This window comes from Oncorhynchus nerka, linkage group LG26 (assembly GCF_034236695.1).
Source record: "Oncorhynchus nerka isolate Pitt River linkage group LG26, Oner_Uvic_2.0, whole genome shotgun sequence".
NCBI classification, from domain to species: Eukaryota; Metazoa; Chordata; class Actinopteri; order Salmoniformes; family Salmonidae; genus Oncorhynchus; species Oncorhynchus nerka.
The window spans coordinates 18,855,126-18,958,209 of record NC_088421.1 but is presented as its reverse complement, the minus strand read 5'-3'; the positions used below and the strand labels follow the sequence as shown (position 1 = coordinate 18,958,209).

At 44.2% G+C, this 103,084-nt stretch overlaps 4 protein-coding genes across 7 annotated transcripts; 1 reads left to right on the top strand and 3 right to left on the bottom strand.

The window, feature by feature from the left end:
* Positions 1-246: 246 nt before the first annotated feature.
* Positions 247-12,618, bottom strand: LOC135564667 (transcription activator BRG1-like). Of its 3 annotated transcripts, none has more exons than XM_065010213.1 (6): positions 11,829-12,618; positions 7,158-7,397; positions 6,835-6,970; positions 5,059-5,478; positions 4,680-4,778; positions 247-4,403 (listed from the first exon to the last, which is right to left on the bottom strand). In XM_065010213.1, exons 2-6 carry the CDS (start codon positions 7,353-7,355, stop codon positions 3,370-3,372), a joined length of 1,887 nt encoding a protein of 628 aa, XP_064866285.1. In that variant the 5' UTR covers positions 7,356-7,397; positions 11,829-12,618; the 3' UTR covers positions 247-3,369. The 3 variants fall into 3 exon arrangements, with proteins under 3 accessions (XP_064866285.1, XP_064866283.1, XP_064866284.1); XM_065010211.1 differs by lacking the exon at positions 11,829-12,618 and adding an exon at positions 11,062-11,797; XM_065010212.1 differs by lacking the exon at positions 11,829-12,618 and adding an exon at positions 10,325-11,048.
* Positions 12,619-14,574: 1,956 nt separating this feature from the next.
* Positions 14,575-17,713, top strand: LOC115110615 (galactose-3-O-sulfotransferase 2-like). The gene is made up of 3 exons (XM_029636426.2): positions 14,575-14,786; positions 15,075-15,392; positions 15,590-17,713. Exons 1-3 carry the CDS (start codon positions 14,668-14,670, stop codon positions 16,491-16,493), a joined length of 1,341 nt encoding a protein of 446 aa, XP_029492286.2. The 5' UTR covers positions 14,575-14,667; the 3' UTR covers positions 16,494-17,713.
* On the bottom strand, positions 16,826-23,961 carry LOC115110613 (cysteine protease atg4da-like). 2 transcript variants are annotated; one of them, XM_029636423.2, is made up of 11 exons: positions 23,801-23,961; positions 20,880-21,120; positions 20,708-20,791; positions 20,404-20,577; positions 19,969-20,245; positions 19,806-19,873; positions 19,564-19,712; positions 19,380-19,458; positions 19,217-19,293; positions 18,821-18,940; positions 16,826-18,320 (listed from the first exon to the last, which is right to left on the bottom strand). In XM_029636423.2, the coding sequence occupies exons 2-11, from the start codon at positions 21,112-21,114 to the stop codon at positions 18,147-18,149; spliced, it is 1,437 nt and encodes a 478-aa protein (XP_029492283.2). In that variant the 5' UTR covers positions 21,115-21,120; positions 23,801-23,961; the 3' UTR covers positions 16,826-18,146. The 2 variants fall into 2 exon arrangements, with proteins under 2 accessions (XP_029492283.2, XP_029492284.2); XM_029636424.2 differs by having other exon boundaries at positions 20,002-20,245.
* Positions 23,962-24,274: 313 nt separating this feature from the next.
* LOC115110604 (microtubule-associated serine/threonine-protein kinase 1-like) lies at positions 24,275-90,385 on the bottom strand. The gene is made up of 26 exons (XM_029636406.2): positions 89,588-90,385; positions 80,465-80,493; positions 54,340-54,437; positions 54,144-54,219; positions 53,486-53,558; positions 51,030-51,266; positions 50,444-50,653; positions 49,745-49,846; positions 47,516-47,648; positions 47,319-47,386; positions 41,573-41,649; positions 41,162-41,370; positions 40,899-41,037; positions 40,641-40,773; positions 39,946-40,111; positions 39,731-39,832; positions 39,386-39,508; positions 33,669-33,778; positions 32,234-32,394; positions 31,799-32,070; positions 31,470-31,700; positions 31,031-31,260; positions 30,718-30,840; positions 28,498-28,634; positions 28,175-28,362; positions 24,275-28,053 (listed from the first exon to the last, which is right to left on the bottom strand). Exons 1-26 carry the CDS (start codon positions 89,624-89,626, stop codon positions 26,381-26,383), a joined length of 5,139 nt encoding a protein of 1,712 aa, XP_029492266.2. The 5' UTR covers positions 89,627-90,385; the 3' UTR covers positions 24,275-26,380.
* Between the last annotated feature and the right edge of the window lie 12,699 nt (positions 90,386-103,084).

Here is a 103,084-nt window from a genome sequence, read left to right as displayed (position 1 = left end):
GTCCGTAATCGTAACATGGTGTTTCTATGTTCACAGATTAAATTTCACGTTTGCATTTCACGCATGGCTTTTCTAACCATCCTAACAAATTTATGTATGGATTTTCTTACGATCCTAACGATACGTACGTTAAACCTTTTGGCAGCTATCTGGCTCCATAGAAAACCTGTGACATTTACCTGGATCTCACTCTGCAAGTAGCACTGCTGGGTAATTTGAAAAATCAGTTAATCAATCACTCAATAATACTCTTAAGCAAAAATGTTTATATTTAATTTACAATCTGTTGAAACTATGAGAATAGAAAGGTTCTGAACTTTTGTGAAACATCACAGTCCAGTTGAAAAATATATGGCAAATAGACATTAAAAAAGGATGGTGTTCAGAGATGGATGGGAGGGGTTGAGAGGAGCTGAAGGTTGGGACTAAAAATAAAAAAACAAGATAACGTAAAATGTACTGTGTCTGTAAAATGTAGAGGATATAGTATGTATAAACTGTAAGTAGAAGACTAAGTGTTGTCCATTAGTTTAATCCAATTAGGGGAGGGGTGGTAGGGTTATGGGAAAATAATAAACGGACAATATATAACAAATGTTTATATACATAAAACCTGTCAAAAGTTTACACACCTACTCATTCAAGGGTTTTTCTTTATTTGTACTATTCATTGTAGAATAATAGTGAAGACATCAAAACTATGAAATCATGCAGTAACCAAAAGTGTTAAACAAATCAAAATATGTAATATTTTTCAAAGTAGCCACCCTTTGCCTTGATGACAGCTTTACACACTCTTGGCATTCTCTCAACCAGCTTCATGAGGTAGTCACCTGGAATGCCTTTCCAACAGTCTAAGAAGTTCCCACATATGCTGAACACTTGTTGGCTGCTTATCTTCACTCTGCAGTCCAACTCATCCCAAACCATCTCAATAGGTTTGAGGTCGGGTGATTGTGGAGCCCAGGTCATCTGATGCAGCACTCCATCGCTCTCCTTCTTGGTCAAATAGACCTTACACAGCCTGAAGGTGTGTTGGTTCATTATCCTGTTGAAAAACAAATGATAGTCCCACTAAGCGCAAACCAGATGGAATGGCGTATCGCTGAAGAATGCTGTCGTAGCCATGCTGGTTAAGTGTGCCTTGAATTCTAAATAAATCAGTGTCACCAGCAAAGCACACCCACAACATCACCGCCTCCATGCTTCACAGTGGGAACCACACATGCAGATATCATCCGTTCACCTACTCTGCATCTCCCGAAGACACGGCGGTTGGAACCACAAATCTCAAATTTGGACTCATCAGACCAAAGGACAGATTTCCAAAGTCTAATATCCATTGCTTGTGTTTCTGGGCCCAAGCAAGTCGCTTCTTCTTATTGGTGTCTTTTAGTAGTGGTTTCTGTGCAGCAGTGTTGGGATGTCTGTTACTTGAACTCTGTGAAGCATTTATATGGGCTGCAATCATTTATATGGACACTGTGCTATCTAACCTCCAAACGAGCTTCAATGCCATACAACACTCCTTCCGTGGCCTCCAACTGCTCATAAACGCTAGTAAAACCAAATGCCTGCTTTTCAACCGTTCGCTGCCTGCACCCGCACGCCCGACTAGCATCACCACCCTGGATGGTTCCGACCTAGAATATGTGGACATCTACAAGTACCTAGGTGTCTGGCTAGACTGCAAACTCTCCTTTCAGACTCATATCAAACATCTCCAATCCAAAATCAAATCTAGTCGGCTTTCTATTCCGCAACAAAGCCTCCTTCACTCACGCCGCAAAACTTACCCTAGTAAAACTGACTATCCTACCGATCCTTAACTTCGGCGATGTCATCTACAAAATAGCTTCCAATACTCTACTCAGCAAACTAGATGCAGTTTATCACAGTGCCATCCGTTTTGTTACTAAAAGCACTTATACCACCCACCACTGCGACCTGTATGCTCTAGTCAGCTGGCCCTCGCTACATGTTCGTCGCCAGACCCACTGGCTCCAGGTCATCTACAAGTCTATGCTAGGTAAAGCTCCGCCTTATCTCAGTTCACTGGTCACGATGGTAACACCCACCCGTAGCATGCGCTCCAGCAGGTGTATCTCACTGATCATCCCTAAAGCTAAAACCTAATTTGGCCGCCTTTCCTTCCAGTTCTCTGCTGCCTGTGACTGGAACGAATTGCAAAAATCGCTAAAGTTGGAGACTTATCTCCCTCACCAACTTTAAACATCTGCTATCTGAGCAGCTAACCGATCGCTGCAGCTGTACATAGTCCATCGGTAAATAGCCCACCCAATTTACCTACCTCATCCCCATACTGTTTATTTGATTTACTTTTCTGCTCTTTTGCACACCAGTATCTCTACCTGCACATGTTCATCTGATCATTTATCACTCCAGTGTTAATCTGCTAAATTGTAATTATTCACTCCTATGGCCTATTTATTGCCTACCTCATGCCTTTTGCACACAATGTATATAGATTCTTTTTTTTCTACTATGTTATTGACTTGTTTATTGTTTACTCCATGTGTAACTCTGTTGTCTGTTCACACTGCTATGCTTTATCTTGGCCAGGTCGCAGTTGCAAATGAGAACATGTTCTCAACTAGCCTACCTGGTTAAATAAAGGTGAATTATTATTATTTTAAAATCTGAGGTGCAGTTAATTGCCGATTTTTGAGGCTGGTAACTGTAATGAATGTAAATATGAAAAGTAAATATGGTCTATCATTTCTCTTTGATTATTTGAGCTGTTCTTACCATAATATGGACTTGGTATTTTACCAAATAGGGCTATCTTCTGTATACCACCCCGACCTTGTCACAACACAACTGATTGGCTCAAGCGCATTAACTTTATCAAGGCACACTTGTTAATTGAAATGCATTTCAGGTGACTACCTCATGAAGCTGGTTGAGAGAATGCAAAGAGTGTGAAAAGCTGTCATCTACTTTGAAGAATCTCAAATATATTTTGATTGAACACTTTTTTGGTTACTACATGATTCCATGTGTTATTTCATAGTTTAAGTCTATACTATTATTCTACAATGTAGAAAATAGTACCTTTTTTTTTTTTACTCGAACAAGTAGGTGTCTAAACTTTTGACTGGTACTGTGTGTGTATGTGTATGTGTATATATATATATATACACACACACACACACACACACACACACACAACCCAAAAATATATGTGGGATTGGAAATTATGCAGATATTTACACTGATAGAAGCCACAATCTATCTGCAACATTTGAGCTGATCTAACCCCCCTGCCAATTGTGTAGACTACATGACCAAAAGTATGTGGACAAAAGTATCTGCCCTTTGAACATATCATTCCAAAAATCATGGTTATTAATATGGAGTTGGTCCCCCCTTTGCTGCTATAACAGCCTCAACTCTTCTAGGAAGGCTTTCCACTAGATGTTGGAACATTGCTGCGGGGACTTGCTTCCATTCAGCCATAAGAACATTAGTGAGGTCAGGCACTGATGTTGGGCGATTAGGCCTGGCTCGCAGTCTGCGTTCCAATTCATCCCAAAGGTGTTCGATGGGATTGAGGTCAGGGCTCTGTGCAGGCCAGTCAAGTTCTTCCACACCGATCTCGGTAAACCATTTCTGTATGGACCTCGCTTTGTGCATGGGGCCATTGTCATGCTGAAACAGGAAAGGGCCTTCCCCAAACTGTTGCCACAAAGTTGGAAGCACAGAATCGTCTAGAATGTCATTGTATGCTGTAGCGTTAAGATTTCCCTTCACTGGAACTAAGGGGCCTAACCCGAACCATGAAAAACATCCCCAGACCATTATTCCTCCTCCGCCAAACTTTACAGTTGGAACTATGCATTCAGTCAGGTAGCTTTCTCCTGGCATCCGCCAAAGCCAGATTCGTCCGTCGGACTGCCAGATGGTGAAGCGTGATTCATCACTCCAGAGAACGCGTTTCCACTGCTCCAGAGTCCAATGGCGGCGAGCTTTACACCACTCCAGCCGACGCTTGGCATTGCGCATGGTGATCTTAGGCTTGTGTGCGGCTGCTCGGCCATGGAAACCCATTTCATGAAGCTCCCGACGAACAGTTCTTGTGCTGACGTTGCTTCCAGAGGCAGTTTGAAACTCGGTAGTGAGTGTTGGAACGGAGGACAGATGATTTTTACTCGCTACGTGCCTCAGCACTCGAGCCTGCAGCCTGTACTCTCTCTCCTGGAGGATCTCTACTGGGTCCAGGCCACGGGGCTTCTGGATGGGCGTGATGCGGTTCTGTTTTTGGTGCAGCACCATGGGTGGGGGCTGGGGGGAGGGGGGAGCAGGGGAGGGTCTGCCAGTGGGCTGAGGGGGAATCAGCTTCTGGGGGGCACTGGATGGAGCAGCAGCATTCACCATGGGCCCTAGAATACATGGCATTGAAAGAGTTATTAGTTTCTACCATTGATTCCACAGTGTTTTGGTACAATTATTATCTGTTAAATATGCGTGTATTCCTTGTTTAGTTTTTTATTTAACTAGGCAAGTCAGTTAAGAACAAATTCTTACTTACTAACCTTGTGATAAGTCTGGTGAAATTATCAGCACAGGAAAGAGAAGAACATGGACTAAAAACACTACAGACTAGTGCCTTCTCACACACAGGTAAATCACTGCCCAGGGGTCAAGCTGAGGCTCACCTTCGGGCCATTGTTTAGGGGGTCCATTGGTGGGCTGGCCCTGCATACCAGGAGGAACACCTGAGGGTCCTGGAGGAGGCATGTTTGGGCCTACCATTCCTGCAAGATGACATTAGATATGATCAGACACTACCTGGGCATTCATGCCTACTGAAGTCTAGTTAACGTAGAAAATGGTGCCTGAACCGAGAGCATGTGTTTGTAGTTTCACCACCAAGGGTCGTTGTTAAGCATTCAAATTATTTATTTTCTTTGTTTGAGATGGACAGCATTTGTGTGTGATTGACTGTAATTATGTGCATTTGTGTGTCATTCATAGGGTTGCAAACCTCATTAACAGGCTGTGTAGCATAAACTTGCATGTGCCTACCCCACTCACCAAGTGGTCTGTTGTAGTTTGCTGGTGGCTGTCCAGGCCCCGCTCCAGGCCCAGAGGAAGGGGGCATGTTGGGCATCCCTGGCTGCTGCTGCATCCCTGGCATGGGCCTCTTACCCTGCACAGCCATCTGCAGGTGGTCTGGTAGGGGCTGGCTGTGAGCCAGCATCTTGTAGGCCATGATCTGGGCCCTGAGCTGGTGCAGCTGGTTTTGGTTGAAGGGGGTGGGTCCACCAGGCCCAACCCCGCCTGGCACAGAACCACCACTCAGGACACCACCGAGGCTCTGCTGGCCCATGGCCTGGGGGTCACCGCCCTCCATGGGGACACCTGGGCCAGAGGGCATCATGGGGCCGGGGGGAGGGCTGTTGGCTGGCACAGGGTTGGGAGAGTGCTCAGAACTCCCCAGTGGAGAGGGGTAGCCTGGGGAGGAGACAAAATCAAATCAAATGTATTTATATAGCCCTTCGTACATCAGCTGATATCTCAAAGTGCTGTACAGAAACCCAGCCTAAAACCCCAAACAGCAAGCAATGCAGGTGTAGAAGCACAGGTGAGAGAAGTCATCTTCCCTGGGAATGGTAGGGCATGGTGGCGAAATGGATGCTAACAGACCAGAAGAAATGTTAATCAAATCCAGACTGGTCTTATGATTATGAGCTGGACTGGCGATACAAACAATTTACAAATCAGTCTAACAGACATCAAATTAAATGTATTTATAAAGCCCTTCTTACATCAGCTGATATATTAAAGTGCTGTACAGAAACCCAGCCTAAAACCCCAAACAGTAAGCAATGCAGGTGTAGAAGCACGGTGGCTAGGAAAAACTCCCTAGAAAGGCCCAAACCTAGGAAGAAACCTAGAGAGGAACCAGGCTATGAGGGGTGGCCAGTCCTCTTCTGGCTGTGCCGGGTGGAGATTATAACAGAACATGGCCAAGATGTTCAAATGTTCATAAATGACCGGCATGGTCAAATAATAATAATCACAGTAGTTGTCGAGGGTGCCACAAGTCAGCACCTCAGGAGCACCAGTAAGCCAGTGACTCAGCCCCTGTAATAGGGTTAGAGGCATTCGTCACATGCACACATTACAGCTGAGTCTCGTTCTCTGTACATATTACCTCAATAGCCCCGCACATTGACTCTGTACCGGTACCCACTGTATATAGCCGCGCTATTTTTATTTATTGTTGCTCTTTATTATTTGTTCATTTTATCTCTTACTTTTATTTAAAAGGTATGGTCTTAACTGCCATGTTGGTTAAGCGCTTGTAAGTAAGAATTTCACTGCAAGGTCTACACTTGTTGTATTCGGCGCATGTGACGAATACAATTTGATTTGTCACCAGTCAATACAGGATAGAAGAGTCAACAGAAAAACACCCTCTCCTGTGTTACAGTATTTCAACAGCCCCTCTGTCCCTCTCTCCTTGGTGACTGAGTAGTTTTGTAGCAGACAGCTGCCACCAGCATTGTCTGAAAGGGGAAGCCTCATGCCCCGCCCCTCCACTGAGCGTCTGCTGCTCACGCTACCCAACAAAACGACAGAAGTGAATGAGGAGAAACTAGCTGGTTGAGTTGACAGTACAAGTGCACACAAGTCTACACGAGTTAGCATTCTCTTTTCGGGTAATCAGCTTTAAAAACATTTGTGCTTAAGTCTAAAATCATAAGCACCATATATTTAGATCATTAGCCTTTTGTGTAAAGCTCCTTCAATAACAGAGTCAATGTTTCCTCTATCCAATCTAATCAGTGCCCCATGGTATGGTACCTTGTGAATGTTGATCCATGGGGCTAGGAGGGGGTCCCATTCCAATGTGGCCTCCACCTAGTCTCATGCCCATGCTCTTCATTGGTCCATAGCGAGGGTCATCAGACATGCCCTTCTCATGCATGCCTTCCATAGGCTGGGAGAAGACAACACACATTAATACATTGACATAAGCATGTCCTACTTAGACAGCACATACATTTCTTATGTACAGTAAAGGATGAATAGATTAATGCAAAAAAAGTATCATAAAATGGTACCACAGACCATAGCAGACATTTAACATACATTACAGTTATGGATATGCCCATTTTCTGTCTTACTTTGTGCATCTGATGCATATTCTCCTGAGGATATACTGAGGGCCCCTGTTGTGGGTGAGAGTGTCCAGAGGCTGGGGGACCTGGGCTGGGTCCCATCATGCTATGAGCAGAGCCTGGGGAAAGGCTGGGGCCCCTCATGGCTCCTGGAGACGGGCCCGGCCGAGGTGTCCCTCCCATGGGGGGGTCCGGGGTGGACATTTCTCAAGTGAGTCTGAGAATGTGACAGCACCAAGATCCACTCTGCAGAGGACAAATGGCAGATGAGATACTGACCACTATTTACAACAAACCAACCCAGCAGTGGGGAGTAAAATGTACTGTGTACTAGTGATGGGGGGGGATTGATACCATTACATATCGGGATACTGTTGACGATATATTGTATCGTTTTGACAATATTGCATTAGTTGGCTGTACCTAGGGTTGCAAAGGGTTGGAAACTTTCCGGTAAATTTCCTGAATTTTTTCCTGGGAAGTTAAGCCCTGGAATTTGGGGAATTTTGCTTAAATTCATCAAAGAAGTTAGCTTACAACAGTGAACCTTTTTTTGTGGGATACATGGCAATTCTAGGTCTTGTGGCATATTTTGGATAACCTATCCCCAATTCAATGGAATTGCAACCCTCTGCATGCACAGTGCATTCTTCCATCACATGTACAGCTGATTCTCAAGATCTTGCACACTAATGAGATGCTATTCAGCCCACACTACTAAGGACTACATGCTTTCTGGTAAGTTTTGATTACAATATTGGGTGGGGTGAATATTTTTTTTGTTAACTAGGAAATTGTAGCCTACAGAAAAGTGTGTTTAAATTATTTCTAACTTGTTAACCATTTCTGCTAGTTAGTTTTTGCTACCATGTGGGATTTAGCTCGCTTGAGCTGTTAATTCACCTGTTTCCATACATGTTTCATTTTAAAACATATCTTACAAAAGGAGTTATTTAATCTAACTGCTTAACTATTTATCTTTACATTGTAAAGAATTTTAAATGTTTTTTTTAACTTTTTTTTCTTCTAATCTTTACAGGAAAATGCCATGGGCACAATCTGATGTGTGGAGACATTTCACTGCAGGTAACGTAGAAGGAAAAGTTGTGTACATTTGCAAATACCGTGCCAAATCATATGTGAAGACTGCAACACAGATGCAGAATCATCTGGCCAAGTGCATCTGGCCAACTGGTTCATCTCTGATGCTCACAGGCAATGTGTATTGAAAGAGATTTCTGAATGTTCTTCGCCCAGCATACACCCCTCCAACCAGACATGCTTTATCTACTCATTTGCTGGATGCAGAGTTCAACAGAGTTCAAATCCAGATCAATCAAAGCATAGAGAAAGCAGACTGTATTGCAATAATCTCTGATGGGTGGTTGAATGTTCGTGGCCAAGGAATAGTTAACTACATCATCTCCACCCCTCAACCAGTATTCTACAAGAGCAACAGACACAAGAGACAACAGATACACCAGTCTCTACATTGCAGATGAGCCGTCATCAATGACCTTGGACCACAGAAGGTATTTGCACTGGCGACAGACAATGCTGCAAACATGAAGGCTGCTTGGTCTAAAGTGGAGGAGTCCTACCCTCACATCACACCCATTGGCTGTGCTGCTCATGCATTGAATCTGCACCTCAAGGACATCATGGCACTGAAAACAATGGATACACTCTACAAGAGAGCCACGGAAATGGTTAGGTATGTGAAGGGTCATCAAGTTATAGCAGCAATCTACCTCACCAAGCAAAGTGAGAAGAATAAGAGCACCACATTGAAGCTGCCCAGCAACACCCGTTGGGGTGGTTTGTCATCATGTTGGACAGTCCTGGAGGGGAAGGTGTCTCTCCAAGAAATGGCCATATCATAGTCTGCCGATATGGACAGCCCCATCAAGAGGATCCTCCTGGATGATATATTTTGGGAGAGTGGTAAGCAGCCTGAAACATATAGGAGATTTGAGGGAGACAATGGTATCCTGTCTGATGTTCAGACTCTGCTTGCAGATGTAAGAGAAAAAATCCATACTGCCCTGCCCACTTCACTGTTGCTCCAAGCAGAGGAAACTGCAGTTCTAAAATACATCAAAAAGCATGAAGACTTCTGCCTGAGGCCCATACACGCCGCAGCGTACATGTATGCTGCCAAGAGCGTCTTGTCTGGTGCAGAGATCAACAAGGTATGTGGTGTCATCACTACCGTGTCTCACCACCTTGGCCTGGATGATGGCAAGGTTCTTGGCAGTCTGGCGAAGTACACTTCCAAGCAAGGGCTTTGGGATGGAGATGCAATATGGCAGTCGTGCCAACATATCTCATTAGCCACCTGGTGGAAGGGACTTTGTGGATCTGAGGCTCTTTCCCCTGTTGCCTCCATTATCCTCCAAATCCCACCAACAGCCGCTGCCTCAGAGCGCAACTGGTCCTTGTTTGGAAACACACACAACAAAGCACGCAACAGGCTGACCAATACATGGGTTAAAAAATTGGTGGACATCCAGGCAAATTTGAGGCTTTTTGAGCCTGACAATGAGCCATCCTCAACCAGGTTGGAAAGTGACAGTGAAGATGAGGCCTCAGAGTCTGATGATCAAGAGGTGGACATTGAGGAGGTCCAGGGAGAAGACATTGAAGCCTGAGAGGAAGACAACTAAAGCTTTAGTTTCATTTTAAAGATGTATGTTGAAAACGTTTTTGGGAGATGAGATGGATCATTGGGGATATTTTATTATTATTTATATTGGAAGGCTTGAATAATTTGTAATTAGGTCTACTTTTAAGGTAAACGGTTAATGTTTGTCTCCATATGATATGGTAAATATATCCAATGCAGAAAACATCTATTTTTAAATGGTATTAATATTCATTCCCAAGGAAAGTATCCACCTCTGAATATTCCCCATTATGTGCAACTTTAGACACACCTACTCATTCAAGGGTTTTTCTTTATTTTTTAAAAACTATTTTCTACATGGTAGAATAATAGTGAAGACATCAAAACTATGAATTAACACATATGGAATCATGTAATAACCCCAAAAAGTGTTAAACAAATCAGAATATATTTTATATTTGGGATTCTTCAAAGTAGCCACCCTTTGCCTTGACAGCTTTGCACGCTTGTCATTCTCTCAACCAAAATTCACCAACGCTACACATACCTTTCATGTCCTTCTGCACACATAGGAACCTCCATCCTACACTGCTGCCACATGACCATTAGCATGACACACCTGTAACGTTAACATCGTAATTTATTCGGTAGAAAAGCTCGTACAGGGATAACTGATATAAAATCACTTTGCCGGGCAAAGACTCAACATCAAAATAACACAACGACTCCTCTGTTTCTCCACTCAAGCCACACGGTCAGCGTCACACCAAACGAAGAGCATCACAAACACCGGGAATCTTCCCCTGGCTTCAGATGGTCCACTTTCACATTTACCGCTACCCCAATAATCACTCATTTTAATGGCGCCCTATGCTTGAGAGCAAAACAATACACATATCCTGACCCCAGACGTTTGACGCGAAGCGCCTGCTTCAATCTGGCCCAACACAGAAACACAAACAATCACAAGACCACTTCGGGTTTCCTTCACCGATTCCATACCACCCAACTCAATTTTCACCCACCCTGAAACCAAAAATGGATCCGCCAAAAGGCAAGGGTCCACTTTTCCCGTAATTTCACTCCTACGGTCACAGACTAATCTTTATCCTAACCCTCCGTGTAATCCTTTGGCTCCGAGAACTTCACACCTACCACCTCCGATACTTCGCCCTCATTCACTTTCATTTATCCTGTCTTCGATCCAGTGTACAGATCACACTTTCTACCATTCTTCAACAAACCATCTCCCTTTTCCTCCACTTTTGACCAATTCAAACTCACCTTCCTCTATTTTTCCTTCCATTCGTCCTCCGTAATCCAAGTATATATCTCCTGATAAATCTAGGACGCCATTCCCCGCTCGCCCCAGCCCTCTGCATCCAGATGCTACACACACTTCAAGTTTGATCACCCCAAACATTTCCCTCACCAAAAATAATGTTAACTCCTTATCGGTCATAACACTTTAAAAACGCAGCGCGTAAGGCACCTAATGTGGTGCATAACTTGACTAGAAAGCTATCTAGCAGCAAAACAACCTCCGTTCGCTCCGTTTACAACATAATAGCACGCTATATTTGTTTGAGGTCAGAATCCATTCACCCATGTGATGGGCTACATTTCAAACATTGTTTTCTACATAATAAATGCGAATAAACTGGAACACTGCCAGACAGTTGGCTAACGTTAGCTAATGGTATGGTCTCTGCTAGCCGAACATGCTGTCTTAACAAAATGTATGGTGTGAATGACGTTGTTTTGCTGACTTGAGAGATGCCGCAAGAGTAAAAAAATATATATATATATTTTCAGTTGATTGATCCAACCCGCATCCCGTACCCCGGCTCGAGTTAACTAGATACATTTACCAAAAACATGTATTAATTTCAGTCTGTCGCCACTGTCTGCAGAGACAGACGAGTAATGTCGGTCCTGACTACCGTTCTTTCCCAACCCAACGATAACCAAAAGTGAAATTACGTATCATTAATCTGAACAAGGATAACATCGACGAAGTATTGACAATAAAACACCTGAATCTGACTTACATTGAAATCACCCTTCGCGAGTAGGTCCTTTCGAAGTATGTCGACGTGGGGGATGGGTGTACAAATTATTATAGAACAGCATTATTACATGTAGTAAAATAAGATCATGAGGCATCATTGTTGATAGTAGTCATTGACAATAATAATAATAGCAATTGAGCTCTGTTTACATGCATTTTTCTATCTGAATAAAATGTGCAATGTCAAAAAAAACATTGACCGTTATCAACACTAGCAATATTGACTCGTTTAATAACCACAGCCAAAGGTGCTGTTTTGTAGATTGGCATATGTACCAGTCCGCTTTACAGTAAAACAAAATATGATGATACAGGTTATTGAAATGAAATGCATAGGGACTAGATAGAACCACGGAGAGAACTGGGTAGTGGTGGATAATCGACTCCAAAATAATCGATTCCTCAACTCCTTTGCCTGTCGACTCCCTTTCCTTGGTGTCAAGCTTCGACTCCTAAAATTCAGTATTTTTGCAATGGAGGAAACTATTTCCCGGAGAACACAAACTCGCATCTTTCACCGCAAATAAATAGCGGGGGGAGATGGGAGGGGCACAGCCAGGCATGTCCGCTAGCAGGCAGAACTGTGCATCGGTAATCAAAATATGTAGGCTATTGCAATGCTGTATTTCACAATTGCTTGCCTTGTAATGTCTCGCGCAAATTCACGAAGGTCAGGGCTATCAATGAGTAGGCTGAGTTATTCTACACGCAACAGACCGAAGACCAAACACACACTAGCGTTTTTCATAGCGAAGAGAAAGAGGAGCGGGCGAGGGAGAGAGAAGATATGGGCAGGCAGAAAGACTGTTAGACCATGCGCATAGGCTGTATCTTGGTCATCTGTATCTAGCTATGCCTCGTAAATTACCAAAAGTATATTAAAGTATATATTAGGCCGTCAGTGAGTATGGCTAAACTGATCTTCATAGTGCCAGTGAATTGAAGTTGAACATCGCCAAATGCATCAGTTAAATTAGGCCTACATGCGCAATAAAAATGATTGCCTATAGTTTATTTAATGAAACTCTGGCTGGCTTGCTCCCCAACCCTGTTCATGGAGAGTTCCTGTAGGGTTTTGCTCCAGATCCAGTTGTAGCCTAATTTGATTCCGTTTATCAAGCAGCTAATTATTGAATCAGATGCGCTAGATTAGGGTTAGAGAGCCCTGTCCTAGGTAATAGTTCGCAAAGCAGGATCCCCGCTGAACTTTATGTAAATGAGAAATTCACGTTCTCCCCCATATACACAAACAAACGTGTATATAGCGCTCAGCATCTGAAATCAGCAGGATGTGGGGCATTGTTATTAGGAAGGACGTCATGAATGGATCGCAAAAATAATGGTTATGATCACACTTCATCAATGTAAATATTATGGGGAGACCTATATTTTCGTCAACGCACATACTTGGATAATAATTACAAAACCAACGTCTTTAGTAATACCCGTCCGAATAGGGCTATAACATGTCAAATAATAGGCTTAACATCATCGAGTGCGCAGTATCATCCATCGCATGGGATCTGTGGAGGCTGCACACAGCATAAATATCACTGAAATATTATAGATGTAACTTCTTACACATCACCTTCTATAATCAAACAAAATAGTCATTTAATATTCAACTGGTAGGGATCATGCTCTTGCCAGTCCTCTGAATCGCAAATATAATCTTCCTAGTAGGACTGCAATAATGAGGTGGTGCGTACGTACATGTGTGTGCATCCTTTTCAGCGTGTTTTTGGAGTTGAGCAAGAGCCGAATAAGTGGCGACTCATTTCGACTCCGATCACAGGAGTCGGAGTCGACTCCAAAAATCCTGAAGTCGCGCACCACTGGAACCGCGTTCATCAAGATATTTTTTTTTACATTATTTGATTTGATTTAACCTTTAACTAGGCAAGTCAGTTAAGAACATATTCGTATTTACAATGACGTCTACCAAAAAGCCTCCTGCGGGGACGGGCCCTGGGATTAAAAATACAAAATAAATAAAATAAAGTCATGGCATTTCTATCTGCAACGTTTTTGTAATGAACATGGCCTCCTCACAGGAGGGTAAGGGTTACCCGTTTATCACCGGTTTTATTATGAGCCAATAGTATCTTGACATGTAGCATTTTAACCAATTGAATGATAATGCACATTAAGGGTCGATGAGGAAAGCAACGCCCCCTCCAATATCAGACCCGTCCCTTTCAATGAAAAGCACAGTCAATGTGTTTGCCACAGTCATATCACACACATTCATATCAGAAAATAGTGAAATACCATAAAAACAAGGGTGTCATTAACTTGTTTGTAGATGTGTAGGCTATTCTTAAAATACATTTTCATTGTTGCACACCTTGATTTAGGCCTAGGTGGTTTTACTATTCTTTGTGTTGGGGAATTTTGTGTTCTTATTTATTTTAATTGTATGTATTTATTTTCCTTAATGTCCTTGTCTCTTATCCAATTTAGCTTTTAGTATTTGGCATCCCTGATATACAAAAACAGTGATTGCTGCTCTTAACATGTGAATAAGGACATTAGCCTTGTCATATTGCAGTTGCACCTTACACAACAGCAGCAAAGCTTGAGAATAGACATTCTCAAATCTTATGTTAGTCAAAAACTCAATCATGGCTTCTTGGCTGGAGAGTTGCTGGCTGGCTGCGTGACGTCTCACTGAGCCAGCTTAGAGGGTGAGGTCAGGTCTGTCAGTTTCTTTAAGCTCCAGAACCCAGTCTCACCTTCAAAGTCCCAGAGCCCATTTTCCATGCTAGGAGGGAAGAAGGTTCCAGAGGAAAGTGTTTCGGGTGGGCCACAGAAAGGAGATGACCCTCCGCTGGTTGTCCACCCAACTTTGGAGACACCGTGTGATGGGTCTCCTGATGGCTTTGTGTGTCACCTTGTTTCTCATGCTCCTGGCTACTCAGTCATTGCAGCATCCAAGGTAAGGGACAGTCTGTCTCTCTCTTTCTCCCCACACCATTATGCACTGTCTGTAGCTGTAGGTGGTGGTAAAACTAATAGATTTAACTCAGTGGTTATTGTGAAAATGTACCAGAGAAACACTACATATATTTGCATAAATGCATTACAGATTAAAAAAACCTTTCAAATACAGAACTGATTAATGAGGAGTTTTTTGTCATGGCATACAGCTAAGCTACATAAGTCCTGTTGAGACTTTATTTACCTAGATGTCTGTTGAAATCCTCTCTCTTTCCTATGTCGAAAGCCACTATGGTGGGCACAAGGGCCATAAGGTGGAGGAGAAGGGAGCACTTTCCGACAATGCTCCTCCAAACACCCCCGTCCCATCCCACACTGCCCCTAACAGCAGGAAGGAGGTTCAGACACCCAATCTGCAGCATCAAAGAGATCCCAATGGGTACACCTTTATGAGGACAAGGAGGAGCCCTCCACCTGTAGCTTTCCTCAAAACACACAAGACTGGAAGCAGCACTGTCCAGAATCTGATGTTCCGCCTTGGGGAGAAGGAGAACCTCACTTTCGCCTTCCCCTATTACGCATACCAGTTCAGCTACCCAGATAGGTATGGGCACGACTACTATCTCCTGTAAGATACGGTTACCTCTATTCATCTGATGAGTAGATATGTTCTATTGCAATGTTCAGATGATCAAATATACTGTCAGGTCTCTGGTACATTTGGAGCCCCTCCATTTGGTGGATATTAACTGCAGATAACTTTCACTGCTTTAACATGTTTAACCTTCCTTATGGCTCCAGGTTCCGAGCAGACTTTGTAGATGAGCTGCCACCGGGTTCCTCTCAGTTCGACATGCTCTGCAGCCACATGCGGCTGGACCTGGGACAGCTGAAACAGGTGATGCCCAAGAACACTATCTACATCACCCTGCTGCGTGATCCTCTACATACCTTTGAGTCCGTTTTCAGCTACTACACTTCCACTGTACCTGCCTTCACTCTAGCCAAAAAGGCAGCTGACACAGCTAACAGGAAGTCAGCCCTCTCAGTCTTCCTGGAGGCCCCAGAGTCCTACTGGGACCCTACAGAACCTGGGAATGGCCTAGCCAGGAACCCTATGAGCTTTGACCTGGGCCTCAGCAGCCAAGAGTGGAACGCATCCTGGCCCATGGAGCTGACTCAGCTGGAGGAGGCCTTCCAGCTGGTAATGATTGCTGAGCACTTTGATGAGTCTCTGGTTCTCCTGGGGGCTCTGCTGCAGCTGGAGCCTGAGGAGCTGGCCTATGTGCACCTGAATGTCCGCGCCCCCTCGGACATCACCCCGATAGAGGACGACACCAAGGCCAGGCTCTGGAACAGTCTGGATGTGCTGCTCTACAACTTATTTCTGCAGGTGTTCTGGGAGAAAGCTGAGCAGTATGGCCTGGGGAGACTGAAAAGGGAGGTGAACCTACTGAGGGCCTCCACACAGAGGCTCAGACAGAAGTGTGTGGCCAGAGGAGGAGTGCCCCCTGGTGAGCTGGAGGACCTGGTCAGGCCCTGGCAGACCGACACAGTCACCATCCTGGGATACAAGGTACGAGGGAACCTGACTCTGCAGGAAGAGGGGCTCTGTGTGCGACTAGTGCTGCCTGAGCTACAGTACCACTCTCACCTGTATTTCCAGCAGTATGGCCATGACATGAGGTCCATACCTACAGACTAATGTGCAGCACTTTCCCTTTTAGATACTACACTGCTCAGAACTTCTGCTTTTGATGCATTTTTCCAATAAACCAGAAATACTAACATTGTTAGGTCTCTTTCCAAATGTATTATTAAATGTGGATCTTGTTAAAATACTATAACGACCTTAATTCAACTCCTAGAGACCTAACCAAGAGATGAAGCTAAAAGAGGCATAGTTCAGCCATAATCTGAGAGGAAGTGGCATAGCTTTCTACTAGAAGCTTGAGGACATTATTTTAGCTACAATCATTACATTTTTCAGTAAAATTTTAAGATTTTTTGGGGTGGGGAGAAAACTGAAGAGGGGTATCCAACAAATGTATTTATCAAGCCCTTTTTACATCAGCAGGTCACAAAGTGCTATACAGAAACCCTGCCTAAAACCCCAAATAACAAACAATGTAGAAGCACTGTAGGGTATCCGTTAAACATGTAATAAGTGGCTAAATAAGTGGCTTAGTGTTACACTGCTAGACCGAGATACAATCTTGGTCTAAGACCTGGGCTAATGTCGTGGATATAGAATAATGTATAGGGTTTGCAAACAACACAGACAGACAAAATAGAAAGAGAGCACCTTCCATTACCTTCCATTAACCCTGCCTAAAACCCCAAATAACAAACAATGTAGAAGCACTGCAGGGTATCCGTTAAAAATGTAATTCAAATTTGTATGGCCTAAACTAAAATCAGTCTGATAAAGTTGACTGAGTTACTGAGCTTTTATTGAGTGCATTGTGCCACTCATTTTCCATGTAAAAAATATTCATTCCGAAAACAGGGCAAATGCAACCCCATATTGCTCAGAATGTGCCTCTTCGTTGAAATTATTATTTTATACTCTCCCCACTCAACCACAGAAAACCAACACATCTCTAAGAAGACAAATTGATTCCTTCACCGGTTCCATGTGCACGTCACAAGGTCTAAGGAATCCAATTTCCTAATCCATTCACAGAGCAGACATCCTGTCACATGATGTCAAACAACAGCTCAGAGCCCAGATTGTCCAGCATTAGACTCAATACAAAGTAGTTCAACAAAAGGTTGTTGTGGAGAGGACTATGGGATGAGCAGCCTATCTACACAATAATGAAATGGGGTCAGTTAGTGTCTTTCAGACAGGCATAGAGTCACCCATGACTTCATGTAGAATAATAAACAATGAAGTTGAAGGCAGGTTATTTAACGTAAGAACCTCAAAACCATACTGATATCAAAACCTTAAAATTAAAAACAATTATACAAAAACCTTCATTTAAAAAATATTGTTACATTCATAAAAACACATCCCCTTAAATCAAATAATTAGCCCAAACTAATAAATACACAAGAATAGTGTCATTGGCCTGTTCTATTCAGCAACACCTCACCCAGCCTGGTTATTGCCTGTGGAGGTTGGGGATAAAGGCGAATGCTGGAGCATGTGCCCCGTCAGTAGCTGCCACTGATAAAGCTCAGTTCAGTAACTGTGTGTATGAGTTGGTATGTGAATTATGTTCCCTGCTGGCCACATTCAGTCAGTCTGTTCACAGCACCCGTCGCAGAGTTGCCAACAACCGGATGTTCCGGTTTTCAGGGATACAGCTAATTCAACCTAGCTTAGAACTTTTATACCTGCTACGTTAATTCACAATAACACAAACTCATCCATGCTGTTGCTGTTATTGGTCCTTCGCAGCCTCGCCTTGTCCTTGGTCAGGATGTGGGTGACAGAGTTTGGGGATGCATCACTCTCATCCTCATGTCCCTGACCCTCTGCAATGGTGAAGATGGGGTACTTTTCTGTTGATGATGAGAGAGCCTGGGGAAAAGAGATGAATGAGAGAACCATCTCTAGAAGAGCTCTTATTTTTCCCCTCATCTCAATTTAACCATTAACTGTATTACAGACATACTGTAAAAGCAATAATGTACTTGGCTCCTTGCAACTAAAACATGTTCTGCACCAGTTATATAGCATACTCTTCATATATGCATATTTGATCTCAAGAGTAAACAACAGCATCTTGTCCATGGTTCAAATTCATAGCCAGACATGGACACCACAAGTAAAATCAAGTTGGTCACATGCACAGGATACCAGGTGTAAACGGTACAGTGAAATGCATCCTTGCAAGCTTTCCTCAACAGTGCAATACCCATTTATAAAAAGAATACACAATAAGTAATAAAGTAGTAACAAAATAACAATTTTTATGTTTGGAATTTTTATGTTTGGAAATATATACACAAAAATAATATACAGTATAGCGTAGATAAATAGTAGCAGCAATAGTGCCTGTGTGTGTGCCCCCCACATACCGTGCTAACAGTTGAACACAGTAACTCAAATTCCTTCTGGCTCTTGGCATAGAAGCCTATAGTGCAGCTGGGATCCATGCGACTGAAGGAGATCTTCCTGGGACACTTACAGTGAAACGACTGCAGGGGGAGTGGAGAGGAGAAGAAGGCCCCATTAAGGCGAGAGATGGTGGCGTCAGGGTAGCCCAGTTTCTAGACCGAGATTTTATCTTGATTGTATCACGAAAGCGTGGCCAACAGGCACAGACAGGTTGGTAAATAAGTGGCTTAGTGTTACACTGCTAGACCGAGATACAATCTTGGTCTAAGACCTGGGCTAGTGTTGTAGATAGAATAATGTATAGGGTTTTCAAACAACACAGACAGCCAAAATAGAAAGAGAGCGCCTTCCATTACCTCTAAGGGGAAGTTATCCTGTGTGATATCTACTGTGGACTGGCTGTAGTGGGGGTCCAAGTACAGCAGCTGTTCGTCTAGCACAGGAGACATGAGCATGGTCAGAGTGAGGGTACAAGGAAGGTAAAATTACAGAATGACAACAGGAAGACCATACACCTACCTTGGTACCCAACGAAGAAGAGAGAGTGCTTGGGTTTGCCACCAATGATTCCAATGCAGCATTCTAACCTCAGGAGATTCTATGGAAATAAAAACAAGAATGATTTACCAATCTCTCACTGTGTTCTGTGGTTGTCAGTGTCTGTGTGCATGTCTCTAGCATGTTAATCTGACTTGACACATACTTTGACACATTTGATGTAGGTGGTGTTGAGGACTTCTCCTCCCAGGCGCACAGGGACCAGGATGATGACAGACTTCCAGGCTGGACTGGGTCCTGTGGAGCCCTCAGATAGAGGTCTCTTACACAGCCTCACCACATCATCTATGTACACTACACAGGGACCACATAATGATACCACCTATTACTATAGTCTGATGGGCACCCTGCCAAATAGTGAGAATTAAATAACAAAGGAACACTCACCAGTGCAGTCCTGTGCTACATACACTGTCAGATTGGACACCTCTGCTGATGCTGCGTCAACAGCCTTACTAAAACAAACAGACACCCCACATCACTAAGGGAAGATGTATTGTATGGAATGCAGATGGCTGGGAGGGGGCAGGTTTAGCTTCTAAGTTCTCACCGAAGAATGTGTGCTACGATGGAGGGGCCGTACCAGTCTCCTGCCTTCTTCCCTGCGCTTGTGCCCTGTTCCACCAGCTGGTGCAGCCCGAACGGGGCGATGGGATGGTCCCCAAACCAGGACACCACCCGTCTGTGAGTGACCTCAGTCCGGCTCTCCAGGAAGGACACTATGCTCTTCCTCCTTCCCTTCTTAGTCACCTCTGGACCCAAGGAGCAAGACTCCAGTACCTCCATGTCATCTTTGGACACATGGTTGGCAGAGAGCCAGGTCCAGCCTGGCAACAATAGAGAGACAAGGGACAAGGCTAAGCAGTGATAAACTGTAGTAGTGTGTTACTCAGGAGATACTTTGAGATGCTGCTGGAAACATGTACATGTATGTATGTATATATGTGTGTGTCTCCCACGTGCACAAGTGTGTTATGTCTTTTACCTGGCGGCAGCAGGTGTAGCAGCAGCCCCTGTGCCAGCAGCATCTGTCCACTGCGCAGCATGCAGCCCCACCCACTGTCTGTGGTCAGAGAGGAACCATCCAGCTGTGGGAAGCCCCGCCTGTACGTCAGCCACAGCAGAGTGGCAAAGGCCTGGCGAAAGCACTCCCTCTCCACTGACAAAACAAAGGACAGACACTGGTCTTGAATATAGAATTTTCTCAAATCCAGTTACATACCAGTTTACCATTAGGTGTGGGTCTTTTTAAAAGGGTGGAGTTACGCAACCAACAGAACATCTCTCACCTCCATGACTGAGCAGATAAGACTGTCCAAGCATGGTCAGAGGAGAGGTCTTGCTGAAGCGGGCCTTTGACTTGAACGACCAGCCTGGATGGGCGAAGGAAAACAAACTATAAAATGACAAGCAATAAGTGACTGGTCACTGTTAGGTCAAAACGGTTTTAGGCACACACACCATATTTGACATTGTTCCATGCCGACGCCATCTTGGACTTGAGTCTGCCTCTCTCCTCAGGTTCCTCTGGGTCATCCCGGCTCCCATCAGAGCCCTGGGTTCCCAGAGACATGGTGGAAAGGTGGAACCAATCATCTGGAGGGTCACCCTCAGGGCTCTGGCCCTCACAGGGAGAACTGGGGTTCATGACTACTGGGCTTGTCCAACTGTCTGGAGGTCGTTTCCTTATTGCCATATCAACCTGAGAGTGGACACACCATTGAGTATTCAGCTAAGAAGAAACCTTGATTACCATCAGGGACAAAGATCAGATGTAAGCTGAGAGATATTGGCTGCACAGAACATAGTAGTAGCGTATACTAAGTCTTCTCTCCAGGAAGTAGCTACAAACGTATGTTAAACTGCATCACATGTTAATAATTCCCCTCAGTGAGTTAGACTGAGGGCACGTGACTAGCTTGTGATGACAGTAGGAATTTCAGACATGGGTTTCTTTCAAATAGATAGACTAGAATGTTGTTGCTAGAAGATACCAACCCTACCAAAGGGCAGTTTTCCGGGAAAACTAGCAGTATTTCAATCTTCTCGATGCATCAATGTGGATAAAGCTAAAACTTGGAGTACAGTGACATCACCCATCCCTGCATTGAGGTATGTTTTCTGAGCCATTTCTCCAGCTAGCTCCACAGTGTTTTAATGTAATCATGATTGTGTTCTGACCCCAGTACAGCTCAGTTTAAACAATCGTAACGGTAGGGTCAGTATCTTCTGGAAAATAATTGTGATACAGCACTTTCTTTTCAGGAGATACTGAAAATGCAGTTACACACACAGTAGAGCTCCATCTGCCTTCACATGTAGCTAGTATCCAACTGTTTAATATACACTGAAAGATTTTATAGCTGGCTAGTCTACAGCGCATTCGGAAAGTATTCAGACCCCTCGACTTTTTCAACATTGTTACGTTACAGCCTTATTCTAAACTGGATTTAATACCCCCCCCCCCCCCCCCATATCATTCTAAACACAATAGCCTATAATGACAAACCAAAAACAGGTTGACATTTTTGCAAATATATATATATATATATACACACGAAATATCCCATTTACATAGGTATTCCCTTGACTTAGTACTTTGTTGAAGCACCTTTGGCAGAAATTAAAGCCTCAAGTCTTCTTGGGTGTGACACTACAAGCTTGGCAACCCTGTATTTGGGGAGTTTCTCCCATTCTTCTCTGCGGATCCTCTCAAGCTCTGTCAGCTTGGATGGGGAGCGTTGCTCCACAGCTATTTACTGGTCTCTCCAGAGATGTTCAAATCGGGTTCAAGTCTGGCCTCTGGCTGGGCCATTCAAGGACATTCATAGACTTGTCTCGAAGCCACTCCTGCATTGTCTTGGCTGTGTGCTTAGGGTCATTGTCCTGTTGGAAGGTGACCCTTCACCCCAGTCTGAGGGCCTGAGTGCTCTGGAGCAGGTTTTCATCAAGGATCTCTCTGTACTTTGCTCTGTTCATCTTTCCTTGATCCTGACTAGTCTCCCAGTCCCTGCCGCTGAAGAACACCCCCACAGCATGATGCTGCCACCACTATGCTTCACCGTAGGGATGGTTCCAGGTTTCCTCCAGACGTGACACTTGGCATTCAGGCCAAAGAGTTCAATCTTGTTTTCATCAGACCAGAGAATCCTTTGGATGCCTTTTGGCAAACTCCAACCGGGCTATCATGTGCCTTTTACTGAGGAGTGGCTCCGGTTTGGCCACTCTACCATAAAGGCCTGATTGGTGGAGTGCTGCAGAGATGGTTGTCCATCTGGAAGGTTCTCCCATCGCCACAGAAGAACTCTGGAGTTCTGTCAGAGTGACCATCAGGTTCTTGGTCACCACTCTAACCAAGGCCCTTCTCCCCCGATTGCTCAGTTTGGCCGGGCGGCCAGCTCTAGGAAGAGTCTTGTTGGTTCCAAACTTCTTCCATTTAAGAATGATGGAGGCCACTGTGTTCTCAGGGACCATCAATGCTACAGAAATGTTTTGGTAGCCTTCCCCAGATCTGTGCCTCAACACAATCCTGTCTCAGAGCTCTACGGACAACTCCTTCAACCTCATGGCTTGGTTTTTGACAAGTGTGTGCCTTCCCAAATCATCTCTATTTAAATTGATATTTACCAACAGGTGGACTCCAATCCAGTTGAAGAAACAGCTCAAGGATGATCAATGGAAGCAGGATGCACCTGAGCTCAATTTAGAGTCTCATAGTAAAGGGTCTGAATATTTATGTAAATAAGGTATTTTATTTGTAATACATTTGCAAACATTTCGAAAAACCTGTTTTCACTTTGTCATTATGTTGTATTGTGTGTAGATTGATGAGGAAGCTCATTTATTTAATCCATTTTAGAATAAGGCTGTAACGTAACAATATGTGGAAAACGTCAAGGGGTCTAAATACTCCCGAATACACTGTATATCAGTAACGTTAGCGAGCTAACAATCTGTGATACGTTGTGTGATAAGTCAGCACCTGAATTGTTTAACGTAAGTAATAATATTCGTGTTGACAACCAGCTAACATTACAGTGACACGCCTAGGGTTCAGGTAACTACATGTCTCAACATTACAGATGAATAGTTAACTTTTTTTCCAACACATTGGCAAGCACGTTGGTATTCATTTGTCATTGGCGAGCTTCTTGCCGGCTGAATGTGTTCTAACGTTGTATTGTAAAAAATATAGCTTTCAAATCTTAAGCGAACTCAAATGCAGGCTGAATGACTTGCTAGTGAGTGAGCTAATAACTAATTGACAGCGGGTTAACTAGCTAGCCAACGACATCCATATCTCTATTATATTCTGTAAACAAGCTAACATTAGCTGTTCTCTCCTGAGTTCTTTATAGTTGGTCGACAATTTGTCCTCTTACCTTTATTTACATATCTGTCATCTTGTATGTTTCACTTACAAACTAACGTTACTGTCAACAAAATAAGAGTCGGAATTGGAAATGCCTTTCAAGAACAAGTTATCCCATGATTAGCTAGCGGCCTGACTTCCTGTTTGTCTACTTGGGTATCGTGATTGGTCAATAAAGGACCAACGTTTCATTTACCCTATGCATTTACCCCCATTTATTTACTCCGTCCACAGCGGCGTGTTCTGCATGACGTAACGTTTTGGAAAGTTCATATATATATGCTACGTTAAAAAAACATGCCTCTCTGACGTATAGAATAAGGATTTATGTATTACTCTATTCATGAAACGTCTATCTGCAAGGTTGGGAAAAGTTTTGCTGAACGTGGCCCTGCTGTAGACCCCTCTGATATCCATTTAGAAGTTGTCTGTCAAAGTTATGTCTGACAACAAGAACACAAACAGGCACATTATAATTTAAGGATTCTCTTTAAGTATTTTATTACTCTTTAGGCTTTTTTGCATTGGTTTCATAACAGTGCCTAGGGAATAAAATAACATGGACAACAATGAACTGAGAGAAGTGTCATAAAAAAGTCCAAACTCACAAATAAGTCAACATGGACAGAGGCCATGGTGTATTGCAAATATCTTATGGAATGACAGAAGTATAACTGCACAAAATAGGACAACCACACAGATTTGGTAAATTCTCTCATTTGTAGACTTACAATTTAAAGATATAAATAACAATTCAAAGAACAATGCACAAGTAAACCATTTGAGGGCAATTGACAAATAATCAAATACAATAAATAGTGTAATAAATAGATAAATAAATTTGACACAAAATAAAGTGCAATTTCCACACACACCTCCGCATACACAAACACAAGCTTTTAACTAGCATTCATCTGAATAAGAGCTGTTTGTTTTCTCCTAGGAGCACTGTATCTGTATCATACAGCTCTCTTTATCGGTCATAATACAAACAACAAAAGTTTTTTCAAATTGTATTTAGACAAACACGTTTCTAGTAGCTATATGAATGGAACAATGGTTACAATAGAACATAATGAAGATATGAGGGTAATATCTCGGATAAAATCTAATCTTGTGTCATTAAATTGTGAACTGATGATGTGTAAATTACATTTTGACCTCAAATGCCATCGTGTGATGGCCACAAGATGGCAGTCTGATACAGGTATGGGCATGAACATATTAGGTTACGTCACTGAGGAGAGCGCTGCCTAGGTCTCTGGTGGGCTCTCAGATCTCACTAGGAATTCGACATAGAACTTGCATATCATTACATATCACTGTAAACAACATGTTATCCCTCAATTAAAACTGGCACTTTTATTCGCACATTACATTATACAAGGCTAATTTTGCATACATTGAAAAGGGAGAGAGTTCTAGCCTACGTTGCCAGAGTACGAGTAAGTCTCAAAGAAGACTCCCATTCTATAGTATCTATTTCATCACCTGACTACACTTAATTCACACAGAGACATATGGGTTCCACTTCTTTAGTTCAATTCATTAGCACTGTATTCATGTCAGAACCTAAATAATTGCACAATTCACAATGCCCACTGGGCACAGACGTCAATTCAATGTCTATTCCATATTAGTTCAACGTAATTTCATTGAAATGACATGGAAATAACATTGATTCAACCATTGTGTGCCCAGTGGGTGGAGTCAATGCAGACAATTTGGAGAACAATATCTGCTCTGCTTGGCTTATTGCTTGGCTTACTCCCTAACTTCCGTTCACGGGTACATTGTAGGGGACACACAGGAAAATACCTAAAAATCCCATTGCATAGTGTCCCTGTGCAAGTTCAGATAGTCCACCTAAATCCAACCAGGACTCAGCCCTTAAAACACTCAAACAAATTCATTCAGCTCTTCTTTACACAATACAATTCCAAGTTCCATATTTAGCAAGCAGGTCATCATCTTAGTCCAGTTAGGAACACATCTCAATGTGTTACACCAATGCATGTTACACCAATGCAACAATTCTTCTCTCAATCTTTTCTCCAGGTACTGTGTGAGAAAAAGAACAAGGTCTTTGTATTATCGTCGTATTTTAACTGACTGAAGAGATAGCATCGAAGTTGACGGACATGGGTAATGCTCCTCATGGTGACAGACTGTGACAGGAGCCTGCCTATTGACATGCTGTTTACTTTGGGAACATGTGGGGGCTGTTGACATGATGTTCACAGTGTTCACTACCATCAGGTCTGTTAGATGTTTTTCCTCATCTCTTTAAATATTCTCTTTCATCTCTCATGTACAATTTGGAACATGCAAGAAGACACGCTTTTACTATATACATTACACATACAGTACATACATACACACATTTGAGAACAGCATTAAAGCACATTCCTCCACATATTCTTGTTTTATCTACAGGTCTGTATTTTCTAGCTATTTGGTGTGTGTTTCTTTAGGCGCACATGTTTTTGTCCCTTTTTTGAGGGTGCCCTGTCCGTGCCTGATATGGTGGCATGATATTCCAGTCCAAAAGGCATTCTGGGAGATCCCAGGTTTGTCCCTCACTCGCAGATCAGGAGTGGTGCTTACCTGAATTCCTTGTGTTTGCCTTTTCAGGCTGAGCTGAGCCGGAAGGACTTTGAGATGTCCCCTGAGCCCCCCGTCGACTACCTCCAGACGGAGCCTCAGACTTTCCTGCTGAACTTCCCCGTTTCTCCTCACCACCCTTGGGCCCTTCCTGGGATCCCATCTTCATAGGCCCCGGCACGTTTTTGGCCACACTGGTCAGCTGAGTCACAAAGCTTGGCTTGTCACCAGGGGAGACGGGGCGTGACTTGCTGGAGCAGGGGGAGGCAGCGGTGGAGGAGGGGGACATAGGGTTCTCCTCCACCACTTCCAGGTGACTCCTCTCCTCCTTGGCCCCTCGGTAGCTGCTCAACGGGACAGAAACCTTGTCTGCTCTGGATTTTGTTGAAGCAGGAACTGGGCCTATGGTAAGAGGGGATGTAGCCGGGGTTGGGGCTGGCGCTTGGGTTGGGACTGAAGGAGCAGGTCCTTTAACCTTGGTCTCAGTGGCTTTGTCAATGCCACCCATCCCTCCTTTCAAAGTGCTCTCTCCCATCTGTGTGTCTTTACTTGCCTTGGCCAACTCTGTAGCTCCCGCCCTCTGTGTAGTGACTTTGTCTGGGCCCACACTCCCTTTCTCCTCACTCTTCTCCTGGTTTCTGCTTGCTGGGGTGGTGTCTGTCTGGACAGCCTGGTGCTTACGCTCCTGGGAGAGCGGACTCTGGGATGTAGCCTGGACTGGGGCCCTCTCAGTGGGTTTAGGGCCTCCACTGGCTGTTTCAGAGCTTGGAGCACTAGAGCTTAGAGGTCTGTCTGCTGGGCTGGACTTGGCCCCTGGAGTGGAGAGGGTTGAGGCTGGGCTAGGCTGGGCCTCACCTGGTACTGGGGAAGCTTTTCTATTCAGAGCCTCACAAGGGGTTAATGTCTTAGCTGTCTCACCAGCGCTGGTCTTGGGCTCTACTTTAACAGGTGTGCTGTCAGTGTGAGGGTCAGATGCTGTAGTCTGGGCAGCTCTCTCCCTCCCTGTCTGCAATGTGTCCCGGCTCAGGGGCGACTCCTGTCTCCCTAGCCTCCTCACAGGCTTCAGGCACCCTGTCTCTCCAACCGTGGGGGGAGAGGGGGAGGAGGAAGATGAGGGAGAGGGGGGAACGGGCCCGTTCTCTCCTTCCATCTCCAGCAGACTCTGTAGGCTGTGCTCGCAGTGGAAAGACTCCCTCCTGTAGTCCCCATGTGACACCTCCAGGCTGTGCTTACGCATTGACACCCCCCCTGCAAGGGGAGAGGAAGCTGATGACGAAGATGAAAAGGAGGGCAGGAGGGTCGCGCCCAGTTTCTCTGACGACTGAACCCGCTGTAGCAAGGGTGAGCGGGGGGGCTCTGCGCTTTTGGGCCTGGGACGGGCCACAGGGGGAGAGGAGTGGAGCTTGGCTGGGAAGGCCTGAGTGGTGTTGGAGCTACCCACCGTGTGGCCAGACAGGGGTGGGGGAGAGGATGTGGTGGGGGGAGGGTGTGTGGGCCAGGGGGAGAGAGGGATGTTGCCAGCTGACTTGCAGCGGGCTGAGCGGTACTGGCGGTGCAGCTTGGGGGAGAGGCCGTGCAGGGAGCTGGGTCTCATGTGCTGGGAGGCAGCCGGGGAGTTAGGGGTGCTGGAGACTGGAGAGCTGCTCTGAGAAGAGTTGCCTGAGGAGTGAAGAGGAGATATAGCAATAATTCAAACTGTATTATTTTGTTATGTGAGGGTGCAGATGATAAGAGGAGTGCTGTACAGTAATGTAGGTAGAGTATTGCCCTTCATACTGACCCAGGTAGGTGGAGTCGGGGGTGGAGCGGTAGCTCTGTGTGGGGGAGCGGGCAGAGAGGTTGTGGGTGGGGGAGCCTGGGAGGCTGTCCCCTGATGACAGAGAGCGGTTCAGAGAGGACAGGCTGCGGCTGGTGTGGAGCAGGTTCGACTGCTTAGTGATCTTCCTGAACAACGAGCTGCGCTTCTTACTGCGAGTGAGAAGTGAAAAGAGAGAGGTGGGAGGATGAGAGAGTTAGAAGAACAGAGTCAATGACATTGATTTTCTAGAGCGCTCATCTGAAATCATAGTGTAGCATCTGCTGTGCAGAGAAACCCACTTGTACCTTTCTTGTCCCTCCTTAGCCCCTGTCTTCTTGTTGCGCCGTGCCATCTTGGATTTGTAGCTGGACTTGCGGGCAGGACCAATCTTGATGGAGGTGTTTTCAAAGGGCGTGGTGGTCACCGTCACATTGTTTCCACTCTGGAGAAACAACGGAAACAAAAAACGTACAGTATGCACTGCTTGCACAATTATTAGGCAAATTGTATTCCTCAGGATTCATTTTATTGTTGAACAAACACAATGCTCTCAGTCAATCCAAAATGTTATTGCATCTCAAACCTGAATGTTTAACAAAGGAATAGTGAGGTTTGTCTTTCTCTGGGGAATATATAAGTGTTAGGCAACTATTAGTGTGCACAATTATTAAGCAACTAAACTACAAAAATAATTTGTCTCAACTCACTTTTTATTCTCAATTTTTAGAGTAAGTGTAACAAACAAGTAACACAAAATTACAATTAAATAACAAGTTTGGCCTTTCAAAAATATTCAGTGACCAATGTAGCCACCCTTCTTTTCAATAACTGCCTTGAGCCTTCCATCCATGGAGTCTGTCAGTTTCTTGATCAGTTCACGATCAACCTTCGCTGAAGCAGCAACTACTGCCTCCCAAATGCTGTTTAAAGAGGTGTATTGTCTTCCCTCACTGTAAATCTCACGTTTGGGAAGGGCCCACAAGTTCTCAATAGGATTTAAGTCAGGTGAGGAAGAGGGCCAGGTCATGATTCAGGCATCTTTGAGGCCCTTGCTGGCTAGCCAAGCAGTGGAGTACTTGGATACACGTGATGGAGCATTGTCCTGCATAAAGATCATGTCCTTCTTGAATGCTGAGGACTACTTCCTGTACCACTGCTTGAAGAATGTATCTTCCAGTTTCAGTCCATCTTCAACCTGAAAAGGTCCAACTACCTCATCCTTAATGATAGCAGCCCATACCAGTACCCCTCCTCTACCTTGCTGGCGCCTGAATCAAAGTGGTACCCTGTGTCCATTACTGATACAGCCACGGGCCCATCCATCTGGTCCATGAAGAGTCACTCTCATTTCATCTGTCCATAAAACCATAGAAAAATCTGTCTTCAGCTATTTCTTTGCCCAATCTTGACGCTTCAACTTGTGAATCTTATTCAGTGGTGGTGGTGTTTCAGCCTTCTTGACCTTGGCCATGTCTCTGAGCACTTGACACCTTGTACTTCTGGACTCCCCAGGTAGGTAGCAGCTCTGGAATATGGTGGCACTGGAGGATAATGGGTTCCTGGTAGCTTGATGTTTAATTCTTCTCAAGTCTGGAATATGGTGGCACTGGAGGATAATGGGTTCCTGGTAGCTTGATGTTTAATTCTTCTCAAGTCTGGAATATGGTGGCACTGGAGGATAATGGGTTCCTGGTAGCTTGATGTTTAATTCCTCTCAAGTCTGGAATATGGTGGCACTGGAGGATAATGGGTTCCTGGTAGCTTGATGTTTAATTCTTCTCATGTCTGGAATATGGTGGCACTGGAGGATAATGGGTTCCTGGTAGCTTGATGTTTAATTCTTCTCAAGTCTGGAATATGGTGGCACTGGAGGATAATGGGTTCCTGGTAGCTTGATGTTTAATTCTTCTCAAGTCTGGAATATGGTGGCACTGGAGGATAATGGGTTCCTGGTAGCTTGATGTTTAATTCTTCTCAAGTCTGGAATATGGTGGCACTGGAGGATAATGGGTTCCTGGTAGCTTGATGTTTAATTATTATCAAGTCTTTTGCAGTTCATTTGTGCCTTTTCTTCTCCATGCGTTTTTTGCGCCCCAGTTGACTATTCACAACAAAACGTTTGATTGTCCGGTGGTCACGCCTCAATAGTTTAGCTATTTCAAGAGTGTTGCATCCGTCTGAAAGGCGTTTGACACTTTGTGACTTTTCAGTGTCAGTTAAATCTCTTTTTTGGCCCATTTTACCTGAGGTAATGAAGCTGCCTAATAATTATGCACACCTTGACATAAGGTGTTATTCACTTTCGCCACACCCTCCCTCATCACACAAATACATATCACCTGAAAATGATTCAATCCAAAAATCATTCAAGTTTATATGGTTCGGAGTTGGAAAATGTGCATAGAAATAATGATAAGATCAGAATACTCACTTGCCTAATAATTGTGCACGCAGTGTATGATAGGCTTCACCTGTATTCTATACTGTAGAAAAAAACACCTGTTGTTTCTTTCCTTTCCTCTCACCTTCAGAATGAGCTCCACCACCTCAGTGTGCACCAGCCCGTGGACAGACTCCCCGTTCACATGAGTGATGAGGTCACCAGCGCAGAGTCCCGCCTCCTGGGCAGGGCCTCCGTCCTCCACATGCTGTGATTGAAACAGATCAACATCAATCAAACAAGTAATCATGCTATTCGACAAGTCTGTTTTTTCCACTACAATTGTAGCGATGCTTTGTTATGATACAGAACTTCTTCAATAATAGAGTGATGTCTACTTAACACTAGTTTCTCCATAGAAATGAACACAGAACATATCATCTCTATTGCTGTCTCACCCAGACCACGTGGTGTACGCTGTAGACATCACTGTCTCCCATGTAGACTCGAATGGCTCGGAGGGTGAAACCGTACTTCTTCCCAGAGCGGTGGATGGTGATGGGAGAACGCAGCACGTTGACCGTGGGTGAGTAGTCTCGACTGGGGGAGGAGTCACGAGACGACAGGTCGGAGGATATGGATCGAGGAGACATGGGGCTAGCCAGGGGGGACATACCATGCTGCTCCACTGAGGAGGGGGGAGAGAATCATAGGAATAAAGTTTGAGAAAAAACATCTGAATAAGTCAATTGAAGGTCAAAGCAATAGATAGTCTTTAAGAAATGTACAATTTTCTATAACAAGCCCAGTTAACCATTTTACTGTTTAACATGAATATTGTCATTAGCAACAGACAGCCCCGTTCTTCTCACACTCCCTTGCCTTCCAGCTCCTCACCTGTAGGTATGATGACAGACAGGGCTGTGGTGGAGGCAGACTTGATGACCTTGGTCACGGGTCGTGAGTTGCGCTTCTCTCCCTCAGCTGAGAGCTGGCTGTGGCGGACCCTCCTCAGGACCAGTTCGTTGGTGGCCCGGGACCCCTGGGGCTCTGTTGCCCCAGCAGTCACAGTACTGTTGGGGCTGGGGATGACTCCCATTGGTACATCAGCTGGCCTCAGAAGCTTGTCTGGAGCAGAGCAGAAAGATGGAGAAATAAAATCATGTAGGTATCAAAGTGTATGTCAAGCCAGGATTCATCCATTATCTAATGCCAAATGCCCTCACCTCCAGCAGTCAAACCGTTGCCCTCCTTTTCCTTCCTAAAATCCCCCTGGCTGGATGTAGTGCCCATGGATGTGGTGCCCATGGCCCCCTCCAGAGATGTGCCCCTGGCCTTGACTGGGGGCTGCCTGGTGGGCACTGGCAGCTCAGGATCGGACTCTAGTGGGGAGGCGAAGCGGTGAGTGTCCATGAGGGCAGAAAAGCGTCGCCGGGCCCCAGATGGAGGACTGGAGTCACTCTCAGTGAAGGATGACTCTGAGCATGACAGTCGCTTCCTACACACAACACAACATAAATGTAATGTATTTCTAAAAACAAACAATGACTAATGATAATGAGAGCCTTGATAATGAGGACCAACAATGTCACATTTCCTACTTGTTATGCAAGGTAAGAGGGCACTAGTACTAGTCAGAGTACAGTAGTGGTCATACTCACATCTCAGGTGATCCTGTCCTCCAGCTCTTATCTCTCAAGGTCAGGCTGCCCAGGCTCTCTCTCTTGGCTGCCCGGTCCTCCCTGGGGCCCTTGTGCTCCCGCCGGATCACCGTCGGGGGCTTGTGCTCCAGCTGGGACAGGTGCTCCATGCTGCTGTACACCTGTAGTTCCCAACAGAGAGAGGACGCATAAGCTTTCAGCACCCACAGAGGGAAAAATTACACATTTTCCCTTGATTCTTTCTCTTACAATGGGTTCAGTGATACAATTAGCTTTCACAGATTAGTCAAGAAGGGGAGATCTGAGCAGAAAGATACATTTGTCTGAGGCATGTGTGTCAATAAAATCCAAGGTTACCAAAGAGGTTCTTTCATGACTTAGTCTACCATGTGTGATAGTCACGTTAAGTCACTTGGCTCAGACGTATGTCTCTTTCTGCTCAGATCTCCCCTTCTTGACTAATCTGTGAAAGCTAATTGTGCTACTGAAACCATTTTAAAAGAAAGACTCATGAGAATTTAGGATTATGAGATTTACTGACAGGCTTTAGGGAAGGCACGTTTACATGGCCTAGACTTGTACAATGAGGGGCATCAAGTTAATCTAGATCAGCAAGGAGTGTTGGAGAAGGGAGGTGAGACAGAATAACTAATTAGGCCGAAGTATAGGTTTTACGTTAACATCAATTAATAGCCCAGGCGTTTATTTGCTTGAATCACTGAACACAACAGCCGCTTATTAGACACAGGCTTCTATTTGAGTCATGAGTCTCTTTCCTTAAATGCACACAGCGTTTGCTCATTTGCTTACTTCATTGTTTAATTCCAGCATTCACTTCCAGTATTTTAAGCAATATCTTAATTTCCTGCACAAATGTGCTATCATTTACACACTGTGCCACATTTATTTTGTCTTAGTTTGCCTCTAATAAAAATGTATAAAAAACCCCACCCTTGACAAAATAATTATTCTCCTCTTTGAATTTGCATTTTTTCTGCAGTTCTTACTTTCGTCACTAGAGCGAACAGCTGATTTCTGGAGGGTCTGTAACTGGCGAGCACAGTTTTTGTGCTTGCCAGTTAGCTAGCAGTTCTCATCTGTTAGCAGCCAATGGCTAGCAGTTCTCATCTGTTAGCAGCCAATGGCTAGCAGTTTCTTTCTGGTGATAAAAACTGCTGATTGCCATCACTTTTTCGAGACATTACTGAATTATTTAATGTAACAAATTAAACATTAAACCATGTAAACAATTCATGGTAATTCATGGTAATGTTGTAAACAATTCATTTAGACCCAGTGTTTATTTGAAACAGGTGTTTATTAGCTGAAATGTGTAGCGTTGGCCGGCTATAAAAATGGACAGGTCGGCTATTTGAGACTGTGTTTAATTGAAGTTTTAAGGTAAGTTTAAAGATGAGTAAGTGTAGAGTTTGACCTTGCTGAAGCGAGGGGAGCAGGAGGAGAAACGACGGATTTCGACAGGTTCATCATCATTGGTGTCGTCCTCATCATAAGAGTGGACGTGGTGGTAGCGGTCTGAGCGGGCTGGGGACGGAAGAGGACATGACACACACACACACACACTTACAAATGAAAACAGACAAATAGCATGGACAAGTGCCTCAAAGCTCCAAACACAGCTAGTTCTTATCTCTATCCCTTATGCAAGTGGTATTCAAAGTCGGGGTTGCGACCAAACCAACATTTTTTAGGAACAAAGAGTAAAGATTATTGTATGGGAAAATATGTAAACCTTTTTGAGAAATACTATTTTATTATGTAAATGTATTTATTGGTTTCTTTGATAAGAGATTCAAACGTTTTTTTATTTATGTTTTGTTTGAATATCCGAAACATACAATATACTTGCATTGAAGCCGCTCAACAACTACATCATACCAGTCATCCAACAGATTCCCATTCAGAGCGACACACAGAAGCAGCCAGGGTTAATGCCCTGCTCAAGGGAACGTTGACAGATCTCCCACAAGGCCAAAAAATGTGAACCCGAACCCTCCAAAATCCCCCCCACAGTTCCCCAATTCCCCAACAACCAAGAGAATGAACTAAAGAGAAAACTAAAATCATAACAGCAAAGCCAACTGTATATGTTTGTGTGCATGTCTGGCACTATTACATGTATGTGTGTGTTCTTGTATGCGTTTATTTGAATGAGAGTATGTGTATATGCATGTGTACAAACACCTGCACAGCATCAACCTCAGGAAAACCGGCATTAGTTGTAAAAACACTACCCCCCCAGTGTCATTCAAGTATACTTTTTATTATGTTTTTACTTTAAAAATATATATCTTTGACCACCATTCTATCTCCTGCACAGCAACTCCACTCCCACTTGTCTCCAGTTCCACATCCCAACCCTCAGCTTCCCTCAGCCCATCCCATCTATCTCTGCTGGCCACCCACTTCGGGTTTCTGTGCAACACATATCTTTCAACTATGCTGTAATGTTTAACGTACAATTTCAAATAGAATCCACAGATTGCAAGTTCAAGATAAATACTTTTACCAAGAGTATTAGTATATTAGTAATTGACTGACCCGGTCTCTCCAGATCTCCTAACAGTACTATTTCTACGGTAAATTTTAGATCAATGCTATGCATTTTCAGCCATTCCTGAACCTGAGACCAGAAACAGGCTACCTGAGGGCAATACCAAAATAAATGGTCTATTGAATCTGTATCCTCACAATAAAACCTGCAGAGCTTCGATGATTTTATTCCCCAAATATTCAACATTTTGTTGGTGGCAAGAATTCTATATAATCATTTTAGCTGAAAAGTCTTGAATCTTGCGTTGTTTTATATATCAACTCATACACCTTGTACCATGGAATCGGTACATCAAAAATCTCTTCCCAACTATTTTGCAATCTGTGTGGCACAGTTGTCAGCATCCTAGTCCTCAAATGAAACTGGTATAATTTCCTATTTATGCTATTTTTATTCCTCCGCCAGTTTTGATTCTTTATATTGGGCAGACAGACCAGTTCCCTACCTCCTCCCGCAGACCAGTTCCCTACCTCCTCCCGCAGACCAGTTCCCTACCTCCTCCCGCAGACCAGTTCCCTACTTCCTCCCGCAGACCAGTTCCCTACCTCCTCCCGCAGACCAGTTCCCTACTTCCTCCCGCAGACCAGTTCCCTTGCCTCCTCCATTTTAGGGGTAATGCTGTGATCAATTAGTTGTACTCTTGGATCGAACAGATCTTCCCGTACAATTCTGTTAACTCCATGAAGGACATAACTCTTCCATTCCAATTTACAATATCATTAAAGAACAAAATACCCTTTTCAAACTTCAAACTTTCCCTTAAATACAGGTGTTTTACCAACCAGCACATTTGAGTTCAGCCTTAATATTTGTTCTATCTTTTCAGGGGGATGAAATTGAAATTGTAGCCAGCTCTGCTATGCTTGTTTGAAAAAGAGAGATACTTTGAAGAAATTATCATTTTCAATTCATCAGAAAGGCCATTTGTAAACAATGAATGAGCTTTTCTTAGTAATCTACTTGAGAACCATTTAGGGTTCAAATACAACTTTTGAATAAGTGAAGCTTTTAGAGAGATGTTTAGTGCTTTTATATATAATAATCTCAACCCACCCAATTCATATTCATTATATAGATAGGCACGTTTAATTTTGTCTGGTTTAGCGTCCCAGATAAAGCTAAATATATTTTCCTCATATGATTTGAAAAACAAATCATCAGGAGTAGGCAACACCATAAGTAAGTGAGTAAACTGAGATATGATAGACAGGTATTTACCTCTCCATGGTTGCAGGATTGTGTCTATTTTTACAAGTTTTCTATTGGTAATTCATTGTGGAGAGCTTATTTATATATTTTGTCATATGAATACCAAGTATGTCTACTTCACCATCAGCCCATTTTATAGGTAAACTGCAGGGTAATGTAAAAGTTGTATTTTTTAAAAGATCCAATACGTAATATTGTACACTTAGCATAATTAGGTTTTATTCCAGAGAGTACAGAAAAGTTATCTTCAATGAGATATTCTTCAATGAGATATTGCAGAGATCTAGCTTGCGGACTTAATATAAAACTTGAGTCATTGGCATACACGGACACCTTGGTTTTTAAGCCTTAGATTTCTAATCCTCTAATGTTGTTATTGGATCTGATTTTAATAGCTAACATTTCGATGGCCATAACGAATAGATATGGTGACAGTGGACACCCTTGTTTAACTCCTCTTGACAATTCAAAACTCTCTGAGAAGTAGCCGTTATTTACTATTTACACCTGGGGTTGCTATACATTCGTTTTATCCATTTTATAAGAGAATTACCAAAATTGAAAAAATCCAGGCATTTCTAAATAAAATCCAATCTTACTTTATCAAATGCCTTTTCAAAATCCGCTATAAATACCAGGCCTGGCTTCTTAGATGTTTCATGATGTTCTATTATTTCTAGTAGTTGTCGTATATTATCGCCAATGTATCGTCCATGTAAAAAACCTGTCTGATCAGGATGAACAATACCTGGTAAAACCCTTTTAATTCTGAGTGCTATGCATTTCACAAGTATTTTGCATCACAACATTAAAGTGTAAGGGGCCTCCAGTTTTTTAGATAGACTGGGTCTTTATATTTGCCATCTGGGTCTTGTTTTAATAATAGCGAAATCAGACCTTCCTGCTGAATACCTGACAGACTACCATTTCTATAGGAGTAGTTAAAACAATCTAACAATGGAGCTTTTAGTATATCAAAAAAGGCTTGGTATGGGCCTCCCGGGTGGCGCAGTGGTCTAGGGCACTGCATCGTGGGTTCGCGCCCAGGCTCTGTCGCAACCGGCCGTGACCGGGAGGTCCGTGGGGCGACGCACAATTGCCCCAGCGTCGTCCGGGTTAGGGAGAGTTTGGCCGGTAGGGATATCCTTGTCTCATTGCGCACTAGCGACTCCTGTGGTGGGCCAGGCGCAGTGCACGCTAACCAGGTCACCAGGTGCACGGTGTTTCCTCCGACACATTGGTGCGGCTGGCTTCCGGGTTGGATGGGCGCTGTGTTAAGACTTGGTTGGGATGTGTTTCGGAGGACGCATGGGTATCGACCTTCGTCTCTCCCGAGCCCGTACGGGAGTTGTAGCGATGAGACAAGATAGTAACTACTAACAATTGGATACCACAAAATTGGGGAGAAAAGGGGGTAAAACATTTGTTTTTAAAGGCTCTTACCGGTATGCCATCAAGACTGAAAGGATTTAATAGCCTCAAAAATGTAGTCCTCTGTAATTTGGCCTTCGCACTGATCTTTCTAATTCAAATGTTATTGAAGGTTATTTGTTGATGTAAAAATCAACATATACAGTGGGGCAAAAAAGTATTTAGTCAGCCATCAATTGTGCAAGTTCTCCCACTAAAAAAGATGAGAGAAGCCTGTAATTTTCATCATAGGTACACTTCATGACAGTCAAAATCAGAAAAGAAATCCAGAAAATCATATTGTAGGATTTTTAATGAATGTATTTGCAAATTATGGTGGAAAATAGTCACCTAAAACAAGCAAGATTTCTGGCTCTCACAGACCTGTAACTTCTTCTTTAAGAGGCTCCTCTGTCCTCCACTTGTTACCTGTATTAATGGCACCTGTTTGAACTTGTTATCAGTATAAAAGACACCTGTCCACACCCTTAAACAGTCACCCTCCAAACTCCACTATGGCCAAGACCAAAGAGCTGTCAAAGGACACCAGAAACAAAATTGTAGACCTGCACCAGGCTGGGAAGACTGAATCTGCAATAGGTATGCAGCTTGGTTTGAAGAAATCAACTGTGGGAGCAATTATTAGGAAATGGAAGACATACAAGACCACTGATAATCTCCCTCGATCTGGGGCTCCACGCAAGATCTCACCCTGTGGGGTCACAAGAATGGTGAGAAAAACTCACAGAACCACACGGGGGGACCTAGTGAATGACCTGCAGAGAGCTGGGACCAAAGTAACAAAGCCTCAGTAACACACTACCCCGCCAGGGACTCAAATCCTGCAGTGCCAGACGTGTCCCCCTGGTTAAGCCAGTACATGTCCAGGCCCGTCTGAAGTTTGCTAGAGAGCATTTGGATGATCCAGAAGAAGATTGGGAGAATGTCATATGGTCAGATGAAACCAAAATATAACTTTTTGGTAAAAACTCAACTCGTCGTGTTTGGAGGACAAAGAATGCTGAGTTGCATCCAAAGAACACCATACCTACTGTGAAACATGGGGGTGGAAACATCATGCTTTGGGGCTGTTTTTCTGCAAAGGGACCAGCACCACTGATCCGTGTAAAGGAAAGAATGAATGGTGCCATGTATCGTGAGATTTTGAGTGAAAACCTCCTTCCATCAGCAAGGGCATTGAAGATGAAACGTGGCTGGGTCTTTCAGCATGACAATGATCCCAAACACACCGCCCGGGCAACGAAGGAGTGGCTTTGTAAGAAGCATTTCAAGGTCCTGGAGTGGCCTAGCCAGTCTCCAGATCTCAACCCCATAGAAAATCTTTGGAGGGAGTTGAAAGTCCGTATTGCCCAGCAACAGCCCCAAAACATCACTGCTCTAGAGGAGATCTGCATGGAGGAATGGGACAAAATACCAGCAACAGTGTGTGAAAATCTTGTGAAGACTTACAGAAAACGTTTGACCTCTGTCATTGCCAACAAAGGGTATATAACAAATTATTGAGATGAACTTGTGTTATTGACCAAATACTTATTTTCCACCATAATTTGCAAATTAATTAATAAAAAATTCTACAATGTGATTTTCTGGATTTTTTTTCTTTCTCATTTTGTCTGTCATAGTTGAAGTGTACCTATGATGAAAATTACAGGCCTCTCTCATCTTTTTAAGTAGGAGAACTTGCACAATTGGTGGCTGACTAAATACTTTTTTGCCCCACTGTAGCTATTGTCAATAGATTAGGGGGTGGGGTGGGGTCGCGAGAAACTGTTGCAAAAAAATGGGTTCCCCAAAAATTCTGGAGAAGAGAATGGGGTCCCCGTTGAAAATGTTTGAAAACCACTGCCTTATGGTGATTCTATACATTAAGAATGCAACAAATCAGCACAGTTCCCCTTCATGTGACCAGGGGGCAGTGCAGTTAGAGAGAGACTCACTGTCGAAGTAGCTGGTGTCCTCCTCTGACTCTAGGTGGGGGATGAACTCAGCCTTCTGTCTCAGCAGACTGTTCCAGTCCAGTTCAGTGAAGAACGAGTGCTGCTTCACCTCAAATGCACCGCCTGGGGCAGCAGCAAAAGAGAAGGAATGAGAGAGAGAGAGAGAGAGAGAGAGAGAGAGAGAGAGAGAGAGAGAGAGAGAGAGAGAATGAAAGGGAGAGTGAGAATGAAAGGGCGAGCGAGAGAGTGAATCTATATTTTCACTATGAATAGGCAGTTTAGTCCATCTCTGTTACAGCACACATCTGATGTTAGCATGTTGTCAACATGCACATTTATGCTGACCTGTGCCCAGTCGGACCAGTGGGTTGGTCTGAAGCAGAGTAGAGATCAGATGCTGGGCATCGGCAGGAAGAGCGTCATCACCTTCTGGCCACACTATGTCATCTACAAGAGACAGACAGAGATAAGTTGCATTGGACAATGTAGACGTGAGAAAGATGGCTTCAAAATGGCTGTAAGATGCTGCTCAATGAACCCACTAACCGCCAACCTCTCACCTGTGATGACCTGTCCAAAGAGCTCCTCAGGCGTGTCTCCAAAGAACGGCACACAGCCCACCAGGAACTCATAGAGGATGATGCCCATAGCCCACCAGTCTACTGGCTTCCCATAGCCCTGTCTCAGGATCACCTCCGGGGCGATGTACTCTGGCGTGCCACACACCTGATGGAGGGCAGAACCACAGCACTCCTATGAGAGGCTCTGTATTCATATTTATGGATAAAACACTACTGGTGAGATGCTAAGGCCAGTCTCTCTCAAAATGTGAGTAGGAGACATGTGTGGCCAATACACGTTTCTGCCAAGCTGAGGGGATCAATGCGAGAATGCCAGGATGAAACATGAAAGCTTTGGACGTTGTGTTTTCATGTGCAGATGGGTATTCATCAAATGCTAACAGATCTGTGGCTGTGAGAAAGCCGAGCCAATAAATAATTGGGGATTTAATTGAAGCAGCACCATTCAAAGGGTGGGAAAAACAAAACATCTTAACATCTGTTGATTATAATAACTAAGGCATATTTGGTTATCATTTTGATCAACATTTTGTTTGATGTTGATCATTTCATTTCTTCACGCTTTGACAACTATATGCACACATTTGTAAATTCAGCCTTAATTTATTAATTTGAACGCCTGCCAAAGTTGTGTATACTGTGGTGGGTTTCTCTGCTCTATATACAGTGCACACCTGTTTGTCCAGGAATTCTCTGGTGTCCTTCTCAATGTGTCCTTCATACAGGTTAGTGGTGAGGCTCATCAGACCCATCTTAGACAGGCCGAAGTCAGTCAGCTTGATGTGCCCCATGGAAGTGATCAGAAGACTGGGGACAGACAGGTCAAAGGTTACCTGAAACACTCTTCGTGTTTGTAATATAATCAAACTTTGAGTTCACTCCAATGAGTCCCATATGATAATTGTTCAATGCCAACCCAAGTGAGGTCTTACTTGTCTGGTTTGAGGTCGCGGTGCACGATGCCATAGTTGTGGATGTACTCCAGTGCCAGGACGGTCTCGGCAAAGTACATGCGTGCCATCTCCACAGGCAATGCCCCGATGTTTTTCAGCAGGGTGGCACAGTCTCCCCCTGGCAACAGATAACACGTGATCAGGCTGACTGCTAACATTCCCATCACCAGCAATGTCCTAAATGCTGCTCCTGTCCTAAACAGACAGGTAATGGTGTCCAGTATATTATTGTGTTAACTTACCCTCCACATACTCCATGACCATACAGAGGTGCCTGCGGGTCTCAAAGGAGCAGAACATGGAGACCACGAATGGGTTCTCAGCGAAGGTCAGGATGTCTCTCTCTACGAAGGCCTGCTGGATCTGGTTCCTCAGGATCAGGTTCTGCTTGTTGATCTTCTTCATGGCGAAACGCTGACGGGTCTCCAGGTGACGGACCAGGTAAACAGCCCTGGAGACACACACACGCATACACACAGTTAGTAATCTGATTTTATACACATTTTACTGAGTAAATCTAGTGTTTTCTCCTAAAAGCATTCAATGGACATCAACAGATGGCTCAGAGACATGTACTAATGTAACATTCATATGCGTGAACACACCCTCACACCCACACACACACCCACACTCACACCCACACTCACACTCACCCATAGGCTCCATTGCTGATCAGCTTTATGGTCTGGAAGTCAGCCTCTTCGGGCGTCTTCATAGCTCTCATCTTGCCCTGAGGGAGAGAGCATGACAGCAGGGTAAGACGAGACTGGATCTGGCCAGACCTCCAACAACAGGCCCACAGGAGTGACGTTGTCTCCTTTTCCCCCAGTGCTACCCTTGTCTTCCTGACTTCTTGTCCAGTTAGCGGAATTTTGGTACCTGTCCTGATGGTTGAAGGAGGGCTGATTGCAAGGCTACAAGGCACTAGAGGATATCCTGCTTTGACTTCGGACTCTAATCAAAGCAAATGGACTCAATTACGTAGGGTAATGTCCACTGTGCCAAGTAATTAGTAGAGGAAGCATATTCATTAGAGTCAGCAGGACCTTGGACTACAGTTTGACTTAACACAAAGGGACAGAGGGAGACGTCATTTCCGGTCACAACTTGCAGACTTGTTTTCGAGTTGCTGTGCGTTTTGTTGCCAACCTATTTTGCTACCTGACAACTTTACGGTTTTTACTTTTTAATTACAGTTTATATTTTTGTTTTTTTTCCTCAACTTTTTCACTCCAGACGCTTTATCTGGACACGATTCGTCAGGACCTCCAACAGCCGAAGCTAAGTAGTAACATTAACATGATGCCTTCTAATTGCAGTCGCTGTACTCGCCTTACGGCGAGGATAGTTGTGCTACAAGCCCATCTTCAGACGCAATCGTTAGGGAAGGGTAATTTCAGTGTAGGAAAGGATGAAACCGCGTCTGTGCCACCAGTAAGTACAGATAGTAGTATAAATCCCCTGGCACAGTCCCCGCAGCCGGACAACTTTCTCACGGTTTCTGGAAGGAAATGCTGTAGGAACGCTCAATCGGTATTGCTCATCCAGCCGATAGAAACTTTCAACCGGTTTTCCCCATTAAGCAGCGGGTCGGAGTCAGAGGCCGAGTCTTCTCTGGTCTCTACTCCTCCCGTTACGGGGTCTGAGACACCGAAGCTTCCCACCATTAGCTCTGACAAATTGAAAACTCTAGTCATTGGCGACTCCATTACCCGCAGTATTCGACTTAAAACGAATCATCCAGCGATCATACACTGTTTACCAGGGGGCAGGGCTACCGACGTTAAGGCTAATCTGAAGATGGTGCTGGCTAAAGCTAAAACTGGCGAGTGTAGAGAGTATAGAGATAGTTATCCACGTCGGCACCAACGATGTTAGGATGAAACAGTCAGAGATCACCAAGCGCAACATAGCTTCTGCGTGTAAATCAGCTAGAAAGATGTGTCGGCATCGAGTAATTGTCTCTGGCCCCCTCCCAGTTAGGGGGAGTGATGAGCTCTACAGCAGAGTCTCACAACTCAATCGCTGGTTGAAAACTGTTTTCTGCCCCTCCCAAAAGATTAAGATATTTGGCCCTCTTTCTTGGACTCACCCACAAACAGGACCAAGCCTGACCTGCTGAGGAGTGACGGACTCCATCCTAGCTGGAGGGGTGCTCTCATCTTATCTACCAACATAGACAGGGCTCTAACTCCTCTAGCTCCACAATGAAATAGGGTGCAGGCCAGGCAGCAGGCTGTTAGCCAGCCTGCCAGCATAGTGGAGTCTGCCACTAGCACAGTCAGTGTAGTCAGCTCAGCTATCACCATTGAGACCGTGTCTGTGCCTCGACCTAGGTTGGGCAAAACTAAACATGGCGGTGTTCGCCTTAGCAATCTCACTAGGATAAAGACCACCTCCATTCCTGTCATTATTGACAGGGCTACTTAATGTTAGATCCCTTACTTCAAAGGCAATTATAGTCAATGAACTAATCACTGATCATAATCTTGATGTGATTGGCCTGACTGAAACATGGCTTAAGCCTGATGAATTTACTGTGTTAAATGAGGCCTCACCTCCTGACTACACTAGTGACCATATCCCCCGTGCATCCCGCAAAGTCGGAGGTGTTGCTAACATTTACGATAGCAAATTTCAATTTACAAAAAAAAGAAGACGTTTTCGTCTTTTGAGCTTCTAGTCATGAAATATATGCAGCCTACTCAATCACTTTTTATAGCTACTGTTTACAGGCCTCCTGGGCCATATACAGCGTTTCTCACTGAGTTCCCTGAATTCCTATCGGACCTTGTAGTCATAGCAGATAATATTCTAATCTTTGGTGACTTTAATATTCACATGGAAAAGTCCACAGACCCACTCCAAAAGGCTTTCGGAGCCATCATCGACTCAGTGGGTTTTGTCCAACATGTCTCTGGACCCACTCACTGTCACAGTCATACGCTGGACCTAGTTTTGTCCCATGAAATAAATGTTGTGGATCTTAATGTTTTTCCTCATAATCCTGGACTATCGGACCACCATTTTATTATGTTTGCAATTGCAACAAATAATTTGTTCAGACCCCAACCAAGGAGCATCAAAAGTCGTGCTATAAATTCACAGACAACACAAAGATTCCTTGATGTCCTTCCAGATTCCCTCTGTCTACCCAAGGACGCCAGAGGACAAAAATCAGTTAACCACCTAACTGAGGAACTCAATTTAACCTTGCGCAATACCCTAGATGCAGTTGCACCCCTAAAAACTAAAAACATTTCTCATAAGAAACTAGCTCCCTGGTACACAGAAAATAACCGAGCTCTGAAGCAAGCTTCCAGAAAATTGGAACGGAAATGGCGCCACACCAAACTGGAAGTCTTCCGACTAGCTTGGAAAGACAGTACCGTGCAGTACCGAAGAGCCCTTACTGCTGCTCGATCATCCTATTTTTCTAATTTAATTGAGGAAAATAAGAACAATCCGAAATTCCTTTTTGATACTGTCGCAAAGCTAACTAAAAAGCAGCATTCCCCAAGAGAGGATGACTTTCACTTTAGCAGTGATAAATTCATGAACTTCTTTGAGGAAAAGATTATGATTATTAGAAAGCAAATTACGGACTCCTCTTTAAATCTGCGTATTCCTTCAAAGCTCAGTTGTCCTGAGTCTGCACAACTCTGCCAGGACCTAGGATCAAGAGAGACGCTCAAGTGTTTTAGTACTATATCTCTTGACACAATGATGAAAATAATCATGGCCTCTAAACCTTCAAGCTGCATACTGGACCCTATTCCAACTAAACTACTGAAAGAGCTGCTTCCTGTGCTTGGCCCTCCTATGTTGAACATAATAAACGTCTCTCTATCCACCGGATGTGTACCAAACTCACTAAAAGTGGCAGTAATAAAGCCTCTCTTGAAAAAGCCAAACCTTGACCCAGAAAATATAAAAAAACTATCGGCCTATATCGAATCTTCCATCCCTCTCAAAAATTTTAGAGAAGGCTGTTGCGCAGCAACTCACTGCCTTCCTGAAGACAAACAATGTATATGAAATGCTTCAGTCTGGTTTTAGACCCCATCATAGCACTGAGACGGCACTTGTGAAGGTGGTAAATGACATTTTAATGGCATCGGACCGAGGCTCTGCATCTGTCCTCGTGCTCCTAGACCTTAGTGCTGCTTTTGATACCATCGATCCCCACATTCTTTTGGAGAGATTGGAAACCCAAATTGGTCTACACGGACAAGTTCTGGCCTGGTTTAGATCTTATCTGTCGGAAAGATATCAGTTTGTCTCTGTGAATGGTTTGTCCTCTGACAAATCAACTGTAAATTTCAGTGTTCCTCAAGGTTCCGTTTTAGGACCACTATTGTTTTCACTATATATTTTACCTCTTGGGGATGTTATTAGAAAACATAATGTTAACTTTCACTGCTATGCGGATGACACACAGCTGTACATTTCAATGAAACATGGTGAAGCCCCAAAATTGCCCTTGCTAGAAGCATGTGTTTCAGACATAAGGAAGTGGATGGCTGCAAACTTTCTACTTTTAAACTCGGACAAAACAGAGATGCTTGTTCTAGGTCCCAAGAAACAAAGAGATCTTCTGTTGAATCTGACAATTAATCTGAATGGTTGTACAGTCGTCTCAAATAAAACTGTGAAGGACCTCGGCGTTACTCTGGACCCTGATCTCTCTTTTGAAGAACATATCAAGACCATTTCAAGGACAGCTTTTTTCCATCTACGTAACATTGCAAAAATCAGAAACTTTCTGTCCAAAAATGATGCAGAAAAATTAATCCATGCTTTTGTCACTTCTAGGTTAGACTACTGCAATGCTCTACTTTCCGGCTACCCAGATAAAGCACTAAATAAACTTCAGTTAGTGCTAAATACGGCTGCTAGAATCCTGACTAGAACCCCAAAATTTGATCATATTACTCCAGTGCTAGCCTCTCTACACTGGCTTCCTGTCAAAGCAAGGGCTGATTTCAAAGTTTTACTGCTAACCTACAAAGCATTACATGGGCTTGCTCCTACCTATCTCTCTGATTTGGTCCTGCCGTACATACCTACACGTACGCTACGGTCACAAGACGCAGGCCTCCTAATTGTCCCTAGAATTTCTAAGCAAAAAGCTGGAGGCAGGGCTTTCTCCTATAGAGCTCCATTTTTATGGAACGGTCTGCCTACCCATGTCAGAGACGCAAACTCGGTCTCAACCTTTAAGTCTTTACTGAAAACTCATCTCTTCAGTGGGTCATATGATTGAGTGTAGTCTGGCCCAGGAGCGGGAAGGTGAACGGAAAGGCTCTGGAGCAACGAACCGCCCTTGCTGTCTCTGCCTGGCCGGTTCCCCTCTTTCCACTGGGATTCTCTGCCTCTAACCCTATTACAGGGGCTGAGTCACTGGCTTACTGGGGCTCTCTTATGCCGTCCCTGGAATGGGTGCGTCACCTGAGTGGGTTGATTCACTGATGTGGTCATCCTGTCTGGGTTGGCGCCCCCCCCTTGGGTTGCGCTGTGGCGGAGATCTTTGTGGGCTATACTCAGCCTTGTCTCAGGATGGTAAGTTGGTGGTTGAAGATATCCCTCTAATGGTGTGGGGGCTGTGCTTTGGCAAAGTGGGTGGGGTTATATCCTTCCTGTTTGGCCCTGTCCGGGGGTGTCCTCGGATGGGGCCACAGTGTCTCCTGACCCCTCCTGTCTCAGCCTCCAGTATTTATGCTGCAGTAGTTTATGTGTCGGGGGGCTAGGGTCAGTTTGTTATATCTGGAGTACTTCTCCTGTCCTATTCGGTGTCCTGTGTGAATTTAAGTGTGCTCTCTCTAATTCTCTCTTTCTTTCTCTCTCTCGGAGGACCTGAGCCCTAGGACCATGCCTCAGGACTACCTGACATGATGACTCCTTGCTGTCCCCAGTCCACCTGGCCGTGCTGCTGCTCCAGTTTCAACTGACCTGAGCCCTAGGACCGTGCCCCAGGACTACCTCACATGATGACTCCTTGCTGTCCCCAGTCCACCTGACCGTGCTGCTGCTCCAGTTTCAACTGTTCTGCCTTATTATTATTTGACCATGCTGGTCATTTATGAACATTTGAACATCTTGGCCATGTTCTGTTATAATCTCCACCCGGCACAGCCAGAAGAGGACTGGACACCCCACATAGCCTGGTTCCTCTCTAGGTTTCTTCCAAGGTTTTGGCCTTTCTAGGGAGTTTTTCCTAGCCACCGTGCTTCTACACCTGCATTGCTTGCTGTTTGGGGTTTTAGGCTGGGTTTCTGTACAGCACTTTGAGATATCAGCTGATGTACGAAGGGCTATATAAATAAATTTGATTTGATTTGAGAGGGGGGTTGATGGTGGGTGGCCTGAGAAGAGGTGGAGTAGGGACAAGGTTCTCACCTCTGTTGAGTCATCTGTTTCTGGGGTGAGAGGTCCCTCACTGTCGTAGCTGTCCAGGTTCACCATTTCTGGGGACATACAGAGGGAGTACCTATGAGCTGCATTTCAGCAATACATAGAGTGAGAGAGCAACAGTAGTCAACACAAGTCAAGTTTTCGTCTTTTTCTCTCGCTCTCGGACTCATTCTCTCGCTCACCCTCTATAGGGTCTCGTGTCAGTCCCAGCTGGCTGATAATGTAGCGAGGGATGTCCGTCTTCATCAGGTGTCCCTCCTTGGCGTGGTCCTCTGCTGCCTCCAGCAGGTGGTAGAACTCCTCTGGATTAAACTCCTGAGGGACAGGAACAGGGGGACCACATTCAGTGTGACACAGGTATAACACTGATTGAATCAAGATATAACTAATTTTATTGCCGCACTACAGACGCAATATCAGTCCGCTAATACTGGATTAGTAAAGGCCCAGTGCACTACTTTTTTGAAGACATTTTTTTCAAATAATTATTCAGATTTTTCTACTTCCCGCGTCTATGCATGTACCAAATATAAAATACTAGTTGAATGGGTTTCCATCACATTTTCAACTCTACTGATGATTTTCTCACCCCAAATGTTTTATATAGCGAGTGAGTCTCACCCTCTTTTACACTGCTGCTACTCTCTGTTCATCATATATGCATAGTCACTTTAACTATACATTCATGTACATACTACCTCAATTGGGCCGACCAACCACTGCTCCCGCACATTGGCTAACCGGGCTATCTGCATTGTGTCCCGCCACCCGCCAACACCTCTTTGACGCTACTGCTACTCTCTGTTCATCATATATGCATAGTCACTTTAACCATATCTACATGTACATACTACCTCAATCAGCCTGACTAACCGGTGTCTGTATATAGCCTTGCTACTGTTATTTTCAAATGTCTTTTTACTGTTGTTTTATTTCTTTACTTACACACACACACCTTTTTTCGCACTATTGGTTAGAGCCTGTAAGTAAGCATTTCACTGTAAGGTCTACTATACCTGTTGTATTCGGCGCACGTAACAAATAAACTTTGATTTGATTTGTACCCACTCTGGTATTGGCACGGTACTGTTTCTGTGCCCTGCACGCTGTTGGCTAGAGCACACGCATAGCCTACATCACGGGTATTCAACTCTTAACCTACGAGGGCAGGAGCCTGCTGGTTTTCTGTCCTACCTGATAATAAATTGCACTCACCTGGTGTCCCAGGTATAAATCAGTCTCTAATTAGAGGGGAACAATGAAAGTAATGCAGTAGAACTGGTTTCGAGGTCCAGAATTGAGTTGATGAGATTATTGATTATTGCATCGATGATGATGTCACCAGAATAAGACCCTCGATATTTATTGGAAAGGAGCATCAAGATCATGACCTTGCACTTTCACCACCCTGTGAAGTTCATCGTAACTTATTTAATCTGTCGCCTAATAAACTGCATGCTTCCCTGACAAGTTGTAGTGGGAGGACCATACACATGTCATTGCAAGACTCTAAGTTAACTTAACTTCCATTTGATGGGTTATTATTTCAAAATTTGAGCATAAAAGAGTCAGAGTGCAGTATAACTACAGTATGCTGCAAATACTGCGTCCAAAATACCACTGTTTTATTTACAGCAGTAATTTAGCAGTCAGAGTGCAGTATAACTGCAGTACACTACAGTTATTCTGCAATTATTGCGTCTAAAACACCACAGTCAACTGCAGTTACTACACTTCTACTGCAGTTTCAAAATTGCAATCTTTTTTTGTAAGGGCTTGTCTAACGTATTTTATTTGGTCGACATTTGGAAGGTTCACCGAAAAAATATTATGTTTCCATCAGGCCTGTCATGAATTTTTTTTATCCAACATGTCCTTTACGCACATAAAAATGTTGGATGGAAGCCAAGTTTATGAGGCCTGCTGGCTGCGTTCACCCAGAGGACAGGACTACTGATCTACCAGAGACCCTGAGTCAGTCTGGGCTACACACACAGGCTCAAACTTTAAATGACACAGTCACGGTCTGTGAGACTCAGACAGCACTTCAGGGGGCCGCTGGTATTTGTAATAATGTAGCAAGGCAACTGGAATTTTAATCTAAATGCAAATGGGATTGCTAGCCAGTCAGATTGGGCCTTTTATCAAGGTGCTTAGTTGGAGCTCAGTATTTTTGCCATACTGTGTAATAAACCCCCTGTTTAAATGTTTCTAATGACTGTTTGTGCTCATATTTATTTAAGGAAATGAATTTGTCTTTGGTTCAGGCCAGGGATATGGTCTGTTAAATAATTAGTGGGGCCATGGACCGTGAATGTGAACACTCTCATGACCATTACCATGACTGTGAACACTCTCATGACCATTACCATGACTGTGATTGTGTTCAGAGTTCTGTTTTCTGTTCTCACCAGGCACTCCAGCAGCCTTGCTGGGCGAGAGATGATGATGAGGAGTTTCTTCACCAGCTCTGTGACGAAGGCCACCTCTGAGCTCTCTGATCGCTCGTACGCCTGAGAGAGAGAAAAATAGACGGAGGAAGAGAGAGAGAGAAACGTTGAGGGAGAGAGAGAGAAGTAGAGAGAGAGAGACAGCGACAGACAGAAAAATACAAAATAAATCTAAGCTTGGCAGCAGCGCTGGATGTGAGAACAGTCATATTCCAGGCAAAACTAATCCAATCAAACAGAATACTGGCAACCCAAAATAATCAGACCGATTTAATCAACCCGCCAAACCAGGGATACAGAGGAAGTTCCGTGATAGGTTCTATCTGCTCACACAAATCACACACACTATTACACAATTAGCCTTATTTTACTCCTTTACTCATTCTTATCCTTCTGAAAGGCGTAGTGCTGTCATTTGAAATGAGATGATAGGAACTAAATGTGCCTCTCAGCAGCCTGCAGCTAGGCCACCCAGACCTGAGAAGAGCCTGATATTGAGACAATGTGGCTCCCATTCAACAGTTCCACTCAGGGCTATGCTGATGTTATACACTGCAACATAAGAGTGGCTTATGGGCAGCTCTATAACCCCAGAACTGACCTGTCCTGGCACCTAATCATGACATCTTAGCCTATAGTTACAGAGTTTCTGTGACTCACGTCATTGAGCAGCTTCTCCAGGTTCTCCTGCAGCTCAAAGAAGTAGACAGTGGTGATGAGGCCCTCGCGAGCTTTGGACAGGCAGTCCCTGGACAGCTCTGCTATCTGATGGTGGATGAAGCTGATGACCCCGTCGGCCAGCGGCAGCACGCTCTCAGGGGAGAAGGCATTGATGAACTCTGCTAGATGCTCCTCCATCTGAGCCGTAGCCTGGGAGAGGGAGATACAGGAAACAGAGTTAGGAGAGTTTTACCCATTTCATATTTTACATTCAAAACTGAAATAGTTCAGTTTCGCTCCATTGACCCGTGGTATTTCCATCATTCTCACTTCCACCTGTTTAAAAGTAGACATAACTCCTGACATACAAATCAGAGAGGAGACAGCCTCGTTTCCCCTCAACTTCCATAGAAGAGAGTTTCTCTGACATACAGTACCACACTGAGAAAACACCATAACCTGCTTCCTTTTGATACCAGTGTGCTATAACCAATCCTTATCCTTACTTGCACTTGAAAGTGTGAGAGACAATTATGTTTTGTGTGTGTGTGTGGATGTGCGTCTCTGTGTGTGTGTCATGTCTTACTTTGGGGAAGCGCTCCTTGTACACATGGTTCATCATGACGATCTCATTATCATAGCAGGAGGGGGAGCGTCCAGGACTGAGGCTGCGGGAGCGCGGCCGCATGTGTGGTGAGCAGCGGCCCCCATCATCGTCGGTGATGCTCTCCGTGCTGCCAAAGTGCTTGGACAGGAAGTGCAACTCGTCCATGGTGGGCTGGAAAGGCAGCTGGTGCAGCCGCTCCTGAGATGAGCTGGAGGACTGGAGGGGGAGGAAGAGAGAGAGAAGGAGGAGAAAGAGAAGGGAGGAAGAGTGGAGGTGTTGGACAGAAGACAAAAGAAGAAGACAATTGATGTTCTCTCATACATGAAATCCAGTTTTTGTATTGGCCAGAACCATAGCTAATCATGTACTCTGGTGGCTCTGGTAGTGGCTATACTGGGAAGTGGGGACAGTTAACCTCATCCATCTGTCTCACCTCCGAGAGACGGAGAGAGACATTAATGAAGTGAGCACAGCACCAGGGTCTGCTACATTAATCTGTCCCTTTCAGACGCAGACTCATTTACCTGCTGAGTCAAAGCAATGGGACTTGACATTCACCACTAACCACAGGCTCAATCTCAAATGGCATCCCTGCTTAAAACAATCAGGACAAGGATGGATGGAAGGACGGGAAGATTATCTCTGTCACTGCATTTCATGGTTATAAATGTTCTGTTATTCATCGATGCTGCTTTCTCAATATGTCTGCCAGGGTATAGAAAAAGCACAGTTTTCACTCCCAAATGGATCTGTCTCCACCATAGCCATGATCAGACTCAGTCCCAGGGGAGAGGAGGGGACTCTGTGGTAGGACTGGTACTAGTTGTGAAGAGGGCACGATAACACCCTTTCCCCCCCCAGGAGACTGAAAAGATTTGGCATCAAGATCCTCAAAAGGTTCTACAGCTGCACCATTGAGAACATCCTGACCAGTTGCATCACTGCTTGGTATGGTAACTGCTCGGCATCTGACCGTAAGGCGCTACAGAGGGGCCAAGCTTCCTGCCATCCAGGACCTACTGTATATACTAGGCGGTGTCAGAGGAAAGCCCCCAAAAAAATTCTCTGCTACCGCACGGCAAGCGGTACTGGACCGCCAAGTCTAGGACCAAAAGGCTCCTTAACAGCTTCTACCCCCAAGCCATAAGACTGCTGAACAACTAATCAAATGGCCACCAGATTATTTACATTGATCCCCCATTTGTGTTGTACACTGCTGCTACTCGCTGTATATTATCTATGCATAGTCACTTTACCCCTACCTACATGTACAAATTACCTCAACTAACCTGTACCCCCGCACACTGACTCGGTACCGGAATCCCCTGTATATAGTCTCGTTATTGTTATTTTATTGTGTTACTTTATACACTTAGTTTATTTGGTAAATATTTTCTTAACTCTTTCTTGAACTGCATTGTGTTGGTTAAGGGTTTGCAAGTAAGCATTTCACGATAAGGTTGTATTCGGCGCATGTGACAAATAAAGTTTGATTTGAAGCCACCCTGCCAGCTCCATACTAAGTTCCATGTCTGGGCTTATTCAGATATATATGTGTTGTTTGTTGACGCATTATTTCCAGTGGGGGTATTTAGCTAAATAGAGCCTGTGGTGAATTGGGCACCGAACTGCATGTACTTGCGCTATCTATTTTCTCCTCTTTTCTACTCTCCTCTCTTATCCCACCGGTCTGGTACTTATCTAGCTACCCTCGTCTGTTCCTCCCTCTCTCACTGGCCAGACGAGAGCAGTCCCCAGGCCTCTGATGTTGTGTTACATAAGTGAGGAAAACAGAGAGAGAGAGAGAGAGAGAGACCTGAGGGAGGAGAATCAAAGACAGAGAAAATGTGGGTAGAGATGATGTTTGTGCCGGTATGTGTGTGTGTCTATGAGTGTGTGAATGAGAGAGAGAAACTGAAGAAGACCCTGAAGCAATGACAGAGACAGTAAGAGTGTACCATGGTGTTAGAAAGAGAAAGGAGACAGAGACAGTAAGAGTGTACCATGGTGTTAGAAAGAGAAAGGAGACAGAGACAGTAAGAGTGTGCCATGGTGTTAGAAAGAGAAAGGAGACAGAGACAGTAAGAGTGTGCCATGGTGTTAGAAAGAGAAAGGAGACAGAGACAGTAAGAGTGTACCATGGTGTTAGAAAGATAAAGGAGACAGAGACAGTAAGAGTGTGCCATGGTGTTAGAAAGAGAAAGGAGACAGAGACAGTAAGAGTGTACCATGGTGTTAGAAAGAGAAAGGAGACAGAGACAGTAAGAGTGTGCCATGGTGTTAGAAAGAGAAAGGAGACAGAGACAGTAAGAGTGTACCATGGTGTTAGAAAGAGAAAGGAGACAGAGACAGTAAGAGTGTGCCATGGTGTTAGAAAGAGAAAGGAGACAGAGAAAGTGAAGTAAGTCAGACAAAGCAGGGTAAATCTGTGCTACCGTGGAGCTGGGTGTGTTGGTGCCATATCCAGAGGAGGGCAGAGATGCCAGGGACCATCGTCGACCATCCGCCCTTCAGAGGAGAAAGACAATGTACAGTAATAAACCTGAGAGCATCAGACTTATGCCCAACATCCTCAATGCATCCACCAATCAAACTAATATGGAAATATGCGAATGAGGCGGCGCCTGCACCCTGTATAACACAACTGATCCACCGTATTGTGTTAGTCATAAGAGCCATCCGAAGGGAGAGGGAATTGAGTGGAGTGGCCTGGCCATTGTGTTTCTATGGGGCTGCAGCATGCTGCAGTGACAGACTGGCAGAAAGATTTGATAAACACGAACAGTGAGTACAAAAAGCTATTACTGCTCATGCCTCTGCTCCTCTAACTCTGACTGACTGACTGACTGGGAAGAGAAGGGATGACTGGATTGGACCTCTTCACATGTGTATGTTGTTGTGTATCTCAAACATACATACACACATTCCTACCTCCTGGCTAGGCTCTTTGGCTTCCTCTCACCACTGACTCTGAGAGGTGTGATCATTCTCACTGGAAGGTGCTAGACCTGCATCTAACAGGTATTCAACTCTCCCTCCCTCTCTCACATACATACACACGCATGCATACACACAGTGTCAGGGAGCTGTTACCTTCTGGAGGAGGCGAATGAGAAGTGTGCCGCGGTGCTGGAAGAGAAGTTGCGTGGGCTGTCCAGAGGGCTACTTCCTGGAAACATAAAGGAATGGGAATAGCGAAACAGACAGAGCATGAAAGAGGGGGAGAGGTACTGTATAATGACGTGTTTACAGTAGGATGTTTGCAGTCCGAGATGGCTGTAGTACGTACCGAGGTGTCCAGGGAGGGGCAGAGGAGAGTGTGGGCGGTGGGGCAGAGTGGGGGAGGTGGTGGTCAGGATCAGACTCTTCCTGTTACTGGTACGACAACTGGAAACACAGAGAAAGACAAATAGAGGGAGTTTTATGAACAATGATGTATTAGTAGGAGACCTTCTGTGAAGGTTTAGTGTGGTACATAAAATATAGAGTGTGTTACTGCAAGTATGTGTGTGTGTTTGTCTGTGGTTTAGTGTGTTCAAGTGTGTGTTTGTGTGTGTGGACATGTGTGTATGCAGGGCTCACTGCAGGAGGAACAAGACGATAAAGAACATTCAATTTGCCATCAATCCTCAGCCGTCTCCTCTCATGCAAGATAAGGGTGAAGAGTAGGAAGGGGGGAGAGATACAGAGCGAGAGAGAGAGAGAGGGAAGACAACAGGATCCTCTCAAATCAATGGGAGAACCTCAATCCTAATTGGAACCTCCACTCCACACACTCTCCTCCATGTTGTACTACACATGATGAGTCTATCTGAGTCACACACAGGCATTCTCAGTAATGGCACGAGGCCTCTTCAATGGCACTCTAAAAGCCCACAGCTCAGATCCATTTGAAACACACTCAGATAGCTCCATCACCAGCACTATGACATATTGCCCCATCCACTCCTCTTTAATACTGTATGCACTACCAGTCAGTCAGTGTAGCTTGGCTTTACCGTAAAGGAAAGGAGGAGAGATGCTGCGTTCATATGCTGGTCGGAAATAGGAAACTCGAAAATGTCCAACTTGCTGATTCGTGGGACACGGCAAGCGTATAACTACAACCAGTTAGCAAGATATTCCTAGTTCCATATAGCATGTTAATGTGAGAAGAGTCCTGCTGTTTTTCCACATCCTACCTCTGTCACACAGGGGAGAGGTTATACAGACATGCCTGTTGCCATAGCCGCAGGAAGTAGGGGTGCTGAGGGTGCTGAAAATCCCCCTAAATAAAAACTATTATAAATAATAATAATAAAAAATAAAAAATACATTTCTTCACAAAAGTGGCGCACTGGGCCTTTACTAGTCCTTTATTAGCGAACCGGTGTAGCCCTCTGTAGCGCGGAAAGATTTTCCTTCCCAAAAAGTGCCTCAAGCCTTGAACAATACAACATTTAACTGATTGAAAGTAGGGATATCAGTGAACAAATTCCATGGTCAAGGCTACGATGGCCCCAGAGCAATGAATGAAGCTTACTCACGTGTTCAAAAGCGCACATCAGACCGGGAGCCTAATGGTTCTCAGGCAGGCCTAGCTCTTCATGTGTCTAAGTTGAGAAAACTATCTCTCTGCAGAAGCGACAGTTACAGGGTTGGTAAAAACAGCTTGATTGCTCTAGCAACATCCGGGAAACTGGGCAGAAGGGAATGGTGCTTCAAATACAGCAATTATACAACATATTTAATTGTGTCTCTCATTCTCCTTCAACATATTATTGAAAGAGATAAATTGCATCAAAAAAGTTATTTAACAATTTGCAATGTTTGAATTTCCAACATTAATTACTGAACAAGTAATTACATTATTGCCGCCAGCAAGCAGTCTAAAGATGGCAGCATTGCGACACCATGTATAGTGTCGTGAAATGTGAACATGAGGAAAGGATGACCAAATAGGCCTACCAATAAACATTTATCCATTAGCTAAAGCTCTAGGCTACATTCCTTTCTGCTACCACAGAAAGCCCATCATCGAATAGATGTCGCAATTTTAGCACCATGGACAGTGATCAGCAGTCTATACTTTGTTAGTGCCTGTCCGGTTAACGGGAGGATGAGCTCCTACCATGTGGGGAACCAGAGAAGCTACTTTATACCAGTGGCACAGATGGGGGGGGGGGGGTCTACCTGTGTCAGAGGACCGTCCCCTTGGCCATCCCACTCCTCAAGTGCCCTTTTGGGTATTTTTCTGTATACAGTTTTTGTCATTGTTGTTCTGAACCCACTGACCCCAAGTTGTCATGATGTCATCAAGTAACACTTGATAACACTTGATTTAAATAGTCATCCATATTCGGTCTGGTGGTTGACTGTTACCGTGACAATCCAATTGCTAACTCAACGACAAGCCGATGCTGATGACCAGTGCAACAGTGGTGCAATTCCATCGAGGTGCAATTCCCACTCTTTCTTCCTTCCGACTGGGCAGTAGCAGAGAGGCAGCAGTTGTGTCCCACACCTGTGTGAAGCTAGCCACAATAAGGATTAGCCACAATAGTGGAATTTTTGCTTCGCCTTAAAAATTAAAGTCCCCAATTAATACTGACCAAAACAGATACAGAGTGGAATAATGCCATATTTAGACTAGATATTAATGCTAAACAAGGTTGGAATGTTGTTATATAACTTAAAAATAAATACAATAATTTATTAATTTGACAATAAACAGTAAAAAAACAGTTAATTGGTGGCATAAATATATGCACATGTACAGCCTTGCCTATAGAGTGTGCAACCATGAAATGGGGTATCAGACTACTGTACAGTGACACCCACAGAACACAACTATGTCTCGGGTCAGATCTTGGGTATTCGGATTCTGAGTGGACCCGAGAATAATTCTAATCCCCACTCAACTATTGCTACACAACATATGTCATCAATTTAGGGCACCAGGCATATACATTCAGCCTTTCCCAGCACACAGGCAGATACGTGAGAGGAACTCTCCTTGACCACACACATACACAGCCCCCCCCCCCCCCCACCACACTTTCACCACACCCCACCGCCACACACACAGTTTCTTTGACGTTGTTTCAGAGTGTTTTTCCGTCTGAATAAATGCAGAGTCACTGGGACTAATAGGCTGATTGCTGAGTCATGACGTGAGCTGACTGTAGGATCACCCAGTCGGACAGACACAGAGGCAGTCGCAGAGACAACCTCCTCTATTCCATTGGGAGACAGAAACAGAGTGCTGCTAGCAACCAATCACAGACAGTCTAGTCAGGCTGCAGGTAATGCTAATGATTAGCATGACTCTGCAACAAATCAGTTCAATCAACCCCTGTGTTTGCTCTATCTGTTTGTTTCAGTTGTGAAGATTGTACTCCTGTGCTTGTGGTTATTACTGAGAATGTTGATAAAGAGTTGATCACAAAACCAGCTGTTAGCCTAAACCCAAATATCATCAACCACTATCCAGAGTGAGGAGTTAATTCATTTTTGTTTTCATTACCTTTCCTATAAAATATGATCCGTCATCAAGCTTATAGTTATGGTCATTTAAGGTCTCAACTCTTTAGTCTTTGCTACTGATGGATGCCTCTGTAATCCTAATTTGTGGCCCTCATCGCCAGCACTGGGCCTCTCCAGATTCAGTCCTAATTCAACGTGAGGGAGAGGCTTTGGAGACGTATTAATTAACGTTTCATTTCACTGCAGATGATGGTGGGACCAGAAAGCGACCGCGAGCACATTAAACACTGTTTCACTTGGCTTTCATCACGTTTGTGGTTAATTGTTTCTTCAGCAACTGGGGCTATTTAAAGGAGTGCAGGGCGCTCAGAGGCATCAGTGAGAAACCCAGAGTACAAAGAGCCTCACTGGCTGAGATTCTACTTCTGTGGTTCTCAGACTAGCAGGATAAATGCACTCTCAATGCCGTGGGAAATAAATATGGCTAAGTGTTCACACAAATATGTACACACGCACACAAAGGCACGCATGCAAACGTACACACATGCAATTTAAGATGCACTACATGGCCAAAAAGGTGTGGACATCCCTCAAAATGAGTAGATGTGGCTATTTGAGCCACATCCGTTGCTGACAGGTGCATAAAATCGAGCACACAACCATGCAATCTCCATAGACAAACATTGGCATTAGAATGGCCCATTCGGAAGAGCTCAGAGACTTTCAACGTGGCACCGTCATAGGATGCCACCTTTCCAACAAGTCAGTTCGTCAAATTTCTGCCCAGCTAGAGCTGCCCCGGTCAACTGTAAGTGCTGTTATTGTGAAGTGGAAACGTCTAGGAGCAACAACGGCTCAGCCGCGAAGTGGTAGGCCATACAAGTGCATAGAATGGGACCGCTGAGTGGTGAAGAGTGTAGTGCGTAAAAATAATTTGTCCTTGGTTGCAACACTCACTAATGAGTTCCAAACTGCCTCTGGAAGCAACGTTAGCACAAGAACTGTTCATCGGGAGCTTTATGAAATGGGTTTCCATGGCCGAGCAGCCACCACATGTCTAAGATCACCATGTGCAGAGTGGTGTAAAGCTTGCCGCCATTGGACTCTGGAGCAGTGGAAACGCATTCTCTGTAGTGATGAATCACACTTCACCATCTGGCAGTCTGACAGACATCTCTGGGTTTAGGGGATGCCAGGAGAATGCTACCTGCCCCATAGTGCCAATTTTAAAATGTGGTGGAGGAGGCTGTTTTTCATGGTGAAGGGAAATCTTAACATTACAGCATACAATGACATTTTAAATGTACAGTTTTTTTTTAACCAGGCAAGTCAGTTATTAAGAACAAATTCTTATTTACAATGACGGCCTACCGTGGAACAGTGGGTTAACTGCCTTGTTCAGGGGTAGAACGACAGACTGTCAGCTCGGGGATTTGATCCAGCAACCTTTCGGTTACTGTCCCAACGCTCTAACCACTAGGCTACCTGCCGCCCTGAATGATGATTTTGTGTTTCCAAGTTTGTGGCAACAGTTTGTCGAAGGCCCTTTCCTGTTTCAGCATGACAATGCTCCCGTGCACAAAGCGAGGTCTATACAGAAATAGTTTGTTGAGATCGGTGTGGAAGAACATGATTGAACTGCACAGAGCCCTGACCTCAACCCCATCAGTACAACCCCTTACTCATTATTTAAAGGGCAATTAGTGTTGGTGTAATGGCTTTATAATTTAGGACCAGTCCCCCACGGCCTTGGGGCCCAGACCCATTCTCTGGTTGCTCATTCAGGGTCACAGGCAGACAGGACAGTGGGGAGATGTGGCTGTTTGTTTCAGCCCCAGTGACTAAGACTGGACTGAACCGGCTGACTCCACACAACCTCCCAGCTGACAGGCTGCTCACTGCCTGGGGCTTCTCACTGAAGAGGACGGAGGGAGATTGAGAGGAGATAATAAATTAGGAGGGATGGAAAGGAAGGGAGAGATGGAGAAAGAAATATAGGTGGGGAGAAGACATGGAAAAGAACAAGGGCAAGAGAAGAAAGGGATGGGTAAAGAAAATAAAATCATGTGGAAGAGAAAAAAGGAGGGAGGAAAGAGATAGAGACAAAGAGAAATGAGGTAGGGAAAGGGAGGATGTTCTCCCAGTGGTGCTCATCATCCTTGCAGGTGTAACCAGTGTGAAATGGCTAGCTAGTTATCGGTGCCCGCTAGTAGCGTTTCAATCAGTGACGTCACTCACTCTGAGACCTTGAAGTAGTTGTTTACCTGGTTGTCGATGTGTTCAGAGGGTCCCTGGCTCAAGTCCAGGTTGGGACGAGGAGAGGGACGGCAGCAACACTGTTACACAGGTGTAAGGTAAACATGACCCAGTTCTTTCAAAGTGCTGTACACACACACACACACACACACACACACACACAGACACACTATAATGTAAACACATGGAAACATAGCGAACACACACATTCACAAAAAAACACAGGCCCTTCTGCTTGAACAAAATGCATGACAAATAGGAGCCCTCATCACCTTATTTATGCTTATCCTCTGCAGAGGGAACAGACCTCATTAAAACCTCTTATGGCTGCGATCCCCGTACAGGGATCAACATCAGGGGACATTTCAGAGTGACAACTAAAAATACAACGTCGTAACATTAAATATTCTTGAAAACGCAAGTGTCTTACACCCTTCAAAAGATTAGAATCTTGGTAATCAAACTACGTTTTCCGATTTAAAATAGCTATTACAGAGAAGAGCGATCAACAACAAAAAACATTTTCCGCCATGACAATTTTTACACATTCACATCTGAAGGTAAAATTATGACTTACATTCTGATATCTTGCTCTTATTTCTCTTCCTGAGGGTCCCAGTGATCAAATGAAGTGCCGTTTTCTTTGATAAAATCCCTTTTTATAGCCTAAATCGAAATATTTTGTAAACCGTTACTGCCGCGAATTCCATCTCTATCAACTTTTTACAGAGCATTCGACGTAATTACACACAGTAAACAATCGTTTATCTAGTCATGGTTGGTTTCAGTGCAATCCTCTGGATGTTTGCAACACAGCCAAACGTGATTGCTTTTTTTTTGCGGGGAGTATTGACCGAAGTTAACTGATTTGAAGACAACGAGCAATGACTTCATTGCGCACCAGTAATTTTAGCGAAGCTTTGTTGATTGACTGTATTTCTCCTCAATGACCACTGATCTTCTTGAAATCTAGCTGGGTAGATAGCCAATGAGCTAAGGTAAACGCCAGTATGTGATGGTTATGGGTTGGACCACCATTCCCTGTTTGTAAACGCACGCGTAACGAACTCCATTCTCGCCTTGACCATCAGAGTAGTTGCAGTGACGCTTGCTACCCACAGCAGTATTTTGGAAAGTAGTATTTTGGAAAGTGTTTTTTCAATGATTTCATTGAAGACATCATGGCGAATAAATCAGGAAAAGCGAAGTCCAAGTATACAGATTTGCACCAGATTATGGATGAGATTGATCGGGAAAGTGAGACTGATTTTTTGTTTGAGGAATCTTTGAGTGTTAGGATTCAAACAGGAACTGAGGAGCTGTTTCTGCAAGGACAGGATGTACTTCTGGACGGGTAAGTGCTAATGCCGTTTTATGAAATATAAATATATATATATATATTTTTGCAAAAAAAAATATAGTATATATGTATTTTTTTTGTGCAATTTGCAATGAAATGTGTAAAGTACACATTGGCTATAGTGTGTGTGTATGTATGTGTACGGCCCATAACCTGTGTGTGTGTGTGTGTGTTGTTTGTTGGTTTGTTTGGGTGTGTGTGTGTGTGTCTGTTGGTTTGTTTGGGTGTGTGTGTGTGTGTGTGTGTGTGTGTGTGTGTGTGTGTGTTTGTTGGTTTGTTTGTGTGTGTGTGTATATATTTATGTGTGTTTATATATATATAAACACACATATATATATATATATATATATATATATATATATATATATATATATATATATATTCTATATATATTCCATGTCAGATATATATATATTCTCAATTTTTTATTCAAATGGAATGGAGTAGGACAGCAAACACACACATGGCCACTGCGCCTGCTATTCCTCTCCATTTCCATATGAAATAGCCATTGGGTGCTGTTCGCGGGAGGGCAGGCCCACAACAATGGCCGGAGTTGAATGGAACAGCACTTCACCTTAGTGACTGTTCCCTCTGCTCTATACAATACATATCTGTTTATTTTATGTAATGATAAAAGGCTCATACAATATAAATATTTTTTTAATGTTTTCTTTCACAGTGATAGCGACTCCGACTGGGAGCCCCCGGTGCCAAGCTGCCCGCTCTACCTCTGCCCCCTCTACTCCTGCCTCCAGTGGTGTTCATATGCCACAGTTCATTACTGCAGGCATGACTGTGCCTCAGGGCCAAAAGGGCACAGCATGGAGGCGTCGTTGTGTTCTGTGTCACATTACCTGCACCACTTGTTCAGTTTGCCTCTGCTGTACATCAGAAAGAGAGTGCTATGGGACAAGGCACAGGCAGCAAAATATTGTGTAGAGGACTTCCAAAGGGTCTACTGTTTAAAAAATAAATAAAAATCTAATATTTAAAAAAATATATATATATTTTTTTTTGTGTGTTAGAATTGCTTTTTGATATGTTGTACAGTATATAGTTATTTGCACTGTTGTATATAGTTATAGGTCATTTCACCAATTCGGCCACTCGGGTACATTTGGGTGACTTGTGTGGGACACCTGGGTTACTTCATGCTAAAGGTCATGTAGCTCACCCATTCCTGAAGTTATCAGTCTGAAACTTTGCACACCTACAGTTGCTATCTTGTGTTATCCATCAAAATTATCTCCAACATCCTATCTGACTGTGTGGCTATTCTAGTACATGTGAAAGATGATGCTACAACAATAAAAAACAGAAAACGTATGCTCTTTCTTTCTCTTTTCTTCCACCAGATCTACTGTGTTATATTCTCCTACATTCAATTAACATTTCCACAAACTTCAGAATGTTTCCATTCAAATGATACCAAGAATATGCATATCCTTGCCTCTGGGGCTGAGCTACAGGCAGTTAGATTAGGATATGTCTTCAGGCGGAAATTGAGAACAAGGGATGCAGCCATACCAAACCATGTCTCCCTCCATGCTAACAAACAGGCAGGTGCAATATTGTATTTATATGGATGAGATGACAAATTTGAATTTGACAATATTCTGAAGGACAAAAAGAATGCAAGAAAGAGAGACACACAGAGCTGCGATGGAGGGAGGAAAAGAGAGAGAGAGAGCAAGAAAGAGAGAAGCTGAGGTTGAGTTGAGATACAGCAGGTGTTTACATCTGGCACTGGAGAGATGGATAGAGGAGGGGGGAAAGAGATGGGTGGAGAAGAGCTGAGACTGGTAGAGAAAAGGAGGGGAAAGATGGATAGAGGGTAGCGTGAGGAAAGGAGGGAAGAGAGATTTAGGTAGAATAGGAGACTACTGGGTACAGGAGAGGTGGGAAGGAGGTAAAGGAGAGAGTTAATGGAGAGGAGAGAGCACTGAGCGGTGGGCTCAGATCACATGTTGGCTTGTTGCTATGCAATGTGCATCAGGAGAGACACAGATAAGAGTTGAGAGAGGGTGACCAGTGAGACGAGGAGAGGAGACAGAGGAGAGAGACACCCGACTCCGTAGTTATTCAATTTCACAGACCATGTGAGATGAAAATAAAATGACAAAGGAGAAGCAATAATGTGAAAGAGAGAAAGAACAAAATATAGTGAATGTATGATGTGGGTGCAATAAGATGTTTTTTAAAATGGTGTAAACAATTTCTACAATAGTACCAAAGATTTTTGTAACTAACCAAAGATAGACCACAGTCTGTCGTTTCCATTGTAAGCAAATTAAGCATAGTGGGCAGAACAAGCATGGAGGTGGGCAGAGCCAAGAACGAGCTAGCGAAATCCTATTGGCGTGGCCTAGCACGTATTAGCATATTCCCGTAAGGGAACGCCTACTCTGCGAAGTGTGTGTGTGCAATAACTAAATTCGCCCCTGCACCCCTTCTAAGGGACTGTACGTTTTTTATAATGAGGGATACCTGAAGAAAATCAGACCACTCTGAAATGAAAATGGATGGCCCTCCCTTCAGTAAAATATATTTTTACCCGACCCTACCCGAAGTTTTGAAAATAATCAAGTGACCCTCCCCTAGACCCAAAATAATACTGGATAGCAGAGGACATGCCTACCATTTACCCGCACTCCTAGCATAGACCAGAGCCTTTAGATATGCAGTTTTAGAAACTGTCCTTCATTTTGTAAGCATTAGCCTACATGGCAAAGTAGCCAGAAGGTTGTTGATTCACATTACACAGCGGACAAGGGTAGCTGTGAAAAGATCTACATTATAATTAAAACACTGCATGAATGTATCATCTTATTTGTGGTCTGAGAAAAAATGGCCTTTTATAAAAGCATTTCATGCAATTCTACATTATTTTACATGACTGGAAACAAGCAGAATCTTTTAATAGCACAACAGCGCATGACAAGTAATGAGCGCATGCTGCAGCACCGGAGAGGTTGTGATTTCTAAACAGGCTAATGTTTAAAAAAGAGGATGGTCTAAGTTTGGAACAGTGCTGAAGTTGTCTATCAACTGTAAAAATTGAGCAACAACAGAACCAGTTACAACTGATGTTTCTAAAAGTACATTCAAAGGCTCTGTAGAATGACTGTATATCCTAATAAGGCATTTTTCATTTCATTATTATTTCAATCTAAATAAAAATAAAAAATTAAACTGCAGAGGAGTATTTCTGCCTGTAATAATCCCCTTTTGTGGGGAAAAACTCATTCTGATTGGCTGGGCCTGGCTCCCCCATGGCTGCGCCCCTGTCCAGTCACGTGAAATCCACAGTGGTGTAAAGTACTTAAGTAAAATATACTTGCTATACTATACCTGGCTATCAGCGGAGCCTTGTCTGGCAGCGAAACAGTTAAATATAAACGTTTTTTGGTGGGGGGGGTATCTGTACTTTACTTTACTATTTATATTTTTGACAACTTTTACTTTTACTTCACAACATTCCTAAAGAAAGTAATGTACTTTTTATTCCATACATTTTCCCTGAAACCCAAAAGTAGTCGTTTTGGATTCTTAGCAGGACAGGGAAAAGGTCCATTCATGCACTTATTAAGAGAACATCCCTGGTCATCCCTAGTCCCTCTGATCTGATGGACTCACTAAACACACATGCTTTGTTTGTAAAATATGTCCTAGAGTTGGTGTGTGCCCCTGGCTATCCATAAAATAAAATAAAAAACAAGAAAATGGTGCTGTCTGGTTTGCTTAATATAAGGAATTTAAAATGATTTATACTTTTACTTTTGATACTTAAGTATATTTTAGCAATTACATTTACTTTTGATACCTAAGTAAATTTACAAACCAAATACTTTTATACTTTTATTCAACTAGTATTTTACTGACTTTCACTTTTATTTGAGTCATTTGTTATTAAGGTATCTTTACTTTGACTCAAGTATGACAATTGGGTACTTTTTCCACCACTGGTATGTTGTTTAATAGCTTGTTGAAATGTTGATCGTCAATTAATCAATCCCTACAACTCATCCAGAACGCCGCAGCCCGTCTGGTGTTCAACCTTCCCAAGTTCTCTCACGTCACCCCGCTCCTCCGCTCTCTCCACTGGCTTCCAGTTGAAGCTCGCATCCGCTACAAGACCATGGTGCTTGCCTACGGAGCTGTGAGGGGAACGGCACCTCAGTACCTCCAGGCTCTGATCAGGCCCTACACCCAAACAAGGGCACTGCGTTCATCCACCTCTGGCCTGCTCGCCTCCCTACCACTGAGGAAGTACAGTTCCCGCGCAGCCCAGTCAAAACTGTTCGCTGCTCTGGCCCCCCAATGGTGGAACAAACTCCCTCACGACGCCAGGACAGCGGAGTCAATCACCACCTTCCGGAGACACCTGAAACCCCACCTCTTTCAGGAATACCTAGGATAGGATAAAGTAATCCTTCTCACCCCCCTTAAAAGATTTAGATGCACTATTGTAAAGTGGCTGTTCCACTGGATGTCTTAAGGTGAACGCACCAATTTGTAAGTCGCTCTGGATAAGAGCGTCTGCTAAATGACTTAAATGTAAATGTAAATGTAATTAGTGACAGAATCACACATTACTTCCTAAGAAAAGTACATGTTTTGTCTCCTCGGCTATAGAATGTTGTAGTGCAGCCTCTGAATGGCATAGAAACAAACCAAAGATATCCCTTCATCATCGGAGTCACGTCTTTCCCCTGCATTTTATAGCTTGCTTCTAGCATAAAGCTCTGCGGACTTGCTTAAACAAATGTGGTTTCTACTGGTAAGGAGCGGATAAGAGGCCATCCGTAATTTCGATAAGACATTAATGAGCGAGCTAGGATGGACGTAGTCAATATAACTATTTGTTCAGCACTTCTGAAATGTACAGCAACAGAATTCAGAACATGAGCCGTTCTTACAGTATTCTCCCTGTACTCCATGTCCTGGACATGAGAGGAGATCCTGGCTGGAAAGGATCGCCTTCCATGGGAGCAGACAGAGGCAGTGAGGGAGGAACAACGACGACACCGGGGTTCGCAGCCACGACGGAAGCCAAAGAGGCAGCCTCAAAAAAATTGGGGGGAGGCACACGGGGTGGTTGGCGGAGCCAGGTTTTGAACCAGAGCCAACTCCCCGTATTCACCATGGGGAGCGTGTGACCGGTCAGGCACCATGTTTTGCGGTGAAATGCACTGTGTCTCCAGTGCGCATTCACAGCCCGGTGCGTTCTGTGCCAACTCCTCGCACTTGTCGTGCTAAAGTGGATATCTGTCCAGGACGGGTTGTGCCAGCTCAGCGCGCCTGGTCTCCAGTGCGCCTCCTCGGTCCAGGATATCCTGCGCCGGCTCTACGCGCTGTAGCCAGATTTTGAACCAGAGCCAAATCCCCGTATTCACCATGGGGAGCGTGTGACCGGTCAGGCACCATGTTTTGCGGTGATATGCACTGTGTCTCCAGTGCCTTCACAGCCCAGTGCGTCCTATGCCAGCTTCCCGCACTTGCCGTGCGAAGGTGGTCATTTGTCCAGGACACGTTGTGGCAGCTCTACGCTTCAGAGCTCCAGTGCGCCTCCACAGTCCAGTACGTCCTGTGCCTCCTCCCCGCACTCGCCCTGAGGTGCGTGTCACCAGCTCGGTGCCACCTGTACCGGCCCCACGCCTCAGACCACCAGTGCGCCTCCACAGTCCAGCACGTCCCCACAGTCCAGCACGTCCTGTGCCTCCTCCCCGCACTCGCCCTGAGGTGCGTGTCACCAGCTCGGTGCCACCTGTACCGGCCCCACGCATCAGACCACCAGTGCGCCTCCACAGTCCAGTGCATCCTGTACCTCCTCCCCGTACTTGCCCTGAGGTGCGTGTCACCAGCCCGGTGCCACCTGTACCGGCCACACGCATCAGGCCTCCAGTGCGCCTCCACAGTCCAGAGCTTCCGGCGACAGTTCCGAGTCCAGAGCATCCGGTGACGGTCGGCAGTCCGGAGCCTTCTGCGAGGGTCCCCAGTCCAGAGCCTCCAGCGACGGTCGGCAGTCCGGAGCCTCCGGCGATGGTCGGCAGTCCGGAGCCTTCTGCGAGGGTTCCCAGTCCCGCGACGATCCACGGCGACAATCCACGGTCCGGAGTCCCCGGCGACGATCTACGGTCCGGTTCCTCCGATGACGTATCCACGAGCGGAGTGGGTACTTCGCCCCGCACCGGAGCCGCCCCCGACGGTAGATGCCCATCCGGACCCTCCCCTATTGAGTCAGGTTTTGCGGCCGGAGTTCACTCCTTTGGGGGGGAGGGGGTACTGTCATGCCCTGACCATAGATAGCTTTTTATTCTCTATGTTGGTTAGGTCGGGGTGTGATTAAGGGTGGGTTATCTAGGTGAATTATATATCTAGGTTGGCCTGGTATGGTTCCCAATCAGAGGCACCTGTTTATCGTTGTCTCTGATCGTAGATCCTATTTAGGTATCCATTTCCCCATTGTGCTTTGTGGGATCTTGTCTATGTAGATTTGCCTGCGAGCACTACCTGAGCTTTACATTTCGTTTTGCGTTTTCTTGTTTTCCTTGAGTTTCACTACCTAATAAAGAGGATGGAACCATACCACGCTGCATCTTGGTCCACTCATTATAACGATTGTGACAGAACTCACCATGTTGTGCTGTGCTCACTTGAACAGAAGGGTGGCGAGGAGGTCCTTTGTGGGCAATTTTTTTCATCAAACTTTGTCATCAAAGTCTGGCATTCTCTGGATTTATGGTGCTTTCAAGACAACTGAAAACTCAAAGGAAAAAAAACAAAGTCGATTCATGATGTTAGTGATCTTCAGGTCGGAGCTCTAGAAAGAGGTTCAAGTTCCAGACTTGGAATTCCAAGTTGGATGACTGTTCAAAACGTATTTTCCCAGTTAATTTTTTTCCAAGTTCCCAGTTGTCTTGAACGCACTGAAGTCTGAGATTTCACAGTTCCGAGTTTCCAGTTGTTTTGAACAAGGCAGAAGTGTCACGATCGTCGCCAGGGTGGAAATGACCGGATCAAGGTGCAGCATGGTGAGCATAGTACATTTATTTTTATTACTAAATGTCACCAACAAAACAAAGAATAAGGACACGACCGTGAAGCTTACTTCAGCTATACAGGCCACAAACAAAGACAACTACCCACAACTAAAGTGGCAAAACAGGCTGCCTAAGTATGATTCTGTCATGACGTCATGACATTAACTATATTCTGGTCATCCGACAAATTGAACATATGCGGTGGTACTTAATGAATATGATGTCAGTTCGGTTATCATCTAAGACATTCTCATTAATGATAAGATGACATAAACTCTACAGTGGAAAGTCTGCACATTGTAGTTATAGGATTCACATGGAATTGTTGTTCAATTGAAATGTTTGAATATAAAATTGTTGGTGAAGAGATTAAATATAATTTTAGCTTCCAAATGAGAGATTTGGGTTTTCATAAGGTTAGGGCTCTGCTCAATCAGTGGCCCACCCCTGTGAAGGGACATGGGTTATAAAACTTTTCAAACACGCCCTCCTCTCCCTTCCTATATAAAGACTTGAAGACAATATAACCTCCGGTTCCAAGTACGTGAGGTTTGCAGCCTCTGCGTTAAAAGGACTAACATGTCAACTACAGAACTAAGCCAACCTCAGCATGAGCTTTGGTTGCGAATGGTATGAACTTTGAACTCTTATTCATTACAGAAGTGATATCTCCTAGCCGTTGAGTTAGCAACAGCAGCTGCAAACGCAGGCTAGGAAAGAACAGACAGAGTATCCTGTCTATCACACAACAACGTTACTACAACGTATCTAATTGAACACCAGAGACATTCTTCAAAGGACAAACGACTCGGTTTGGCAACACAGCCTTCCATCTACCACCAACCTAACGAAGCACAGCTCAGGGTAAATATTTATTGCATTTCCTTTACCAAATGGGTGGTAATTTAGAATGCATAAGATACTGTATTTACGATAGCACAGCTTCTTTCTTTGTTCCTCAGTCTTCCCGCTCTTTCACTCAAACCCAGCTCCTTTTCTTTTGTGTAACAAGCTGTCATATCTGTTCCGCCCGCTAGGGACGTTTTCCTTTATGACGTAATTTGTAATCAAGGTATGATTCATTCTTTGTATTTGTAATTCTGTGTGATTAGTTAGGTATTTAGTAAATAAATAATTAAACCAAATTTTGTATTGCTGATTCAACTTGTTAGCCAGGGTTCGTGAAGATAACCAAGAATTTACAACTTTCAGATGAGACTAAATTAAGGTGACGATTAATATTGACTGCTGTTGATGTAAAATATTACTAGGTCTTTAAGAGTTTATTCGGAAGATAACAGCTCTATAGATATTATTTCGTAGTGCCCCGACTCTCTGATGCTGGGTCAATTGTGCACCGCCCTATGGGACTTCCAATCACGCCCAGTTGTGATACAGCCCAGGATCGGTCTGTAGTGGCGCCTCTAGCATTGCCTTAGACTACAAATACATGACCCTCCTCTGGACAAAATAGAAAAATACTAAACCCTCCCACTGACTGAAATTGTAAAAGCATGACCCTCCCCCATTTTCCACCAGGTAACAATTGTGTACATTTCGACCACTCCCTAAACAATTCATTTTTTTCTAAACTTTGGCAAAGGGTAAAGTCTACAAAAATTAGTCCAGATTTCATCTATGAGAAAATGTGCAGAATGTCAGCCAAAACCCATCTTGCTACATCTTCTCCCACTGCCGGCCAGTAAGCTTCCTCTCATCACCATATTTGGTGGTGAGTGGAAATTCCAACCGTATGCTTCAGATTTATACATCTGGTGAAACATCTGTTATATCTGTGATAGTACTGTATAGGCTACACTATGTGACCACAATCGATGACATACCAATCAAAGAAAACCAGGGCAGAGAGAAGAATATTACAGTGAAAAAGAGAGTGCCTTGTCTTGTCCTCTATCCTGACACTCAACAGCTATACCCATCTAGAGCCATCAAGAATATTCTCAGTCAATCCAAAATCACACATTCCTTCCATCTCCCAGCATCCTCTCCTTCTGACCTCCATGGGCTGGGACAAAGTCGCCAGCATCAGCACATCACAGCAACCCAATCTGGAGAGACACCCGAGGAGAGGCGATGCCATCCCAACCTGGAAAACTGTCTACACGACTACTGAAATACTGCTACTGAAATGGATATACGGAGCTGAGAGTTCCTAAAAACACACAGAAATAAAGGTGCGAAAATGTACAGTATATTTTATACATGAGGGGACTTTTGTCCCAGCCTACTGTACACTTTATATACAGATGATGGATGTGGCATTATTATCCCTGAGAGTTTAAACACTGACGGATGTTGAAATGGACATGCCAGCCCTCAAGCAGAGCTCTGGCTAACACAGCCTTGTCACATCTCCACTGGACCACATAAGGATGCTGCGTGTTAAATGTCAAATTGTGTGGCCTAATTTGATTACCGCCACCAGAGAAGTCAAACAGAGCCTAGTCACCTTCTACTGACCCTCTTACAGCTGAGACACAAGTTCCAGATCCTCATACAAGATGCCCCGGGGCATAGATCTAGGATCAGCTCACCTTCCCCAGATCCTTATAACTGTTCAAAACAAAAACAAACTTTTTAAGTAAGAAGTAGGCATTGGTCTGAAGCCGAAAAAGAAAGGATATTCATGGACACTACAATTCCTAATCCACCCATGCTCTACCAAGGCTTTTCAGCACACAGCTTTGACCTAATACAATAGCTACATTGGTCTATTGTACTTCAAACAATGTGTATGCAGGTTGCTTAGAATTTAAACCTTATCAAACACACACAGTAACTCAATATTAGGAAGTTTTTGTTTATATATATATTTTATTTATTTATCTTTTATTTAACTAGGCAAGTCAGTTAAGACCAAACTCTTATTTACAATTACGGCCTACACCAGCCAAACCCGGACGACACTGGGCCAATTGTGCATCACCCTATGGGACTCCCAATCACAGCTGGTTGAGATACAGCCTGGATTCAAACCAGGGTGTCTGTAGTGATGCCTCCAGCACTGAGATGCGGTGCCTTAGACCGCTGCACCAATCTGGAGCCCATTCTAAACTTTGGTGTCCTTAATGTTTTGTACACTCAGTGTATGTAGACATTATAGTTTTTGCACCATAACACAGCAATACAAGTAAAGTAAAAATACACAGTAATGACAAATGGCAACAGAAATAATGTAGTTATTAGTATTTATTTAATATTAACAGCTGATTTTCCAGAGGGAAGTGAAAAACCCATTTAATCCAATATGGAGTAAACTGGAAAAATAACCCTGATCTCATTTAACAAGACAATCTATCATGCTACTGGAAAATACACAAATAATCAACATATAGCCTACCAATGAACTATTCACATACAGTCTTGACTGTCACATTAGGTGGCTCATAGAGCAAGGCACAAAGTGCAAGAAGTGACACAAACTGCTCTGTGTTCTGCGCCAGCTCCCCCTGACATCCTACGTCTCCCCCTGACATCCTACGTCTCCTCCTGACATCCTACGTCTCCCCCTGACATCCTATGTCTCCCCCTGACATCCTACTTCTCCCCCTGAAATCCTACTTCTCCCCCTGACATCCTACTTCTCCCCCTGACATCCTACTTCTCCCCCTGACACTCTACGTCTCCCCCTGACATCCTACTTCTCCCCTGACACTCTACGTCTCCCCTGACATCCTATGTCTCCCCTGACATCCTACTTCTCCCCTGACATCCTACACTCTACGTCTCCCCTGACATCCTACTTCTCCCCTGACATCCTACTTCTCCCCTGACACTCTACGTCTCCCCTGACATCCTACTTCTCCCCTGACACTCCTCTCCCCCTGACATCCTATGTCTCCCCCTGACATCCTACTTCTCCCCCTGACATCCTACGTCTCCCCCTAACATCCTACTTCTCCCCTTGACATCCTATTTCTCCCCCTGACATCCTACTTCTCCCCCTGACATCCTACTTCTGGTCATCCAAATGTTTCCCGGGACAATGGTGGTCTTCTCTGATATCGCGCAGTGGAGGAGCTGGATGTTCCAGTGGGGCCAGAGGATAAACAAGTGCATAGAGAGGGCCCGGCAGTCTATCAATCATCTGGTGTATGCATTTCAGGGAACACAATCCGCCACCCTGATAAGCAGTGTGTCCCTGGGATGTCCCGTAGGGATGGAGTGCATTTGATGGATGAGGGCAACAACGTATTCCTTGAGAGTTTAGAGTTGGTCTCTCCAGTCTCTCCAGCGTGGCAGTTTCCCAAGGTTTGGTGTTGACAATGATCTTTACTTAGCGAGCTAGTTGTGCTATGTGGGAGATATTGTCAACATTGAGTTGTGCCGGTTCATGATCAGTCCATACAGCTAATGTTAAAGCCTTGTTAGCTTGTAGCTAGCTAGTTAGCTAACATTACTGACTAACATTAGTTGGCTAGCTAACTGGCAATAGCACCCAAGGACTTTCGCTATCTTATTTGTGCTTATTTGTTTGTGCTCTGATTACATGCAAGTTTCAAGGTCAACAGTTTACACAGATGACTTCAGCCATGTGAAAAACCTTCCATAGCAAAATATAGCAAGCTTTCTTTGCTTGTAGCTTGCCTCTCATCCGACTGGTGAAAGCTAGCTACTAGCGCTGTTGCTGAGCAATCCAAGTGCTTTGGTCTGGTTTTAGAACTCTTGAAATTCGGCTTAAAAGATGCCCAGCTAGGAATGAGAAATCTGCCCAGAAGCGGCCCTTTTCCGGGAGGCCATAACTGATTGAATCAGCTCGGAATCGGGTGTCGGACTCGGCCGGAAATCAAAATGAATGATTGACCAGAATCGTCCCGATGTTTCCATCTACCGGAATTCAGCCGAGTTTGCCGGCATTTTACCAGAATCCCTCCAGAAGCGGCTCGATGCAATTGTAAATAAATGTATAAAAATTACCTGATTTAGTCATTTTATACATACAAATTATACCCATCCACAATTGTTTTAAATACATTTATTACCCCCTTTTCATCATATCCAATTGTCTTGTCCCATCGCTGCAACTCCCAAACGACCTCAAGAGCGGCGAAGGTCGAGAGCCGTGCGTCCTCCAAAACACAACCCAGCCAAGACTCGCTGCTTCTTGACACAATGCATGCTTAACCCGGAAACTAGCCGCACCAATGTGTGAGAGGAAACACAATACACCTGGTGACCGTGTATGCGCCTGGCCTGCCACAGTAGTCGCTACAGCGCGATGGGACAAGGACATCTCGGCCGTCCAAACCCTCCCCTAACCCGGACGACGCTAGAACAAGTGTGTGTCGCCTCATGGGTCTCCCGGTCACGGCCGGCATGGGTATTGAACCAGCATCTGTAGCAATGCCTTTTGCACTACGATGCAGTGTCTTAGACCTCTGCACCATTCAGGAGGCCCCATCCACAAAGGTTTTAATTGTCTTGCACAAAGTATCAAAATGATAAAATACTACTTAAAGAATTTAAATGTTAATTAAAAAAAATTTATCACAGAAACAATGAGAAAATATGGAAAAATAAATAAATAATGAAATGTTAATTATATAAAGCAGCCCGTGTAATCATCTGCCAGAGAGTAACCACAATCGGCCCGAGCCCTAAGTAATATATTTGGGCCAAATTGTCCCGAGCTCAATCCCCACAACCTAGCCATAAGTAATACTTCTGAAGGCGGCCCAGACTCTGGCCACATGACGTCGGCCAAGTCTAACTCTCAGTCGAGTGCCTGACTCTCAGCCGGAATCAGCCCAGATCCACTGTGCTAGCTGGGTGTCAGAAATGTAACAAAAGAATAGCACATCATCGGTTCTTAATGGACAGAAACGAGCACGTGAGATTGATAAATTATACATTTAATCAAAACTGTTGCCCCTACAAACATATTCAGTCCAAAAGCAAGTCTAATAATCACTTTATGGACTCTGTAGTCTTGGTCTTATCTGACTCCTAGATATTGAGCTAGGTCGGGACAAGACATTTGATTGTTTTCCTAATTCTAACAACCCAGATGGGTCATGACCAGAGGCGGGGTGTGTGTTGTGTACCTGAATTTAACATTGAGCTTCAACCAATGCCATACTATTGTGGGGGCGATAGCCAGTTAAGGGAAATCCCAACTGACTGTAGATCAGTGTCTAGGGCAGTGATATTCAAACTATTTCTTCGCCCCCCCAACAACAAAAAAGAAACCAATAAATACATTTACTCAATAAAATAACAATTTTCAAATGATCTTTCTCAAAAACGTTTGTATAATTGTCCCATACAATAATCTTCACTCTTAATTATTATTTTTTTTAAATTACAACCCCAACATTGAATACCACTGGTCTCGGCGCTTACTTCAAAGCTAGAACAGCTTTTGACGTTGCAGTCTCAGAGACAAAACATTAGCTTCTTGTTATTGTCTTTGATTAACAAAGATCCCTTATTTTGTCTAGAAACATAGAGGCTGACAGAGAAACAGGACAGTGTCAAGAGTGGCATTCTTCAGATTCAGTATTGGGGGTAGACTTTTCCTGGAACTGAAGTCAGGCTCCGACGGGACTAAAGAAGATCAAAGAGAATAAAAGCCCCATTACTCCACAGAATGGATTTTTACTCTAAGAGAGGAGTAATGCTACCACTTCCACCAAAGCTACTGCTATTGAGTCCAAACATCCCCTGAGAGACAGGAGACCACTCAGAAGGACGGATTCTTTGGTCTGGCCCAGGTATCTCGACACCCCACTTACCTCCTTCGATGTGTGATATGTGTGGTATTGGTTGAAGGTAGATTCAGCGAAATCACATTGCCACGAGCAGCACTGAAGATATATTGAGATAAATAAGATGCGAAACTTCACTCTCACAGTCACACACAGTATCTGCGTATGAGCACGGGTTCGCTTCACACTGTGAACAACGTGGCAGCCAGGGCACCAAAACAGTGGAGAAGCCTTGTGGTTCAATGCTCTTAGTTGTTGCGAAAATTGACCCACTACGCTCTTTACTTTCTGCATCTACGTCATATTACTGAGTCTAGTACTGTGTAATAGTGGGTCTGATGGCCTTGTTTGTTTGTAAGGGTTAAGGTGTGGCCATTAGAGAGGGAGAGGTATGTGTGTGTGTGTGTGTGTGTGTGTGTGTGTGTGTGTGTGTGTGTGTGTGTGTGTGTGTGTGTGTGTGTGTGTGTGTGTGTGTGTGTGTGTGTGTGTGTGTGTGTTTGTGTGTGTGTGTTCTAGGGAGGGGTTGGGGATGGAGACGTGTTGTTTTCGCTCTGATCATTTTTGTGATGAGGTACACCTGAGCCCAGCACCTGAGGGACATACACTGTCTGATTATCAACACTCATTATCTCTCCTTTTATCTCTCCTTCCCTCTTTATCTTCTTTACCTCTCACTCCTTCCATCCTGAACACACCCACCCACTACATCTGTATTTAGCTAACACACACACACGGAAACACACACACCCCCACATAAAAAGAGGAGAGACTCGTGTGCACACATGTGCTTGACTACAGCTGAATGGACACTCATCCCAGGACGTTCTCTCGCTCACGAGCTCTCTTTCTCTCTGCCATCCTCTCTTTTGTGTTTAAACTGTAAAGAGCTGGATACAGACAGAAAGAAATAAGGAGAGGGAAAGAGAGAGAGAGAGAGAAAGAGAAAGAGAGAGAGGCCTGTGCATGTCTTCACTGCTCACATAACCCCAGTGTGTTGGTCCTTGATGGAGGCTGAGATAGAGATATTACCCCTGGGCCCTGTGCTCTTACTCACTCCCTCTCTCTCCCGCTCTCATTTTCTCTACCCCTTTTTTTCTCCCTCACTCTCTCTCACTTGCTCAAGCCACTTTGACTTGAGAATGTGACTTGAAGATAATGTAGTGTGATAATGGCATGTCCATTCAAAACAAATAGGGAATGATGTTGATAACTTAGCTGCTAACTTAAAATGGTAACACAGGCCGATAGATCTATTACACTGCAGTGTAATGGGAATATAGACATGTGTTTGAAAATAATAATATAGGGGCACTATGAGATGATTGAACACACAAATTCATATGAAACTACTACCATCAGCACAACAGACTTCTTGTTAATCAGCATGCTGACTAAGTCAAGTATTTTCTGTCTGGTGGGTGTTTGTGTGTGTTGGTGTGTGTGTTAAAACTGCAGTAATAACAGGCCAGAGGCAGCCTAATCCCTGGCCAATCAGCAGGAGAGAATGAAGTCATTGTGAGTCAAAGGGACTGGGGCACAGTAGGAGTACTTCTCTGAGATTAAAGCAAAATGATGTTGATCATGGCTAGAACTAACTGTTTTATAATATTCTGTGTCAGAGAGCTACAGTTGAAGTATGAAGTTTACATACACCTTAGCCAAATAGATTTAAACTCAGTTTTTCTCAATTCCTTACATTTAATCCTTGTAAAAATTCCCTGCCTAAGGTCAGTTAGGATCACCACTTTATTTTAAGAATGTGAAATGTCAGAATAATAGTAGAGAGAATGATTTATTTCATATTTTATTTTGAAACATCACATTCCCAGTGGGTAAGAAGTTTACATACACTCAATTAGTATTTGGTAGCATTGCCTTTAAATGGTTTAACTTGGGTAAAATGTTTCGGGTAGCCTTCCACAAGCTTCCTACAATAAGTTGGTTGAATTTTGGCCCATTCCTCCTGACAGAGCTGGTGTAACTGAGTCAGGTTTGTAGGCCTCCTTGCCCGCACACGCTTTTTCAGTTCTGCCCACAAATTTTCAATAGGATTGAGTCTGGCTTTTTTATGGTGGTTTTGGAGCAGTGGCTTCTTCCTTGCTGAGCGGCCAATCAGGTTATGTCGATATAGGACTCGTTTTACTGTGGATATAGATACTTTTGTACCTGTTTCCTCCAGCATCTTCACAAGGTCCTTTGCTGTTGTTCTGGGATTGATTTGCACTTTTCGCGCCAAAGTACGTTCATCTCTAAGAGACAGAATGCGTCTCCTTCCTGAGGGGTATGACGGCTGTGTAGTCCCATGGTGTTTATACTTATATTCTATTGTTTGTACAGATGAACGTGGTACCTTCAGGTGTTTGGAAATTGCTCCCAAGGATGAACCAGACTTGTGGAGGTCTACAATTTTTTTCCTTAGGTCTTGGCTGATTTATTTTGATTTTCCCATGATGTCAAGCAAAGAGGCACTGAGTTTGAAGGTAGGCCTTGAAATACATCCACAGGTACACTTTACTCAAATTATGTCAATTGGCCTATCAGAAGCTTCTAAATCCATGACATAATTTTCTGGAATTTTCCAAGCTGTTTAAAGGCACAGTCAACTTAGTGTATGTAAACTTCTGACCCACTGGAATTGTGATAGTGAATTATAAGTGAAATAATCTGTCTGTAAACAATTGTTGGAAGAATGTATTGTGTCATGCACAAAGTAGATGTCCTAACCGACTTGCCAAAACTATAGTTTGTTAACAAGAAAATTGTGGAGTAGTTTATGTGTATGTAAACTTCCGACTTCAACTGTACATATTCCCTTACAGTCATCGCTCAACAAAGAGTTTATCTCAGCATCACTGAGTCAACCTGATTCAAACAGAGCCATGGATATAATCAAAAAGTCAACTTTCATTTTTTGAGTCACTGATTAGTAAAAACTATATTAAGCCTCAAATAATATTACAGTCCTATCTTAGCTGGTACATAGAGGATGTCTGTAGAACCCCTGACACAGCAATCTTTATAAACACTACTCTAAGCCACTCGACAGCCTCACTCAGCAGTACTGGGCAGAAATACAAAACCAGATGGACACTCTCACACACACACACACACACACACACACACACACACACACACACACACACAGACACAGACACAGACACAGACACAGACACAGACACAGACACACACACAGACACACACACACACACACACACACACACACACACACACACACACACACACACACACACACACACACACACACACACACACACACACACACACACACACACACACACACACACACTCTGTGACCTTATAAGCACAAACACATCAGTCGCACTGTCAATGCTAACCACCTCCTAATGTACACTTAGCTGATACACAAACACAGAGAGGGAGAGAAACACAGATAGATGAGGTGATGGAGAGAGGGAGGGATAAGAGAAGGATGGATAAAAACAAAAGGGAGGACAGGGAACAACATCACGTATTACAAAGACAGAATCCCCCATCCCTCAAGACACACTGACCTATTTAACAGTGCCCTTTGTTTTATATTGTACTTTTTGGTGCGTCGGAACATGTTGCTTGCGTAGGGAGGCTAGCGTAGCGTAATGCTAAGCAACGAGAGCAGTTGAGAAGTGAGAGTCAGGAAGCAGCAGGGTCCCTTGAAAATGTCATCGCAAACGCTCCCTCAACCTTTAGATGTGCACCGGTGTCTGAGTGATGTGGCGGTAGACAAACGACAGTAAAGGAGAGGGAGGGAGGGAGGGAGGGAGGGAGGGAGGGAGGGAGGGAGGGAGGGAGGGAGGGAGGGAGGGAGGGAGGGAGGGAGGGAGGCTGTCTTTGATTTTAAATAGGAACAAAAAAGCAGACAGGGAATTGTGGATCGTGTCTCAAGGGTAAAGGCCATGGCAAGGGAAGGGATGATGAATTCATTATCCCAGGGAGGAGGAGAATACTCTCAAAGAAGTCCAGAGCTTGTTAATTGAAGCTGATGCTAGAAGGTGGTAGAGGTACTGGACACACCCACTGCCCTCAACTAGGTCCTCCTAGCTCTTGTTTGTGTGTGTGTGTGTGTGTGTGTGTGTGTGTGTGTGTGTGTGTGTGTGTGTGTGTGTGTGTGTGTGTGTGTGTGTGTGTGTGAGAGAGAGAGATAATTGTTTTGAGTTATTTTACTGTTAGAATGTGGATGTATGTGTGGGTGTGTTTTTCAAGCTTGATACACTTGTGTTTTAGTTGTAATATTTTGAATTTTGCATATCTGCAATATGTGTGTATACAAGTGGACGTGTTGTGCATAACAAAAAACAGATATTTTAAATTAGATATGTGCACATCCATTCCATAATTCATCCAAGCAAATGTAAAACCACAAAAGTGCTGATAAATACAAGCCTACTGAGAACAATAGAGGAGACACCACATCCAGATGAATAGATCAAGGCAGTAGATGAATGTGAGGCCTACTCCAGTGAGCTCATCTATAATGGATGATATGGATGATACTGGTCTAAGGGGAGGGAGGCCTAGAATGGGAACCAGACTGAGACAGAATGAACCCAGATGGTACATCTCTGGAGGAGAGCATAGAGTTGATGACTAAATGGGGGACAAAATGAAAGCTGAATACCACTGTGAGGGAAAGATAGAGGAGATGACCAGTGGTCACTGAGGTCAGAGGTCAGCACAGTCCCCAAGTTAATTTCCTGGTTTATTTCCCAGGGGTATGGTGTGGGTGATATGGGCAGGGGGAAAGAGACGGGTTACAAAGAAAGGCAGAAAGAGGGACTGGATGGAAATAGGGACAGAGACTACACAGAGAGAATGCTTGGGTCTGTGTTCTGTATGCTGTGATTATAAACACACACGAGCATGCACATACACACACACACACACACACACACACACACAATGATAGAATGATAAAAGCTTCATCTACCACATTATTAACTTATTATAACATTTAATTAACACAATAAATCATTTCAGCCATATCTTTGTCTTGCTGACACAGACAATAACACACTGGAGCTGTTTCCCTACCACACACAAGCTAGGGTGTGAGAAGGAGGGTGAGAGAGAGGGTGAGAGAGACAGAGCGAGCGAGAGACAGAGCGAGAGAGGCAGAGTGAGAGACAGAGCGAGAGAGGCAGAGCGAGAGAGAGCGAGAGACAGAGCGAGAGAGGCAGAGCGAGAGACAGAGCGAGAGAGGCAGAACGAGAGACAGACAAAGAAAGAGGAGGAAGTGTTTCAGCACCATGGAAAGCAATCAGACGCAGAGCGCTGTCTACCCAGACAGACAGCAGGATTGCCTCCTCCATTCATTCTAATTCCCCTCTAAGTACCTCTCAAGTATCCTCAAACCCACAATAGGGTGTTGAAATGCTAATCATGTCTTAACAGGGATTCAACAGGGATGAAATCTTCCAACCAGGACAGTAGAGCCCTCGGCTGACAAAAGAGTTGTTGTTTCCAAACACACACTCCCCCTGGCTCGGGGGGTGTTTCATAGGGAGTGCCCAGTTGGCCAGGAGGGAGGGACGATGTACTAACCTGCTGTTCTTGCGGGGCAGTGGCAGATCCTTCTGGAAGAAAGGCAGAAAAAGAGAGGACAACAGAGATCAGGTACTGGTAACATTAGAGGGATTCACAGGTTACGAGGTGGTTAGAAGCAGAGAAACAGACATCAACTAAACCCCTGTCGTCACCTCACCACATTTGTACATAAGCTAAGCAATGGAATGTTATGACTTGACACCTCCCTTCAGTCTCTTAGTCCACTTGGACCTCGCCTCTGCTATAAAGACTCACATATACAGGACATTAATATACACAGTACATGGTATTCTGTGTGTCTTTGTTTGTGAATTCCATTGGGGGAAAGATACCACGAAACAGCAGAACAGAGAGGATGGGTAAGTGCATTATGTGCTTGTATATGTGAGTGTGTACTTCAGCAATGTGGACCAGTGTTTTGAAGTGGACCAACACTCTCTCTACCGCTCCCTCTGTAAGGGAGTGTGCAACTGGTGGCAGGGAAGTCAGGCGCAGGAGAGCAAAACTGGGTAATCAACGGAGCAGTTTGATTCATAAAACCACCGGAAACCAGAACAACAAACAAATGGGTACAAAACCTGTCGCGCACCAGAGAAAACGTGCACATGCACTTACAATAAACAATTCCGCACAAAGACATGGGGGGGGGGGGGGGGGACAGAGGCTTAAATACACAACATGCAATGAGGGAATTGAGACCAAGTGTGTGAGAAGACAAGACAAAACAAAAGGAAAAGTGGATCGATGATGCTAGAAGACCGGCGACGCCGACCGCCAAGCGCCTCTCTCTCTCTCTCTCTCTCTCTCTCTCTCTCTCTCTCTCTCTCTCTCTCTTTGAAATGCTTCTAACTGAGGCACTGGTTTAGCATTTGGAAACAATGCCAGGAAAATAAAAGTAACGCATGGATTGCTGTCATACCTTGTCTATAGACTGCTTACTACAACAGACTCCCACTCTCTCCAGACATTAAAGAGACAGAAAAATTGCAAATTGACCAAGAGGTACTGCAAAATAAATCGGGGAAAAGAGGGGCCAAGAGAGAGAAGGCCAAGAAGAGGTGAACAGAGAGATAATGGATAGAAAAGTGCTCACATGCATCACTTTGGTGACTAACACTGAGCCCGTTTCCCAGGTGTGTGTTGTGTAGAGCGCTAATTAATGCATTAGCAACTCCACATCCACTCCTGTCAATGACGGGCGACTCAGTCAAGATGCCATTAATCAATACAATATTAGGTTAATCTTGAGCTAAAGTGTACATGTTTGTTTGAGTGTGTGTGTGTGTGTGTGTGTGTGTGTGTGTGTGTGTGTGTGTGTGTGTGTGTGTGTGTGCTTACATGTATACTATGAGCTATTAGGGCTTGGAATTCCCAGGGACTTCACAATACGATATCATCACAACATTAGGAGCTGATACGATATGTATTGGAATGATCATGATTCTATATTGCGATTTGATGTTGCGAACATATTGCTCACTATATGTCTGCTGCAGAGAGACGAGATGATAAAATGAGTTTTGATCTGTATGGGAAATAAAACTGCTGAAATAATGTTGGCTCACTATTTAAAAGGAAGGTGGAGAACAAGCTATAGGATGAAAAATACCAGAGTTTTGGCGCAGCTACAGCCGACTATCTCTACCTACAATTATTTGTATTATTTTTTATTATTACAAATTAATAATTAATATCATCCAAAAATAATGTTTGTGATATGTGACTGTATAATTTTTTCCCATCCCTATAGGAAATAGACTGAATAATGTTTGTGATATGTGACTGTATATTTTTTCCCATCCCTATAGGAAATAGACTGAATCATGTGTGTGTGTGATCCTCTTCATAAGGTTCTCCCTCTGGAACAACTAGAGAAACCCTCTCCACAGTGTGTGCTTGTCTAGTGGAATGTCTTTGTATCCCAGGGACAAACCTCCCACGTAGCAGTATACCTTCAACACTCAGTTACCTTGAAGTGTCAAATGGAACACTCTACAGATTTAGTCTTACCCCAGAGAGAGTTGGTAAAAGCTATGATACTTGGGAGAGAAGGCAGAACCTTGATTGAGGAGTAAATATGAAATAAATCATTTTGGATCAAAAGAGAAGTAACCTCACCATTGTAAGGTCAGATTCTCACATGAGTTTTACACCCAGCACAAGCCGAAGGTCATCGATAGTTGTTGGTGTATGTTAAGCTCCTCCCATGGGTTTACGTGTTAATAGAAACAACTTCCTCTTTACAAGGATGACCGAATATTCAACCTATTGATTCCTCCTCACTCCTCCTCCATTGGTCAGACTAATTGATCCTGAGCCATCAGAGCTCTGTACATTACTTGAAAGTGTGGATGGAGGGAAGACAGTGCAGAGAGAGACTAGCAATGTGGAAGGTGTATGAACATATCTCAGACACAACATCATAAGCTATCTGGCTCGTACCCGTCATACTGCACATACCAGTGAATCACTTTATAATTGCCACTTTAAGAGCTGTGGCATAGATCCATATTGAGTCTATGCCTGTACTGAAATGCACTTTCAATAGATACTCTCCATTGCGCATTATTTTTCATCCAGGTCATGTAACCTCTCATAACATGATTATCTAGTTTGCTTTGACACACAAAGAGCAGAAATCATTTTATGCTACAAGTGCAGACTAGTTAGAGTAAGAAAGAATGAAGAGAAAACCTTCCGAATATAGAGGTATGAAACCAAAGGAACAAAGCAGGATGCACTAAGCCGACTGCGGCATTTATTCAAAATGAGTCTGCTCATTGTCTGATGTCCTCAGTAGGGCCCTTTACTGCTGTGGCCTGTCTGAGGCATGTCTAGACAACAAAGAGAACAATGTGGTGCATCAAAGAGAATGCGACCTTCTATTTGTCTGGGAGGAAGGAATCAGAACCATGGACAGGGCCCTACAGGTGTAGGATCTTCATTTGGAAAATTATTTTAAATTTAATTTAGACATCAGGAAAAATAATCCAGCAGCAACAGGAAATGTGAATTATTATGTTGATTCTAATTAATGGAAATGTTTGTCGGGGTTGATACATTTTAAGCAAGAGAAAATCAAGTCTGAAATTTCAAAATGTAAATTGCTGTCACGGATCCCTCCAAAACTTTCATCACGCACACCTGTCCCCTATTCCCACTGATTAGTATTTGTATATATGTGTCCTTTGGTTTCCATTGGGGGGTCGGTTATTGTTCCCATGTCCGTTGGTGGTGTGAGTGCCTATGTGTTGGTGCAGCGGTTATGCTGCGTGCTATATATATATATTGTGTATTATGGGCATTGTCCTGTGTCGGTCAACAAGGTTTACCGTCGCTCTTTTGTTTGGGTACAGCCCAGTGTTTTTGTATACGTGTTTGTTTTGGGTGTATTAAAAAAAACTATTGCGCCTGTCTCCAAAATCCTTTATACCAGCATGACAATTGCAAACTTCAGAAGCCTTTTACAACGTAAAATACACTACACGTTTTAAATGTCCTGCATTGGAATCAGCACCATGGACAGGGCCCACCTTAGAAGAAGGAATCAGCACCATGGACAGGGCCCTACCTTGGAAGAAGGAATCAGTACAATGGACAGGGCCCTACCACGGAGGAAAGAAACTGGACCCTGGACCGGGCATACTTAGGAGGAGGTCACTCCACAGAGCCAACTCAGGAGTGGGATATGGAAGAGGGATATAGTAAAGGGATTCAGGAAAGCGTATAGGTTCAAAAAAAAAAAAAATGAGTTCAGGAGAGGAGATTAGCTGCTTGAGAGCCAATGTATCCAATCAGCTCATATATGATGGAATAACATCTTTTCTGGAGAGTGGTCAGACAAAAGGTGCCTCCCCTCCTGACTATTAATTTGCTTTAGATTTGCATGAGAATGTCAGATAATGTAAGTTATAATGTCATGTTTTCGAATAAAAAAATATGCAATGAATAAAGGTCACCCCCTCAAACTGCCTGACAAACAACATGATTTTCATTGTTGAACCAATATTTTAATGCTCTCTCACTTTGTCAGGCCATATGGGGAGAAACTCATGTCACACTGAAATATAGACTTTATCGATGGCCAGCCATTGTGTCATTGACTTAGTCAATCCAGGAAGCTGAGACTAATGAAAGCGATTGTAATTGAGTTTCCGCTCTCTGAATGTTAAACACACTAAAAGCACAGCGACTGGCTGACGGTAGAGATTGGTGCTCTGAATCTGATGGATCTGGAGCGGAATGACGACAGATGGAGCTCTGTCACAACCGTACTGTGCCCACTGACTGATCACAGATTTGAAAGCAAAACAATTATCCTCTATATTTACCCCCTCTCTGTGACGAGGATGACTGCTCTTCCAGAAGGTTCTGCACTGTGGATTGAGGAGTCTAAATGGTCCTTCTGAGTCGCAACCACATTGGGATGTTTGTGACACAATGACAAAACATACGTCAAATGTCTATCCATATTCAAATAGACTGTATTGTCCTGTGATTGCTGTGGTTGGCAGCATTACAAATACAGTTCAGGTTCATGTTTATATTGCCTGATTGTAATGCTGTGTACAGTACAGTATACTATGCTGTGGTCCAGGGGGAGGTAGAACTCTCAGTTATAAGTCACTGTTCCACCGGATGCACCACAGTATACTTGTGTATTCAGCCCAGAGCAGAACGTGGTGCGCTGGTGACCGTTTCAACACGGGATGGTGCATCTCAAGGAGTTTTATCCTTTCAATAAGAAATCCTAATTTATAGAATACAAGTGATTGTGATGTACAGTGTATTCGGAAACTATTCAAACCCTGTAACAACATTCATTGTCGGAAGAAGAGGAATCATCGGACCAAAGCGCAGCGTGGTAAATGTTCATGTTATTTTTATTTAAACTGAACACAAAACAAAATAACAAAGAGAATGAACGAAAACTAAACAGTCCTGTCAGGTGCAGAAACACAAAACAGAAAACAACTACCCACAAGACACAGGTGGGAAAAGGCTACCTAAGTATGGTTCTCAATCAGAGACAACAATAGACAGCTGCCTCTGATTGAGAACCACACCCGGCCAAACACACAGAAATAGAAAACATAGAACACAAAAACATAGAATGCCCGCCCCAACTCACGCCCTGACCAAACCAAAATAGAGACATAAAAAGGATCTCTAAGGTCAGGGCATGACAGACCCCTTGACTTTTTCCACATTTTGTTTTGTTACAGCCTTATTCTAAAATGGATTAAATTGTTTGTTCATCAACTTACACATAATACCCCTGAATGACAAAGCAAAAACAGGTTTTTAGAAATGTATGCAAATGTCATAAAAAAATGGAAATATTACATATACATAAGAATTCAGACCCTTCACTCAGTATTTTGTTGAAGCACCTTTGGCAGCAATCAAGTCCACTTGGGTATGACGCTACAAGCTTGGCAACCCTGTATTTGGGGAATTTCTCCCATTCTTCTCTGCAGATCCTCTCAAGCTCTGTCAGGTTGGATGGGGAGCGTCGCTGCACAGCTATTTTCAGGTCTCTCCAGAGATGTTCGATCACGTTCACGTCCGGGCTCTGGCTGGATCAGCCAAGGACATTCAGAGACTTGTCCCAAAGCCACTCCTGCATTGACTTGGCTGTTTGCTTAGGGTCGTTGTCCTGTTGGAAGGTGAACCTTCACCTCAAAGTTCCTGAGCGCTCTGGAGCAGGTTTTCATCAAGGATCTCTCTCTGTACTTTGCTCCGTTGATCTTTCCCTCGATCCTGACTAGTCTCCCAGTCCCAGCCGCTGAAAAACATCCCCACAGCATGATGCAGCCACCACCCTGCTTCACCATAGGGATGGGGACAGGTTTGCTCGACATGACCCATGGCACTCAGGCCAAAGAGTTCCAGCTTGGTTTCATCAGACCAGAAAATCTTGTTTCTCATGGCCTGAAAGCTTTTAGGTGCCTTTTGGCAAACTTCAAGAGGGCTGCCATATGCCTTTCACTAAGGAGTGGCTTCCGTATGGTCACTCTACCATGATGGCCTGATTGAGGGAGTACTGCAGAGATGGTTGTCCTTCTGGAAGGTTCTCCCATCTCCACAGAGGAACGCTGGAGCTCTGTCAGAGTGACCATCGGGTTCTTGGTCACCTCCCTGACCAAGGCCCTTCTCCCCCGATTGCTCAGTTTGGCCGGGTGGCCAGCTCTAGAAAGTCTTGGTGGTTCCAAACTTCTTCCATTTAAGGATGATGGAGGCCACTGTGTTCTTGGGGACCTTCAATGCTGCAGAAATGTGTTGGTACCCTTCGCCAGATCTGTGTCTCGACACAATCCTGTCTCGGAGCTCTACGTACAATTCCTTTGAACTCATGGCTTGATTTTTTCCTCTGACATTCACTGTCATCTGTGGGACCTTATATATGCAGGTATGTGCCTTTCCAAATCATGTCCAATCAATTGAATTTACCACAGCTCGACTCCAATCAAGTTGTAGAAACATCTCAAGGATGACCAATGGAAACAGGATGCACCTGAGCTCAATTTTGAGACTCAAAGCAAAGGGTCTGAAGACTTATGTAAATAATGTATTTCTGGGTTTTTTAACATACATTTGCAAAAAAAAGTATAACTTTGGAACAAGTCTTTGAATGTCCTTGAGTGGCCCAGCCAGAGCCAGGACTTGAACCCGATCTAACATCTCTGGAGAGACCTGAAAATAGCAGTGCAGCAACGTTCTCCATCCAACCTGACAGAGCACACCAAATACAGGTGTGGCAAGATTGTAGCGTCATACCCAAGAAAACTTTAGGTTGTAATCACTGCCAAAGGTGATTCAACAAGTACTGAGTAAAGGGTCTGAATACTTGTGTAAATATGATATTTCTGTTTTTCATTTTTAATAAATTAGCAACCATTTCAAAAAACCTGTTTTTGCTTTGCCATTATGGGGTATTGTGTGTAGATTGATAAGGGGGGAAAACGATTTAAATGTGGAAAAAGTCAAGGGGTCTGAATGCATTCTGAAAGCCCTGTATATAGAACCTTCCACCCCCCCAGCTGGGATATGGATGCTGATGAAGACCTAATGGTCGAAACGTTATTGTAATAAAATCCCCTGGGAGCATGAGCAGCAGTGGGCAGTGTTTTCCTTTCTATTAAACATAAATTCACCTAGAACTCCAGAACCTGCAAAAAGTACCTGAATGTACGTATGTTCTTCAGCTTTTGTACAACACCTCAATATCAGCAATATGGCTACTTTAATTATCTTCCCCCAGACCACTTCCTGGCAGGAATCTCTGTGAAGCTCTCTGATAATGAGATGGGCTGGCTAAGACACCAGCCAGCCATGAGGATCAGACAGAGGCAGGCAGAGAATAATGCTGCTGCCGGACCCTGCCATGAGATAGGAGAAACAGCAGCACTATAAATGGTCGTCTGACGTCATGCCCTTCAGCTCCTCCTGTCTGAGCCGGAGGAGAAATGGCCCTGGCTGTAATGAAACAGTACCGGCTGGACTCCCTGCCCACAGCTACACCACTGCTGGCCCCATCATTTCGTGGACACACGAAGGACAATGGTGAGAAAGTGAGTCTGGGGGGCTGATCAGAACCTAGACAAGGGGCCTACTCATCACCTCAGTCAGTGTCAGTGATTGGCTTACCGTCCCATGTCTGACAGATGGAAAGTGGCTGGGGAGGAGGGTGAAACTGTAGTATGGAAGTGTCATGTCATCCCCACTGGCTGGCACACAATCCTCAATAACCCACACATTATTCAGGTCGGTCCTTCCCCTGTATGCTATTGTACATACTGTACATGTATATACATGTGTGTGTGTGTGTGTGTGTGTGGAGGCTGGAGGGATAGTGTGGAGCAGATACAAAGATGTTTGTTTCATGTTAGTCATGTTGAAGCAGTGCATTATGGGGCTGGCCTTTGACCTGCCCTCTGTGGGAGTGGGGTGTGTCACCATATGGCGCAGAGAGATGAGAGATGCGCCAGAAGGGGAATTTTAAACAGACACTAACGGTTGTGAGAGTGGCTGGGATGATGAGACTCCAGGGAGATGAGCTGTTGGATGTATCTGAAGGATGGTCATCCAGACACTATCCATCCTCATAAACACACAGAGAGAAGCACACTGGCATACACACACATCTTCCTTATGCACATTCATGACTCATGCTTGTTGTTGAGACATGTAGATGTTTCTAGTTGTCACCCGATGTCACTAGTTTGCTTTGCCCTATGTTTTACTTCACACACACATCCACTGTTTGTTTGCTGTTGTGTTTGTGCTGTTGCCAGTGTCTTCTGTCTGTGTTGTCCATTTTGTCTTACATTGCCATTTGCCTCTTGCCAGGCCATCATTGTAATTAATGATTTGTTCTTAATTGAATTGCCTGGTAAAATAAAGGTAAAATAAAAAATAAAATACTGTGAAGTCAAGCATATGTGCACCGACACAGACCCCACCACACATGATGGAATTGAGAGAGTTGACGATGCCATGAGGTGGATTTTCCCAGCACAATAAAGAAACTGATGGTCAACCCCAGTCTCTCCATTCCCAGCTCTCTATCTTCCCTCCTCTTCATCCCTATACTGCCCAGCCCTAATCAGGCCCTAAGGCACTCTGCCTGCCTGCCCGCCTGGCTGACCGCTCAGCTCAGTTCACTTGACTGAATCACGTTCCAAGGGGGAGGGGTGACCCGTACTTAACCAGGCTACTTCATAATGGATGAACACGTCGGCTTCAGTAATATGAACATGTTATATCAATATGCATGGCGGTACATTTTCATTATGGAGATATTACCTTGAATGGCATTATAGACATAGAGTCGCCAAGTATCTTATGAATATGACCTCTGCTGAAATACATTAAATCAAGATTTCTGCAGCTGAGCATATGAAGTCATAAATGCATAACACAGTTGTTATAACACATGCTCTAAAAAGGATGTTGTGTGTGGGTAATTGGTTATTAACATATTAACCTAAAAATTGTATTGAACATAATCTCAACTCAATGGCACATTCTGTACGATTTCTATTGACATGAGTGTAGCCTACATGGAACTAACTGTCAATTAGAGATACTATCAAACACATTACACCCGGACCTCACCTGCAGCCTCCGACGCCGAATTATCCCCGAGTCATCCATGTTGTAATAAGGCGCAGTCGGATGGGGAATTCCCCAAAACAGCCCCCTGACCCTTCACTTGTTTCGGTTTCGACCCAAACAACTCTGCGGCATCCACTGGCTGTCCGGTTCTCACTCAAATAACACAGCCGAGACGGCGGCGTTGCTCACTTCGAGCCAAAGCTCACAGTGCGCGTGTAGTGTCACGTTGAGGAACCGCTTGAAAACCACCAAATGCCAGGATGTCCCGTAGCATCTGAAAAGAGCAGGGTCTTCGGGCTTTTACGTCTCTAAAATAAAGTTATTCCGCTGTAGCCTATAGGTTAATTAAATGATTAAGTCAATGACTCATAAATCCCCATGTTGATAGTCGACTGTCACCTTCACTTCTTCCGGTTGTTTTTAGAGCATCTTTGTGCACCACCAACAATGTCTTTAGAGACTTCACTTGCAATATAGTCTACTGCACCAATTCTTTGGCGGTGTCTAAAATAAGTTACATCTACAGCATTAAATGTTCACAATACACCAGAATGTTCATTTTGCGGTTGATGCTGCTTGAACAACGGTGCGTGACAAAGATGCTTCCTCGAGCTCAGTTAGTCCCGTTGACATTGTCGCTGGTTCGCCCAGGAATCCATCCACTTCTTTGGACTCCCAAGGCAATAACAGTCCATGACATAACAAAACACATCGTCGTTCCGCTCAAACTTTAAACATTCGAGAGAATGTTCTTCTCCCTGGCTGGATATCGCGGTCCATTCATTATTCCACCTTCACTTCCTTTGATAACGGACGACAATAGCGCGATATCTGTAACCCTTCCGTGCCCGGGATTCCCTCACGCCCCTCCTCCACGCGCAATCCGCAACCGGGCCAGTGTGATGAATTTAACATCCCTCTCCCCTCGCCACAGGTAAATGGGGGGGATAAAAAGGATAATATGGGGTGAACTACTTCATTGTTGGGCAACGATGAGAACCGCATGCTTGTGAACGGCCATACTGGTCATTCAGGACCATGGACAGCGCCACGTAGGCTACGAATGAGTGCCTTAGCGTTTAGATAGTTTTACTGCGAGCCATTGCATTGTCATTATTTTTTACGAGCTTTACAATCAAAATGTTGTACATTGTATACGATATGCAGTACCACTCAAAAGTTTGGACACACCTACTCATTCAAGGGTTTTTCTTTATTTGTACTATTTTCTACATTGTAGAATAATAGAGAAAACATTGAAACTATGAAATAACACAAATGGAATCATGTAGTAACCAAAAAAGTGTTAAACAAAACTAAATATATTTGAGATTTTTCAAAGTAGCCACCCTTTGCCTTGACAGCTTTGCACAGTCTTGGCATTCTCTCAACCAGCTTCACCTGGAAAGCTTTTTCAACAGTCTTGATGGAGTTCCCATATATGCTGAGCACTTGTTGGCTGTTTTTCCTTCACTCTGCGGTCCAACTCATTCCAAATCATCTCAATTGGGTTGAGGTCAGGTGATTGTGGAGGCCAGGTCATCTGATGCAGCACTACATCACTCTCCTTCTTGGTAAAATAGCCCTAACACAACCTGGAGGTGTGTTGGGTCATTGTCCTGTTGAAAAATAAATGATAGTCCCACTAAGCACAAACCAGATGGGATGGCGTATTGCTGCAGAATGCTGTGTTAGCCATGTTGGTTAGGTGTGCCTTGAATTCTAAATAAGTCACAGTGTCACCAGCAAAGCACCATCACACCTCCTCCTCCATGGTTCGCCTTGGGAACAACACGTGCAAAGATCATCTGTTCACCTACTCTGCGTCTCACAAAGACACAGCGGTTGGAACCAAAAATCTCACATTTGGATTCATCAGACCAAAGGACAGATTTCCATCGCTTGTGTTTCTTGGCCCAAGCAAGTTTCTTATTATTATTGGTGTCCTTTAGTAGTGATTTCTTTGCAGCAATTCGACCATGAAGGTCTGATTCACGTAGTCTCCTCTGAAAAGTTGATGTTGAGATGTGTCTGTTACTTCAACTGTAAATGAGATGTGTCTGTTAAATCAACTGTAAATGTCGGTGTTCCTCAAGGTTCTGTTTTAGGACCACTATTGTTTTCACTATATATTTTACCTCTTGGGGATGTTATTCGAAAACATAATGTAAACTTTCACTGCTATGCGGATGACACACAGCTGTACATTTCAATGAAACATGGTGAAGCCCCAAAATTGCCCTCGCTAGAAGCATGTGTTTCAGACATAAGGAAGTGGATGGCTGCAAACTTTCTACTATTAAACTCGGACAAAACAGAGATGCTTGTTCTAGGTCCCAAGAAACAAAGAGATCTTCTGTTGAATCTGACAATTAATCTTAATGGTTGTACAGTCGTCTCAAATAAAACTGTGAAGGACCTCGGCGTTACTCTGGACCCTGATCTCTCTTTTGAAGAACATATCAAGACCATTTCGAGGACAGCTTTTTTCCATCTACGTTACATTGCAAAAATCAGAAACTTTCTGTCCAAAAATGATGCAGAAAAATTAATCCATGCTTTTGTCACTTCTAGGTTAGACTACTGCAATGCTCTATTTTCCGGCTACCCGGATAAAGCACTAAATAAACTTCAGTCAGTGCTAAATACGGCTGCTAGAATCCTGACTAGAACCAAAAAATTTGATCATATTACTCCAGTGCTAGCCTCTCTACACTGGCTTCCTGTCAAAGCAAGGGCTGATTTCAAGGTTTTACTGCTAACCTACAAAGCATTACATGGGCTTGCTCCTACCTATCTCTCTGATTTGGTCCTGCCGTACATACCTACACGTACGCTATGGTCACAAGACGCAGGCCTCCTAATTGTCCCTAGAATTTCTAAGCAAACAGCTGGAGGCAGGGCTTTCTCCTATAGATCTCCATTTTTATGGAACGGTCTGCCTACCCATGTCAGAGATGCAAACTCGGTCTCAACCTTTAAGTCTTTACTGAAGACTCATCTCTTCAGTGGGTCATATGATTGAGTGTAGTCTGGCCCAGGAGTGGGAAGGTGAACGGAAAGGCTCTGGAGCAACGAACCGCCCTTGCTGTCTCTGCCTGGCCGGTTCCCCTCTTTCCACTGGGATTCTCTGCCTCTAACCCTGTTACGGGGGCTGAGTCACTGGCTTACTGGGGCTCTTTCATGCCGTCCCTGGGGGGGGTGCGTCACCTGGGTGGGTTGATTCACTGTTGTGGTCAGCCTGTCTGGGTTGGCGCCCCCCTTGGGTTGTGCCGTGGCAGAGATCTTGTCTCAGGATGGTAAGTTGGTGGTTGAAGATATCCCTCTAGTGGTGTGGGGGCTGTGCTTTGGCAAAGTGGGTGGGGTTATATCCTTCCTGTTTGGCCCTGTCCGGGGGTGTCCTCGGATGGGGCCACAGTGTCTCCTGACCCCTCCTGTCTCAGCCTCCAGTATGGGCTATACTCGGCCTTGTCTCAGGATGGTAAGTTGGTGGTTGAAGATATCCCTCTAGTGGTGTGGGGGCTGTGCTTTGGCAAAGTGGGTGGGGTTATATCCTTCCTGTTTGGCCCTGTCCGGGGGTGTCCTCGGATGGGGCCACAGTGTCTCCTGACCCCTCCTGTCTCAGCCTCCAGTATTTATGCTGCAGTAGTTTATGTGTCGGGGGGCTAGGGTCAGTTTGTCCTATTCGGTGTCCTGTGTGAATCTAAGTGTGCGTTCTCTAATTCTCTCCTTCTCTCTTTCTTTCTCTCTCTCGGAGGACCTGAGCCCTAGGACCATGCCCCAGGACTACCTGACATGATGACTCCTTGCTGTCCCCAGTCCACCTGGCCATGCTGCTGCTCCAGTTTCAACTGGCCTGGGCCCTAGGACCATGTCCCAGGACTACCTGACATGATGACTCCTTGCTGTCCCCAGTCCACCTGGCCATGCTGCTGCTCCAGTTTCAACTGTTCTGCCTTACTATTATTCAACCATGCTGGTCATTTATGAACATTTGAACATCTTGGCCACGTCCTGTTATAATCTCCACCCGGCACAGCCAGAAGAGGACTGGCCACCCCACATATGCTCTCTCTAATTCTCTCTTTCTTTCTCTCTCTCTGAGGACCTGAGCCCTAGGACCGTGCCCCAGGACTACCTGACATGATGACTCCTTGCTGTCCCCAGTCCACCTGACTGTGCTGCTGCTCCAGTTTCAACTGTTCTGCCTTATTATTATTCGACCATGCTGGTCATTTATGAACATTTGAACATCTTGGTCATGTTCTGTTATAATCTCTACCCGGCACAGCCAGAAGAGGACTGGCCACCCCACATAGCCTGGTTCCTCTCTAGGTTTCTTCCTAGGTTTTGGCCTTTCTATGGAGTTTTTCCTAGCCACCGTGCTTTTACACCTGCATTGTTTGCTGTTTGGGGTTTTAGGCTGGGTTTCTGTACAGCACTTTGAGATATCAGCTGATGTACGAAGGGCTGTATAAATAAATTTGATTTGATTTGATTTGACTTGAACTCTGTGAAGCATTTATTTTGACTGCAATTTCTGAGGCTGGTAACTAATGAACTAATTCTCTGCAGCAGAGGTAACTTTGGGTCTCCTTCCTGTGGTGGTCCTCATTAGAGCCAGTTTCATAATAGCACTTAGTGGTTTTGCGACTGCACGTGTAGAAACTTTCAAAGTTCTTAAAATTTTCCCGATTGATTGACTGTCATGTCTTTTTGCTTATTTGAGCTGTTCTTGCCATAATATGGACTTGGTATTTTACCAAATAGGGCTATCTTCTGTATACCACCCCTACATTGTCACAATACAACTGAGTAGTTAAAACGCATTAAGAAGGAACGAAATTCCAAAAATTAAATTTTAACAAGGCACACCTGTTTATATAAATGCATTCCAGGTGACTTCCTCATGAAGCTGGTTGAGAGAATGCCAAGAGTGTGCAAAGCTGTCATCAAGGCAAAGGGTGGAGAAGAATTTCAAATATAAAATATATTTTAGGTTACTACATGATTCCATATGTGTTAATTCATAGTTTTGATGTCTTCACTATTATTCTACAATGTAGAAAATAGTAAAAAAAAAAGAAAAACCCTGGAAAGAGTAGGTGTGTCCAAACGTTTGACTGGTACTGTATATATTTATCCTTTCGCAATATCTGTTCATGGTGTATGTTGGTCTCAAAAGCTCAAATCAGGAGACCATGCAAATGGAATCCAGTAAGTCTACTGACCCGCTGTTGATCAAGCATGGATCATCTTTATCATGCATGGCATATCCAGAATTTAACCCCCCTAGGTACGACTGATCATTCCTGGCCCATTTCCAATATCGTTAGGTCCTGGTTATTGATCAATCGGCCTATGTGCAGCAAACAGGTTAGATCTCAAACATTTGTCATCCACTTTTTGCATAATAAATTAGCATGAACGACTAGAGGGCTGGGAGCTGAAACTTTTAAATGTTTCTCTCCATCAGAAAAATGCTTGAGTGGAGAGAATGTTTTACTCGTGGTTTGGTGCCCTCAACATTTGTGAACAAACTGAAACAGACAGTCAGACAGTGCATGACCTGAGTGAAAAGAAGGAGCACAAACAATGGCCAATGTTTGCTCTTGGACAGTTGGCCATTGGATAGATCTACAGATCTACTATAATGAGTTCCTCCCATCATATTTGTTTGCTTGGGATGATGATGAGGGACAGATGGGTTGCCGTTTGGCAGAGAGAGGTTGCGTAATGCTTTGCGATCAAGGATTAGGACTTTCACGCTGTTTTCATGTAACATATGGTCGGTCCGAGTGTATGGCCCACGCAATGATGACCTCACCCTCAGCCCAGACATAGCCAGCCCACAGAGCAACACTGCACCACACACACACACACACACACACACACACACACACACACACACACACACACACACACACACACACACACACACACACACACACACACACACACAGTCTAGCTAGACCATCCCGTCCAAACAAATATGCTGTAACCAATTTAAATGTATTCAACAGATTACTTCTCCACATAGAATTGTGATGCCACTTGAATTAGTACATTGTGCTCATAATGCAAAATCATGGAGAAAGGCTGTGGTAAGCAGGCTTTGATTCATTTGATTAAATAGCAACCATCAGGGCTTTCTGGCTGGCTGGCACGCTTTCCTAATGCTGATGGCTGCTCTTTATGTTCTAATTCTATCCAGCCAACATCCACCTAACAGAGACAAACACTCACAACACAATCAGGGTAAGCCATTATCAGGAAGCCAGTCCCTCACCCAAACCCTGTAGCACCTCATCCACTCCACTCAGTGAAATCTTCAGGCATCTCTACTCCTGTGGTGCCTTCAGACATACTGCAGGTACTGTATTGATTATTGCTCCTTGTTGCTTTAACTCGTCTGACTGATAGACCCTGCAAGATGCCCTGCACGGCAGGTAAAAGCCTGGTGTGTCACGCCTTGGTCTTAGTATTTTGTGTTTTCTTTAATTATTTGTTTAGGCCAGGGTGTGACATGGGGTTATTGTATTTTCCTATTGGGGTTTGTAGTATTTGGGATCGCGGCTGAGTAGGGGTGTTGTATAGGCTTGGCTGCCTGGTGAGTCAGGTGATTCTCGTTGTCTCGGATTGGGAACCGTATTTAGGTAGCCTGGGTTTCACTTTGTATTTCGTGGGTGATTGTTCCTGTCTCTGTGTAGTGTTCACCAGATAGGCTGTAATTAGGTTTCACGTTCCGTTTGTTATTTTGTATCAGTTATTTCATGTATCGCGATCCTTCATTAAAGATCATGAGTAACCACCACGCTGCATTTCGGTCCTCTCTTTCTACAAACGAAGAACGCTGTTACATGGTGGGCATACAGTACATTCAGAAAGTATTCAGACCCTTTGACTTTTTCCACATTTTGTAACATTACAGCCTTATTCTAAAATGGATTAAATACACATTTTACTTCATCAATCTACACACAATAACCCGTAATGACAAAAACTGTTTTTTAGAAAAGCAGAAATACCTTATTTAAGTATTCAGACCCTTTGCTGTGAGAATCGAAATTGAGCTCAGGTGCATCCTGTTTCCATTGATCATCCTTGCGATGTTTCTACATCTTGATTGGAGTCCACCTGTGGTAAATTCAATTGATTGGTCATGATTTGGAAAGGCACACACATGTCTATATAAGGTCCCACAGTTGAAAGTGAATGTCAGAGCAAAAACCAAGCCATGAAGTCAAATTAGTCTCTGTAGAGCTCCAAGACAGGATTGTGTCGAGGCACAGATCTGGTGAAGAGTACCAACAAATTTTGGCAGTACTGAAGGGCCCATGAACACATTGGCCTCCATCATTCTTAAATGGAAGATGTTTGGAACCACCAAGACTCTTTCTAGCGCTGGCCGCCTGATCAAGGGCCTTGGTCAGGGGAGTGACCAAGAACCCGATGGTCACTCTGATAGAGCTCCAGACTTCCCCCGTGGAGATGGGAGAACTTTCCAGAAGGACAACCATCTCTGAAGCACTCCACCAATCAGGCCTTTATGGCAGAGTGAGCAGACGGATGCCAAAGAAGTGGGTCACAGTTTCCACACACACACACACACACACACACACACACACACACACACACACACACACACACACACACACACACACACACACACACACACACACCGCCTGCGTGGAAAGAATCCCCAGAGGATCATCATTAAGAGGCAACAGACGTGGCTCTGGACTTCAGAGAACACATTCAGCCACACAAGGGGCTTGTTCCAATGCCAAGGCATGAGGAGTGTAAACATCACATAAACGAGGGGATGAGAGGGAGGAGAGGAGAATAAACAGAGATAAAAACACAACTGATGTTGGCAGTTATTTTTCCCTCTTCCTCTCTGAACCATCCATTGACATTCCCATAGGAACATCAGTTTCCTTGTTTCTCTTTTCCTTGCCTTTCCCAAAACACTGTAACCTTAGACCAGACTGTTCTATACTCAATCCCATTATTCCTAATGAGTAGTTTCATTTTATTACATTTTGAAGAGGTGGTGAACTATAGTTTCATACCACAGCCGCTGTGGAGGGACATGAGTCTGGTAAACAAGACCAGCTTCACTGTAATAAAACCCAACTGTGCCACTGCCACCAAGTGGTGACATGTGACAGTGCAGCAAAGTTGTCGCACCTATTTTAACAGCACTGAGTGGACCCATGCTGGCCTTTTCCCAGTGAGAAGTGACTGACAATATATTTTACATAGGAAATCCATGAGGCAATAAAAGGATCAAGCAGTTTAATGTAAACCAGTCTTCAGGCAGTCTTTCAGTTATTGTTCATGGTGGTACAGTCAGATCTGGATTGGCCTGCTTTGTATTATGCAATTGCAGGTGACACACTGCCCCATCATAGAGTCACTAACTAACAAATCAAAGTCACAGTAAACAGTATCCTATCTATTCTCTGTCTGTCTGTCTGTCTGTCTGTCTGTCTGTCTGTCTGTCTGTCTGTCTGTCTGTCTGTCTGTCTGTCTGTCTGTCTGTCTGCCTGCCTGCCTGCCTGCCTGCCTGCCTGCCTGCCTGCCTGCCTGTCTTTCTCTTTCTCTCTCTCTCACACACATGTCCCCCCACCCAAGCATTAAGAAGATCCCCCACCCGAGCACTAACAAGATGACGTCATTACTAGATGATGACAGAAGGCATGGTGGGTAATCCGTGTGGTCAGCGTGTCTGTGTCTGAGTCAGGAGGTGAGTCCCCTCTGCTAAACCAATGAATGAGCCCAGCAGGATGCCATTACTGTAAGCTCTGATCAGCACCACAGTCATCACCCACTGTTAGGGACAGCCACTCTAAGATGATTGGTCAAAAACACAGACACAGGCGCACACACACACACACACACACACACACACACACACACACACACACACACACACATCTCAAATGGCTCACAACCAACCAGCCAGGGACTAGGGGGCAGCATGGCCTTATGACCGTGGCATGGCTACTTTCTTTTGGGTAGATAGATATTCTCCTGGATCAGACTCTTTTTACTGTAACTGAGAGAACAGCAGACGGTAACCGTAAACCCATATGTGCCAGATAACTGTATTAGAGATCCAGGTAAATTAGTCCTTGTTCCTGACTGACAGGGAATTTCAAGGCAGGATTTGCCCTGTTCATGTTGGGTCTTACAATCTTAATTTTTTTTTACTCAATGGGACATTCTGGTAAAAAAAAAGAAACAACTTTACTTATGAGAGAGGTTTTTCTGTCACTCTTTTAAGCCAACTTCTGAAGAGAAACTCCTTTTCATATATAATTCATAGTTACTTAGCTCAGGCAGAATGCAGTACACAATATACCAGAGATAACAGGCAACAACAAAGACAGACACAGCAAACGTCATTAGAAGAAAGTGTTTTCAGAGAGCAAACTGAGATAGATTAAAGTCTTAGTGCAGTGTTTGTGTGTGAGTGTGTGTGTCACTGTGGAGTAGAAAACAATGTTTAGCACTATTGCCAAGTGGCTCTGCAGGCACTGTGAGTGAAACATGGCGATCAGAATGGATGTCATGCACAGCATGTATATAGAATGTACTACTTCTCTGTTGATTTGATGACCACAGAGACAGCTGGAGTTATGGTCTCCTTGACACCTATTTGTCACAGTCACACACATACATGCAGGCTTTACACTCACACTCTGTTCCTGTCCAACTAAGCCTATTAAATAGAAGCAGAGGGTCAGTGTGTGAATCTGTTAGAGAGCGTGTGACGGCGTGAGAAAAACAGTACCCTGCTGCAGTAACAGGCTTAGAAGTGGTAATACCCCACTGACCCTCTGAACATAGGTCACAGGGGTGTTCCATCAGAAACAAGTCTTTCTCAAGGTTTTTTCATTAACAGTGGTTACAGCCTGCCCCTCGTCTACAACACTGAATGATGATGAATGCCAAAACAAAGTGTGATCAGCATGCATACGGCTGGTCGCGCTGCGGAGAAGGCAGCGCTGCAGACAAGGAAGAGTGGTAGGTCAGTGTGGTGTATTTATCCGTTCACTCTGGGGTGTCAATGTAAAGGTAGAGTTATGGGACAAACAGGGCCTTACGAGAGGACGCTCCCATCCAATCCATCTACAGGAGACGAGATTGAGTGCAGAGACTGCTCGTAATACAAACATGAATCTGTCTGCATACTGTCTCATGCAAGCTACGTTGAGTGTACAAAACATTAGGAACACCTTCCAAATGTTGAGTTACACCCCCACAGCCTCAATTTGTTGGGGCATGGACTCTACAAGGTGTCGAAAACATTACACAGGGATGCTGGCTCATGTTGACTCCAATGCTTCTCACAATTGTGACAAGATGGCTGGATGTCCTTTGGGTGGTGGACCATTCTTGATACACATGTCAAACTGTTGAGTGTGAAAAACCCAGCAGCTTTGCAGTTCTTGACACACTCAAACCGTTGCACCTGGCACCTACTGCCATACCCCGTTCAAAGCCACTTAAATATTTTGTCTTGACTCTTTACCCTCTGAATAGCACACATACACAATCCATGTCTCAATTGGCTAAAAAAAATATTATTTAACCTGTCTCCTCCCCTTCATCTACACTGATTGAAGTGGTGACATAAATAAGTGATCATAGCTTTCACTTGGATTCACCTGGTCAGTCTATATCATGGAAAGAGCAGGTGTTCCTAATGTTTTGTACACTCAGTGTATCTTCCCTGTGTGTACACACAGACAGACACTCTGGAGCTATACTCTCAAATAACGGTCACAACCCCGTGGGTGCATAAATGTCACCAAGTTTCTGTAGGCATTAAGGTGTGTTGGGAGTGATGAAAATAAAGAGAGAGAGAGAGAGAGAGATTGTATGTGTGTGTGTGTGTGTGTGTGTGTGTGTGTGTGTGTGTGTGTGTGTGTGTGTGTGTGTGTGTGTGTCAGTGCAACTCTGTCGAAATCAGATCTGATTATTACTCATTGATTATTTCTCTCTGTTCATCACTCCATCTTTCTCTGAGCCTGTTTGTCACGGAAAGGAAATAAAAAAATATATTCTTGGAAAGCGTAAAATGTCTACCGCCTCCCCCAGCCAAGTCATAGGCTGGATGGATGCCAAAAGAAGATGAAAAAGACTATGAAAAAGCCTTGCTTCCCCCACTCTCATTTATACAGATACATTGTTTTATTGAAAACAAACTTCATCCATGTAACCATATGATATGCTCTGTTGTAGACAGAGTCCAATAATATCCCTGTTGGTTGTTTAGAGACACAGTAGACAGTATATAGGCAATCCCATTAAGAAAAGAATGGGAGGTAAGTTAGTATAGGCCTTGGCCCCATAGAGTGGGGGGGTAAACAGAGCTAGGTTGGCCTGACCTGCTGTTGTTAGGTCACAGGCTCTTTCGGAAGGCTGTGGTGCTGTCTACGGGTCCTGATTTAGGTACTGGAGTAGAGGCAGTATAATGTTGGGTGGGACTTTTCTTCAGAAAATAGATTAATGGATAGCACCTCTTTGGCATGGCAGGACTCTCTAATGCAGTTACAACCTTTCGATCCTTTGCTAAGGAGCCGATGGCAATTGTACATGTCCAGACACGGGCTTATCTGTCACCAATCCTGTCAACGCAGCAGGCCAGGGTGCTTAGCTAATTTGGAAGATTTTACATATCATGACATGTAAATAAAACACTGCATATATTAGAGCACTGAAACAGATGCCAAGTTCAAGACAACTCAGAAACTCATAGTTAAAATATGAGTACATTTTTTTGTGTTGCACTTCCTATTGGTTGATTCTGACACTTTCCAATTGGGAAACTCGAACCTCACGAGTTTCCAAGTCAGAAATGTAGGGAGTTTCCGAGTTCCGAGGCAACTTGTCTTGAATACGACAAGAAGGTTAGAAGCATAGTCTTATATCAGATAGAGTGTTGAGTTCACATGCACAAATGGTACTTTCAAGACAACTCGGAAACTCTGAACTTCTGAATTAAAATGTGGGTCTGTTTTTTTGCGCAGAGCTTGATATTGGTTGATTTTTTCGGATACTTTCCAATTGGTAAACTCTGAGCTCATCTTTCCACGTGTTTCCAAGTCGGACATTTCTAAGTTTCCGAGTTCTGAGTTGTCTTGAACGCAGCAAGATATCGGTTGAGGGGCAAGCGTTGCATTGGAGTGACGCCATCTGACATAAAACAATGGGTTAGTTATGCCGCGTTCAAATCATGTCGGGGACTCTAAATATATCCTTCCTACTGGGAAAAATGCACGTATATGATGGTATGATGTCTGGACTGCGATCTTTCCAACATCATACACCACTGAAAATGGCAACAAACATGGTTTATGCGGTCAACACGATTTCTGCTGTCAATCGTGAGAATGGTTCTTGCGTACCTTCCGAGCCCCGAGCACGTCAACGCTCCAAGTCGTTCCTCCGAATTTGACAAGTAATTTCTCCGATCAGTCCGACATGACATTAACGCAGCATTAGAAGCACATCCGTACTGAACAGGTGTCTGTCTACAAGTTAGCCAGGTGAGCTACTAATCCGGTAGGCCTCTAAGAAAGAAGCGTTTCAGTCCAGACACTCCACAAACCTTCAGCCACCACCGAGAGCAGACATTGATCACATCTCACAATCCGTCGTTGCCTCCGACACCCACTTCAAGAGGCGGGGATGGAACATTGCATCGCCTCTTCCCAATTCGTGGGGAGCACTAACACAGCAATGTATTTCAACGTTATACTGAACCATTTAAAAAGTGTCTCTCCTAACTCCTACTGTTTTTTACTATTGAGCATGACATGTTAACGTACTATTTTATGGTTTGTTTTTTTATGTTCTTCATGTAGGCCTGATGGACCACAGGTGTTTTTGAGGTCATCGGGCTGAGCATAACCCTACAAAGTGTAATAACATAGTACAACCACAGGGTGGGAGTCTTGCCATTAGATTATGCTTCAGTTGGGCTAAACCAATGCGCCATGCTCTACAAACGGGTTGTTGTGACCTTAATTTACAGCCTAAATTATACACTGCCCCCAAAAATAAAGGGAACACTAAAATAACACATCCTAGATCTGAATGAATTAAATATTCTTATTAAATACTTTTTTCTTTACATAGTTGAATGTGCTGACAACAAAATCACACAAAAATTATCAATGGAAATCAAATTGATCAACCCATGGAGGTCTGGATTTGGAGTCACACTCAAAATTAAAGTGGAAAACCACACTACAGGCTGATCCAACTTTGATGTAATGTCCTTAAAACAAGTCAAAATGAGCCTCAGTAGTGTGTGTGGCCTCCACGTGCCTGTATGACCTCCCTACAACGCCTGGGCATGCTCCTGATGAGGTGGCGTATGGTCTCCTGAGGGATCTCCTCGCAGACCTGGACTAAAGCATCCGCAAACTCCTGGACAGTCTGTGGTGCAACGTGGCGTTGGTGGATGGAGCGAGACAT

Excerpts from the sequence above, each read along its gene's own strand:
- LOC135564667 (XM_065010213.1), bottom strand. The coding sequence starts at position 7,355 with ATGTCCACCCCGGACCCCCCCATGGGAGGGACACCTCGGCCGGGCCCG. Across the intron at positions 6,971-7,157 it reads ATATGCATCAGATGCACAAA|CCTATGGAAGGCATGCATGA; the intron begins GTAAGACAGAAA and ends GTCTTCTCCCAG. Across the intron at positions 4,404-4,679 it reads CCCTAAACAATGGCCCGAAG|GGCCCATGGTGAATGCTGCT; the intron begins GTGAGCCTCAGC and ends CATGTATTCTAG.
- LOC115110615 (XM_029636426.2), top strand. The coding sequence starts at position 14,668 with ATGACCCTCCGCTGGTTGTCCACCCAACTTTGGAGACACCGTGTGATG. Across the intron at positions 14,787-15,074 it reads CAGTCATTGCAGCATCCAAG|CCACTATGGTGGGCACAAGG; the intron begins GTAAGGGACAGT and ends CTATGTCGAAAG. Across the intron at positions 15,393-15,589 it reads CAGTTCAGCTACCCAGATAG|GTTCCGAGCAGACTTTGTAG; the intron begins GTATGGGCACGA and ends TTATGGCTCCAG.
- LOC115110613 (XM_029636423.2), bottom strand. The coding sequence starts at position 21,114 with ATGGCAATAAGGAAACGACCTCCAGACAGTTGGACAAGCCCAGTAGTC. Across the intron at positions 19,713-19,805 it reads TGTAGCACAGGACTGCACTG|TGTACATAGATGATGTGGTG; the intron begins GTGAGTGTTCCT and ends GTCCCTGTGTAG. Across the intron at positions 18,941-19,216 it reads AGGATAACTTCCCCTTAGAG|TCGTTTCACTGTAAGTGTCC; the intron begins GTAATGGAAGGC and ends CTCCCCCTGCAG.
- LOC115110604 (XM_029636406.2), bottom strand. The coding sequence starts at position 89,626 with ATGGATGACTCGGGGATAATTCGGCGTCGGAGGCTGCAG. Across the intron at positions 41,371-41,572 it reads ATCAGCAATGGAGCCTATGG|GGCTGTTTACCTGGTCCGTC; the intron begins GTGAGTGTGAGT and ends GTGTGTCTCCAG. Across the intron at positions 39,509-39,730 it reads ACTGGTCCGACTGGGCACAG|GCGGTGCATTTGAGGTGAAG; the intron begins GTCAGCATAAAT and ends CTGCTGCCCCAG.